Below are 108,793 nucleotides of genomic sequence, written 5' to 3' on the forward strand. Positions count from 1 at the left end.
ACAGAGCAGCCCAGATGTCCTGTTTTCCCAGCAGCTTTGCTCCAGCTCTTCTCAGGGAATCTGAAAGCACTTTAAAGTCAGCTGAAGCCAAAATAAATCCAGCCATGTTGGTTCCTGGTGGGCTGGTCACCAATGGGAAAAGTATGGAGGCATCTTTTCTGAGTGCTCGAACTACCTGAACTGAACTTTACTCCTCAACAGCATGTATGTGGGCGAATTATGAGACAATGGGCCCCTGGGCACAGAAATGCAAAAGGCCTCACACTTTTCCTTCATCGGAGCAAGACACATAGACTTTTAGGTGGTTCTGTGTCTCTTTGTAGTTCCTTGGCATCACTGTGGTCTTTTTGTGCCTTTTGGGGTCTTTCCCTGGTTGGTTTGTGCTGATTTGTGATGGCCAGTAGGGCCCCTGATCTTTTGAGCCCCTTTGGATATTCGTTTTTTTTTTGTGATTTTGTGTCTCCTTGAGGTTGTTTTGGTTCTCAGAGGTCATTTTGTGTCTTTTTTTTGGTCATTTTGTGTGTCTTGGCAGTCTTTTTGTGTCTCTTTGTGGTTGTTTTGCCTGTTGTTGTAGCTATTTTGTGTCTCTATTTTGCATCTCTTTGTGGTCTTTTTGTGTCTTTCTGGTAGGTTTGTGTTAATTTGATTAAGGTTTTGCAAGTGAAAGTCAGGCAGTCCCCTAACACTTTTGGCACTTTTGGCCCCTGTGTCTGTGCCTGGTAGGCTTGTTCAATAATCCATACACGTGCAGGAGGTAAATGAGCTCTACTTTTACCACCACCCTGATACAATATTAATCCTTCCTACGAATATGTGATTTCTTTTCTACTGAAAGTTCCCACGTTTAAGCAGAGATGGGCACAAATACATCCAATAGTGTCTTCTTATAAATTACAAATGCTTGCTCATCAAATATATCACAATAAAATGCAAAAATACTGGTATGAGAGGTATAAAAGACCATATTTAGTTCTATTTATAGTATTTTTATATTCATCAATTAAATTCTTGCTTTGACTTTCTAATTTATTTTTATGTTGTTCTTTAATATAGTTTTTTAACTCACTCTGTTTTATTACTAATACCTTTTTATAGCTTTTGAATCTATTTTATTACATTTTCAAGACTTTTATTGTGTCTTGTTTATAGGTCTCAAATTGTTAAGTTGTTTTTGTTTTGTTGTTTTTGTAGTCTACACGTGCCCTGTTTTTTAATTGGCTTGTCAGTCGTGTGTGAGGCACTTAAAAGTGCACTAACCTGTATGAAAGGTGCTTTACAAATAGAGCCTGAATGAATAATTGGTGTTTCTTATTTGAAAATAAAATTGCATATTAACTAATGTATTTCAAACACAAGCTCTTAAAGTATTTTGTCACAAATTACATCTGTTTTTCTGTCCAGCAAAATACAAATGACAAACTGATTAGAAGTAATTAAATACGTATTTAAATACATGTAGTTAAAATACTGCCTCTGTGTATAAGACACAGTGAAACCTGAACTCCATCTGAAGAGCTTACTGTCCTTCTAAAAATGGCACAATGATTCAGGAATGAAACTTGGTCTCAGATGTGGGCAAGCTCGTACTCACCACGATCTAGTCAGCTGCAAACCTCTCCAATGCAGTGAGGACAAAAGGTTGACACATCTGCAGATACCAAAGATGCACCTTGTTGTCACTTAAATAAAAACCGTCTAGACTGTAGCTGCACCTCGATTGCAGTTTGACTGAGGTGTTTGACGTCTGTAATCAAAACCAGACGTGATTTAGTGTTGATTACAGTTCAGTGTTGGCTAAATGCTGTTAATCTAACGTCCAAAAATAGAGAAAAACATGGTATATATATTTTTTAAATAATTAACTGTAGAATTCATTAGAGCCAGCTGGTTTATGTTTCTTGCCCATTCACCCAGCCTATTACGCAACACAAGCAGTTGCTCAGGGCCCTTCTGGTGTCTGGACCCAGACACCAGACCCCCCCCCCCAGAAAGATTTGTTTTAATGAACACAAGATGAACAAAATCAAAGTTAAACTTCCTAAACAAAAAAATGACAACATGTGTGCCATTTTGCCAACAAATACAATAATCTCAGAGAATCTCATGCTGTGGAAATTGACAATTTATGAAGCCCAAGTTTGTAATTTACTGTCCCCAAAGAAACAAGCACTCCAAGGATTCAGTGGTAAAAACAAATCACATTTTTGCAGTTGTATTAGGTAGGATGAGCTAAACAAAATTAATGAAGTAGTCAAGAATAACAGTCAACACAGACAGCGATAAGTATCTTTGCAAGCTGTTCTTCAACAGTTTGCCAGCTATTGCAGCTAATGATTAAAGTTATATAGATTACATTTGGATGTTGGTTTAAAACTGTGATATAATTCCCATAACCATTAAATAAAGTCCTTACAGTGCCTACATGGCGCATGCTTCCAGTTTGGAATTTGTGTCACTACACGGTTTTCACTGAAATTTGACTCCTAGCAATCAACAGAATAGCATAAAAATCAATAAAAATAACATAAAAACATCTGTAAGGTCACCCACCAGCAGTATTCAAAAACATTATACAATAAGTGACCTATATGCCCCTACAACAAATACTGTTACATAAGAGGCACATTCACATTATAGACAAAATACATTCAGAGAATCCCCTGTCCAGTCACAGTATACATGTGGCATGTCCATGTCATCTTTTTTATATTTGTTATATCTGTTCGATCCATTCCTTGCAAGCCCTTATAATTTCCTAATTTTTTGAGTCACTTAAATACATCACCAGACTTGGCATCGCAGGATCCTCTCATTAAAGGCAGGTATGTTAATGAGTTGAGAAGGGGAAGGCACCAAGAGGTCAGTCTTCAACTGCCATGTGTTTGGTTAAATCTTAGTTTTATTATTTGATGAATTTGTTTTTATCTCCATTGATTTGATCTTTGTTTTTGTGAAGGCCCGACTCAGCAACTTTTCATACATCCTTCAAATCAGTTAACTCTTGAACTGCCGGAAGTGCCCTGGATCATCACACCAAACTGTGAGTACAACCAAAGGCAGCGAGTTGTCGCTGAGCGGCTATTTCAACCTAAATAGATGACATCATGATGGGGTCTAATTGCTTAAGGTCTTGTCACATTTCTTATACTTGTGCACATGTGTAAAAAAAAGTATTTGTTTGACTCTGAATGATTCTCTCGTTGTTGACACAAGGCATTTTATTGTGAAACATTTGCAGGACCATGTTATTGACAATGCAGGAGCTTGCACAACTTCATAAATGAATATAATTTGTGCTTATAAATGTGGAAATACAGGACTCATAACAGCAGGCAGCTCTGCAGTAGCGCCGCAGCCACAACGCTGCCAGTGTGAACACTGCAAGCATAAAACGCACTGCAGTTTGGTGGGGTTTGTGTCACGCGCTGTTTAAACATGCAGTGTGTTCCAGGCGTTAGTCTTTACATGCTTATCTGTACATTATGTTTTCTTTACTAATATTTACAATACAGATGTTGGTTTAGTGTCACGTTAAATGGCAACACATAACAAAGGAGACGGGGGACCAAATCCTGCTTAGGGCCCCCAAAAAGTCTTGGTCTGGCCCTGGATTTAACACATTTTTTTAGCTATGTGAAGACATGAAAATCCACTGGAAAACAAAAACAAAGTCTGTCCCTTGGATGTTGAGTAGCAGTAACTGAATGTACACGTACAGGAAAATGAAACACTGGAGATAACTAATGCCATCCTTTAAAATTTGCAAATAGCTCGTTCCTTTTACTCCCACTCAAACCAACTGGCACCTACACATCTGAAATAGCCAGCCCTGTCTGACCAAGACTGAAGTCTGATTTAGCATCAATTAAAATGCACTGCAGACCAAAACACTGAAGTAAAAATTGATCTCTGAGTGCCATTAGCTGTGGTGGCCCAGGTGGGAATAAGACCTTTTACCTAACAATGTGAGTGCCCTGAACAGATCCTAAAGCAACAGGACAGTGTTTACTTTTGCTTCTCATCATCTAAAAATACTGGGTGCAGGGGAAGTACTGGAAGGTATCACTTGGGGGGGGCAAATCCTGAAGCATGGAGTGTGTCAGTCACAGTGACAATTTTCAGCTACAAATAGGTAAAATGATAAACAGTGGTATTTTAAGATGTCATGGCTGATGTTGTGAGCCCTCTGACATCAGCTGCCATCATTTGAGCAATTTGCTGTGTTTGTTTTTCTGTCAAGGAAATTCGCAGTGAATGCACACATGGGGCAAAACATAATGGATGAGCGCATAAAAGGTTCAAAACCCTCCAGTGCTGACAAATCAGTGAGAACAACCACCACCCAACCACCACGAAGAGAGGGAGAGAGAGAGAGAGAGAGAGAGAGAGAGAGAGAGAGAGAGAGAGAGAGAGAGAGAGAGAGAGAGAGAGATGAGCGCGTTGTGGTGAAACCAATGTTTGCCGTCGAACTCCAGCAAATATGAGAATGGAAAGATAATGGCCCACACTGAACAGGATGACTGAACCTCGGCAATTATCAAATTGTGCCCCTTTATGATGCATTCTGACAAAACAAAAGCTGAAGAAGAGAGTCTGGACAGCAAGGAACAAAGGATCGCATGTGGTTTTTGGACATGTCCATCCTTTCTTCACACCATCCTGATGTACTGAGGGGGGATGAGTCCAGTGTAACATCTCGCTGAAATCACTGGATCCAACATCTCCATGGAGGAATAACTGGAGACTTCTGCTGCGGTGTGTGCGCGCACAGAGATGCCGTAGCTCTACATGAACCGCGATAGATTGAGTACTTTTATGGAAATTGTTCTCAGCTGAGAGACATACGGGCAGCAATAATACCACACCACACATACATACATAGAAGCCAGCGCCGTCGATCTGTGTGCCTCTGCAATAAGTGGCTGATAAAAAGCAATAAATTCTCTAAAATAAATACAGTCATTCGATTGTGCGCCATGGGCGACGAGGCGTCAAACTTCAGGGGAAGCAGCAGGACCGGTGTCTCATCACCAAAACGCAGGACTGGTGAGGATCACGGCAGAGCGGAGACTCTACTACATTAAAACTGATCACCACTGAGAACAATGAGATTAATGATTTTTGGATGACTTGTCAGCTCACCACTGTGACAGTTTTTGATGTTATTCAGAAAACAAGCTTCAGATCCGGGCTGTGCTGGACTTGGTCACTTTGATTTGTTCGCTCAAGTAGAAGAAAGGGACATGAAACGTTTTGTGCTTGAAATAAACGAATACAGCCATATCATTTAATCAATAAGTTTAAAGGGGATCTTAATTTTTTTTATTTTTATTTTTTATTTTGCACTATGATGGAACCACCACCATGCTCGAAGAAGAGCCTCTCCCTGTCGCTCCCGGTTCCCCGGGAAGGACAGGCGACTCTGAAGCCTCCGCAGCATCTCTGGAGACAACCCCGGACCCCAATCAAAATCAAACACCGGGGCTACTCCGACACCGACCGGCATCACCACCGGCACATGGAGCGCTCAGACGCCGTGGATACGAGCGACCGACCAGGACTGAAAAAGTCTCGAATGTCCTGGCCATCCTCCTTCCACGGGACCACAAACACATCCATCGGAAATTGTGTCGGGAATAAACGGTAGGCGAGAGAGGGGAGTTCATTCCAAACATCCCAATAATAGCCCATGACAGCCCACAAGGCATATGTGTAAACGAGAGGGAGAGAGGGGGGGTGCATTTTAATGAGTGCGTAATAACGCAGTGTGCCTGAAGGGTTAACTGATATGAAGCGCTTTCTACCGGGAGGCGGGACGCGTGGGTTTTCGGTGCTGATGCGTTATGCGTCTTTGGATAGACTGTCAGATGGGTATGAAGCGCAAACCAGTCCGCCCACTCGAAAACGCAAGAGCAGCATCTGTAAATACCAGTAAGATTATTAAGGGCGTCCACATGTTACATGTAACTAAGTGACACGAGGTACAGTCGGTTTAATGGCACCAAAGGTCTAGTGCGTGCGCTCGAGCGTGCAGCACTGAGATATCAGCGTCCAGGCCTTTTATCATCTTGTTTGCAGAGGGAGGTTTGGGGGCCCCGTGGGCGGAGGAGCAAAAGTGAACCCACCCCAACTCCCGTTTACTCGGATGCACCCTGCTGGAGTGCCCTTTAGCAAGGCACTGAGTCTCTGTCTCAAAGGATATGATGCTGACCCCCCCTAGGTGTGGTGGATGAGGTGGGGGCTACATTGAAAAAAACCCCTATGGCAATGATACTCAATATATGGCCCGCTGACCAAATCAGGCCCCCCTGACAGGGTGTCCAGCGGCCCCCCAACCCTTTTCTAATTCACAATAAAAGTAAAGCGATTCACACTGAGAACTGTTTTTGTACACATAAGGTGCCGGAGTGCATAAAGTATCAAAGTAGAGCTAGTTTTTTTTTTAAAAAAGTGCCAATGGAGGATCCCTCGAAACCCCCAACAGACGTACTAGCCCCTAATGCCCTAAAATCCTAGATATGTCCTAAATTCCTTGAAAATGTCCTAAAGTCCAGAATCCTTGAAATGTTCTAATATCCGAGAAATGTCCTAAATCCAAGAAACGTCCTAAAATCTGTGAAACGTCCTTAAATCCTAGAAATGTAAGAAAATCCTAGAAATGTCCTAAAGTCCTTGAAACAGGTATGTGGCTGCTGCGACTGGCCCCTGGCCTCCTGTTATTTTGCAGAAGTGGCCCCCAGGCAAATCAAGTTGAGTACCCCTGCCCTATGGTATAAATAAGATATGATAAAGTTATGAAGTGTGACATGGACTGTCACACAGATGGTTTCAGACAGAATCTAATTGGCACACCAGGGCTACTCTCTGATCACATATGACAGTAAAAAAAAGAACATTCGGGAGAGGACATCAAAAACAGCACTATTATATGATATGCAAACTTCACCAACTAACAACTCGTCCAACACTTAAATCAAATTACTCCATGCATGTTAATCAGGCAGATTAGATTAACAGCATTTCATTAAGTGAGTCATGGAACGATACAATTTGTATTGCTTTGTCCTTAGACAACGATTGCTCTGTTTATCCTTTTAAAAATACAGAACATGGTTGTTTTTATTGTTAAACAGCTGCTTTATTTCATAGAGCAAGACACATTTACAGCCTGTTCAGTGTGGACAGGAGTTAGGTGACTCATTTATGTTACGTTTCACATGTTCATAAAAGGGGGTTTCTAGGAGAGAGGCTATAAATGCTGGTTTTTCTGGTCGCTTCGTCTTCCACTCTGTCCTTTGAGTGACCTGAATCCCCAGATGTTCCAAGTCAAGGAGTTAGTTTACATGTTTCTTACTCCCTTATTATGTCCCAAATGTGCTCCTTTCAGAAGAGTAACACATTTAACAAGGTGATTATTAGATTAATAACACACCCTGTCAGCCTGCTGCGTCTCAAGAGGACTTTTGGGGTCCTGTTTTTTTTCTTTTTTTTTTTTTTTTTTACTCCTGTTATTGTTTGTTTTCTTTCTTTCATTTTTTTAATGCCACAGACGGCCTTCCCGGCAGGCCCCTGGGAGAAGGGCCAACTCCAGCTGACTGTAGGAAGGGCTGATTTGTATTTCAGTCCTCGGGACACGCTCAGAGGCAGTCCAATCTTTAGTGCATTGGGACCGACTCTGCCTGGCCTTCTCCTTCTGTGGGCGGCAAACCATGAGAGGGCAGAGGGAGAGAGAGACGTAATTCGATTCCAACAGTTCTCAGAGCGCACCAAGCTGGCTCCAACTGTGTGTGTTCATGTGAGTGTGTGTGCCTTAGCACATCCATGAGGTGATGTGTAAGGTCTGTGGGTGTTTGTACTACACACTGGTCAGGAAGGAGGGTGCATGGAGGAATGGAGGCTGGTGGATAAATGTTTTGTGTCATGAGTAGCGGTGAAATGCAGCGTGTGTAGTGTGTGTGTGTGTATGGGTGTAGATATATTTGTGAGTGGGCTGTGCACAGGTTAGCGTCTGACCTGTAGCCTGTATGAATTGCAATAGGCCTCATTTTATGTGTTTTCATATCAGTGTGAGGCCAGAGGGATTTTCATTGGGTTCATATTGTTTTCCATGTTTTTTTGTTTGTTTTGTTTGTTTTTTTTTTTCCATATGAGAGCGATATATTCTGCATTGTTACTGATGTCCAAGTAAAAGACGCTTCAAGCTGGATGCCTTATCTCCTCTTCTCGCCTCATCTGGATTTATCAGGCTTTATGAACAGCTAGGCACTCTGTTTTTAGCTCAAGGCTAGTTTGTGTTGTGTCCAGCCTATGAAAGGCAGCACCACACACATCTGCTCTCACTACTGTTCTCAACGCCAGGAAATATCATTTCACTAAACCTTAAGACATGGGGAAAAAAGACAGGCAATAACTGGGAATTGCCCCCTAATAATGCTTGTATTGACAAAAGTCTAAGTTACTTAAAATCATTGATTACCAAAAGGTTTGAGCAAAAATTTGATGCTTAATACTCTTCTGCTGAGATTTTTAAATTGAAACTGAGACTTCAAGTCCAGTTGCCAGAAGAAAATGTTGGCTTTGAACATTTATGCAAATTACAAATATTACATTTGTATTTTTAATATAGATCATGCCAACGTTTCTTAAGTGACGTAGTTTAGATTTCATATAATATATGTATTGAATTTTTCATTAGGAGGTAGCTAAGGGTGCCAAGTTACAGACCAATGTTCAAGACCAACAAACAACAAAACTGGATTTTTTAATTTCCTTATGTTTTTGCGAGACATCGGCAGCATTCAGAGTGGTGAATTTTTTTCTCCAGAAGCAGGTGATTTTTAGCGAGACATTGGCAGCATGTGCAGTGGTGACTGCGCCATCAAAAGTGGGGTTTTTTTTGCAAGACATTGTCAGCAATTGCGGCAATGATTGTGCCACTAAAAGCCTGTCTTTTTAGTAAGACAGTAGCAACAAAAGTGTGTTTGTTTTTAAGTAAGACATTGGTAGTATTTCCAGCAAGCGATTATACCCCCAAAAGTGGGTGATTTTTAGTGAGACAATGGCTGTATTTCTAGCATTTTTAAGCCAAAATGCTATCTTTCCTAACCATTGCCAAGTGTTTTTTTAAGCCTAAACATTTGTCAACCAAAGCGTTGCTGAAATACAAAGAAATGAAAGTTCCAACCTATCTGCTATAGTACAAATGTAAAATATCTGTTTGCCGGTTGCACCTCGCCCATATTTATTCTGATCATGCGGTTGTGAAATCAGGACACAGTTCACAGTTTTTTTTGCCACGATGAAGCACGTAAGGTCAAATTTATTTGGGCAGGAACATAAAGTGACTTTGTCATCGCAGTGTGAGAAAAGTAATTGGTCTTTGATTGGTTGGACACTGATCGACCCATCGATGACCTTTGTGTCTTGAGGAATCAGACCGTTCAATCACTGAAGTAGTTGGTCAAGACCTCATCTGGAGGTCCGAATGGTCAATCAGCCTGAGAGATGCTGGTGAAATTGTTTGGGACAAGGGTCGTACAAAAGCAGATTGCGTTGTGTTACTGTAATTGATCCACTTGCTTTAGAAAATGAAGCTACCCCAACAATCAGCAGTTGAGGGATGGATAGCATACAAGAGGGATTCTGGGTGCTGTTTAGCATAATTGTTTGAAGAATCTACAATGTAATTGTCTACGACTGTTTTCACTTGTCTATTTTTGTCTCTCTGTTGTATCGTACAAAATGGCAGTCTTAGTGGCAATCACCCCCCCCTTGGAGTGTCGGTCTGCCTCCTCATCCGTCCCCGGTGTCTTTTGTTCGACCGTCTTGTCAGTCCTTTTGTCAGAGGATGCTAATATGAGCGTATCAGTCATCAGGTCCCATGCCCAATACGCTCTGGGAAGTTCCAACATGAAAATGACTGACTGACACTGAACGAGTAACAGCTCTTTCCGCAATTCTGTTGCTATGGTAACTTGTTTTGTGCATTTGTAGAATAGATTTCATTTACCCAAAAAAGGCAAAAGCTTACAGGCACTTGATGGGCTTGACTGTATAATTTGTCAGTATGTAGCAGATCCATCAGAATGTGCATCATGACTTGTATGTTTATAAGGTGAAAAAGTGAATATTAATACACCTCTGCTGAAGAGCTGCAGTCTGACGATAGTTTAATCACAGCACAGAGCTGGTTTCCTGTTCAGTCCTCTGCAACAATTTCAAACCAAAGCCTCCCTCCCACCCTCCCTCACCCACCTCTTCATGCATTCTTTACACCTTGTTTTTCTCCCCCCCAAGCTGGGATCCAGGGGTGATTTGTAAGCCGAAGCTGCTCTTTTGCCTGCCTGACTGGCCGGCTGCCATGATAATTTAGTTCATAATGAGGTACAGCTCTAGTTAATTACCGCACCAGCTGTATTTTGTTGTTGATCATATATTTACATTTCTGCACTCTAGAAACAAAAAAAGTCTCATGCAAAGCGTATTCATGAATTATCCCAACAAATGTGTTTTAATAGCGTTAAGTAATAGACCTCTTATCTCGTTTGTGTAGCAGAAACATCTGTTTAAGCTACAGATTGCACCCTTCTGTGACTACACTGTGCTTTTCTCACTACTCTCAGCGCTAATTAGTATCTGGAGGCAGTTCATGTACTGGAACGGCGCTCGCTATTGGTTGGCTCAGGCAGATCCCACAGACCTCGGGTAAAATCCCTCTGAGATCTTTTAGCAATGACACCACGCAGGTTGTTTTGCTCGAAGGGGATGTATTTGCAGCTCTCATCCGAGGTCTGACTCTGTGTTTGTCATCTGCTCATCACTTTGTCTCACTGGGGGAAGCTCGCACAGGCTTCTCAGATACTCAGGCCACCGGTAACCGCATTTAGCGCAGTCAGTTTGCTTCGTAAATCGGCTGGAAATCTTGGCAACTTTGCATTTTAATTACTTTCACACTGAATCCACTTGAAGCGGTGATACACTAGTCATTTGTTTTTTTGTGTGTGTTTTTTTTGACAAGTGTGGATGGGCAAGGATCCCAGCAAGAAGAAACAAAGTGAGCCAGGGCATCAGAAAATTCAAGTTGCACAACAACTCCACCTGTTACCCAATAAATATCGCCCAGTTTGGTGCAAATTGTCAGCTTACATTTCGTCTAGAACAGCACCCAGTCCTTGAAAAAGTATTTCAATACTGGAAAGATGGTCTAAGCTGTTTTTGCAGTAGAAACTGGTGCTACATGACCAGAGATAACAGAGGAGAGGGGCTGTGGCATTCACTTTTGCTCAAGCGGTAGAAAACATGCAACTTTTGGACCAGCGAACACTCTTGGTGGTCAGGGGTGAATTATCAGACCGTGAGACCTTGGGATCAAAAATGCAAAACCCCCCTACCTCTCCTAAAAAGAATTTTTTGTTGTTGTTTTCCATCTCTTTTTTGTTGTAATGCATCTTAAGTTGTTTTGTGGCCCTTTAAGGTAATTTTGTGTCTTTTTTGGTTGTTTCACCCTTTTTGTAGTTAATTTGTGGGTTCTTTTGCATGTGTTTGGGGTCATTTGCCTCTCCTGTTCGGTACATGTTATTTGATTGACAGTTCACAGGTGAGGGCCAGGGGGAGCCTGACACTTTGGGCCCCTGGGCCTGTGCCCAGTAGGCCCATTCAGCTATCTTCCATGCTGCTGGTGGATCATGTAATGCAAGTTTGTCTATTTTTGCACAGGAAACAATATGACAGCTGGCCGGTAATAAAGAATCTGGAATTGCAGCCAAACAGTGCACTAAAACATTTTTCATGACATTTTACATGACAAATAGACACAACAGTAATAGAATCTTGTTTTTTATTGAATTAGTCCTGCCTAGTTTTACAGTTTGATCTGAGTTTGAGGGGAAGAGAGGGGCGGGTATCTCTCTCTATCTGCTTCTATACTCTTTGTGTTGGTGGTGACGGGCACACAAAAATGCAGAAGTACAAGCTGTAGTTTGAGTAACAGCCAGGCCCTCAGGAAGTGCGAAGATGAGCTGGGAGATCTGGGCGTTGGTAAGATGAGTGGGCAGTTTACCACAGTTCATCTACACCTAAGACCCATTGTTGTGATACAAAGCTGGTTGAAAACCCTTCACGGTATCCCTTTAATGCCTTTTCATAATCCTACTTTGTCAGGTGCATTAAATCATTTTGATGCAACTTTCTGCCAGTTTATTATACGACAGTTTCTTTTCTCAAGATGTCCAGTATGATTGCAGTAAGCTTCATGCTGGCCTTTTTTTTTTCATCTCGTCTTATCTAATAATATTGTTTGAATCCCTCTTTTGTTCATAAAAATTACAGCCTTTGATTGCTGTCTTTATCTCTTTTTGATCCTGTATCCTCTCAGTTCTTCATCTCACCCCAGTGTAAATGGGGAGCATTGATTCCATCTCTATTTCTGTTCTCCGCTTTGTCTCCCTATTGTGTGGCCCGTCTCGCTGGTTCCCTGTAGCTTCTAAGATTCTCTCTGATAGCCTTGTTCTTGCTTACAGCGGCATTAAGCGCACAGTTTCTCTGTCATAAATCTATCTATCATTTCATCCCACTCTCCGTCTCTTTGTCCACTGAGATCATCAGCTGCTTGCAGAGTCTCTCCCCCCTCGAAGCCATATCTGAATCTCAAAACCTTCATATCCCCAGTGGTGAAATGAGCTGCCCACCACTGACAGTGTGCAGCGCCTCATCTCTTCCTATATTCTTCTCCTTAAAGGTATTTTACGCTGATGCAATTTTTCATTCTTACTTGAAAAATCACAGGCTTCAAGGCTAGAGCAGACACAAACACCTTCATCATATGGCTGGCAATCAGCTGCCATTTAAGAGGGAGTTCAAACAGACCTGTGCATCAAAGAGCAGTCTATTTGAAGGAAAACAGTTCATAATGATGAAAATACACACTAAAAATGTTTGAATTCAGAATGTGATGCTTTCTTGTGTTACAAAAAAAAGCTTTTTAGTAGTAGTAATGGTAAATTATTTTTAAAGTCCATAGGCACTAAGAGGAACTAAAAGGGAAAGCTTTTTTAGTGTAATCAAGTCACCCACTTCAAACCAAGAAAAAGGTCCTCACTGCTGAGACTCTGGAGAATTTAAATGTCAAAATGCGTGTTCAGTTTCAAAATAAGTGGTACTCTTTCACCTCGCAGCAAACAGCTCCGCTTGGGAGAAAGCTCTAACCTGAAGCTCATTCTGGTTTAGATTTTCCTCTCAAGGCACAAGAGTGAGCCTGATATTGAGTCCATGTTGCGTCTCAGCAGTTGATACAGACCACAATTCAGATATAGTTGGTGGTCTCTTCTGCCACTGTAGCACGGAGAGAACGACCCCGCCGAAATGCGATTCAGGCTGTTGTCTTAGTGTAAATCTGTCTGAATGACTGAGGCTGACAAACCCTCTGTCAGCTGTGTGCCAGTGCACACTACACAGTGGAGCAGAAAGAACAAATAGCGTACACCTGTCGGGCAGAGCGCTGTGTCAGACTAATGCGAGGTGCGTCCGGGGAGCGCGGGAAGAGCCTAGTTCAAAACAAGAACTCACAACAAATCAGAGCTGGAAGGGATGAAGGAGTGCACCTGGAGACCATGCTTGGCATGGACAGACACAGATGCTCGTTCAACTGATGCCAATGTCTCATCTGAGGTATCACTTCCAGACCTCCTGCCCCGGGACAGTGCTGTTGCCCAAAAATCACTGGCAGATTATCAGCTTCACTGGATGATTATGAAAGAGTGTCAGTCCTGTTTAGAGAAGAGGGACAGATGGCATTAATAGTGGCGTAACATGTCACAGACTTCCGTACTGTACTGTGTGGCCAGGTCCCAGCAAACATGACCCAAAGCTTTGTTCAGAAGTTCATTTATCAGTCTGTTCTGTCTTCCTATAGACTTTGCTGCCCATATATCCTTTTAATAATGAGACAGTGTTGACACATATTTACAGTGCGCCTGAGACAGAAATAGTCCTATAGCAGGAGATTGTTTGTTTTTGTCCACTCTTGGTCTGACTCAGCTCCATTGTTGTTTTGTGAGCTTGATTGGAAAAATGCTGCAACTAATGGCAAATCACATTCAGGCAGTATCAAAACAATAACAGCACAGGGGCTTGCTAAATGTGTCATTAAATATTTCATAGCATTCTTATTTGGTAAGGAGAAAATTAAATCAGCTGGACAATATTTATTTGAGCTGCTGTTGTAAAATCTTATCAGCAGTGCATTGCTTTAGGTTAGGTTACTGCCCTTTATGCATACTGGTGTACAGGGCAGCAAAAATATCCACTCCTGTCTGTTTAAGGCAGGAGTAGGCAACATGCAGCTCTGGAGCCATATGCAACTTTTTAGCCCCTTTCTAAGTTTTTAATGTGGTTACTGGCTCACTAGGATCTTGAATCTAACAGATCGCTGACTTCTGCTGGTATGTTATTTCCTCTTATGCAAGTGCAGAGTCTGCATGCTAGTTGGCCGTTAGCTGTGGTCCTCGGAGTGAGTCCAAGCACAACTTTTTGTCTGAGAAACAGGCAACATGATGCAATGCAATAGTCAACCTTCCTTGCCACTTGTTCTTCGATGTCAGATTGGTGTGGCTGGGCCTTAATCCCCTGCCATATTTTAATAGCAGTGGCTACAGTGGTCTTGAGTCTCCCCAGTTTGGCTAGGTATGGATTCCAAATCTAAAAAAGGAAAAGTCTCTGGAAATTGAGAATTTAATAATGTATCGACATATGTGTTTGGTTTTCACTACCAATGCTGCAAGGTAAGTACCAAACAATCATTGAAAACAGGTGAAGAGTAGCCACCTTGTCCCGAAACATATTAATGGATGCTCATCTAGACCATTTTGTTATGTTGATAGGCTAATTTAGATATAATAGGCTGTGTTACCTTCAATATAAGGCTGAAATATGTGGTTCCAGACAACCTTTTTGGTTTACAGGCCAAAATAATCTGCTCTCTCTCCACCGTTTGATGCCAGGTTTCCTCGGTTCTTCTCTTCTTCTGCTTTCCATCTGATTTTCAGTGCAGGGCAGTTCCTGTCATCCTGGTCTCTTTGCATGATGTGTCCAATCCATCTCCACTACCTTGTCATGATGATGGTGCCCATGCTCTCTTGATTGAATAAAGAAAGTAGTTGTTGGTTGGAGATGGTATTAGGCCAGACATTACACTGGAGTTCTCTTTAGGCATCTTGTGTCGACAGCTTGGAAAGGTCTGTCATTTTTCAGCATTGTGAGCTGTATAGCCGGGTAGAAAGAACAGTTATGGCACAGTTTGAGCTCGGTGTTGATGCTGACTTCCACACGTTCAATTCAATTCAAAAACACTTTATTCATACCCAAGGGGCAATTTAGAGCATAAAAAACTATACATGATGACAATGACCTAAAAGACAAGAAATAAAAGAAAACAATGACATGGGGGAAAAAATGCAACAAATAAAGTTGCAATAAATAAAAAGCTGTAAACATTACAATTGAAATAAAAGTAGTGCAAGTTATGCACTAGCAAGTGTATGAGGTATATGAATGCTGACAGATAGCAGCAGGACTAATTTCCAGTGTGTATGTGAGTACATGTATGAGTGCGGTGGGGGTCACGGGCTGGGGTGAGTAGAGGGGCAGAGATGGATGGGAGTTAAGGAGAATCCTTGCGGACAAAGGTTGCTTTTCTCCTCTGCGTCCTGCAGCCTGGACAGTGAAACCGGTGTCCTGAAAGGAGCCACTCCAACGCAGAGAACAAGATGTGTGAGGGGTCCTGTAAAATCCTTCCAGCTGACCTTAGTGTCTGCTGCTCATAGAGGGAGGAGAGGGCTCTGACAGAAAGTCTTTCACTGTGCTCTGTAAGCGGTTTCTGTCGTGGAGGCTTGTGGAATGGAACCAGCAGGTGAAAGAAAATGTGAGGACACATGGCGCAGTAGTACAACGATTGGAGGGTGTCCTTGCTGACCCCAAACGAGTTGAGCTTCCTCACAAGATACTGCTGCTGCTGGCATTTCCTGAAGATCTCCTCTGTGTTGGTGGCAAATTTTAGCTGGTGGTTGAAGATGATGCCCAGGTACCTGTACTCCTCAACGATCTGTTTGGGCCTCCCATGGATGGTTGTGGTGACTGTTGCAGCCAGTTCCCACTCTTTGTTGGAAAAAGTCACCCCCATCTCTTTGGTCCTGCCCATGTTCAGTTTCAAACAGGAGTTGTCACACCACTCCACAAATTCCTGTAGAGCTGAACTGTGGTGCTGTGAGGATCTTGAGAGGAGAGACAGGAGGACTTGACACCAAATGACAGTTTGGCTTGGTGGATCTGCAGTCATCAGTGTAGAGGATGAAAAGCAGCGGTGAGAGGACACAGCCTTGTGGGAAGCCAGTTGAGGTGTATAGGAGGCTGGAGAAGGTGTTATTGACCAGCACTCTTTGTGACCTGTTGATGAGGAAATTTATCATCCACAGAATCAGTTGATCATCCAGTTGGAAGCGGCTGGTGAGTTTCTCAGCGAGAATGTGTGGCTGCAGGGTGTTAAATGCTGAGGAGAAATCAGCAAATGGGAGTCTGCTCAGCATTCTGACAGTGTTGCTTGTCTTGCTGAGTCGGCTTTTGTATCGCAGCCTGTTCCTCCATCATATCTAACAGTGCTTCCAAGATATAAAAACACCAATGCTGTGGGAAGGTTCAGTCCATCTACATATATTGGTGGGTGTGGAAGACCAGTGCCAAGTCGTCTGCAGAGTCGAAATCTCTAAGTGTGGAAAAGAGTATCTGATGCCTGTGGGTTTGTCTTTAGGTCTTCTTTGCATCACCCAGTCTATGACCATACTTAAAAGTCGTGCTGACTTTATACTTTTTTTCCTCACTCCTGCTTTGACTTTGAAAAATAAGATTTAGGTTTCATACTGTGAAGCTCGTGTAAAAACTCTTGATGATGAGGATGATCAGTTTTGGAACCTCATAAAGGGACAGAAACTGTGCCTCTGTCTGTCCAGTCCTTTACTGAAGAAAAGTAGTAGTTTTTGAAGACACTTTATTACAAGTCAGAGTTCTGCCATTAAAACACTACTTTAGTAAAAATGCTCAGTACTTTATGTGATACTTTACTGTTTAAGCTGCTCAAGATGGAGCTTAAGGCTAAATATGTAGCTTAACCCTTTGAAAAGCAAATTAGTTTGATTTCTTTCAGAAACATGAGGAGCAGGCAATGAGCAATTTAACACGACATGGCCTAAACATTTGCCAAAAACTAGTGAAAAAAAAAGGTTACAAGAAAATTACCTGAAAAAAAAGTGCTGAAAAAAAGATTATTTTATAGATTTTTATTTTATTTTTTTCTGTAACATAATTTTGAATATGAAATTATTATAACTATAAATATAATTTCCTGGACATTTTCCCCTATTTTTTGGGATACTTATCTAGTAATCCTCCCCCTTTAAAAAACAAAAAAGCAAACAAAACAACTAGTTTTAAAGTTAATTTTTTGTTCACTAATTTCTTACAATTTGTGGGACATTTCTTGCTCTTTTTTTCTTCTTTTTTCCTATATTTTTGGAAAAAATCAAACTAATTGCTCAGGGTTCAAACAGTCAAATAGCTTGTGAACTGATTTCAATTCAGGTTTCAAAGTCTATCACAAAACAATGTATTTAATCAGATGATTCTTTTCTTTTTTTAAGTAAAATCTTAATTTGTGAAGTAACTCTATATGTCAAACAAGTGTAGTGGAGTTAAAAGAACAATATATCCCGCTTAAATGTAGTGCAGTAGAAGAATAAACCACAAAATGCTCATTTATATGCGTCTGATGACCTTCAGCAGGCCTCTCCCTCCAGGAACCTGGTGGGGGGGGGGTCAGGTCATCAGGAAGATTAAGCTCACCTGGTCGCTGCAAGACTATAAACTGGTGGCAGTCAGCCAGTCTCTCCCTCCTCTGGCTTCCACCCTGTTTGGGTTTTGTTAATTTTAGTTTTTCGCTACATAAATCTCCCTTTTATTTAGTCAACAAACATCTTTTCTATTTACAACTCGTGACGTCTTCTCTTCTTCATCCAGCCTTGTGCTGGGTTGGGACAAATTGGGAGATCGACCTGGATCAAATTGACCATGTTGGTAAGATGAAACATAATTTTAATGGTAATTTGGGTTTGACTCATATGGCATTTGGTTCAAGGTATCAGTTTGGCTTCTGTAGTTTTTGACTTTAGGTTTGATACCAGTTTTTTATGTTGATTTTTCTTGTAGCTCGATCTCTTTAAGTGGCATTAAAAGTGACACTGATGCAGTGTCTATTGTTTGGAGTAGGGATGCATGATAATATTGGCACATCATTGTTATTGGTAGGTAGTGGCTTTAAAATGGCCAACATGTTGATAATATCGGCATGTCATTGGCATCGACCAATATGCCAATGCCAGTATTGGCCAACACACTTCTTCTTATTTTGCGCAATGAACAATTATTAAATACACTGAAAAGCATTGTATTTTATGTCTCCATCTGCTGGTGGACCATCACAATAAGAGTATGCATGCATAATATGCTTGAAATGAAGACTTGTGATCACTAAAATTAGGTGGGGAAAAAAGTGGATATATCGATATCAGTTATTGGCCAAATTAATTATTATATATTGGCATATCGAATATCACCAAAAAATCCAACATCGTTCATCCCTACTTTAAAGTTTTGCAGAATGAGGAATGGGTCTTCACACACTCACTACTGTCTTGTGCATCGCCCCTCATATCTGGTTTTTTTTTGTCTGTCTTTCAACTTAGTCACTCTAATCTTGACTGTCTCTCTCTCTGGTCATAAAGATGCTTTCTCTGGTACCAAGGAAGAGGATGTCTGTGGGTGGATAAGCTGAAGGAAAAAAAATGGAATATTAGTGGGGTTTTTATGGAGATTGATGGGAGGTGCACTTTGTGTATTGTAAATTATCCTTGTGTTTTAAAGGGACTAAGGACTGGTTGGTTCAATGTGGAATGCAAAGTGTAGTGATGGAGGGGGGTGACGACCCTTTATAAGCAGGCCTCTCCCTCCAGGAGCCATTGGGTAAAGTCTGGTCATCATCATGCTGCATTGATGCGTATTGCCATTGCCAGTTTAACACTAACACTAGTTTAACACTAGTGGAGTGGACAGAAAACATTCTGCTGGTTCACAAGCACAAATGCGTTATCAGTTTTAGACACACCTTCAAGCGGAGAGATGCAACTGCCTGCCGTGCTGGGCTGATTTGCTGAGTCAAACCCAGTCAACCAAGCCAGCACATGTCAAGGGTTAAGGGAGATTCAGCTCACCTAGTCTGACTGCACGACTCTATAAACTGGTGGCAGGCAGCCAGTCTCTCTCTCTCTACCCTCTAGCTTTCACCCTGTTTGGGTTTTGTTACATTTAGTTTATCATCTTACTAATTTCCCTTTCAGTTATGTAAAATTAACTTATTTTTAGCTGAAACTAATGTGGTCTACCCTTCTCTGTCCGGCCTTGAGCCAGGTTGTGACAGTAACGGGGTGTAGAGCTCGGTATGTGCACCCTACAGTGTATTTTTTACTGTAGGTTGCTGTGTTGATGCCAGCTGAAGCTTCTGCTTAGGAATTCATAATGCATGTTGCTTCCTGTCAGGGCAAAGCATTTTTTATTGCCACCAAAACAGAATGATTCAGAAACCCATGAAAATAAAACAGATGCAATAGGTTTGTGTGAGGAATATAATATATAAAAAAATAACACTAGCAATCTCAGCAGCTGCAACGCGGTTTGTGGGAACGCTTGAGAACTTTACATAATGCATGAAGCAGCTTGTGATTTATAGCTGACTGAAGGTGCGGTATATGACGCACACCTCTCTGTTTCCTCCGTTAGAAAGAGAGCCGCTGTTCCAGCTCCTGACCTCTCCAAGATCAATGTGTGAGCATAACCTGTCTTGTCAGAGCAGTGAGCCCATTTCTTGCAGGTCATGTTCATGTTCACACATTAACACTCAATATTCAGGCTGTTAGAGGGCAGAAAGGGAAAAGCATGGCTCGAGGGTTCAGGATGGTGTTTTCATTTAATGCTCTACTTTTCAGTTTGAGATCTCGATGTCTTTTGACAATTGTGTGTTTATTTATTTATTTATTTATTTTTATTTTTTGCTCGGGCCCGGTCTACAGCAGGAGGTTTTACTGTAAGTTACATCCTCTGTTATACATGATTTTTAATGATGCTGATGCAGATTCGGAAGTGTATTTTACTCCCAACAAAGGCAAAGTAATTAACACCAGTGAGGCCTCAGTCCAAGCTCTCTTTCTCCTTTTTATTGTGTGTGTATCGAGGGGCTTATAGTGTGATTACTTGTGTGGTTTAGGGGGTTTTTGTTGTGAGAGGCTTCCTTAAAGAAGATCAGAATTGAGTCATCTCTCGCTCCATGCAGCTTTCCTCCTGAGCTTTTCTGTTGTTGGCAGTTTTTAAGAACTTAAAAGGTTGCTGGTGCAATCTTAAGTACTGACAGTGCCCAGCAAAAGTTTCAAAGTCTCCCTAAGCAAGAATACCTAATTTTGATGTATGTTTGCATCAGCATATTCTTCAAGAACTATTTCACATCTTGAAAGATGGTCTTTTCATAAACTAGGCTGTCTGTACAGAAGAAAGACAAAAACACTCAAAATTTGAGCTATATATGACCAGAGAAAACTGGGGGAAAAGGCTGTGGAATTTGTTTTTGTTTAAGAGGTAGAAAACCTGCAGCTACCGGATTGCACTACACTACATCCAAACCATTGATACTCCTGCTGGAGGGTGACGTCACAAGAGCTTGGGAAACAACATGGCGGCCAGCTGGCAACAAACGCTCTTGAATTACAGTTAAACAGTAACCTAAGATATATTTCTGAAAAATATTTCAGGTAATAAACAGGCAACACAATAACAGAATCCTGCCTCATATTTTCATCCTCTGTTTTTACAATACAGTAAACAGTATGGAGTCCACTTGTTGTTCACAAGAACTTGTGCACTACAATGTGTTTCTAAAGAGATTTAATGTAGGAAATAGGCAATACAGTAACACAATCTTCTGTTTTATACACAGAGACCAGACAATCCTTCACTCATATGGGATCAGAGAATCTCCATGAGTGTGAGAGTGGTGTCACTCTCTCTCTCTCTCTCTTTCTCGAGCTGCTACTTCCCTGTGATTGTGGTGGTGGACATACAAAAATGCAGTAGTACAATCTGTATTTTGAGCATGAGCCGAGAGTGAGTAAAAATCTGCTGTCATGCTATAGATTTGAGCTGAGAGATGAGCGGGGAGATCTGGGTGCTGGTAACATTGAAGGAAGTTTACTACAGTTAATTTACACATAGTGCCTATTTTGATATGTAACAACATTGGTCCTTTTAAGGAACATACTGAAAAGTGGCTAAAACCTGCTGAATACTTCCAAGGATTTTCATCCTAAGTTTGAGAACCAGAAACCACCAGAGAAACATGTCTGTTCAATCGCAGCAGCAGATAAAAAAAAAAAGCAGCGGGTTTTCCCCTGCACAAAGATGCTGCTGCTTTAATAGAAGACAACCCCTGAGCCCATTCCTTTGCATCAAACAGGTGGGACGCCAACACCAGGGAGAAGGTGTAAAGATAAGGCGAGCGGAGAGAAACAGAAGGAAAATGTGGCAAATGAGGAAGCGCACTTGTGTTTGGAGAATAGAGAGTGAGGGCGGTTGTCTTCACAGATCATTTGTAATTGTACATTTTATCACATCAAATTTGACACAAGACCTGCCTGTGATTGGTCGTGTCCCTTGCCACTGGCGGCCGCAGTTGCACAAGCCACTGATGTTGTGTACACGAAGCCTGGACCTCCCTTCTCTTTTTCTCTCTCTGAGGGTGCTATAAATAGGGGGTAGAGAGGCCTCAGGCTCTCAGTGTAATGAGATTAAACCCAACCAGCCTCAGCTCCCAGTGTTTTATTGAGCTTTATTTCAGTTTTCATTCTGTGTTTCAATATGTATAAGCAAGATATTGAGAGTGGCTGCTTCTGCATGCCGGAGTCCATGTAGGAACGTTTGTTTGTGCATCAGTATGTCACTGTGTGTGAAAGCAGCAATAGTGAGAGATAATGTGAAAGGCTTGTGTGTGTAATAGTCTCATTTTGCACGCTGCAGGGCACATCTCCTAAAGATGTGTTCATACTGATGGTAAAGCATTTGTCACCAAGATGTTGTGCCGTCACGAAGCTCCAGCCACCGCCGCCTTGCACTCGTCATGAATTCCCCCACGTTGCTCTCTGACTTTTCCAGCAGTTTCCACATTATGCACGTGAGGCCCCGTCTGTTGCTGCCAGTGGAAAAGTGATAGTTGACCACAGTGCACACGGCTCGTGCAACGCTTTGTACAATCCTGATCTGTGAAAAGGCAGACAGAGCCGCGCTGGCACAGCTCTTGTGGCTGAACGTCTGCGTGTGAGCATGTGCTTTTTTTGCAAATGCTTTTTTGAGACGGAAAGTGTCTGGGGACACGCAGAGTGGGAGACATCCATTCTGTTTGGACATACTGCTGATTCTCACAGCCCATATTCCCAGACTCTGACGTTTTCGGAAACGGTCTGCTGGCTGCTTTTTCTACCGCGACGCTCAGGCCCCATTACCCAATCACAGCTTCTTCCTCCATCATTTTGCCATCAGTTAGGGAACCCAGGTTCACTCAATCCTCTGCTGATATCTGTTATTCTGCTCCTGCTCCCATTAGCAGGAGATCACAACATCATCAACATTATCTGTATCTCTAACACTCATCTTAAGAATACATTTATTTGTAGTCAATGGAAATAGAAAGACAAATAAGGATGAACAAAAGATAGCAGGAGCAGAGACAAACACAGAACTGCATCAAAAAGCAAAACGTAACTATCTTTTACAGTTTTGTTGACATGCCTCTAAGCTTTTATTTAAGTCAAAACAGCAGCCTCTCAAGACTGAGGACACAAGACTTCTTGTCAGGTCTAACCACCAAAGTGTGAAAGAAAAACACCAGGCAGATGCTGAAAAGTTCAAGCTGCTGGCGTGATATGATGTGAGGAAAGGAAGTGGAGACAGGAAGGCCGCATTTTGAATTAGGGGGACATTTTAAAGTCTAAAATTCTAGTGCTTATGCTTTAAATAAAGGGAGAATATGAGGAGGGCAATGGATGACATAAGAATAAAAATGACAGACATATGACTCATCAGACAAGCATGTTGTATTCACTGGCCGGCTGCAAGGCAATGTCCCTGAGGCAGTTTCAGGACGAATGAATCCACACAGATAATCCTGCTTTTTCCTCACTAATGATATCTAACTGCTCTCCAGGATGATCACACTGATTTTCTTATTGTTCTCTTGCTAACATGATTCTCCTGTTAAACACCTATTAAACAGCACTGTAATTGGAGTACAGTTTTACTAATTGGCCTTGTTAAATTTATGGTATGTTTTATCTCCAGGAATGTAATTAACCTACCCATTCAGCGTTTAATTTAGCAAAAGAGATATTATTATTCATCATTTTTTAGGGTGTAATCCTTAATTATAGAAATTCATAGTATGCACTACAGGGCCATTTAAAGCAGCATGCTTTTTGTTATTTTTCTTATGATGAATAACAATGGATAAAATGAAAACGTGTGATGTGAAAGGGATTGTCTAATGAAGCCAAAGAGAATTATCACTTGACTCCAAAAGGCTTTAAAGCATCTCTCCGCTCATTGTTTTGGGTTTCCAGCTTTAATTCAACTCTCAAAGCTCTTATAGGGATGCATAATATTGGATTTTTTGTTGATATCCGATATGAAATATAACAGTTCATTTGGCTGATAAGTCAATATAGTCAATATATAAATATATAATTTTTTCCCCTGTAATTTTAGTGATCATTAAGTTTCTTTTGAAGTAGAATTAACATCATATTGTGCATACTCTTATCATGAATACTCACCAGCAGATGGAAACATAAAATGCCATGCTTTTCAGTGTGTGTAATATTCATTCATTTTGCAAATAAAGAAAATAGTTTAACTTGATGATTTGTACATGTTTACGTTGTCCATATAAAAATATTGGTTTGTGATATCGGCAGAAGTCATTATGTTGACTGAATCTGATATTTTATTTTAAAGCCAATATCTGCAAATACCGATGTCGTTCCGACACTTTCTTGCATCCCTACTTATAGCATTGTGTTTGGGCTGCAACAGGAAGCTGTTTTTAGTGAAAAAGCTCTAAAAACCATTGATGTACTACCTTCCCAAGACCAAATGGCAGGCTCAGATAGTGAATAAATGAACAATGAAGACTCTCCTCCCAAGAAAAACAAGTGCAGTCACTTCAACAGATGTCTTAAAAGAACCAGCTTGATGTCATCCCGACATAGTCAAATACCAACTCTTTGTCAAACCTCTCGGCTTGGGTCCAGATTGAAAAAATACTAAAGTTTATTCTTAAGAATTTGTCATGAGCAAAGGAGGAAGTTGTCTGACATTGCTATAGAGCTATGAACATCAACAGGTTTTCTTTTAATTGTGACCGTGATAAGCACCTAATGTTAAACAAGTAATTGATAGTCTAACAATGACAATATTGTATGTTCTGTCTCCAAACCTTGCCAATAACCGTAGCGTTGTAAGGTCAAATTAAAGTTTTATGTTTGAAGCAGTAATGTTGTCCTGTCAGTAGTAGCATCAAGTGACCCCATGCTGGCCATTGTACCTGTGTCTATTTACAAAGCTAGTAGCCCATTTTGTGATACACAGTCCCATTTAAGCACTGGTTGTCCAGATTTGGTTATCTTGACAAGTCTGTATCTGGATCAGGGTGATCCAATATAGCGCTGCTTTGAAAAAATCATCACAAATGTAAGATGGATTAGTTGACTGTGGATCGCAAAATATGGGATTTCCAAATCTGGATCATTCTGATCCAGATTAATCTTTTAGAAATGGGCCATGGAGTTTACTTAACTCTGCATTAGTTTATAAATCTCACTGTGTAGCACTGCCACACATGATATTGTACATCAAGGACAATACAAAAAAAGCGAACAAGGGGAAAGTGATACAACGGTGCACTCCCTTTTGTTCAACCACACCATGAATGCATTACAGGTTAATTCAGAGCATAGAGCAAAATGAACCATTTCACTGCGTGTTGAAATCAACCTTGTACACTCTCTCACTCGGCTGCACCCTGCCCAGCGTTTGTTTTTGCACCACATTATATTAGTAATTATCTATCATTCCAGGGTAATGCGCAGCCAACCATCTTTGTACTGCGGAATATGTATGACGAATTGGATGCCAAGACTGCTTATTAGTCTGCATTTCACTTCTAGATTGGATTAAATATGACAGATATGTAGATTTTCAGGCCATGAAATGCAGATAGATAGATAAATAGATAGACTTCTATTTCCCAAGAGTGGCAGACTATGTGAGAAGACAGATGGAGGGAAAGATGGAGGGAAAGATAGTGAGATGGTGAGGAAGAACAGAGCCACAGTGACACAAAGGTAGCTCTGGATGACTCACTCTCCTCTCTCTCTTCATCTCTCTCTAGTCTGGATTAAAATAAAAGAAGCCCAGCAGCCCCAGCCTGCAGAGAGGGAGTTACGCGTTCCATCTCAGAGATAGGGTGATGCGCTAAAAATACCACTCCTTGTGTGGGCTTGTTGGGGAGGGAGGCCACAGCATGGGGAGGGAGGTTTATGGATTTGGTGGTATAGTAGGGACTCCAGCGCTATCTTGACTTCCTACAGTGTGGCTCGATTGCATTTCCAGCATCTTTCAGATGTTTCTTTTCTCATCATCTCTACTCCACAATATGCACTAATTGGGGTGTGTAAGAGCACCCTTTCACTTTCTAGGAAGGCTGGTCAGTGCAATTAAAATCTAGTTCTTTAAGCATAATTCAAAAGGATGCCACATTTATCTTTGACCCCCATTCCTTCTTTCCATCACCCCCGCCCCCTGCTCATGTCTCCTCTCTGAGAAACTCCATTAAACATCAAAAGCAAATCAATATTATCTCATTGCTCTTGCTGCTGCAGAAAAAAATGACTCTTTGTGTCAAGGAGTTTGTCTCTCAATTCCTAATTTATCTGGGTGCGAGTGGCAGGAAACTAAGCAGAGCACCAATTGAACACGTCTTTCCATCTGTCATCTCTTAGGATGGTTCTGTGTCAGTTGATCCATCTGTTTAGCCCACTCTCCACAACAGCAGAGGGAGGGAAAGAGAAGTACAGCGGAAGCTCCCGTAATGCAAACCTACAAGGTGCTTTTTGAGGGGAGCAATGCTCATTAAACAAACAGTTGCTCTGGTTACCCCCCTGATGGTTGTGAATCAGAACGGTGGCTATAAAAAGAGCTGGGTGTTTGGAGTCACGATTCTTAAATGCTTACCTTCCCCACTAAACGGCCCCCGGGGTCACAGGGGAGGATTTACATATAGAATGAGTGAAGAGAGGAGGAAGAAGCAGGAGAAAGATGGGTTCCTGCTGGTTCTGTGTGTGCCCAATCTCGGTTGTAATTAATAATTTTGCAGACTTAGAAATAAGAGAGAGAAAGAAACTGATAGGCAGGAGGGACTGATGAAAGAAAGAAAGAAAGAAAGAAAGAAAGAAAATGAAACTGAAAATAACACAAGCTGTGCTGACCTGGTTGCCCCCTGTCTCTAATACGTGCTGCAAAAGTGCAGCAGACAGCAGCAAATACTGCGCAGAGACACAGAACAGTTGGAAAGAGGTTTTTCTTTCCTTTGGCTTCACTCCAAGACTGTGTCTGTTAAGATGTGTAGCTCTTTGCATACAAAGTTTCCCAATTTTAAAGACACTACTACAGGAAATTGCTCCTAAACATGCTGACACAATGTAACCAAGGAATTTTTATGTCCAAATATAGTGAAATAGTCCTGACTGGCCAGGTCATTTATCTGAACTCAGTCCAACTGAGCATGTGTTTGACTTCCTGAAGACCAGATTGAAGGCAAAAAGACCACAAAACAAGTAAGAAGCGAAGATGGCTGCAGTACAGGCCTGGCAGAGCATTACACTACATGATTTAAACGGTTTGCATCATATGTCTGTTTGTTCTGACATACTGAATTACTCTTTGTCCTCTGTGTGACAGAAAGGTGACATTTTGGATAAAGTTCATCTGATGTAAACAGCAATGTAAACCACATAAACATTTAAATCAAATCAAACTTACTTAAGTATGAACCTAGCAATAGTTGGGTATCAGTATTCGATAACTCTAAGGTGTCAACCAAAATAAACCAGTAGTTGAAAGATTAGTCACACCACATCTGCATTCAATCCTTTTTGCACTGGGGTCTGAGCCTGCGCTGACCCTCCTCCCCACCAGATCAACAAATCCTCTGTTGCTGCCATCTCTGGAACCACTTTCGTTCCAGTCAGTTCAACATTGATCCGGCTGGCACGAGCTAAAACAGTAGCGGCCAGACCCAGAGACCCAATAATGCCCAGAGACCCAATTATCAGACCCAATAAACTCACAATGATTCTGTCGTTATACTTGTGAATGAGGTAACGTTAGCAGTGTGATGCTCAGGGCTCTGACAAACCAAGCTGACAGTTTGTTATTGGTTAATTTTGGGCCGTCATTAAGCATCTGTTTGGCCCTTGTTTTTGTGTTGTGTCCCGCAACACTGGCACTGTTCTTTTTTTTCTAGTCGGTGCCCAACGGTGAATGTTTCAAGTGTCTGTGCCCAGGGGCCCGTGGTCTCATTATCTGCCTATGGCTAACACCCTCTGTTGTGTGGTGAAGTTGACAGAATTGCAGTTTAGCATGAAAGTTTGGCTATATTACATGCCACTCCTTTAACATTTTGGGTATCTAATGAAGTACTATATTGAGTTGAATACCACTTTAAGGTACTGGTATTGTTACTGGTTTTATAATTATTTAAATTTATTTATTTATTTTTCTCACTCAATGTATTGTTGCATTAAAAAAGTAACATAGGTCTGCTGAATGTTGTGCAGAAGGCCATGTCACAAAGATGCATCTGAGCATAGTTGAAAGTGTAAAAGCAGGCACGACAGTGACAGAACGAGTCGGTCTCCACCTGAGGAGAGACTCTTGCGAGTTTGCAGGAGTTCAGAGATCAGCTGATGGTGATGCAAAGTGATGGCGCCTCTGGTGGGTTTCGAAGAACACTGAGTGTAAGACAAGCCATCGAGCATCAGAGCCGAGATTCCTCAGGTGAAAGGAAACACTGGACTAAGAGCTTTGTGTGTCTAATGGTAACCACTCAATCCGGGAGGAATTTATTTTGTACAGTGCATTAATAGATTAAGAGGGCTGGCGGTGGATGTACTTTCACAATGAGGAGAGCCTGTTGCTGTGCGGAATAAAGGCTGATTATCCAGTCTAGTGTAGCCCATGAAGTAAATCCCTTTCCTGTGGCATTTGCCAGGTGTGTGATTGCGGCCAATCCCTCCGGGTTCTTCCTGAAAGGCATGTGTTCTGCACTTTCAGAGGCTTGGGGCCGACTCCCTGTGTTCGGCCGCCCGGAGTTGGGTCGGTGATCCTGTGGGCAGGATAATCTGCTGTAATCCTCGGCTCTGTGATCTGACCACAGCGCAGCGGAGAGCTGGATGGGTGCAAGAGGATACGATTGGAGCAGAGAGCAGGGAGGCGAACAGGAAGGGCAGAGGATGAGGCAGGGCTGTATAAACATCAAGGCCATGACTCAGATCTGTAAATGGCACAATGGAATCTGATGTTTTTAACTCTGAGTTGGGCAACTTTTGTATGTGGTCCTGATTCAGATACAGGTCTGATTTTTTACAATTCGACCTTTGTTTGAACAGTCATATCAGAAATCATTCAACTTTTACATCACTCTAGATTGGCATTTGTCATAATTCTGTATTGCCGGGAGTCACTCACCACGTACGTCACGATCCCACCACTCCTGTAGTGATGGGGGATGGTTCTTTTTACAGTATCGGTTCCTTCATGTTGATACAGATAAATGAAATGAACTTTTTGAACCTTTCAGATTTTGACACTTATTTGAAAATATGGAGCAGTTTCTCTGTAACACTCTGTTATAGTACATGCATGTTCAACGGCTAATGCTGAGCAGTAAAATACACTGCATCTTCTTTGTAGCACCAATGTGTTTTCCATAGGGCTGTCAAACATTTAATTATTAAAATTGCGATTAATCACAGACTTTCAATAGTTAATTGCGATTAATCACATTTTTTAATGATGCTTTCAATTCCATTATTTTACACTAAAAATGTTATGGAGTCTGTATTGACAATGTAAAGCAATTCTTACCAGATTTTCTTGATTAGGAATCTAATGACAGCAAAAAACGACATGGGACTGCTACAGAGTGGGCATGTCAGTAAAGGGGACACTCATGGGTACTCATAGAACCCATTTTCATTTAGATATCTTGAGGTCAGAAGTCAAGGGACACCTGTGAAAATAAAATAAATAAGATAACTTTGCACCGTTATTTAGTCCCCTTCCAGAGAAGTCAGTATGCCATGCTACCACTGGATTCCTCAGGTCCTCTGGTTTCATATGATGACAGTATCATCGCTCTGGCAATTACCGCAATTTTAAAAAGTTTTAAAAAATTAATTATGTTAATTACATCGCAATAAAGACATCAACACTGGCAACCCTAGCTTTCCATGTTACAACTTAAAGCTCATGAATACACCAAAGCTGGAAGAACGACCATCTGAGGAAGATGTGGATGCACCATTGCCATTAGCAATGGTGCATCCACATCGAGTCCGATGTAATTGCTTCTTGTTCACTCACTGTAGCAGGCGTGAGCGTGAGGAGTGAGCAGTGCCCTGTGATAACAGAGAGAGGACAAATGGGAATAGTCAAGAATTCATGAGCACTCTTAAGCTCGACAGGCTGACCTGGTTCATACGTAACTCTAAAAAGAGTCGTTCAAAAAGATTTGTTCATTCATTTTCGCCCAAACGCTCCTGGCTCTGACTTGCAATCAACACACGCCTCCATGCGATAGAAGCAGCCATTGCTCCACAAAAAAATGGTACTTAAAATTTTGTCTCCTTCTCTCTCTTTGCAGTAATCGGTCGGTGTGATTGACATTTGATTGACACTGACTTTTAGGCCCAAAAGTTTTATTCTTTTGAGCATGCGGGTCATTTCAGGACCATGACCAGGTCACACTGGAATCTGATATTGGCCATGTCATGTTTTAAATAATAATGTGAATAGCAAATAATCTGATCTGGGAAAAAAATTCAATATAGCACTAAGGTTTCAGTGTGAGCAAAGCTGTACTTTACTTAAAAAAAAATACATATTACATTACAAATTACATACACATTTAGCTTGTTTCATCATAGCTGTTTCAATATAAGACTTTTGAACTAAAGATAAACCAAGGCAATGAGTCAAGTCAGTTTTGCCTTCCAGTTACATCAGTCTTTTTGGTATAAATGGATTTAAGGTTGTAATGCTAGTACAGTTTTTTTCTCCACTGTGCAGAGCTAGTCAGTCCAGCATTAGTACTGACATGTAGATCTCACTGCAGCTCTGCTGATTTATAAGCTGGGAGTGAAGGAGTAGGGGCTGAAGTGGATTTGAATTTTCATCGGGCTAAGTATTGTTTTCATTTTTATCTGAGAAGATATTTGTGACTCATCTGAGGAGCATGCATGAAATAACAAGCCTCCATCATGCAACTGTGTTCAAACTGGGAGGAGGAGTGGTTACTGGAGCGCTTTAACTCAATGTATGCTGGGAAATATGCTAAAGATGTTTGTTGGCTAACAGAATTTGAGGTTACTGAGCGTTCAGCAGCCAGGTTGCAAGACCTCATGAAACTTGAGTTCATGATAAGATGTTCTGAAATGGTTCCGATAATGTGGACTAGAAAATTGATCTGATTGTATTGAATTAGTGACAAAAGAATTCACCAAAGATCAGATTTTACAGTGTGATGACAGAGGAACCTGTCACTGTCCCACTCTTTCTTTCTGCTCCACTGTGCTGTCTTGTATTTTCCCCTCCCCCATGCATGTCATTGCTGGCTCTGTGAAGCTCCAGTGGCCAGATGCCCTCTCTTTGCCCATGTGGCGTGGCGCCAGCACTTTCCCTTCAGAGCTCCTTGTGCATCGTACTGTAAATGTCGACATTAAAATAGAAGCAGGCTTGAGCGTGCCGCTGTCTTTCTATCTCTCTTGTGGTTGCCTGAGAGGCACAAAGGGCAAGCTGAGGCAAGCTGTGATGGCAAGCCCCACTCTGGACATGTCATTTGAGATGTGTCAGTTACGGGCATGTTGCCCTAAAAGCATGCCCTGGCCTGAGAGTGCTTCATAATAAAAACCCCTAATGTGCTCAATAGATCCAGTGGATAATTCAACCGCAGCAATAGAGAGAACAGCTGTGATTATATGGTCAGCTTATAAAAGTAGCACCCTTACCCAATTTGCAAGTCCCCGCTTCTCTTCCCTTCAACTCCCCTCACTGCCACCACCCCCACACTAGTAGCAATCAGCCAGGTGCTAAATGCCTGGGTGAGGCACAGCTCATGGGTGGGTGGGGGGTGTAGTAGAGGGGGGGTTGAAATTGCACGTGGAAATAAGCATCTGTGCTTGCTTGGCAGAGGAGGAAGCGGGGGCAGGAAATAACTGTCATTCTCCGCTGAGGCTGAGAGTACGGACTGTGTGTGTGTCGCAGGGAGAGAGAGGGTGATGGACTCCGGCAGGTTAATCATTAACTTAGTGAACTGAGAAGAGTGAAGAAAAGCGGGTGGGGGGAGAGACTGACTGTAGTGTTTTTTTTAAAGTAGCTTAAATGAATGAATGTTGGCTCATCCCCTCAGAGAGACCTGATTAACGGCACCACACAGTGCGATGGAGGCAGAGGAGAGCTGACACCAACCAGACTGTTGGGAAAATGCTGATGTGGCAGCAGCTCCAGCCTCAGCTGGGGGCTTCCTCGTGATGATTGTTAATGAATAATCGATTGCAAGCGAGGGTCAATGGAGAGGATGTATGTGAATCTCTTCGACACTCTCATATAGACTTATAGGTTTAATTAAACTAATCGCTGCATTGACTCAGAGCTCCAAAGCCCTTTGAAGCCTGCTGTATTAATGACATGGAATCAAGCTCCCCCCTTTTGTTGCAGAAATGTGTGCAGAGATGAGAGAAAATGAAGTGCTGCTGCAGAACAGTTCAATTTTCCCGGCTTATTCTGCACACAAGGACTCTCTGAAAGTAGATGCATAGTTCTAATTTAATAACCACGCTAGTAGCACAGTAATACCTGTGTGAAAGATTTCTCTGCCAAAATCCAGCTTAATGTTACATGGCTACTGCACCTGTGATAAATGAGCTATTGATGGGCACAATTGACAAATCTTTTTTGAATGACCTTTTTAGTTTGTGGCATATGCCGAGTCAGCCTACCTCATAAATCTCTAATGTGTCACAGCTATAGACTGTATTAAGCAATGAATGTAGCTACCGAGACATCAACTGGCATCTTGGCTGTCACCATCCTGGTTTTTTTTGGAGCCATAAGTGACCATGTTTGGACAAGAGGTTGGTGGTGTGGAGGAGCTTGGGGTGGATCTGACTGACAGACTGTAATAAAACCTTATGAACAGCATGTCACTCATATAACCCTGCCCATAAATATGCATAACTTTCATCATAAAATGTCAAAGTTGTCATGACTGTCGTAATTAGTTATAGAGACCAAAATTGTTTTTGTACTAGGCTGTAAACATGTTTATTTGTGCTGTTAAGTTACCATGGAAGTTCATAGGGATTGATTCTGTTTTGGAGCCAACCTTTAGTGGCCATTTGATGAACTGCAGTTCATAATGAATATGATATTACATTTCTGATGCCCCTAAATCCTTTACATTGGACCTTTAAACGACACTTTGATTTGTGGGAATGGTCATTGTCAATTAAAATATCTAAAAATGATGATGCTGTGATTTTGCAGGGATGTGTAACAAACATGCATGTTCCCTTACATCTGGAATACATACATCTATATCTATATTTCTACATACATGCATGTATGTGTATATATATATATATATATATATATATATATATATATATATATATATGTGTGTGTGTGTATGTGTGTGTGTGTGTGTAAGCAGGGGGCATCTCTGTAGCTATATAATGGTATGTTGTGATACATTTTACCTTCATCAAAAAAATTGCGGCTCCTGTGATCTGGATATTGCACTTGGCCGTATAAGATTTAATAGTGCAGTCCTGTTACTTGTATCAACTCAAGGTGAATCAAAAGAATCAGTCCACCCATCGCTTAAAATGAGCTTTACATTTTCCAAGTCAGTGACCATATCTCTCTGTCAGCAAAGATGAATCAGAGTCGTGCTGTTAACATATCCATTACCGCAGGTTTGTCTCTGGCGTGCGTCACCGAGCCCCGGCGACTTAACAAAGTGCGGCAGTTCAGGTAGCGAGGCTACATGAGAGACAGCAGCTTTAATGTGCTCCTCTCCATCCTGACAGAGACGGTTTGTTATCTTCCATAAGAAGAAGTCACTCAGCTGGCACAAATCCCTTTCCCTCTGAAACCTCTGATCATCATGTCATTGTCCACAGCAATACACTCCAGGGACTCTGCTTTCACATAATGAAGCCAAGAGAGCTGCCCACAGCACGGCTTATAATCACCCTGTGTACAGTCTGTGTGTGCACATGCATCTGGCTATGCTTTTTATAGTGTTTGAGTGAAAACAAAAGAGCTAATGCTCATCTGTGCGTGTGCGCTTAAGTGCATCATGGAGGTGTGTTTTTTTTCCAGTGTGTGTGTCCACATGTGTGTGCGTCCACATGAGTCACTTTGAGAGGCTTCAGGAGCTATTATTGAGCTGGGACTCGTTGGTTTTAATAGTAGATAGAATAACTGTCTCCTCAGCTCTCCAGAGATTACAATAGTAACTGTCTTGTGAATTAGAATTCTTGACATTTTCCTAGTCTGTCTTTGAAAGGCACTGTTCAAATAGGCTGTATGTGAGGCCTTTTTATAAGCAACTTTCCAAGACGAGCTCCACCATCCATCCCCCTGTGCGTCATAAACAAATGATAGTTACTCTCCAGCAGGAAAAAGAGGGGAGAGAAGAGCGAGACTCAGAAGAAAGGGTAAGCAGCTGAATGTGGAAGGCAGGAGAAGAGGAAACAGTTTGACAAGGTGTCTTACCTTTACTGTGTTCTTCTCCGTGCTTGGGCTTTAAGCTGCTTGCTGAAAGGTAGAACACTGAATTCTTGCAGCAGGTTTTGCTTGCCTTTTTTTGTGTTAGCTGCTCTTGCAGGAAAAAAAGTAGAGGGAAAGACAGATACTACTCACAAGTCATCTCATTTGTGCTCTTATTTGGTATGTGCAGAGTGTATATTCAAATCGCAACACCCAAAGTTTGAATATCTTTCCTCTCTGGCAGTCGCAAATAAACACACAAATGCAGGGTGTCACACGGACGTGCTGGCACACACACACTTAAAATGTCCAATCTGTATTCCAAACACTGACTAAAGGTTAGCCCCGTTACCAAAAACAAAAAAGTGTTTGGAGTGAGTTTTCTACTCAGACAAGCAGAAATTAAGAATTAGATCTGATCAAGAATCAGCAGTATGTCATGCTGGAGAGTAGGATCGGTTCTAATTGATTTTTTTATATAACTTATATTATAATGACAAAAAAACTTAAAGCTACAGCTGGTAAAAATAACTTTTTGTCATATTTGCTGAAATTGTCACCATATCCACACAGTATTATGAGATACTGATCATCTGTGAAGAAAAAAATGCATATTCCTCTGCCTCCTTGTAGTGTTTGTAATGGCATCCCCGCATGTGAACAAAAACGACCAATCACAGCAACAAATACAGACATATTTCAGTGAACTGTTTAGCTGTAAAATGAGAAGGACCACAATGTTTAAAGCAGCCGAGCCCAAACTGAGATTTGCACACTACTTGGTGCACACTTTATTTTATGGCTAAAAAGTACACTAATTTATGTTTCTGATAACATTTGAGGAGAGAAATAGCAAATAACAGAATCTTATTCTTATTTTAAAAAAAAACAAAAAAGCATCCAGGGAACAGGGAAGTAAAAATACTTTTAATCCTATTAATACATGGATGACCGATGCATTTTGACCCTGTTTAAGTCAAAGCACAGTGGTTATCCATGTGTTCATAAAGGATTTTTAGTATCAGTGCCTTGGATGCTTTTCAGACTTCTACATTAAGTAAGCGGGACAGTCACTGTTTTTTTCATGTGAATATTCACCCTATATCCATAAAGGGCATCACATTATTATTATTATTATTATTATTATCACCAACACCCATAGTTTTTGACCAAGTGCAGCTCTCCTTTTTTTTATTTTTATCTCCTTTTTTTAATTTTTATCTCCAGTATCTTGATTCATATTTGATCAGTCTGACAGTTTGACAGAAGTTCACAAGCAGTGATTGACATCATTGACGGTTGTGTTAGACTCCCTGGCTCTGATTGGTTGTTTGCCTTCAGGCCTCCAGCAAATGCCATCAATATGAGGAGCAACATGATCTTTTTCACAAACTGCGTCATGATGTATAGTGTGGATGTAGTGACAGCTTCAGCGAATATAACAAAAAGTTTTTTCATGAAAGAAACCAACTGCAACTTTAATAGGCATTTCTCTTAATTACTAGGCCAGGAGGACCCCTTAGCTGAAAGAGAGATGGAGCACTACATATATAAAATGCAGCTGTTTAAACATACCTTTATAAGGTGCATACAGTACTAAGCCATTGGAATTATAATAAAGAAGACTGAAATATTTATACATCATGGAATTATTTCAGAGGATTCATGGTCAACAGTTAGCCTATCATCAGTGTTGCGTTTTGTAAAGTTTTTTTTTATTTTCATTTTTTATACAAATAGGCTTATTAATAATTGCTAATAAAATGTTGGATTCATATTAATGTGTATTTTCAGGCATATTTAATTTTTGGAAATAATTTTCTTTTTATGAAATTTAATAATAATTTTCTTATTATGAAACAATAATTTGGCACCTCCCCTGCAGAAAACCTATGACTTAGGTATAAAAATATGAAACACTGGACTGCTATTGTTAACTTACATTCAAAAAACACCAAAAAACGTCAAAAGAAACCATATGCACCTCTACATTACTCATATTTTCTGACACTATTCAAGATGTGTTTACATCCAAACATTATCTATGACTAGAAGGCTTCAGTTGTATGTGAGAAAGAAACTATCAGACACGGCCACAGGAATGTAATGTGGTAAGTTGTGCAATCGTTACTGAGAAATTCTCAGTTAAAACTCACTCTCCACTTCTGTCTGTCTTTAACGGAAGTTGCCACACTTGCAACAGTGTAATTTCCAAATGCCATTTTGGTAATACAGTAGTTACAAAGCTGTTGGTCAATACCTCCTATAATTAAAGTAATAAACTGCCTCATAATAGTTGTTTTTTTTTTTTAATTGAGACTGCAGTGAATTTTTTTTTTTTTTTTTTGCAGATTGAGTTGCCATGTTCGGAAATCATGTTAGTGCAACAAAAACAATCAGCTTTAGGCTTGTCTAACATCACTATCTCCGATGTCATCACTGAATTAGTTGTGGCTGACCTAATGCACCTTGTTTGAAAGCTATTTCATGGTCTAATTGTTGCTCATGGAGAACATTAAGGTGTCTGCTCACATCTAAAGGCCAAGGAAAGTGCTGTTGGTGAGCAAGGCTGTTGATGTCAAAATAAGAAATGTTTTGGGCGCAAACCTTGCACGCTCTTTAGTAGAACATGTAAACATTTACACAGGGGTATGAGTCAACCCGTTTTCCCCCCTGACATTTTTTCCTCTCTTCTTTCCTCCTCTTTCTGGGTTGTTTTCTATCTTCTCTTCAAAAATCCTCATTACACAGACTCTGTGTGTTGCTCTACTCTAGAGTTTGTTGTCTGTTACTGATCAGCCTTCCTGTTGCTGCAGAGGAACTGCGAGCAGCAAGATAAGGACATGAGAGCACATGCTTGCACTAGGAAGGCAGGGGGAGGAGATAAAAAGGTAACAAATACAACGTGAAGGGCAAAAGGCTGGTTAATTAGGATATTAGCAGAGATCATCAGTTGTGTTTTGCAGCCTGGGTGTCTCATAGGATATGAATGTGAGACAGCAGCCACAGAAACCTGGACACCAGATGAGGACAGAGGTCCAGTCCCAGCAGCGGCAGCAGCAACAGCAAACAAAGCTGAGATTGTGAAATATCAGAAGAGTGCTCTTCTGGGTGAAGACAAACCTCATGCAAACCTGCACAGGCAAGGATTAAGAAGACCTGCATAAATCCAAGGGAACAAACTAAGGATCAGAGAAGGGGGGGTGACTGAAGTTTAAGCATCCAGGGCCTGAGGATCACAGCGCAGGATATGCATGTTGATGCACTTTGACTCCTCCGGCATGAGACACGCAGGATAGCAGGACTAAAGGGAGGATTGTGCTATTAGATCTCACTCTGGATTGAGGACAGTTTGCACCACATACAGCAGGTGCTGCGGTTCTGTCTGTCTGGCTGAGACGTGAGTCGCTGCACTAAAAAGTCGATGAGGGGGACTGCGTGGGAGGGAGACAGCCAAACAGAGTGAGACAGAGTGTTTTAAGTGGAGGCTGGGGGAGTTTTTTCTTTAACTGGTCGGCTCCACCAGGGCCAGAGCTGGTAGCGATGAGTCAGAGGAAGCTGACACGACAGCTGAGGTTGTGGGAGAGTCCTGAGGGTCCACCTCCTGCGCCCTCGCTCACCTCACCCGTGTCACCGGTGGATCAGCTTCGAGGACACGGGGGCTCTGCTCTGTTTCAACGCATGAAACTGAACCGCAGTATTCAGAAGCGCAGACGCTCATCTCATTGTACTTGCAGGTACATTTCTGCATCCGTCACCTCACTGACATCACCTTACTGACGTCTCTGTCCTATTGACCTTTCAAAACTTGAGCAGATTGACTTTATTTTTATTTTAAAAAAAGGCAGTAAGTAGTATGTAGTAAGTAGTAAGTAAGTAGTAAGATTTTTTTTTTAAAAAGTACAAGAAAATAACGTAAAAATAAATAAAGAAAAAAGAACTGAAAATACATTAAAAAATATAATTATAATTAAATGTATACAAAAACATAATTTTAAATGTGTAATTATGATCACAATATAGTTTTTCCCAAGCTTTTTTTCCTTTTTCCTTAGAAATTTTCACCCTAGCTTTTTATAAAAATAATTTTCAAAATCTACTAATTTCTTGCAATCCCCACCCCCCATGTTTTTGAAAGAAATTACACCATTTGCTCAGGGTTAAAAGGTTAAAATACTTGCAAAAGGCATCATAAAGCAGCACAAGGAAAATTATGTTGCTTCAGGTTTCAAACTAAGGGTTAAAGAGAGGCTGTGAGTGTTTTGCATTAGTTCAGATGAGGTGAGCATTATAAACATTAATGCAATGTTCCTGTGTTGCAACTCAAAACAAGTTTCAGAGTAAAGTGTTCCATGCACACACTCTAATAACCATAGTCAGATGGATTAGATTTTGGGAAGTGCTGATTTCAGAATGCTGAAGTCTCGTAATTACACTCAAAAGTTTGCAGGGGGAAAAATAACACGGATTAGCATGTGCAGCTTGCAGAGGGTCCCCCTGGCAGACATTTTTTGATGTGTTTGTCATTACCAGGGAAACTTGTTTAATGATATTTTGATCTGCAGCCATATTCACAAAGCCTGCTGCTGGGGAGAAGAGTGGCTCCTAATTGGCCAATTTAGAAGTAAATTCTAAAAATATTATGCTTCACGCTTAATTTTAGTAGTCAAACTGAAAAGCCTTTCACAACTGTGTTGACAACAAAAGTTTGGGAAGTTGAGCGGGGAGGTGTTGTGAAGATAAAAGTTATCCTACATTAAAAATAGATGCTGCAGCTGCTGCAACCTGCTTCCCTATCTGTCCTTGTCATCCCAAACATTTGGCTGCAGCCTGAAAGTGACAGTCATAGATTCATATTATTATATATCGCATACAGGGGCGGCATTTTGATTTCAAAAGGGCTCTAGCTTTTCAGACACTGCTGAGGTACAATGAAACACAGCCATGATTATTCAAAAACTGATATGTCCCCCTCATGAAATGGATGGTCTAAACCAAAAAATATATATGTATACACAACAAAATACAGCATAAAATAATGAAAAGTGGAGTAAAAATAGTGCCATAAAATATCTGCCCTATCAATTTATGTATTTTTTAATATATCTAGAGCCTAGAGGATTTTAGTTAAGTTTAATTAGCAGATTTTCACACCTTTTTATAAGAACCTTTAATATCTGATATGTTGGCCAAGTTCAGACCATTGCACTGATTGAGAAACTTTGAATAAAATCGGTAAAGCTGACGCACTATAGCAAAATAAGTAAAGTAAGGGGTAAAAGGCATTTTTAAATGGAAATATGTAAGAAAATATGCAAAAGTAAACGGTTTCATCCCTTATACTTTCGGAGATAAAAAAAATTGAATACCATTTAACTCCATGACGCTCAAGATTTCAAAATGTACTCCCTTTAAAAAAAAATTCACGATGGCTAGTATTACCTTTCAAATCTCAATTCTCTTTAAAGCAGGGGTTAATTACCACACTTTGAAAAAATCCTAGTAAATACTGTCCAGCATAAACAAAAGTTAGCAGTTTACCAGACGCAGCATGCAACGTGGGTTTGTTTTCCTGTTCCCTTGTTTACAGAGTGGGAGTGCAGCAGTCAAACTCTCTTGTCACACAGATGCTCGATCAAGCATTTCAAAACAGGCCGTCTTTAATGTTAATGCACTTTTGATATGGTTTTCATATGTATTTCTAAGGTATTGGCTTTGTTATTTTAATGTTTATGCAAACAAAAAGTGCTGCTATTTTTTGTGGTTTTTCATTGTAAAACCTATTTCAGTTTGTGTATCAGTACTTTTTTACTTTTACTTTACTACCATAATTTTGATATGAAATTTTTTTTACTGTTTCATCTCTGCTTCAAAATTAAACACACTGGTACATGCAATTTCTCCTGTTTTTAAAAAACGATATTTTTGGACTCAGGGTTCAGTAAATGGTGCCCCTGATTGTATATCTGAAGTCTGAAGCTGTTACTGTGTATAAAAAAAAACTGATAACAAATCAAGCAGTACAATTTTTACAAATACTTTCAGAGAAGTTGGTATCTGTCTGGTTTATTGAAACAGAATCGTCCATCGTTTTCCTGTTACATGTTGCCAGACTCAGATGCCCCATTCAATCAATACGGACTTCATTTTTTTACTCTTGCAAGATCAAATCTTCTTTCATCCCAGAAATAGTTGGGCTAAGGAGTTTTGTCGAGGGCTGCTGAAGAATAAAGGCTTCATGGCTGCAGGTGTTGGTGGAAAAAGAGATGAGTGTAACCTGAGAAGCGTGTTGCTGTGTCTCCTTGGGCTGAGCTTTAGTCTTTGAATGGGTCTGGCAGAGTTGTTTTAGTATTGTGTTTTGGATTTATTGTTAATCAGCGATCTGCTGGCAGAGTTTCTTTTTTTTTTTGGTGTTGATGTTTCTGTAAGATAAGTGTAAGCAGTCGTAAAGGGATACTTTAAGATTTTCAACCGGCTTTGTATGATAACAATGTGGGTAGTTGTGTGTTGATGTGAAAATGAACTGTAGTAAAGTTGCCAGCACCCAGATCTCCCTGCTCATCTCTCAGCTCAAATCTGCCGGATGACATGTCGGGTTATTCATGCAAATTTTGGCTGGCTCAAGGGCTTTTGCTTGAACTACAGAATGTACTTCTACACTTCTACACTTCTACAGACCTGCCCCTCTCTCTCTCTCACGTGCACATGCTCTCTCAGACCATACTCTGATCAATCAGTAGAATTAAGCAGTAGTGATCAAATATAAACCACTGTGTTGCCTATTTCCTGCTTAAAATCTCTTCAGAAACATATTTTAGTGCACTGTTTCAGTGTATTATGAGAAAAATGTAAAACTGGACATCAAACAGTAAAACTAATCAGTGCTGATAAAATATGACTCAAGATTCTGTTACTGCATTGTCTGTTTCTCCCAACAATTTTTTCGGAAACCTAATTTAGTGTGCTGTTTCATCATAATTTGAGATTGTTTGTTTGTTACCAACCAGCCGCCATATTGTTTCCTGTGTCAAAACCATATACTGTATGTAAAGATGGACAACATGACAGCTCCCCCAAAGTGAAACTTTTCAATCTCGTTTCCCCCGGTGACTCACTGCAGTATAGGTTTTTAATCCCAACCCTCCATGTTAGTGAATGGGACAAGTGCCAAACCAAAAACTCAAAGTGACACCAAATAAATTTTTCCCAAAGATGGTTTCTATCACTGAAGGTCATTCTCATCACCCTGATCTTTGTTCAAGTGTTTTGTTTTTCTGATAAATTCAGTTTAAGTGAGTTATTAGATTATAAAAAAAGGTTTTTTTTTCGGCCAGGATTGACTGCTGTGACAGCCAATTCATGTTCTCGCATTCAATAGAGCTGCTCACAATTAGTTGGACGGGTGTCTCGGTGGAAAATCCCCCACCCCTGATATTGCTACTACTTCAGCATAGCGGTGGGAAGTGGGGCATGTCGTTCATCTTTATATACAGTCTATTGTCAAAACAGGCACACATTGGTCACTCGTAAGCAGGAGTGTTTACAAGTCTGGTGTGGTGCAGTGCATTCTGGTAGTTGAAGGTTTTCTACCTCTTGTGCAAAAGCAAATGCCTCAGCCTTTTTTCTCTGTTTTCTCTGACCATATAGCACCAATTTCACAGACAACCCAATTTTCTTTTTTTTTTCTCCCCTAAATCTGTTTATTGATTTTTTTCAAACAAGACAGTTAAGGACAGTAAAAAAAGAAAGTAAAAATTAATCAAACTAAAGGAGATTTAACAAAAGTATCTGTAGCAAGTGAAAGACAAGGGAATTCAAAACCAAGACAGGACTAAGACGAATACTGCAATCAAACCAGACAAAAACAAAAACTTAAACTTAAAAATCAGTTAAGATAAGTGGCCTAAGGAAAAAAGACAACCCAGTTTTCTAAAAAAAAAAGATGATTTCTATTATTTTAATCTGCTATTTTAATACATGTAAATGGTCTTTATATGGCCTATATTTTGTCCTAAAACATATCTGAATCTAAATTAAAAATCTCAATCGCTTATGTCTTCTGACTGACAGCTTTGGCCCAGAGAGACGCTGTGGTTGATGTGGCTCATTTTGCTCACTTAAACATGACTCGCTCTAAAATATGCCCTGTCAGTAAAGTGTAATTCTCAAGGTGGCCTTGTGGCAGTCTGCCAATCCAACGGCTTCTTGGAGTCAAAGCTGCATGGGCTCACGGTGCAGCATCTGTCATATCTCTCTTTCTTCAACTTCCTCTCTAAGAAACTTGAAACACTACAGGAGGATGGACTCTGCGCCTCGTGTTTGGGTGTTCAGGCTTATCTTGTTGTCACTGTGAGGTAAACGAAACAAACACCTAAATGAAATTTAACAGATTTCCTTCCTGTCCTCTCTAACCCTTCAGCTTTGATTCAGAAAATGGTCCCTCGCCAGGCCGCAGTCCCATGGATTCGCAGGCGAGTCCTGGGTTGGTGCTCCACCCTTCTTTCCCCCAGAGCCAGCGCAGGGAGTCCTTCCTGTACCGCTCGGACTCGGACTACGACACGTCCCCCAAAACCATGTCACGCAACTCCTCCATCAACAGTGAGGGGTAAGCATGAAGCCGTCATCCCCGATTCATCACAGAATGGAATTTAAACATGTTTCTTAAACATTCAGTGTCCACATACACACACACACATACACACAGTAACTTCACATTATCTCAATCAACACAGCCATGATTGTAATTGTAATTATGTAATCATTATGCTAATGAAATCATGATAAAGCCTCTTAACATTAACCGTTGTGCTCTCATTTCTGGCTTGTCTTTAAATTGAGTTTAACCCCTTGAAACTTGAATAGATTGGCTTAGTCTCTTTCAAAAACTTGGGAGGAAGGTAATGAGCAACTTCACAAGAAGTTATCCAAAATTAGCAAGGAATTGGTTAAAAGTTACAAGATAATTACCTGAAAATTAGCACACACAAAAGAAAAGGGAAACTGTTAAAGAATCAAATCAAATCAAAAACAGCAACAACCAGAAATGGCCCAAAAAGTGCTAGAAATGTAAATGCAATTAACTTAAAATATATAATTTAATTAAATTATTAATTTTTTAATAATTAATTTCTAATGTTTTTCTCTGTGTCTTTCTGTCTTTTTTTTCTTAAATTCTCAGTTCATTTTCTTGTCATCTTTCCCTAATTTCCTGTAATTTAAGGGGCATCTCTAGCCGAGATCCCCGTTACCTTTTTTAGCCAAGTTTTTAAAATAAATCAATCCAATTACCTTACAAATTAATCAATCAATTAGCTTCAAGGGTTGAAACACTTGTGAAAGGTGTCCAAATGGAACATGAGAAACTGATGTTGCTCCAGGTTGCAGAGGGTTAAACATCCCATCTCTTCAGTGCATTTCAGAGCTATTTCTCTGTTTAGATCCACAGTTCTTTGTAAACAGTCAGCTCACAGACACGGCCTCTCATATAAACACTAATACCAAGCACCTCAGCTGCCCAAACCACTCATATTCACCTCACTTTTTTTTCATCTTTTATCCTGCAGGCACGCCGAAGACATGATTGTCACCCCTTTTGCTCAGGTATTCTTTCCTTGTACACCTTGTCTGACGTGTTTAATTGCTGTAAATGACTAGAAAAGCTGGCTAATTAGTGCAGTGAACTTGTCCCCCCTCCTCCCCTCCCTTCTGTTCCCTCCCTCCCTTCTCCTTCTTTCCCTCCTACGCTGTCCATCCATCCCCCAGGTGTTGGCCAGCCTACGAACTGTAAGAAGCAACTTCACCATCCTCGCCAATGTCACAACACCCACTAACAAGTCAGTATCATGCTGTCAAACACCCCTTCCCCCGCCGCTTACTCTCGTCACGACTGCCTGCTTAGTTTGCAGTGTGTGTTTGCTAATGTCTCCCTCTCCTTGCTCCCGTGGGGAAACACTTTTGCCATCATGATTAACCAGTTTACGATGATCAGGCTGTGCTCAAGGAAAATATGATGTGTTTATTTGGCATCTCTCCAGCTCGCTGGCTGAGGACTGAGTGCAGAGAACATCATGCCTCAGATGTATGTCCCTGACTCTGTACCCAGATGAGAGACACGGTCAATAACGCTAAAATTATTCTCCTTTGTAATGCTGCAGATAGAAGGAGCTTGAGTTGGCAGGCTTTTAGCTCCACGTCAATATGATATATAAAGCATTGCAGCACAGAATTATCAGCATCTATAATTATTGAGTGTCTCTCTCACTGCACAATCACAAAAACAGGAAGGCTACTTGAAGGAGAGCCGATCTCTGTCTTTGCCTATTTTTGGATACTTGAGCATCTTTATGCACTTGAAAAAACACACATTGCGGTTTTATTCAACATTCAAACACAGTTTAATCCATACAACCTTAGTTTGTCTCTTTTTAGGGACGTATAAATGAATAATATACATGTAAATGTTTATATCCCCCCTATGAGCCAAGCCTTTTGTTGCCTCATCTTGTGATGCTGTCTGTGTGATGCACCCCAGCAGGGGGCAGCAGCGTCTGCTTCTCCCTCTAATGTAATGATGTGTTTGTCCACAGGAGGTCACCAGTGACAAGCCAACCCACTGTTCCCCAAGCTACACTCTCTGGTATGTTGTCAGCTAATTAAAACTCTTAGTCAAAAGAGTACCATAGTCCCCTCACACAGCTGTGAGGACACACTAAAGCTCCCATAATCCCAGAACTCATCATATTGAAAATGAGTGCAGGACAGCACTGAACATCATATGGCTTTCACGGAGGATTTCTTAATTAACTGTACTGCATATATTTAAAGACATTCGATGGATCTTAAAATTCTAACGCTACAATAATTATGCGTAATAAGAAATAAATCAGTTGCTGAGAGTCTGTTGTCATACACAGATGTATAAAGGACATGTATGTTCAGAACCTTTTACCTTTTACTGCAATGAAACATTAAATTTGACTTAATGTTTTAGTAGCACAAAATGGAATTTGATTCTTCAACTGTAGAGTGCTTGACATGATCATTTTTAATTTAGTTTTAATCAGAAAATTAATATTAGAAGCACAATCAAAGAGTTTGTCCAAAAGATATACATGTACTGTGTGCATTGGGTTTTTTTCCCTTTCACTCAGCCGATTTCAGATCTGAATTTCAAATTTAGTCCTGTTTAAGCATGTTTATACAGTCAGTGCACAGTTGCCTAGATCCACAATTTTTTTTGGCAACATCTGTTTCTCAGTGTCATAAAAGAAAAACAAAATTAAAGAGAGCATTCTACAGTTTTGCACGTCTTTAGGGAACAGAAATCAATATAATAAAAAATGCAGCTATTCTTATTATTATTATATTATTATTATTGGAATTCATAAAAAAAACCCCTAAAATTTAGTTGTCTATATTTGTATGTATATTAAAAAGACATGCCAATCAATTTGAGATCTAATATTTATCATGTTTTGAATTTAAATCTGTTTTTTCAGTTACTTAGCTAATCCTAATTTAAAATACATGCAATTTAGCAATTTTGCTGTGCTAATAAATATTACTGATACAAAAGAAAACAATTTACAGTGCCATAAATCCAAAAAAATTAAATTAAATTAATTAAAATTCAGATTCTCTCAAGAAGCAAGCAAGCCGTAACATTACAAGGATATCAAGGATATATACTGAGGATATTTTATCATGCCTGTCTGTGCCCTCCCTTTACTGCTGGTTTGTTTATTGTCTCTGCGTGCCTGTTCTTCCCAGAGGAGACATACCAGCAGATGGCTCGGGAGACTCTGGAGGAACTGGACTGGTGTTTGGACCAGCTGGAAACCATTCAGACCCATCGCTCAGTCAGCGAGATGGCCTCCAACAAGGTGCACACCTGTCCATACACACAAACATGTCCACTTGTCCTTCTGCCTCAACGTTAACGCAGCATGGTTCCAAGCTTGTTGACGTATTAACGTATAAACTGTATGTTTCGTGGTTCATGAGAACATTTCATCATTTTATGAGAACTGAGTGTTACTGGGCTGCAGCTGTATCACTCAGTGTACAAAATACAGTGTGACTAACTTCCCGTTGTAACTTCCACTGCACAAATAAATACAAACAATGCAGCTCCACCAGTGGTAGATAGTAATTAAGTAAACTTATCAAGTACTGTATTTAAATACAATGTAGGGGACCTTGTACTTTACTCGAGTATTTTCAGTTAATGCTACTTTATACTTCATCTGCACTGCATTTTGGAGGCAAATATTGCACTTTTGTTGCAAAACATTTATTTGATAAATGTGTTACTTTATTTACTAATTACTTTTCAGATTTAGATTAACCCTATGAAACCTGCGCAAATTGGCTTGATTTCAAGATGACAAGAAATGACCCAAAAATAGCAAGAAACTGATAAAAAAAAATGACAGTAAAAGAACAAGGTACAGGAAATTACCTGAACAGAAATCTAAAATGTGATAGCAATTACATATATGTGGTTTTCTTGATATTTTTCCTTAGCAATTTGATAATTTTCTAATACTTATGTCTCCCCCTCTTTTTGTGTGGTATTTTTTAAGGTAATCTTTCCTTTTTTTTAATTTATTTGTGGGAAATTTCATGCCAAATTTCCTGTTTTTGCCAGTGAAAGAAATCAAACCAATTTCCAAAGTTTCAAAGGCTTAAGGCATCTGAATGCAGCACAAGAAAACTGATATCAATCCAGGTTTTAGAGGGTTAATAATGCAAAATATAAATATTAAAAAATTCTGATGTATTATTATAGATAAAGCTATACCAGCAGTATATAAAGTAGTTGAAATTACTTAACTTTTTTCTAATAACTTTTTCAAGCTGCAACATTACAGTCATGTATACATTAAACCAGATTTACTACAAGGGACAAAAACATTTAGGGAGCCTATCAAGCCCTAAGCGAGCCTAAATGAAAGCCTGCTGTTGCTCTGAAAATAGGTTGGAAGTGCATATAGCTTTGCTAAAATAGGGCCAGAGTAAGTAGTTTTTTAAACATGCAGTACGTTGCTTAGTGTGTTTGCTTTCTTCGCATCGTATCCAGTTTTGAGGAGGTGTTAATGATTATAATCCAGTAATATTTAATTCTGACATGGGCCATTCTGCATGATTCATTCTTTCATTTTGGTGCTTAAAGTTAATTTTGATGCAAAAAACCAAGTAATATTTTTAATGCAATACTTTTACCTCTATATTGTAATATTGCTACTTTTGCTTAACCCTTTGAAACCTGGATCGATGTTGGTTTTCACGTGCTGCGTTTAGACAGTTTTTACAAGTTGTTTAAGCCTTGGCAACTTGAGCAAACTGGTTTAATCTGAAAACATGGGGGTAAAGGCAGTGAGCAATTTAGCAAGAAATGTTCCACAAATTGCAAGAAATTAGTAAAAGTGACAAGAAAAAGACCAGATTTTTTTAAAGGGGGATATTAAAAAGGAAATATATAACTATATTCATATTATTCTAATTATATATTAAAAATTATGTTAGAGAAAAAAGTTTCACACATATATGTCTTTTCAATTTTAAGCACCTTTTTGAGTCTTTTTCTCTTTGCTTTTTACACCTTTCCTGTCCTTTTTTTCTCCTTTTTTTATTTTCTTCTTTTTCTTTTCTTTTCTTTTCTTGTCTTTTGTATGGATTGGTTTGGTCTGGTCTGGTCTGGTCTGGTTTGGTCTGGTTGAGTTTTTGCTTTATTTCCAAGTCATTTTCTTGTAATTTTTTAAATAATTTCTTGCCAGTTTTTGGGCCATGTCTTAAGTTGCTCATTACCTTTCCAATGTTTTTGCAAGAAATCAAACCAATTTTCTCAGGTTTCAAAGGGTTAAGTAAAAGAGCTGAATACTTCCTGCAGCACTGAGCTTCACCAAGGTACAAGTAATTTATTACAGTGAATTGAAAACAAACACTGCAGCAGTCGTATGTAAAACGTATTCTTACAGCCGCACTTTAAAGCTGCAACAAATAATTTATTAATAAAAAACATTAATTAACAAATACAACATGTAGAGTCAACTTATCAGCAATGAAAAGCATGAATGGGTGCATGACAGTATATAAAGGTAGCAAAATACAAAAGAAACCAAGAGCCTTCATTCTGCCAGTCAGGGGAGAGGCAATCTATCTATCTAAAAAGAGCGGGAGGGGGGTTATTTAACGGCAGAGCACACACTGGGCTCAGGTGTAGCTCACACAGCTGATAACAGAGCACCTGCAACAACAACCAGAAATGGCAACACAGCAACAGGGACACCTAGTGTGTGGGAAGAGGGTCGTTTTACTTTACTTACTGTAAAGAATGCTGCATTTAGTTGTAAACACCTTCATTGGGCCAGTCCAGCCTCCTCTAACACCTGTCACATTCAGCCTTAACACATTCTTTCTAAATATTGTGAAGAAAACAATTTATAAGCTTTTGCATAGACCGAGTTGTTAATTCAAAGTAGTAGTTCTTATAAAAATATTTGTCTCTTGCTGTTTTTGTAATCCTATGGTTGTACTTGTATTGATAAATGATGCATTGATATACCTTGGATTAATAACAGTTTCCTAGTGCTTCACCTAAATGCCTTTTCCAAGCATTTAAACCTATGGAATGTGAGCAAATTTTGTTTAATTTCTCTCAAAAGCATGTGAAAAAGGCAATCAGCAACTTTGCATGAAACTTCCCCAGAAAAAAACAACAACAAAAACAAAAAACAAAAAAGTATTAAGTGACAAGACAATGACCTGAAAATTAGCATTTTTAAAAAAAAAAAAAAAAGAAAAAAAACCAGAGCTGGAGACTCATTAGAAAATTATCAAATAACTAGTGAAAAATATCAAGAAAACTATATATATATTTATTGTAATATATTTAGACTTGGGTTACAAGAAAATATCTATAATTATTTTTGTATTTATTTTGGCACTTTTTTCAGTTCATTTCCTGTCATTTTTTATTCTTGTACTTTTTTTTATTTTCCAGTTCATTTTATTGTAATGTTTTACTAATTTCTTGCTATTGTTTTTTTTTTTTTCTTTTTTTGATATTGCCCTTTTTCCATGTTTTTGAAAGAAATCAAGATAATTTATTCAGATTTCAATGGGTTAATATCACATCATGTGATCAACTATTTCGGGTCTTTTATGGCATTTGTTGTACTAAATTGACTCGTGATTGTGTCTGGTGAAGCAGTTGTGTTTAGGACTGCAAGAGATGCAGCCAGATTGTGTTTAATTTTGAGGAGCAATTTGCATTACCACATCTGCAGGCCTGTGTTTGTGCACATGGGCAGGCTTCTTGAGTGTGCACGCATTTGTATTTGTGGGCGCACAGGGACAGAGAGAGAGAAGAGAGGGAGTTTGAAGGCCTGTAGGTATGGAGGACATGAGAGGGAGGGGGGACGGGCCCTGATGCTGATGTCTCTGCTGTAACCTTGGTTGCTATCGAACAGCAGCAGGGTCTGCCCTTCCCTTTTAGTCATTGGTTTGCCACTCTGACCACAAGCCATGTGGTTTGGGTGACAACCAATGAAATAGAGGTGATGCTCCTTTAATAGTGCTCTGTCTTAAAGAGACAGCATCGTGCACCTTGTTTGTTTTATTCTACAAAATCTCCCTGTGTTGCACATCTCTGTTAATGAATGGCAATGTTCTTCATGTGTACAATCAGTCAGGCTTATGATGGAAAAAAAAAGTCTGAGGGAGAGATAACAGCAGAGTGCTTAAAGGACATTATATATGAGTGTGTATGTGTGTGTGTGTGTGTGTGTGTGTGTGTGTATACATTTATGCGTGTGCACATGCAATGTGCAGAGTCTCCTGGGGTAAACAGAGTCTCTGTGAATATGTCGCTGCCTTTTTGCAGCCGCATCCAAGCTACAGAAATCCTCCACATAGTGCTTACATGGAGGTACACATGAATATTCCCACTCAGTCTCTCACTCTTACTCACACCCTTGCACACACACATATTTTCGACAGACGTACATGCTGTCTTGTTGCACATGCGCAGTCTGGCTGAGAGCAGAAGCAGACGCACACACACACACACACACATGCATGCCCCTGCAGCCACACTGCCTGATTAGCTTGCGAGAGCTGTCTACAGCATCCAGGGAAATGGCGCAAGAGGCAGAGCATTGGAGGAGGAACGGCAGCCTGAAGCGGCAGGATTAGACCTCTGGCAATTTGGCCAGCTGAGGCATGGATTGATTTAGAGCAGGGGACTGGGCTACGGAGCTATCAGGACGCAGCCTGACTGACTGAGGACTGGCTGTGTGTTGCCGAGAAACAGTGTGAGACGGCACAGGCGGACTGATGCACTGGTAGGACTGGGCCGGGCCTCTGGATCCGTACCGTGGGGGAGGGGCAGTCGACGCAGGGAGAGGGAGCCTGTTTTTCCAGACCACAGCTCTGGTGTGATTCTTCAGCCTGACCGTCTGCTACAGGCCTGCCTGCATCCCTCTCTGTGTCTTTCTCTCTCTCCCGCTCACATCCTCTCCATCCTTGTTTTTCTCTTGCTATTGTCATCTGCTTCTCCCTTCTCCCTTCCCCGATGTTCCTGCTGTCATCCAAGCTCCCTTTACCTTTATCGTTCGATACTACGGTCATCTCTCCGTCCTGTTGTCACCATCAGTCCGTCCCTCTCACCTCCATCATCTAAATTTTTTATCACTGTTCGTCAAGCAGCTACAGCCCTCGCAACATCATTTTTTTGCTCATATCTCTCTCACATTCCCACTCATCTCCTCCATCTGCTCCTCTCTGTGCCCTTCAGACAGTCCCCCGCTCCCTCTCCTTTTCTGTTTCCCTCCATCTTCCCTCTTTTAGCTCCCATCCACCTCTACCCTGCAGTGACTGTAGATTTGGGTCAGTCCGCTCAGCAAATGGGATGAGATGTAGTCTCCACCGTAGCCGGATCCAGGGGGCTCCTGGTCTGCCCATCAGGGGGACCCTCACCTACAGACCACACTGAGGCTGGAGCCTGACTCTGGACTGACTGGGTGGCCTGCTCTGGGGTGCTGCATGTAGGCAAGGACAGTCTGCACCAGCAGCCCCTACCCTCACCCCCTTCCCCCCCGTTCCTTCGCCCGCTCTCGGGGCAGCCGTCGCTCTGGAGTGTTCCGGCCTGACTGGCTGTGGCCTCTCCTCACACACCCTGACGACGCCCTCATGCCACTGGGGCACCCGCAGTGCCCCCACTCCGCTCCACTACCGCACCTCCTGCCTGTGCCATCGGCCCAAACCCCCCGTCGCCCTCAACATGGGTGTGGTGGAGGCCATTGACCCAGCGCCATCCCCCTGCCCCTCGCCTGTACCAGGGGGCTACAGGCTGCCCCGCTCCTCCAGCTACAGTCCCCTGCAGGGGAGGGCAGGGGCAGAGCTGGACCTCGGTGCTGCCGCTGGAGGGGTTCTGGAGGGGGGTGGGACGGCGGCGGAGCGCAGGACGCCCTTAGTGGATCTGTTCTGTGAGACCTGCTCCAGGCCCTGGCTCATCGGATGGTGGGACCAGGTAGGGCTCGGAGAGCTTGCAGAGGGCAAACAAGGCCTGGCAGTGGCCATCTTGGATAAATGCTGTGGACTCTTCAAGTGTAACTGCTACATCTAAGCATCATCTGTTTGCCTACTCCATGTTACTGTGTGTCTTTTTTCTTTAAAACAGCAGTAGTGGTGTCAGTTTGTGAACTATATGTGTTTACATGTTCATTACATACTGAATTTATGTGATGAAGGAAGGTTTTGTGGGTCTGACAAGGTGAGAAACTATAGAGCAGGATATTGGTGAGTGTGTTTCCCAACATAATTTATACACAAATCCACTAAAGGGGATAAAGGCACAGAGTTTATTAATTCTGCTCTGCCCAACGTTGCAGCAGCACTGTAAACAAAAAGACAATATCAGTCTCATTCTTCATCCTCCTATATATATTTCTGTCCTTTGAGAACACACTGAGCTTAAAATCTAAGATAATATCTAAAGGAGTTTATGATGAGCAGTAGTCTAGCTGTTTCTACTGCATGTATGTTGCAGTGTCACATTACATCCATTTCCATCCTCCACACCTGCGTCCCACATCCCTCTGTGTCTCTCTCCTGCTACCCTGAGGCTGGCCTCAATACACACTCAAGGAAGCCAAGCGTATTGTCAGTGAAGGACAATGCTTATTGTCTCAGGACTGGGTAGATGTTTCTTTTTCTTCCTTTTCCTCGGGTTCACTAACATGTCACATCTATAAAAATGCTGTGTGAATTTTCTTTCATATGTCAGGTTTGCATTAGATCCTTGTGGCCCTGTGTTATCAAAACAAATTCTGTTTTTTTGTCTTTATTGTTTTTTTGTGTAACGTTAGGCACATTAGGATGTATAAGTTTCTTCTCTGCTGATTTTTGCACAGTCTGAATTAATGCAGGTTCGGAGGAGGATCACATTTAACACGTGTGTTATTCGATTATTGTTATACGTGATAGGCAAAATAAAGCACTCCAGGGCTCCACACATACGCAGGTGTATCACTGTGTTTGTGGTCATGTCTGTGCAGCGTTCGCATGTTTGCCTCATTAGTCAGTGTCAGAGGAAGAGTGTTGTTTGTCCTGGCACTCGGACTGGCACCGTGGAAGTGTTGGTTGGCAGCTATGACTCAGCGTTACAGCATTAGGGAAGGAAAGAACGAGAGAGAGAGAGAAGGAGAGAGAGAAAGGAGGAGGTTTGGACTGAGCCTGCTGCTTAAGTGTGCCACAGGGCTTGACTTGCTTTCCTAGCTCCTGGTGACTGATTCTGCCTGATTGCTTTTACGATACGCCGTCAGAGCACCTACTTGCTTGGCCTATCATGTAACGAGCGCCAGGCTGGATGGGAAGGGGTGAAAAAAAGGGAGATAACTTGGAGGGATGGAAAGGAGAGGAAAGATGGAGGGTGTGCATGGAGTGTGTGAAATGGCAGGGAGGAAAAGTGGAGCGTGTGACAGAGGAGGATTTTGGGGCTCGAGGGCAGTAGTGGAGAGTGATGTTTACCTCAAGAGGGAGGGAGGAGCAGATGTAAGTAACGGAGAGATGTAGAGAGGAAGACAGCAGAGGAGGGGAGGGTTGACCTTGGTAAAGGTCAGAGGCACCTGCCTACTCCCTCAGATTGTCACCCAAGCAGCCACCGCTCTCACATCAAGCTGAAGGACTGACTGTGAGGAGGCAGTTGCCACGGCAACTGCTCTGGTTGCCATGGAGATTGTTATGTGTGAAAGATCAGTCAGTAGGACACAGACTGAAGGGGTCTTGTCCGAATCGCTTTGTGCCTTCACATGACTTTGTGCAGCAGGCTAACTATTGAACCTCCAAAACATTATCTATCAAAATAAAAGAATAACGGAGAACATTCAGGAACAGTGTTCTTCTGTCTGCAGGGATAATGTATTCACTTAATCACATTTGTGCCTGTACTGCAAGGACCCGCAGACTGCTTGTTCATGATTGCCACTGTAGATGTACAGAAGAAATGCATATAAAACATAACTGCAGCATACAGTATAAATCCATGTCAATCAAAATGCAAACACATTGAATTGGGGGTATTGAACAGTATGTTCTCAAAAAGAGAACGCATGATGCATCATTGATTTTCTCACCCTTTAGTGAATAAAGCCAGAATGAGGGTGATAATTTATTTTCTCATATTTGACTCACAGGGATGTTTTGTTGTTATTTATCAGTACAAATAAAATCCGAAGAACAATGTCAAAGGAATTCTTCACCCACACAATGATCATTGCAGATCATATATGTTATGTTGAATTCATAAGTAAAAATTGTTTTTCTTACACATCTCCAGTGAACAAAGAATCAAAAAAATGGAGAGGATTATTGGATTAATTACAGTAACAACAGTAATAAAAAATGTTAATGCATCCGTTAGCAATCTCTCACAACTCATGCAGTGGAAATAAAACTCAGCAAAAAGAGGGTGGTCAGGACAGTTGACAAATCTGTGTGGTAGGACCAGCTTTGTTTTACTTGAGAAGTATCTCTGTTCCACTTGAGCTGGCGAATTTCTGTATTTATTTCTGATGATGTCCTTTATTTATTTTTTGTGTTTTGATGCCTGCTGCACATCAGATTGCATTTTCCTAAAACCTTACTATGTAAAACACTATTGTGTACATGTAGGGTGCCTGGGCACACATGTGGGTTTGAACCCCAGTTATGCCAATGCATGCATTTGATCAGGCACAATATTCGTCCGTACATGCATTAGACTGTTTATGCAGGAGTTTGGTAAATAGTAAATTTTTAGCCAAAATACATGCATTTGGGGAGTCCTGAGCATATGACTGGATAAATAAGATTTGGATTATACTGCATGAGTTGTGTCAGAGTTTATAAACAGATGTTTTGATATAACTTTGCTGTTATTAAACGTTGACCCCTATCACTTCAATTCATAAGGAATTTTGTCCATTTCTGGATTCTTCTCACTGTGGAGGCATGCAACAAAAACAAACTTTTCTTTACTAATTCAATGAAACATGGGGAGAGTAATTCATATAAAAATGACAGTTTTCTGGGTGAACTTTTCCTTTAAAAATTCACAAAATTCATTCCACACCTTTCAATGTCGTTGGATATGCCACTAACCCTTTATGCAACATATGCACTCACTTTCTCCGTTTGTTTGTCCTTCAGTTCAAGAGGATGTTGAACAGGGAGCTGTCCCATTTGTCAGAGATGAGTCGCTCAGGGAACCAGGTGTCAGAATACATCTCCACTACCTTTCTAGGTAAAACAAACCTGTCGTCCTTTTGTGACCAACTTCTATAACGAGTGTCAAATTGACCCCAGGTCAAGCGAAACCCATAGGTTTCTATCCTGGCTGACTTCTTACTCTTCCCCCCACCCAGATAAGCAGAACGAGGTGGAGATCCCATCCCCGACCTTGAGGGAGAGGGAGAAGCCCATGTGCCACATCAGTGGTGTGAAGAAGCTCACACACAGTTCCAGCCTTTCAAACTCCAGCACGCCTCGATTCGGCGTGAAGACTGAACACGAGGATGCATTAGCCAGGGTAAGTTAATCATTATCTTCCTGTGTTTTCTATTGTGTGCATGACTTATATTTTTATGCTGCCTAGCTGCAGCAAAAATGTTCTCTTGTGGCACAATCAAGACCTAAACAGAACTTAATGGATGTAAAATATGCTGACCAAAGCAAGTTATTGCATAGAACAACAAAAAACAGACATGCTTTCTCTAAACAACTGTTATACCTGGTCATATGAAAAGTTAAAGGGAATATGCACTGTTGTCACGCAGTAGATGATCTGATATCACAACTTAAAAGGCATTTCAAAGCAGAAAACACACCTTTAAATATCACCTGTAACTGAGAATCTTCTCAGGTTGATGAAAGATTAAAACTTTTATTTAATGTTATAAACACAACTTTTAGAGTCTGGTGGGATATAAGAAGTTTGGTAGGACTTTTCCTCCCTCTTGCCAGTATGGGTAACAGAGATCCCAAAATAGGGCCACAACGAAGAGCCTTCGTTACATCTACTTTTCTATTTTGTTTTTTTCATACGGAACCAAACACAGCAGGCATCTCACTCCAGTGAAGGATTTTAGACAGCATGCCGGCATTACAAAAGCAAAAGAGGTGTGATTGGCGTGACATATAACACAACAGTGTCAGCCTCAAGTGTGACACCTCAGGCAATCCTTCCTAAACAATAACAAAGTTATAACGTGGCAATAAAAATTATGTACCGTCTCTGTTATATGGCGGGTGATCACCTCGGATGGTAAGGAGCTACCCGACCTTATTGTCTCCTCAGTTTGTAGACATTTTCGGTTGCTGTTCTTCCTCTTTGAGTTAGCTGCTGACTGCTGCTGGATGCTTTTTAAACCTCCCCATGGGGGTTTGCACACATAACACAATGTCAAAACGTCATATCTCTTCTGTCCTCCTGGCTGTCCCTTTTATATAGACGTTGATTTGGCGTTGTTGCCATCTTCACTGTCAGCTTAAAGGCAAAACAACTCTGTCCTAATTCTGTGATTGTACCCTTTATACAGAGCAGCAAGGTGGAATAATGGCACAACCACCTTAAACAAGCAGTATTAAAGAGGTTATAGACTTTTATGTGAAAAGAAAACTGTACTTTCATTTGATCATTATGAGAAATATAATATACCACATTTTTTCTTTTTTTTCCCCAGATATATTCAGATATAAAGTTTTTTAACATAGCCGAAAACAGACAGTAGTCATTGTGATCAATCTTCTGCACTGGAAAATATAGTTTCTGTTGCATTCTGGGGCTTTGGTATAGAGCATTTTCTAAATATTATAAAGGCAAACCTGCATTCATGCCCAAAGATTCAACATTGATTAAGCAAACCGGCTACAAATATGGAAATCTGCAAATAACACTTCAGTTTGTAATGGGACAAAGGAAACTCAATTTAGACTACTACACCACATGCAGATTACTCCCAGCTTAGACATAAAAAGGATCACAATAAATCTGAAATGTGCATGAGGAGGAATACTGTGGCTAGGGAGTTTTATTCATTGTGTTTGTACTGGCTAATACTGGAATACTGGAAAAACATAGAAGATGTTACACTTAATTCTTGACATTAAAAAGACTCTCTGTGTGTATTTGAGCTGTCAGACACAACTTAAAAGTGTACATTTTAAAAGACCTCTATATATCTTTACTTTCAATGCAAAAAATATATATACTGTGGAAATGGATAGACTGTAAAAGTCCTACAGTATCTGGCCGTCTCAGTGTTATTTCTGATGTAAAACCTATGAAATATTGGACATACAGGTCTAAATGTATGATTAAGGTATTCTATAAGAATTGGTCCCCAAACAGCTATTGTACTGAAAGGTCCGGTGGATCACAGAGAGACTCTATAGGATGCTTAACTGATGTGCTGTGGGGTTACACTTATTATTTTATGTTAGATTTTTTTGTTTTTGATGACATTGCCTCCCTCTTTTTGTTCCCATTGTTTAGTTTGTCTGTGCAATGGTTTGTGTCAGCCTTTTTTGATGCTGTAGGTACACACACACACACACACACACACACACACACACACACACACACACACACACACACACACACAAAAAAAAAATAAGAGAGATCTGGACTAAGCCCTGAATATCCTGAAATCCTAGAAATGCCCCTCCGTGCACCTGACCTGTGCATATCTGCTGCGACTGGACTTTCCTGGTTTAGAAATTTTATCTAATGAATATTATTAATTTATCTTTGCTCTACTACCTACCTCCACCTTTATGGGTGTATTTGGATGGAAAACCGCTAGATTGTTGCATTGATTTGGGTTTCTGTTGTCTTTTGTGCCTTCAGGAGCTGAACGACTTGAACAAGTGGGGCCTTAATATCTTTCATGTGGCAGAGTTCTCTAATAACCGACCCCTCAGCTGCATAATGTTTGCCATCTTCCAGGTGAGACACACGAAGACTGATTTTGAATAACAATGGATTTTATATCATATATCGTGTAGCATGACTTATCAGTGACTGTCTCTGTTGCAGGAGAGAGATCTACTGAAGACCTTTCGGATCCCTGTGGATACGTTTGTCACCTATGTGATGACCCTGGAGGACCACTACCATGCCAATGTGGCCTACCACAACAGCCTCCACGCTGCAGATGTCACTCAGTCTACTCATGTACTGCTATCCACACCAGCTCTAGATGTAAATATCTCTTCCGGTCTGCACACATCTAACTTCACATGCACAGACTTTCAGAAACACACAAAAAGTGATTTGGTTTATTTTGTCATGTTTACATATTTCAATTGCCTATAAAATGTCCATTCAACTGAGTCAAGTAATTCTAACATGAGCCAAAAAAATGCAGTTTATGTAACTAAATCCAATAGATGAATGATGAATATACTATGAGAATTCATGCAGATATAGCTTAGAGAATTGACCTTTTTTACTTTATTAAAGTTAAAAAATGCTGTGTATTTCAAATATGTCCTTCAACATATTTCAAATGCAAAGAATTTATTTACATTAATTACATAAACTTTATCAAACTAAATGCAACATTTTTCAAATACACTAAATGTATTGAGAGTAATCACATAAACTTAATTAAAGGGAATTAGGTCAGTTCTATGAGTTAAAGTTACATAAAGTCTAATATTCTATTCATCTCAGTTTTAATAAATTTAATTTTATGAACGGTATTTTTTTGGTTTATGTTAGAATCACTTAACTCAGTTTGATTAAATTGCTATATGTAATTGAAAGATATAAACCTGTAGATAGACCAAATAATTTCTTTGACTGTGCAAGGCCCATTACAAAGAATACAGCAGCCAAAGGCAAATTTGAACAGTCAGTTAACCCTTGTTTCTCCCTTTTCTCTTTAATTTTACAGGCGGTGTTCACGGATCTAGAGATACTAGCTGCATTATTTGCCGCTGCCATCCATGATGTGGACCACCCAGGAGTGTCAAACCAATTCCTCATAAACACAAGTGAGTTGAAATTATGATAAGAGACACACAAGCATATGAATTATAATAACAAAAACAGAATGGGGAAAAACAAATAACATCATGATGGCAAGGTCAAACAAAAAGCCGCTTTTGTGGAAAAATTCAAATGGTTTCGGACTAAATACACCTGACAGCCCATGTGTTGAATGTGACCAGTAAATCTCAACAAAGGGAAGAAAGCCCCAAAGAACCAGTTTAATAATGACCGTGCTCGTCTTTTGCCAAGTAAAAGTCTCTGATTTTAGAAAGACCAAAAGGCAGGGAGTTAACTCCACTATGTGAGAATTAGATGAGACCACTTTTCTGGGTCAGCTATTAATGCCTGGCATTTAATTTATTTCTACCCAGTAAAGGTTTGTCTTAATGGTTAATTTTAAACTGTTATTTTAAAAGTATGCTATGCATGATTGTCGTTACTGTTAGTAAACATGCTGGCCAGTAAAAGTGTTAGTAAAATCCACCCCAGATTCACTCTCATTGGGTGTTTTGCCTGGATTTATTTGTATTTTTTCAGTGCTGTGGCTCTTGGAAGCCTGCTGCTTACTATCTGGCATCTGGTCATTACCTTTTCATAAAGCTTTAATCTCATCTGAGTGCTGTGGGGGTAAAACATACCGAACAAACACAGTAACTAAGAAAATACAGTAAGAGGACAGAGTCTTTAGAAAATATACCGACACACACTTAAAGTGTTTTTTATGTGACGATTGAGAGGGATTACTTCTTTATGAGTCTATACATTGTTTTTTGTTTGTTTGTTGAGGAAATACCTGCATAGTATATATATCTTTAAATATCTATCATGTTAGTTTTCTGTAAATATGACAGTAGTCCATATTGTTTCAGTTAAATCACATTAGCACTAAATCATCACTAATCATCATGCTGCAAAGCATGAGAAAATACATTTTAGGCAACAATATTTCCCAGACCATTAAGAACTGAGATTTCATATTTGAGATGAAAGAATTTGGAGTATTGACATTCACAGACACTAAATTTTTAATAATTTAATGTAATTAGATGTGCTTGGACTTTCAAATAATAAACATCCTTAAACTGAAAGTTTTACATATTTTTTGCCTTTGGTACTACAGTCATCCCCAGTTTAAGTGAAAAAAGTGCCCTTTGATATATGTTTCCAGGACTCTAACACGTGCCTTTGTTAAATGGAGATATTTGCTTCTGAAGTTTTATTTGCACTTTGCATCTTCCTTTAATCAGCCAAGCGGTTGTATATTTTGAAACACTGGCACCACAGTGTGATTCTGAAATGGTGATACTGATGGGGTGATGCAAATTATATGTGCATGTGTTTTTGACTCATATGTGTTGTATGGTGCTTCCCTCAGACTCAGAGCTAGCCCTGATGTACAATGATGAGTCTGTGTTGGAGAACCATCACCTAGCTGTGGGCTTCAAGCTGCTTCATGAGGACAACTGTGACATCTTCCAGAACCTAAGCAAGAGGCAGCGACAGAGCCTGAGAAAACTTGTTATTGATATGGTGAGCACTGTCAACACACTTATTAAGAAGATCTCCCTATTCTCCTATAGTGCCACCTTTCTATTCTCCATCTTTCTGTTTTTTACACTCCTTTCATTTTTCTTTTCAGGTTTTGGCAACAGATATGTCTAAACACATGAGTTTGCTGGCAGACCTCAAGACAATGGTGGAAACCAAGAAAGTGACAAGTTCTGGAGTATTGCTGCTTGACCATTACACTGATCGGATACAGGTGAGATGTCACCTCTCACTTAATTAAACTTAAAGTTTAAGTTACTTCAATTGTAAGTTTAGCCATTCAGCAGACACTCTGATTCTGTCACAAAAGAGCTGATCATTATGCATTCAATAAATTCAGGGGCAAATTCACAAAAGCATTGCGCAGCTTTCAAGGCAGCGAAACCTGTCCAAATATAACAAAAAGAAATGTGAATTTCCTGCAAAGGGTGTAATGCTACCATAACTGTGCTGCCAAAAACATAAGCATCTCGGAGCTCCAGTGCTATTTTCAAATATTTCAGTGAGGTAATATGCATACATTTGATGCATATGCAACTGAGCTTTGTTGCAAAAACAGTCCAATTCACAAAGATCAGCACCAACAGCTACACGCAGGCAAATTACAATTGTCTTCAGAGATTTGTTGATGACCATGCTATATTCTTTTATGGTCTGAAGGTGTACATTTGAAAACAACAACAGTGACAGTCCCAAATACAATTTCTCTCTTTCAAAATGAATTGCCCGGCCTAAAGTTTTGAGGAATGCCTCTGCTCTTTGTCAGTCGAAACCAGCTTGAGGTCTGATTATGTCAGTTTTCTTGTCATGCCCCCATGGCCAGAGGAATTATGTTTTTGTGTCCCATGTTTGTGATTTCTCAAGAATGCCTTTAGGGAACTTCCTCAAATTTTGGCAAAAACGTCCAGTTGGAATTATCATGAAATAATTAGTTTAGGATAGTCATAGGTCAAGGTCACTGTGACTTCACAAAACCAAATGTCTAATAAGATCAAATTATGAGGTGGAGACATTTTTTATTTCAAAGGGTCAAAGGTCAGCTTCTCTGTGACATCATAATGTTCTGCAAAAACACCTTTATGGCCATTATTCAACGCCTTAACTCAGGAACAGAGGGGGAGATATTTTGTCATATATTTTGGTGACACTAATCTTGGATGTCCACCTTCCATTTGTGGTGATTTTGGAGATCGTCTGTGCTGCTATGCTAAAAATGTGTGTGAAGCATCCATGTTTTAGAATAAGTTGCTTTTCCAACTGTCATGGCTACATGAGTGTGGACATACATAAATATAAACTGTAAGTGCAACGTGACTGGTTCTCTTGTTTGTGTCTCTGTGTTCTTGGCGCAAAGGCAATATTTATACTTTGCCATATGGATGTTTGCAATCAGATGCAAAATATAGGCATATTGCACTCAGCTGCAAATTTTATGGGCTTGTTTGCATTATAACATCATTATCACAAAAGCTTTTTTGAATTGAACCTTCACGCAGGGATGATAGCAATTACAAGTTATGCGCAATTCATGGTACTATCAGTGGCCGCAATCCGTTTTTTGTGAATTTGACTGTCAGAGTGCTAAAAATGGGGTTGTGTTTAAGAGGAAGGTTCAGTCAGATGTAAACCCTTCTTTGGCTAGAGTTGAAGTGGATTGTACAAAACAGGTCAGAACACCACCTGATGGTGAAGACCAATTTATATTCCTGTGTGTTTTTTCTCTGCAGGATGTGGCTTGTACGTTAGAGACATTGCCATGTCATAATTTAGATGCCCCTCCTCAAAATGTCAAGCATTTAGTGGTTGCACTGTGGACATTGTCTTGCATAGCCAGACCTATTTCCAATGCACTGTGTCAGATCTATAGAAAGTTTAAGGATCATCCATTATCATTCCAGCATAGGGGAAAACGCTCTGGGTTGTTTGTATATCTATAAACCAATCACCGTTGTCTTGGGTGGTGCTTGTACGTAGATCGTGTAAGGTATGCCAGCTGAAATAGCCAAATTGCAGGTTGATACCAGCAGTCTACATTCAGTCAGACTACTATGTACATGGACACTTCAAGAACTCTGACCAGGTGATCAGCATCAGGACTTGTCTAGGTTATTCCAGGTTTGTGCTGCATGACAACAAAACACTGCCTCGCCATGTTTTGTTCTAACTGTTGGGATGGTCAGCAGGTCAGCTCCAGATCTTCGAAGGCTCAAAGAAGGTTCACAAGCATGTCAGAGATATTTTTTGGTGCTGAGCCACAGTGTGATTTATAGACAAGCAGCAAGATTTTGAAATCTATTTTCTGAGTGATAGGTAACCAGTGTAAGGATTTTAGATAAAGGATACACCGCTGATCCACATCTGGAGGATCTGGTTATCAAAGACTATACTGAAAGGCAAACTGACTTGAATTTTGCAAAAAAAACCAAAAAAAAAAACAAGTATAGACTCATAATCCCTCTCAATTATCAATGAGGACTAACACGAAGTGTGCAGCTGTGCCTATATCTCCATAGACCTCGCACTCTGCCTGCATTTTCTTAATATGTTGTGTTCAGGAAATTTCTGGTTATTAACCTCGGGACAGTGATATGTTTCCGACAGCCAGCAAAAGCACGCAGGGTGTAAGGACACGGCTCTATAAAAATATAGGTACCAGATCAAAAGCAACCGACAAATCCTACTCATTCTGCCTTTGAGTATTTGATGAATGAAGTATGTGTCACTTTAATTCTTCAGTGAGGACCAAGATATGTCGTGTGGAGCAAGATTTTGCAGAAAAAAAGAGCTGCTTAGTATTATTTAAATTTAGACTGAAGGACTGGTTCATGACAGCCAGGCATGCAGATGTGTTTTTGACCTGATCTGAACTGAGTGTCAAAGATTTGAATCAGAGGTTCATTAAGAGAACCATGGAAAGGAAGGAAGAGAAACACACTCAGAGATCTCTATGTCTGTAAGAGTGCCAAGAGGGAAGTTGTTGTTGTTCTTAACTGAGGTCAGGAGAGCAGTGCCGGTTCAATACGCCAATTTGAATACTGAGAGACTGAGGTCAAGCAAGTTTTTTTGTGGGAATTCTTTGATTCAAACGTTTTGGAAAGAAATTAAAGAAACAAGTAGTTGAAACAAGTCTGTAGTTGTTGACGTTATGTGTAGGTAAAGAGTTCTTCATGCGCATTGGTGGAATGAGGTGACTTGAAGGCACACAGCAAGATGTCACAACATAATTGATTGACTTTGAAAGAGAGAGTGAAGGTGAAGTATTGAACAGAAGAGGGTCCTCACATAAAACTAAGCAGTCTCTGCAGTCGAAAGATGCAAATACATTTGAAATTGTTAATGCATGACCAGAGAAAAAAAGAGAAAAAGGGTGCTTGTGCTCAAAAGGTCTAAAACCTTCAACTACCAGAATGCATCACGCTTTACCAGACGCTCCCGCTAGTGTGTGATGTGATGTGGACGGATCCAAGTGAAACAATGGTGGCTGACAATCTCATATTAGTTGAATGGTAAGCTAAAACATGTTTCTGTAAACATTTGAGGCAAGAAATAAACAATTCAGTGAGAGAATTATGGTTTATATTTGATCAGTGCTGCTTAGTTTTACCGTTTGATCTCCATTTATTCAGCTTTTCGAGTTTTACTGTGCAGGAAGCCCATAAAACTCATCACAAATTCTAAAACTTCCAGCTGAACGCAGCGTTTAAATACGTTTCTGGAGACATTTTAGCAGGGAAATAAGCATTGCAGTAACATAATCTTGAATTGTATTTGATTAGCACTGCCTAGTTTTATTGTTTGACTGGATTTCAGTTTTGGCTGAGATTGAGAGAAAAAGAGAGGGGCGGGCAACTCTTGATCATCTGTATGCTCTTTGTAGGCTTTGTGGGTGACACGGGAGGGGGATAATGCAAAATTACAGCCTGTAGTTTCTCTGTTGGGGGAGGAGGAATATTTAGGCACTGGTTAAATGGAAGGAAGAGTTCATGTGCGCACACTACCCACATTGTTCTGTTTCAAAGTTGGTTGAAAATCGGCGGAATATCCCTTTAATATTGCAGGTGGCTGCTAAAACAACCTGGGCTCTGCACATTTTTGTGATAAAAGAGGAGAGCAAAGTCCCCACAAAAATGAAATGAAAAATACATTTTAACCGTTTTGATCCTGTGTCCTTGTTTCAACTCTTTTGTTATATGCCAAATATATGTCAAAAAATCAGTATCATCATATTTTTTACATCAAAACCCCTGTCTTTTTTCTTTCTGTAAAACCAGGTAAAATGTTTCACATGTTTGATGACACATCCTGCACTCAGGGGTGTTTATAAAAGTTCATCCATTAAAATGGGGCTTTGTACGACTAGTTCACCACACCGGTCATATAAAACCACACTTCCCTGTTTGTTAGTTGTAGTGGCTAACAGAGCAATGTGGAGAGAAATGAAAGAGATGTGTGTTTATATATAAGTGAGCAGGATCTTTGTTTTCATTTCCAACACACTATGGCGGAGGTTGAATTCATTCATCTCTCCGTCATCCTCCTCCTGATTTAACTGCGGTGGAGGTGTCTGTGGACACAGTCCACTCAGCAGTGGACTTTGCTGTAGCTTCGTATCATGATCACAAGCCGACTTTTTAGCAGTCCAATCAAATGCAAAGGACTCAATTTAAATCCCTCTTGTAACTGCATTCACATACTCCTTGGGTGGTCCTATTATCTAAATTGCGAAGTTGTTCTTCCAACTTTGGTGCTTTCATGAGCATTTTTGTTGCAATGAGGAAAATTCATGGATGCAACAACAAAGATGTATTTTATTGCTCAGAGCTTTCAACGTCCCAGTTAAGATTCATGTTGCTAAAACAGTTTGAAGCTTCATATTACAGTCATTTTGTCCCAGACTTGTTGCTGCACCACTATTCCCTAAAATATTGCTTTATTTGACCTGTTATCAGTATCAGTGCTAATAAATAACGTTTCTAACTAACCTAGGCCAACCTACTTACATTTATATGCAATACATAAATGGATAAATGTCTCTTGACGTCAACAAAACATTTTCTTTCATCTGCCATCTACAGGGTTAAAGTGAAAAATGAATGTGTTTGGGGTGTATTGAGCATAGGACTGGATAAATAAGACTTGAATTATGCTGTTTAAGTTGAAGTTTCCAGTTCAGGTTATTGTTATTTACAGTAACTGCAGGAGTTTTGTGAAAGTTTGTCAAAGGATGGTTTGATAAAGATTTGCTCTTATTAAATGGGGACCCTGATTAGTCCAGTTCTTGAAAAATGTGGCTTTTTGGGGGGGGATTATGTGCTCACTCTGGGGGCATGAGACAAAAACAAAGTTTTCTTCACAAATTTAAGGTGAAATGTGCCCAGTAAATGATATACAAATAGTCATTTTGTGGGTATTTCTTTAAAGGCAGATGAACTCTTCATTTCTGAATGCAGTGTTTATTCCTTTGCATATAACCAATATAGTGTGTGACATGTGACTTTGTGTTTGTGCAGGTGTTGAGGAACATGGTGCACTGTGCTGACCTGAGCAATCCCACCAAGCCCCTGGCTGTGTATCGACAATGGACGGAGAGAATCATGGAGGAGTTCTTCAGGCAGGGAGATAAGGAGAGAGAGCGAGGGATGGAGATCAGCCCCATGTGCGACAAACACACCGCATCTGTGGAAAAGAGCCAGGTAAATGATCGGCTCTGAAATATAAACGTGCAAATATGATTCTGTGCACAACTGGATAAGTGTTAATGCTGTGGGCGTGGTGATAACCACGGTGTGGAGAGTGATGTGTCATCTCTGATCACAGCAGTCTTCCTCGTACATTTTTAATGCTGATTCGTAGGGAGTGAAGTGACACCACTGTGATTTATATGATGTCAGTCACATTCTTTTTTTCTGTGTGCAGGTGGGTTTTATTGACTATATTGTCCACCCGCTGTGGGAGACATGGGGGGACCTCGTGCACCCTGACGCCCAGGACATCTTGGACACTCTGGAGGACAACAGGGACTGGTATCAGAGCACGATCCCACAAAGCCCCTCGCCACCTCCTGTGTGTCAGGATAAGGAACTTAACGCCTGCATGGACAAGTTTCAGTTTGAGCTCACCCTCGAAGACAGCTCTCAGAGAGAGGAGGGAGACGAGGGAGACAAGCCTACGCCAAACCACGTGGCCGGGGACTGCAGTCAGGGGGAGGAGGAGGAGGAGGAGGAGGAGGGTAAAAAAGAAGAAGACATAATGGCAGAGGAGGAAAATGAGGACATAATAGAAGAGGAAGATGAGGTGGCGATGGAGGAGGAGGAGGCGGAGGAGGAGCTGAAAGCTCACTTGGAGGTGAGATCAGAAAAGGAGAGACTTTCTGACACAAGTCCTGTAGAGGAAGAGGAAGATTCTTCTTCACAAGCTGAAGATACATGAGTTCCGCTCCTGTATCTCACTCCTCACTTGCACACATAATCTTGTTCATCCTTTCAATGGCCAAACCAAGAACAAATAAGACTGCAATGACAATACAGACCTTTAAATATATTTTTCAAAAAGGGAATAAATTAAAATTGCTTCAAGAGAAGGTAATTACACAGCAACTGTAGATTTGGAGCGGTGACAAGTCCTCCGACTGATTTCACAACAAACTTTAGACTAAGAGGAATTTAGGAGAGCATTAACGACGGGCAACCGAAGAAAGCGTAGCACTCTGGGACTGAAATGCACACATGCAAACAAACAGAAAATGATAGCAGGAACAAGTGATGTGGAATACACCAATTCAACGTGTGTTTGTGCATGCATCAGTCATGCAGTATAACTGGAGTCCTTTCTTGACTGTATGTTTGTATGTGTGCATTGACACGAGGGACAATGATCAGTGATGAATCTCTTTGGAAAAAGCCATCTCTTAATGGAGTATTAACTAGTCAGTCAGTATTAGTAATTCATGTTCGTTAGAACCTCAACAGAAACTGTTCTCCTCAGAAAAGCTACACATCCGAGTGACTTTTTTTTTTTCCATTTCTGTCGGAAAGAAAAATAGGCAAATCCATAGAGTTGGAGGAGGAGCAGAGAGGAAAATACCAGAAGGCAAAGAAGATGCTGCGATGAAGGGGCCGCCGGGTCCCATACCCCTTTTCCCTTTACGAGGAGAGTGCTACTGGTGCAAGATGGCTCTGTGCCTTTCTGAAACACCAGCTTCCTGAACGGAGCTGTCGTGAAGCAATGCATTGTGGGACAGGAGTGTCTGATTTTGTTATCATTTTTTGATTGTCTCTTGTTCAAGATCTCTCTTTACTGTTCATGGTATTGTGGTGTGTATCTCACACGTACAGTTTTCTGTGGTGATATGTTTTTGAGCTGTAAGTCTTCCTTTTGTTGCTCTTCTGGTAATATTAATAACTCAGAACTCTAGATGCAGAGCAATCACTACCACCACCACCGCAGCCGCCAGTGGACTCTTTCCAGCTTATGTTTTTTTTTCTTATTAGAATGCTTTTTTTTAAAACTTTCTGAGAATAAGCCATGTGATGCTTTGAAGCATAAGTTTTGCCTATTTTCTATTTAACAGTTGCTAAATACGTTGAAGGGATACAGAATTATTTCATCAACAGAACAAATTTCCACTCGCCATCTCACACCCACTTGCACTGTGTGGTCTCCTCATACACACCGGTTCTCACCAAAGTAAAGGATGAGAAGCTTCAGTGGGTGAAGTGATTTGAAGGAACACGGATGAATAAGAAAATCAGGGAAGCAGAATGTCAGGGGAGTGACGCGTGACTTGGCCAAAAGGTGGTCTGGCAGTCCCTAATCATCCTTGTTATGTTTGATGCTTTTTTGCCTTAATGTCTGATGCAGGATACATACCTGCCAGTATGTAGATTTCTAAAATATATAATAGATATCCTAGTATATTTATATCACGACTGTATGCTTATTTCTGTGAGTATCAGTGTGTCTATACACAATGTATCCAGCATTTGGAGGGGAGAGGGAAACATTGCTGCCAATTAGTTATGTTGTTGCTGTGCTCAGAACCAACATAAAGAATGTTTTTTAATCAGGAGGGTATAACGACTATCTTATAGATACCATGTTCAAGAAATAAGAAATAGGAGTTAAGGTTGTGCGGGCAGTGAGAATGAATAAGGATGTCCTTTGTTTGACCAGATATTGATTTGTTGTCATGATGGAATCGATGCGTGCATGTGTTTGTTTGCGTGGCTAATTGTGTGGCCATGAGTAAGCGAGTGAGTAACAGAGGGCAGGATGCAAAAGATGTTGTCATATGTGTCATTGTTCCCTCACTGGCATCACCACATGTTGTTGAATAGTGTTTAAGAATTCGATCAGCACAGCTTAAATAGGTCACAGTTTGTTTAGGTGTTTGTTTTTCACAGGGTAAAAAAAAATACATATAAATAATAATAATAATAATAAAAGAACATGAGTGTGGTTCTTTCGAAGGGTAAGAGCAAGTTTCTGCAGGTCAGTAACTGAGCTTATCTGAAGACACCACAGCTCGGTGCAACAGAAGCCTGTGTGTTTGAACTGCTCTGTCGCAAGATGGAGCAGAGCTGACGGGCCACAACGCAGGCTTTTATCATGTTGATGGGAATCCAGGATTACTACTGCAGTAACTTAAATAAAAGATTCCCATATGCATCAGCCTTTTACTTTAAAGATGTTGCTTTGTTTTTGTGGCTTCTTGTTCTGTCATAAGCTATAAAAACATTACTATTTAATTGCCATACAAACACGATACTGTAGCAATTGTTTCTTATTAAGAAAATTATTAAATTGATTGATTGCTGCCATTCTTTTTAAATGATGAAAAGAAAACCATGGGAAGTGTTTTCTTTGAACAGTTTGTGTACAGTTTATTTTTATATCATTCTGGTGGATGGTCTGGAAAATGAATCACGTGTTGATGATATAGCTATAAGCATTACCACTCTTGTATATAATGTAATATTGGATTGTAAATTATAAATTTATCCAAGTCATAATGATTGACAAATAACCATTTAAGGTTAAGTGAACCACTAAAGCACTGCAGGCCACATCCTCACCTTTTTTCATTCTCTGGTTCTGTTTTCGCTCACTTGTGCTAACATTTTTTTAACTGTTCACATTTATTGTTAAAAAATCAAATTTGTACCAGCACTTTATTTAGTCAGGTTTAGGGGCGGATAGTGTGTTTCAGGTAGTGTACAGTCTGTGCTGGTGGTTTGATCATTGACGGTCACCTGTTGATTATATTGCATTGGGCCAAATCACAAACCGTCATTGTGCAGTCCTCAATGTTGACCCCTTTTTCTAGAGGCATAATCAAATTAACAGTCATTATCTATTAACAGTCCATGTGAGATTGAACTTACTCGACTGATAAAGTCAGATATAAGCTCATGTTGTCACATTGGATGTGACAAGTTCAAAGGAAATAAATGTGTCCTTATCAAACTTGACCATTTATAGTCCTATCACCGCCTCTATTTCTTAGTAACTTTAATCACTAGCCTGATAGCCTAAATGTCCGTCCAGTGGTGGCCTACCTAGCTGGTTGCTGTCAGGTTATTTTGTCGCAGACTGACTCCCTCTGTGAATAATACTCTGGGCTTTAATTCATGTGTTTGTTCACAAGTAAGAAAGATTATTCAAGGGGAAAAAAAAACAACATGAAATGATTGTAATATTTGTAAATGATCTTGCTGTAATGTGTAAAATGTGTCCAAGTTATTTTTTATTATATTATTTTTATGAAAGTTTTTCCTCTTAACAGAGCTGAGGTGTCATTTTGTGAATAAATGCATTTAATAAGCAAACATCTATATATAAAACAATATTATAGTATATCAGTATATTTTTCTTTTATTTCACTGTTCGGTACTGTAAAGTGTGTTAAAAATACAAATAAAGTAAGATTTTTATAGCAAATGCAATACGATTGTCATGTTTGCTGTTACTCGAGTTTCCTTGTATACTGCTCCCTAGTTTGGCTGTTTGTTGGCAAATCAAATGTCAGCATTTTATTGATTTATTGATACATGTGTTGGAAATGTAATTTTTTTTCTAAGGGATGTTTTTTATTTATCAGAGGAGGGGGGTGGCTGGAGTGTTCACACTAGGGATGCAGGATAACATCAGCACGTAATCAGTATTAGCAGATATTGGCTTTAAAATTAAATATTGGAATCACCCGACATGCTGTTTACTGCCGATATTACAAAGTAAACCTACAGAACATCAACCCTAAGTTGAAGTATTTTTCTTATTTTCATCAATGAATTAATATTACATACATTGCAAAGCACTGTATTTTATGTCTCTATCTGTTGACGGGTCATGACAACGAGAGTATGCATAATATGAAGTTAATTCCACTAAAAAAGAGACTTGATGATCACTAAAATTAGATGGGGAAAAAAGTTGATGCATCAATATCGGTATGGGTTAAAAGGCCAAATGAGTTGTTATATATATCGGCAAAACAGATATCAGCAAAACATCCAATATCATGAATCCCTAATTCGTACTAAATGTAGGTAGTGGAGCCAATGCAACAAACAAGCAGCATAAAAATAAGTCTTACCTATATACCTATATTGGTAATGATCATTTCAGTTTTTATCGTTTCTGGCTGTATTAAATGGTGTGATTTGGCAATTTTTAAAGAATAAAGGCCTTTCAACGCACCAGCAATTTTGGGGGTTCAGATGGGATTTAAAATACCCTAAATACAAAATAGATTTAAAGTTGTATGTCCCTCCCTTAAGCCAAAAATGTAAAGCTCAAGTCCCTCCCCAGTGCTTAAAAAATACTTGGCATGCCTCCCCTTTTCTGCACAATCCCCTCCTCTCAGATCAATAATGAACAGTCCCTAACTGCAGCAAGAGTCTGTATTATCAATTGTAGGCAATGTCCCTTGGTTGTTCAAGACAGGGGAGTGACGTGTGACTATTTTTGATATACATTTCAATGATAATGGCCAATTTAAAATAATATTTGGACACGTGAGCGTTATCTTCTTATTATTTTTAACACTGATCCTAGATATGGTGTAAGGATAACAGTGTAAACAGTGATGACTTCCTGCACCTGTTTGGCATGAGATGGCTGCATCCTCCCCAGAATCCTCTCCTTCAGACAAGTGTCACAGCTCTCCACCAATCAGAGGAGCCAAACAAAGCGTCGTCCAATCAGAGTGAAACAAGACAGAGCGGGTGGGAATATACGCATGCGCTCTGACACAACGGAACAGGACGGCGTATTGATTGACCGGTAATGATTAGCCGTTAGCTTGTTCTAAGAAAAAAATTGATAAAAATTTTCTTTATCTTTACCCACTTTATTAACCGTATACACCGCAGTTATTGTGATGCTATTGTAACGACATGCGAACTCTTGGTATTTTTTTATTCAGTGTACGGGTTGCTTTTAGCTAAAGCTTTAGCTAAATTCGTTAGTTAGCATTGACTTGTTAGCTCTCGGCTAACTAATAAGAAGTCGTCGTATTTACTCGAAATAAGGTAGAACAAGGGTAGATACTAAATGTAGTTTTTGTGTAATATAACATTATCAATCGTTACACAGTGCCTCGTGTGTTATTCCGCAGATTCTGTGAGACTGAGGCGGTTCCGGTGCCGTTAAATCTTGCTAAATCCTGACCCGCAGTAGAGCCGTCATGATGCCCTGTCAGTACCTGCTCCTGCTGCTGAGTGTGGGGGTCTCAGCGGTGGAGGTCCAGCGCCCTCGCGGTGTCCCTTTGTCAAGTAAGCATTTTATAATTAAATAACAACTAATAACACAGATCCCTTAACTCAGTCTGCGCTGTGGTGAAAGTTCACATTAAGTTCGCTGTAGTTTTACGACGTTCATTTATTTGTCCCGTTATGACACAAGATTGCACAATGAAATGTCAGCTGTAGCCCATTTACACCTCACACATACAGAACATATACCTGTATTACTAACTTATGTTATATTACTGTTACATTGAACATTGTACGGTATTTTATACTGCATATTATACTATACTGTATTATGGCATACTGTATTACTGTAAAACTTTATGAAATACCCCGGGGATATTATTTGCTTAAACCACTGAACTCAGCAGGCTTATGTTAAAGATAGGCGTCTATATGGAAGAGGCTTTTAATGCCTTTCGCATAAAACTGTTGCTAAGTAAAGATATAAATACAATCAAATTGTTTAATTAAACCTCTTTTTTTTTAGAGGCCAAATGATATTGTTTTTTCAGGGAAGATACCAATTACTAGTACTTAGACTACTTAGACTGATAACCAATATTTGGAACCAATATGCATTTACATGAAAATGAAAATCTTTCTGTCAATATGTAGAGTTTAGAATATCCAAAACACAGAACATTGTTTAAATGCCTTAAGCAAATGTTTTATCAAAACTAAAACGTTCAACATCATATACAGCAAGTTCCCTGCAGCTTCTTTTTTACAAAGTCAAGGGAAAATTTAAATTAAAAAAATGAATAAATAAAAACAGCTCCCTGAGGTTTTATAAAGTAAAAGTTCCTCCTATGCTGACACTTTCTTTGCACTTTATAATCACTTAATATTGTCAGCAATCATTAAAATTAAATGCTGATGCAGATAGTCGACAAAATGCCAAATATCGGCTACAATAAATGGCCTGGCCGATAATCTGTCAAACCCTAAATATTACTATTACATTGCACCTTATACTGTACCTAATATCACATAAATTATACTGTACTATATCAAACTATATTACTGTAAAACTTTATTTAACACCACAGGATATTATTTGCTTAAACCACTGAACTCAACAGGCTTATATTTGGCACAGGCGATTATCACATAAAACTGTTGTTAAGCAAAGATAAAAATACAATCAAATTGTTTGATTGAACCTCATTTTTTGTGTCTCTCATTTACTCTGAGAGTATTATTTCTTCTTTGGTGCTTGTGGTTTCAGTAAAATGAACTGAATAATTGAATTGTAGAGAATCTTACCAAGCTAATGATGTGTGCAGCATGTCCATATTGGCAAAAGTTTAAACACTTATATTTCTATGCATTATCTAAGCAGCTAACTAACATTATCTCCTGTGGGTAGCCGCCAACCTGGTTTTATACAACTTAAGAAATTTTACAAAAATGAAGTGCTTGTTAACCAGGCCTCTAATTGAGACAGGCCTTTATTTGTCAACATTTGTAGCCACACTGGGCTTGTAAAAGGGACTGGGTGTCTAATTCGGACTAGGATATATTTTGAAGTTTTACGGTTGGTTATTATGTTAAACTGTCCACACAATACATGACATTATACTTTTATTTTGGTATATTAATTAAGACAGCACTAAAGCATCATTACCTAATGACAATATGTAATCTGATATATTCTGTAACTATGCCCACTGCTTAAAATCACACTGTGTCACTTTACCTCATAACTTGTCACTTTAAGTGGTCACTTAATGTCATAACTTTGTCTTAAATTGCTCATGTATAGTTCATATTTTTAACTTCTTCACTTACATTAGTTTTATATGCATCTTAATTTATTTATTCTGTTTTTATATTTTACTCTGTATTTATCTGTCCTTGTGCTGCTGCAACACCTGAACTTCACCAATGAAGATTTATCTTATCATAATTGAACATATATAAAAATTAAATTAGAGCAGAGGAAAATAAAATTAAACAGTATACACACACACACACACACACACACACACATATATATATATATATATATATACAGACTTTTGGAGCTGACATGACACTGACTTGTTTCTTCTGTTAAACCTTGAAAGAACGGCAGTTTTATGAAGAGGGCAAACCTTTTACTTGCCTGGATGGCTCCCGCACTATTCCCTTTGACAGGGTGAATGATGACTACTGTGACTGCCAGGACGGCTCTGATGAGCCAGGTACGTAGATTCTGTTAGAGATTCCTGTACTACTGTCTAGTACTATCTTTTCCATCTTTCTCTAAATTCAATGAAATACTTATTAATAAATGTATAGGAGGCCTGCTTAGTCAGTATAATTCTTACTTTACCATGTCTTGACAATAGCAAGCAGGTGCTTTGTATATCTAACGACACATTTAATTACAGGCACTGCTGCTTGTCCCAACGGCAGCTTCCACTGCACCAATGCTGGTTTCCGACCAGGCTTCATCCCATCCTCCCGCATCAATGACGGAATTTGTGGTATGAGTTTTAAACTGTGCTGACTATCTCTTTTCAGGTGTGTTGGACAGGCAGAATTTTGCTTAATGTCTGTGTTTTCTTGTACAGACTGCTGTGACACAACAGATGAGTACAACAGCGGTGCTGCCTGTCAGAACACCTGCAGGTGGGAATGTTTTCTGGTTATAACTCCAATAACTTATGCATGCTTCATGTTTTTACATACAAATCTAGTCTCCAAAAAATTATAAATGATTTTTCATGGTACTGTGTGTGATTTGCAGGGAGTTGGGGCGCAAAGAAAGGGAGAGCCTTCAGAAGATGGCAGAGATTGCTAAGGAGGGCTTTCTGCTTAAACAGCAACTTATCCAGGAGGCCAAGAGGGGGCTAGAGGACAAGAAGGTGCGAATGACAAGAAAATCTTTGTCTTTGCTTGAGTAATAATCAAGACCAGAGCTTTGAAATATGGATGATCACCGTGTCAGATATGTTTTTATACGTAGATAATCACACTTCAGTTGAGATGTTTTAAAGTGTCTATAATAACTATTGCATATCTAGTATACACAGAAAAACTTAAAGCAGTAGTCACGGTTACCTAATGTAAAGCACACTGTACTCATTTGCTCAGAATGGGCCTGGTTCACATTTAGAAACTAGACAGTGGTCATCTGAAGTCACCTGTTAAACACAAACAAACAGTCAAACAATTAAGCTAGATTTAATGTAAAACATTGCTTAAAAGTTGCTTACAGTTGCGCTTTATGTGATTTGTTTGAGGACATTTTGTTTAATACATTTAATGGAGTTTTAAGGTATTGTGTAGATTTCTTAAATTTATTTATTTTATCTCAACAGTCCAAACATGCAGATGTTCAAGCCAGCAAGAAAGAATTGGAGGAGAAGGTGGAGGCTCTGAGAACTGAAAAGGAGACTGCAGAGCAGCCAGAGAAAGAAGCCAAAGAGCGCCATCTGAAGGCCTGGGAGGGTAAATTAGGATGTGAAACCATATCACCATCTAGTGTTTGTGTAGAGCATGACATTACTGAGAGTGTAGACCACCTTACTGTCATTTTTGAGCTTGGACTATAGTTCTCAAACTGTGGAGTGGGAAATATGGAGTGAAACAAAGTTGAATGAATATGATTTATGCAGGGAAAATAATCAGTTGCTGAATGTCATGGTTCTTCTTTATCAGAAGCTTTCCAAACGATTGTTAGTGATTGCTATGTGACTGAAAAAGTTTGAGAACTCACTGAGCTTAACTAAGTTGCCTGGGTGCCACATACACTAGCAGTGCTCAAAAAACTTCACTGATGCAAGACTTTTAACCTGAAGTTTAAATTCTGTGTGTGATTGTGATCAGAGTCTCTGATAACTGATAAAATGTCATTTTTGTTTCAGAACAAAAGGCTGTTCTTCAGTTGGAGAAGGACAAGGCTAGAATGGCTGAGGTGTTTCTTGAACTAGATGACGATGCAGATGGCTTGTGAGTATCAGCACCCTCCAGAATTATTAGCACCCGTAATGAGAGAAGGCAGTGTTGTGAAGCTTCTCAGAGATGACTTTAAATGCAAAGTCAAATGAGAAGGTGCAAAGAAGAAATACAGCATTTGTAAATCAGGAAAAATCTTGTTGCTCTTGACCTTATTTATTGGGAATTCAAAAACCTGATGGCATGCCACATATTTTCGAAACAAAAAGTGTCTGAGAATAGATGATTCTAAGATTTCAATGAGTTTCTTTTGAAAGTCTTAAAATGTTCTAAATTCAGTCAGTTTATTTTTTTTTTAGGTCAAAAAAATTTAAAATTTGAATGTGTGAGGTCTTAAGAAGAAAAAAAACATTTGATCGAATTTTGTGTATCTTATAATTTCTTTTTGTCAAAATGAGTCAGGCTCTTCTGTGTAATGGTCCTCATTTCTGATGTTACAAATCTTTAAACCTACCACTGAACCTGACACTAACTTCATACTTGGCCTGGCCTTTTGGCAAAATACTGATCATCCAAACTCACTCTAATAACCATAATCTTACATAAAACATATATACTATTTACCTTTACACTTACCTGCAATGCTTTAATAAAAAGAAGATAGTTTGTCCAAAAGTCAGTCTTAAATTTGGAAAAGATTATCTTTAGAAGGTCTTAAAAAAACAGTGTCTGATACCCCTCTGTAAGTACATGCTCAATCATTACTAGTATAGTAAATCAGTGTTTGTGTAGTTGCCTTTGATTATACTGTAACTCATTGAATTATGTATTTTTGTTTGTGCCAGTGTCTCAGTGGCTGAGCTTCAGTCCCACCCTGAGCTTGACCCAGATTCAGATGGTTCATTCACCGAAACAGAGGCTCAGGTAAATATTTTCTGTTTTAGAGTAGTTCCAATAAAATCACTGATGTTAAAGTGAAGTTGTCGTTAAATGCAAGGTTTTGGTTTTTTTTTAATTATAGTGCTCTTAGGGAGCTGAAACAAATCAAACTGTGAATTTTGTCTTTTGTTTGTGTAGGGGCTGTTGGGAGGAGTGGACAAAGTGGACACTGTGACATTTGAGTCAAACTGGAATAACATCAAAGACAAATACATGTCAGAGGTAAGAACTGTTTTTTGTTTCAGTAAACTCTGTGTGTGAAAGCCTCGGCTCATCTAAATTTGCAAATTTCTTGGCATCAGGCCAACGCAGACACTCCAGTGGATACTCCGCAGGAGGAGATGAGGGAGCCAGTCCCCGACAATGACTCTGAGCAGTACCCCGAAGATGACATCCCAGACGAAGAAGAGGATGATGATGAAGAGGATGAGGACGATGACCCAGATGATGGAGACTATAAGGTAAGCCCTCTGAGTTTCTCCATCAGACTTATGCTGGATGACTCTCAAGTTTTGTTGGTGAGTCATTTTTTTCTGTGTTTGATATGCAGAGCCCTCCTACGATACAGACCCAAGAAAAGAAGGATGACGACGATGAGGGGACTATGCCACCCTACGACGAAGAAACACAGAGCCTCATCGATGGTAAGTGTGTATAAAAGTGAATGACTCAGCCAGACCTCAGCTATGATTAAGTGACTCACACTGTGAAATACTAAAAGGAAAGAAAGCACAGATGTGACGGCATACCAGTTCATTTGAATTTTAATGTGAAAACTTAAAACTCATCAAATTTCTGGTCGTGCAAATGCATTTGTAATTGTAGGAACAAAGTGATTTCTTGAACAGATGTGCTGCTTTTGTATGACAGAGATCTAGTGCTTGTCTTTTATGAAAAGCATCAACAGGAGGGCATGAGTTGCTCACACTTTTTGTATATGCGTGTGTGTCTGTGCGTAAGCACATGTATTTATAGGTTTGAACTGAATTTACTTTTAAGAGCGTGTAAAACATTTCTGCATTGATTCCCAGCTGCTCAGAAAGCCAGGGATGCATTCGACGAGGCTGAGAGAGCTCTCAGGGAAGTTGATGATCAGATCAAGTAAGTACTAAGAATATAGAGGAGCTTCTTTTGCAATAATGCAGTCAGTGTTTGTAGCCACAAGTGCAACTTTCAGCCGCTGCTGTGGATTGTTCTGTTGCACAATCACTGTGTTGTTAGTTTAAAACAAATATTACGTTTTGGATTTGCTTTCTGTCTGCAGGAACCTTGAGAAGGAAATTTCCTTTGACTTTGGCCCCAGTGCTGAGTTTGCCTACCTCTACAACCAGTGTTATGAGTTGACTACTAGCGAGTAAGTGCACACTCTGTTTATTTATTATTATTCTGTGTGCATTACACATGCTGGTTGTTATTTGCGATACTTATTACCTCTTATTCTCCATCTTTTTTGCTATGCTCCTCATTTCACAACATTGCAAAGACATTTGCTAGAAATAAATCAAAATACTACTACATCCAGCATGTGGCTACTTAGAGTGCTTAACTCTGTTTATTATCCACTACTGCAGCCTGTATCACTGCTGCTGTTGCTACTGCTTACTGTGTACCTGTGTGTGGCCTCTGAACCTCAAATACAGAGATGATCGTATTTAACCCATGATGCTTCCTACTTTTTAAAGAGTATGCAAACATTATATATTGACATCTTCTGTGAAGCCCTGTGCAACTCAATGTGTCACAGTTTTAGTGAGAATGAAAATCTTTGCAATACGAATTAACATAGTACTTCTTCAGCCTATACAAACAAGCTGTAGCAACTGATGTTTCACATAGAGAGAATTATAGCTATTGCTAGTTCCCAAGTCCTGTCTCTAGTAAAGCTTTTAGTAAAGAAAAAGAAGAATAAACAAGAGAAGATATCAGGGTTACAATAGCTTGCATGCAATAACAGTTATGGTAAAAAAAAAAAGGCCAAAAAGGTAAATATTTACATCAAGATTACATGGAATTACAACATACTGTTACAGTAAAATTTGATTTTTGTAGGGGTCTGTACCAAACAAGCATGATTCCATCCACCTGGAATATGACTGTGATTTCTCTCTCTCTCACTCTCACTAACACACGCGTGCACATGTGCACACACACACACACAGTGTGGCCTATGAACCTGAATAATAAAACTTACTCAGTACTGTAAATATTGGCATTGGGATGCAAACAAGTATCAGGCACACAGTCAAAATTTCTTGAGAAGTTTTCTAGTTTGTTATAAGTTCCTACTTCTAAAGTTCATCTTTTGCTTTCAGGTACATCTACAAACTCTGTCCGTTCAACAGAGTATCCCAGAAACCCAAGTATGGTGGCTCAGAAACTAACCTGGGGTGAGAGAATATATACGTTGTTTTTTTTCTATTTTGTGATATGTGCTATTTTTTTATACTACTTGACTTGTACCATACTTTTAATCACTTGTGTTTTGTAGAACATGGGGACAGTGGTCAGGTTCTGAGGATAACATCTACTCTATGATGAAATATGAACATGGAACAGGATGCTGGCAAGGCCCTAACAGATCCACTACGGTGAGTCTCAGGCTGTCAGCCCTGACTTGATCTTTTTGTACACTTAATTTTTCACACCTTTAATGTTTCTCATTGGACAAAGAACAGAAAATAGGCATCCTTTGTCTTTCAGATTAAATTAACGTGTGGAAAGGAGACAGTTGTGACATCTACCTCAGAGCCCAGTCGCTGCGAGTACCTGATGGAGTTTACCAGCCCCGCTGTCTGCCAGGAACCACCGAGCCTTGATTCAGCACTTCATGGGCATGAAGAGCTCTAGATCCACTTGATTTGTGAGTAACTCGAACTTGTCTGTGTTCTCTGGCAAACCTTAAAAAGACAATCTCACTATGTTTTGTTATGGGCATATACAGCATGGTCTGCCGCAGGACATCTATTCCAGAGTAGGAACGTAAATCGGTTCTACAATTCTGCCAAGACTGTCAATGTTACAGTCATATTTTTGAGCAGAAAATATACAGCACCTACTGTGAACAACTGATCACCATTTCTAAATGGTGTGGACACCTTCAGATGCATAATGTGAAGGTTAGCGTTAGTTTGCCACATTTTGTGGCGAAGAAAAGCCCCTGTGCAGCTACAGCTTCCCTTTAGAAGAAGAGTGAGACAGCAACAAGAGCAAGGTAATGGCAACTTCATTTGAGTTCATAGTAGTTGTTAAGACAATAGATAATTAAAAATTAATTATGACATGAACATAATGATTCAATATATGGGTAAAACAAAAAAAAGCCATACATTGTTACACATTATAGAAACTGCTTTTCTGTGATGTCATTGTTTCTGTTACTATAGACAGTTTATAGTGATAGCATTTGGTTAGCTTTCCTGCAGGGCTCAGGCCGTATTCATTGTTTCCCACCCCACTTTAGATTAAACCATGCCCACTTCCACATGAAAAAAGCGGGTTACCAGACATCAAGGCCCAATCCTTGTCTGCTAGCCTATTGCTGCCAGCGTCATTGAAAGAGTGTGCTGCTAGATAGTTACCACAGCCATAATTTGCCCCATGGTACTTTCTCTTTGCTTCCCGATGCAAAGCCACAAAGTTTGCTGATCAAGCAGCAAATTTTTTTCCTTAGGATGTTAAAGGGATGACCTGTCCTGCTCTGCCTTACTCTGATCGATTTACCCTGATATTCTAACCCTAACCAATATCACTTCTCATATCTAAACCCAACCAATCCAACCAATAAAGGCATCAAGTGCTAGCCAATAAGAGGAAGAGTAGGGTGAATCATGCCTTTGCCATTATAGGAAGAAAAAAAAGTGATCCAGCAGGAAGTCAGGGGGGCAATCCAGCCGCTGAAGGGCCGTCTGTGGAATGTGACAGCTCCAATAACTTGGAATAAAGCAATACAGTCGCTTACAGGGAAACTGCACATTTTCAACCATCTCTGTGTCATTGCAGTGTGGTATGTGTGGCAGAGGATGATGTCAGATCTAGTTGAAAGTTGGCAAAATTTAACAGCTGAAGCATCAAGAATTCAGCCAGCAATTGTTAGCAAAATCAGATAAACACAGCAGAAGCATACACATGTAAATGTGAAACACGTAAAGGCTTCCTATGTGCCACAGCAACAGGCTGGGAGCCAGTCCTTGGGCCTTATGTCTGGCAGTCAGCTTTTGTAATGCTTAAGTTGGCATAGTGTCATCTAAAGTGGGTTGGAAACGCGACAGATGCGCTCAGGGCTCATGCTGTACAGATTAAATAAATATCAGGTATAGCCTCCCTTGAAAGTAATTAGGATTATAAAAGGCTGCTGTAAATAATTTAACTTTTTTAAAAATTAAATTTGGTGTGAAAAACTGTCATGTAGCTTTTTCTCCTGTTCTACAGTATTTACTATTGTGGTGATATTGTAGATAAGGTGTTAAGCTAAACTGAGCTTTTTGATAATGATAGCGTGGATTGGTGTGCTCAAGCAAGTGTGTAGATGATAGGGTTTGGGACTACAGATTTTGAATTGTATTAATAATTATTAGTAATTGTATAATGGACTCAAATAAACAAAGCATCTATCCTTAATAAAAAGGCTGAGTCATCGATAACACAAGAAGTGGATACCTCACTGGTGTAATCGCTTAGTCCTCGGAAAATGGAACCTCTAGGGATTAATTTCAACTAAATTGCTGTTCCTTTTTCACAACTAGGAAGTCATGACTAAAGCAAAAAGCCATTGGAATTAATGTGTGCTCACTCTTGCAGGTTGTTCGTGAAGGGACCACAGTCACTGCAGCAACATGAAGTTGCCATGCTGTGAGCGGCACCACCTCGGGGTCGTTTAGCAATTTAGAATTAACGATGGAAATTCCAATGAGTAGTTATCGTCTACACATCCAACTTCCACTGCTTCCTATTGTGTTGGTTTTCTGATTTGTATCAAATGTAGTCATTCCATTGATTTCAAATAAAGGTTGTTTTATCATATTCCAGATTAATGTCCATTTTTGTCTCCAGTATAAAACTACATTTTACTATAACTAAGCTCTCAGTCACTACTGCATGTACCTCATGTGGAGGCCACATGAGGTACATGCAGTTTTAAATTAACAAGTCTCTGTATGCACCCATGTGAAAATAGTCACACTGCTGCTATTTGACTTTTCAGACTTATTATGTATCCTGTGGACTGTGATTGGCTACTACTTGTCACATGGAAGCCTCAGAGTTAAAAGTGGTAAAGATTAAGACAGGGAGTTGATGGTCAGGGCTAGAAATTTAGATGAGGTAGTATAAAGATGAGAATCCACAAAGGGAGTGAGATGTGGATAAATGGCTTTAGCAATTAAAGAAATTTCACACTGGGGTTAGAGACCTGTGGGATCATGGGATTGTTATTTTTAAAATTAGTTGACATATTATTTATAGTTTAAGTATAAAGCTGCTAAATGCACACTGTGTATGTAAACCTTTGCAGAATAGCTGAATAGACCTGTTAACATCGTATTTCAACAGAGCTAAGATTCCTGGGAAATATTTACACCTGGATGTGAAAAGCCACATTGATGGATGCAAATATCATTGTTGGCTATGGACACCTGGGTGCAAATAACATCTGCTATTTATTAATTGTTGTATTAAATAAATAGCAATAAATAACACATTAGGAAGAGCTGTGTAAAAAACCTTTCATATTCTCAAACCATTGCATAGATCTTTGTCAGCACTGATTTATTATATTATATGTTACCATTGTATAAGTAACTGGAATGTGTAAGAAAACAACTTGGCATAGAGAAAGATGTATGGAAATAGCTTCAGTTTTTCTGATACCAATACCAGTATTGAAAAATTGGAAATTCCTCTGATACTTCTTAAAATGCTGGATCACTTAGGCTAGCCAATGCACCATTCTATCACCAGGTAGGCCTAATTTATTAAAAAAACAAACTATTTCACGCCTTTGTTAAACAGCTGTTTACAGAAAACAGTTTTTCATCACTCTTAAACAGTAGCCCACATAGCAAGTTATGCTGTGCAGCCTCTGTAAACTACGGTTTAGTGTGGTAAAGAAGAACTAATCTCTGGTAATAGTGTAACTTCAGCCGTTAGCAAAATGTCGGCACTTTGGCAAAAGTCCCACCAGTTTAGGATTTAATCATAGCCATGCTTTACAACAATGACAGCATCCATTTCAGTTCGGGGTTTCGGGGTTAGTAGTATACAGTTGTTCATTGTTATGTAATTAAAACATATCAGATTTTACTCCGTATCAGCCGATATACAAGTTCAAGCATCAGTATCAGTTTTGGAGTGGAAAGAATGGTATAAGAACATCTCTTCTCATAACTTTCAACAATATTGTTTTGACATTCAATAAAAATGGGATCACTCAATATTTGTAACTTTTATTTTATTTTTTTCTGGCATGTAAAGTACAAATAATTAAACAATTCCATGAAAAAGTCTTCAAGCGTCTTCAGCTGAAATCCCAGTAATAAATATCCTAGACTAAACTGAAAGGTTTATTTTTTTTTTCTTTGTTAAATTTTGACATTGTTCATTTGGTCATGTTTGGAAGTATGAGATTTTGTATTTTCTCTGCTAACGTTGGTGTCAGCAGAGCCGTTTTGATCATTTTCACCTTTGATTTGTTCTACCATTCCAGGAAAATGTAAGAAAAACATCACTAAGTTACTGCGTCCCCTCTTCTAAATAAATAGACACAAAATACAGTTGGTTGAGAAACAGAAGGACCACTCACCCCTTTGCTACCCTAGAGACTCCCAAGAAAACCTTCCTGCAGCTTTTCTGAGCTCTGTAATTGTTTGCCCGTGCTCTTGGCTGGGTTTCCAAATGCATCTTGGCGCTAAAGAACACCCTTCAATAGCAGAAATTGATATTGAAATTGATACAGATGATCTCAGTATTACACTGCTTTTACAGAAACAGAACCCTTTTTGTCTTTTTTTGTAAGTCAGCCCATCAGCGTAAACAGGAAAGCATCTTGTGAGCCTATCAAACCTATGACACCCCCTCTGTTCCCGGCCAGTTGCTTAACCCTCGAATGGGCCAAAGCCTTGCTTACAGGGGCTGTCCCATGTCTCAGGGGTTCACAGAGTGGTTGAAAAAACAAGACTGTGATTAGATTAAATAATTAAAAGATTTTCATTTAACAAGACAAACAGAACACAGGCAGTAAAGGCATAACATCTAGCACACAGCATGTATGTTTATACACTTCAATTAGTTAAATATAGCAGTGCATTCTTTGACTATGGAGAACGTTTCCAAATCGTACTTCTAAAGCTGTTTTTCTATTTGTCCCCCTTTTTAAGAAACGAAATGGTGTAACCACAATTTTGGCAAACTTAAAATCTTTTAAACTTGCAAATATAATGAAATAAACCATAAATATACACAAAACATACTTTATACGAGGCAATAATAATAATCATAATAAATAGTTTTTAAGTTAACAATAAGTTAAAACTACAAGCTTAAAGTCGCCCAAATAATACAAGTTTGTTGGCGCTATTTTGAATTTTTTCTGTTTAAATTATTTTATGTTGCAACAAAAGCTACCACAGACTTTTACAAACACAATTGAACACAGTTTGATTGAAATAAAAAAATCTAACTAAGTCTAAAATCTGCATACACTGTAAAAACTGCAACTAATTAAATAATGGAAGAAAAATAACAAACTGTACCCAATCAATGCAACCAAACATAATCTTTGACCCATGTGTGTTCTCTATGGCAACATCAACAACACAAATACGCTAATTTAACAAGTGAGTCTTGATATGTAAATGAAATCAATAAATTACAGGAAAAATAAAAAGATATTTGAAATTGACATGGGCTAAAACTGATGATATATTAGACAGTATTCCTTTCAAGGTCATTGAGAATTGCTCTATTAAGTCAGCCAAATATGCAGTTTGTTTGAGCTTGCATGATCAGAGCACAAATTAGGGGCTGAGGAAGTGATTATGGAAATCTACAGATCAGACCTCTCATTGCGTGTTTTTGATTTTCTTAATGTTCGTTTTTAACATTTTCGTCTGAACTTTTGCTCCTTTCACTATTCCGCAAACCTTTTCAGTGTGACGTTTAATTTCTTTTTTAAAAAATATATATCATTTGTTCTCAGTCAATATAAAAACAAAGCACATTGCACTTACTGTTCCATAGGAAAGTTTTTTTGTCTTTTTAAATGATTATTGTTGTTGCTCAAGCAGTGTAGTACTGTTTCCTGCCATGGTCCTTGGCTCTCTACTGTACATCAGGTGTGGGTCTTTGTAGACTGTGTATGAAAGGTCATTTCGTGCTGTGGTTTTTGGTTTGTGGCTTGACTGTACTACATTGGACATGGCTGGGTGAACAACTCCAGCTGCAGTTCAACGTGGCCTGTTATCGCAGTTGTTCGTAACGTCTATCACTGGTCTTTCCAAGTGCTCGGTCCTACCGTGCTCTCTTGCAAATTGCTCGACCCAAAAAATAGCTAGATTAGTCCTTTTGATGTGGTCAGCTCTGGGCACGCCAGCAACAATCATTCAGAGTATTTGGGGGGGATGAAACAGTATGAGTCAGATCGAAAGATGCCAGAGTAAGTGGTGCAATGTTAACGCTTTTAAAGGATTAAATTGGTCATGAGACAAAGCAGATGATATAAATGTTGGGGGAGATACATTATATGGATGCATCCAATTTTTTTCCTTTGTTTTGAGGTGAACTGATTCATCATACTTTATTTTTGATATGTCTTTTTTTATCATTCGGTGTGTGCATGAAATTTGCTTGCAACTGTTTGGTTTAGTGGTTATAGGATTTACAAATGTAAACTGATATGCGCAACTTAGGTATTCAAAAGTAATGATAACTGAAATTGTCGAGGGTCCTTATTCAATAAATAACATAGATTTGTACAGCAATTACTCAGGGAATAATATAGTTAGTCTTAATTTATCCTTCTTGGTACTGACTTGCAAAGCAATTCTTTGGCAAAAATCAAATCTATCTAATCATGCTCGGTGTTCGTTAAGAATCTGCATCACTGTTTGAATCTGCGTTTTTACCTTTTTGTATTTGCAAGCAGCTATTCAGTTTTTCAGCTGGGCAGTGAGGCGGTCTCACTGCAGCTTTGTCTGGGATTCTCAAGTCAAAGAACTTCACTTCACTGCACCATCATTGAAGCAACACTGTACACAACTTCAGGACAAGAGATGAGAGTGTGTCTAAGCACTGAAAAGTATAGATGTGTCTGTCAGGTTTTACCCCCAACTGTTTAATTTTTTTCCGTTTTTTACATCAAATTTTTGTTAAGTTTCAATTGTTGTGATATGGTTGAACGGTTAAGTTTGTATGAGACACAATGTTCCTTCGCCCCCTCCCTAAATCCCCACCCATACACCGCATGCTTATTCCCCCTTGCTCTTCAAAGATCAGAGGGTTTAAAATAAAGCCATGCGATGTCCCAATTTTTCCAAGCTTAAGAATCTGTAAAAATTCAGCACAAGGTCTTGTTCCTTTGTATGTATAAAAATAGATTTATCTCTAATGTAATCCTTTCAAAGAGATCGTCCTCTTTGGCTAACACAGCGTCATTTAGAAAAGCAAAAGCAAAAATGTCTTGAATATAGTTGACCTTATTTAATCTATTATCATGTGCAGATGTCTTGATATTGAAAGACATTCGCTCTCCCCATGGTAAATCGTAAGTCTGGTCTGTAACAGACACTTCAACTAGACAGGTTGGCCTTAATGTTTCATCAAGGGTGCCATAAATAATTTCCATGCAATTGGGTTGGGGATATTTTGAGAAATGCTATTTTTGTGGTAGTGCCAAACAGATCTAAAGCAAATAAATAAATACTTTTCTGTTGTAAACAGAAGTATAATTATGACACTTATTTGCAGGCTTGATGTTGTACAGTCATCTTTTGAGAGGGCAGGAGTTCAAAGTTTCTGGGGAGCTTTTAAGAGAATTCAGGGTTTTAAAATAAAACTGAGGAGCGTTTTGGCAAAGCTGGAGGAACTGGTAATCTTTCTCCTCAAAGGATCAGTGATAATTTTGTAACATTGCCAGATATGATCGCTCACACGCGTGACTCTAAGTCAGTTTTAAATGTTCAGTCATTTCTGAACTGCAGTCCTCTTGATCTGCTCTATGCATGTTCACTGTAGATGTGTTCCACTGAATGGTGAAGATTTGACCTCATTTATTCGGGGAGCTTCTATCTGTGCGCTAGACTGAAGAATAATACCGGTGCTCTTGAGTTTTTGCTCATCTATGTTTTTTCTCTGCAGCCTAGCTCAATGTTCAGTCCATGGGGTGTGTTTGATGTTTTTTTCAGTTACTTTTGCAGCTATTCGGATCATAATCATATTCAGCTATCAAATTCCCTGCTTCCTCTTGTCTAAATTCATCTGAAGACTTAACCTGTATTGAGTATAGTAACATTCACAATCAAAGCAATGTAGTTTTTCAAGTTTTTTCTCTTGACCTCTTGACACTAGATGGCCTTCCAGTTAAAGGGATATCACACCAAATCATGGCTGACAAAGCCATGCAGAGTAAATGTGGAGAATGTAAAATACAAGTGTAATGAAAAAGTGATGCAAAAAGTGAAAAAACACCGGTATTTTCCTTTGACGTGGCTTTGTTACAGTGAAATGGTTTTCCCCTCGTACTCGCCACTCTCTTGCCCACCAGAGAATTTTTAATGAGCGCCATCACCATGGGAGCACTGCCACTCTGCTCTGAGTTCACAGACAGTCTGCGTGTGCTGAATCCATCCTGAGGATAGATTAGACGAAATACAGGAACTGTTTTTTTTTTTAATGTTTTCGTGGACTAAATATATTATCTAGTTATTGAACTGTGTTTCTGTGATACAGAAGTGTACTATTAATGTTGTTTGGTGTGAGACTGTGAGGGAAAGAGTGATTTGGATGGCTTTCGGACTACTCTTTTCTGCAACCAGTATTCATTGGTTCGCCTAAATCTTATGGGGTCTGAGCTAATACGCTCACATAGGGTAGAGAAAACTGCCTTTACGCTTGGCACCACCTAATGCAGGTCAGGAAACAGTAGTCAAAGTTTCTAGAAAATGCTTACATACTCGGCTATTATAACCACCTTAAATATTGAATATATAGTTATATTTTAATAGACGTATATAAGAGAACACTGTTTTTTAATTTCATTTTCTTTGATCTAAAAAAATCGCTGATTCAAAATGCCCAAGTGTAAAAAAGTGACTACATCCTCTCCAGCAAGATAATAGGAGAGATGGTGGGGTTAAGAGTTTGGGTAAATTGCACATATTCATTTAAATTTTTGATCATTTTGTTCATCAGTTGTCATTATTTGCCTGAATTCAATCAAAGCACTCAGTACACATTCTCTGTCACATTCGTTAGACTGTCTCCTAAATAGATAGCTCTTGCCCCTACCCAACAAACCCGCTACGTACTCCTTCTAATTCAATCCAGGCAAATATAGGGAAGGACTAGCATGTTGTGTAAAGAGAAAAGAAAAACTCCACTAGTGTGTTTGTTTGAAACTCTGACTTGTGTATGCTTTGTGTATGGATATGTTTGGTTATTTCTGTGTGTGTATGTGTGCATCTGCATGTCTGTGTTTGTGATAATATATCATGGATTTGTGTGAGAATGCGTCAGAGAGAGACTCAGTCCAGGCCCATGTAGAGTGATGGCACAGGGGGAGCTCAGGTTGCTCTCCCTGCAGGTCGAAGGAGCTGGCGCCAGCAGCCTCTCTCTCAGGCCTTGTGCTGCTTGCTGGTTTTGAAGGAAACCTGCAGCACGCGGTCACCCAGGCGGTAGCCATTAAGGCTCGCAATAGCCATGGCGGCTTCGTCGTAGTTGGTCATAGTGACAAAGCCAAAGCCCTTACATTTGTTGGTGGTGAAGTCACGGATGACCTTGACGTTGGTGACGGCGCCGAAAGGCCCAAAGAGCTGCCAGAGGACGCTCTCGTCCGCCTCAGGGGACAGGTTGTACACAAAGATGCACCAGCCGGCTCCAGTTGGACCAGTAAGGTTGACCCCGGCCAGGCTGGTCATGCTGTCAATGGTGATGGGGGAGAATCTGGGGAAGAGAGTGGGAGAACTACCATGGGTGTCATTCTGAAGTTCCACACAGGATTCAGTTCTCTATACTGTCTCTTATGGGCATGTATCTGTGAGAAATGATAAAGATTGTAGTTGGGTACTGAGTCGGGGGACACCATCTCCATCCCCTCTGCTGTACAGTAAGTAGGTAAATATGTGTGGGCACCGCACTACCTGCTTTCATACAAAATGACACTGTGTGCCCTGAGACACAGACACCCACATAATTTGCATATTTTCTCATTTTCTCTGCTGACCAAAGCCTCTGGAAGAATTAAACACATGAATCACAATGTTTAACAGAAACCACAGTATCGAACAAAACACAGAAACCTAGAGAGGGATGAAAAGCAAATCGGAATCAAATCATACACAAACTGGAGCAAACAGAGGAGACGCAAACGGAATCTGGTATGTCCATGCTGGTGAAAAAAAGGGGACATTAAAGCAACTGAAACTGACAATGTTAGTTCATAAATAAATACATATAAATTATTTCTATTAAGTAAAATAAAAGAACAAAAAGGTTAAACAAAGCCATGCCAGAATACCCTGCTGTTAGAAGCTTGCATCATTGCAATTACAGATATTTTGTTGTGTGGGCTGCTTCTGTAACATGGTTTAAATGGGCAGTGGGTATTAAGAATTATGGCCATTATATCTGATTTCGAGATGAAGTCAGCAGGTGGTATTCCAGGCACTTTGTTTGAGGTTTTATTTTGGCATGGATGCTTTTGAAAATACACCATTTACCTCTTGACTCCGTAGCTGGCGTTTAGTAAATTGTCGAGTCTGCAACGCAAGAGGGAGAATGAAGGGGATGCAGAAGTTAGTTATGAGATCTACAAGGAAGGGGGGCTTTCAGTTAACATGTTGCTCCTTCACCAGCTGGCCTCCAGAGGGCATCCTTCACTGCAACGCAGTCCCAAACCATCCAACCACAAACTGATGGCGTGTTAAATAGTGCTGTGAGTATGTGTCTCAGCTGGTATTTATTGCTCATTGTGAGTTCAGTTGGTTAAGCTACATAATAGATTCTCCTTTATGTAATATATCAAATTATCTATCGTAGGCCATTTCACATCTACTGGTTACATATAACTATCCATACTGACTAAGAGAGTGTATCTACAGTTGATGGTGAGGTTCCATGAAAATATTGACTTTAAAAACCTTTTGATTCATGTAGATGTGGCCAACATCTGGTTATTTCAATCTTAAATAATTCCTATAATGCCTATGTAGTATAGGCACAATTGAAAGCTTCAGTGTTATTTTCCTTAAACCAAGATTTATTTAGCTTTAGTTTTATTTTATTGTATTTGGAAAAGTCTGGTGTCTTACATTGGTTTTGAGCTGTTATTTGGATCTGGTCCCTTTCCAAGTGAAGGGATCATGCTGCAGTTTAAAAGAAAGTCAGAGAAAAAGAGTGAGAAGGAGGGACAACGCAATATTGCCAATTCCTTCTGTACTGAAAAGCAATAATATTGCTTAAAGTAACAGTTAACGTATAAGTTAATATTGACAGTAAAAGTTTTGTTTTTATTTTGGATGTTTTGATTACACAGGTTTCCTTAATATGAAATTAGACCACATTTGCTTTTTTAGGGGGTGTGCCACTTCACCTGATTGATTTTTCTTTTCACTCTTGTGTGAGGTTGCCAAAGTTTCAGTACCTGAAACGCTGAGTCTGGTGGTGCAGGGGCCCCGTGTAGCGGCGGGCAGCAGTCTGGTACAGTTGAGTCAGTAAGGCCTGGCCTGTCTTCTGGCTAGGGTTGTTGGCGAACTTGACAGTGATGGGCTCGGCAGCACCCAAAGGCTTCTGTCCGTTCAGACCTTTGATGGCCTCCTCTGCTTCGTTTCGCTTGTCAAACCGGATGAAGCCCACTCCTCGTGATATGCCTGCTCCGATTAAGAATACAAACCAATTTTACTACCTTGGCATCAACGACTGCTGCTGCCTACCAAACTTTCATTCAGAGATGGAATGACAGCATGAGAAGTGAAATAAGGCTATACCTGTGACTTGGTCCACTAGGATACGGGACGTGATGATACGACCGTATTGGGAGAACAGCTGCTCCATGTCCTTCTGGCTCATGGTTTTGGGGAGCCCACTCACGTAAAGGTTGGCATCACGAATAGAGGCCGAGCTTGGCCGAGCATATGATACCTACAACAGCCAGATCAAATAAATCAATAGGTGCGTGATATTTACATATGCCCAAAATCTCAAAATTGCCTCAGAGGATTCAAATCAAACACAGCAATTTAAAGCTACAGTCAGAAATGTATATAAAAATAACATTTTATCATATTTGCTGAAACTATCACTACATCCACACAGCAGAACATGAGACAGACAGTCCCTGACAAAATCCTACTTGCTGCCTCTAATGGCATTTGCTAGAATCTACCAGCTCATGGAAAACTACTCACAGCTGTGGAGCTGTCAATCATGTCAATCACAGCTTGTGTACTGCAATCACTGTCAAACTAGGCAGCGCTGATCAAACGTGAATCAAGATTCTGTTACTGCATTGCTTATTTCTTACCTTGGATGTTTTCAGAAGCATATTTTAGCATAATGTTTAGCTGTAAAATGAGAAAGTTAGCTCTGACACTTGCGTAGTGCTTCATTTTAGCTCATTATGGCTGCTGGGTCACAAACGCTGTCATTTCACAGCTAAACAGTACACTAAAATATGTTTCTGAAAACATTTGAGGCGAGAAATAGACAATGCAGTAACAGAACCTTGTGTCATAATTGATCAGCGCTGCCTAGTTTGACAGCTTGACCGCAGTTCACTAGCAGTGATTGACATGATTGACAGTTGCATTATAGACTCCTCAACTCTGATTTGTTGTTTTGGATTCTGACAAATGCTACTAGAAGCAACACATGGAGGCAGAGGGACATGCTTTTTCGCAGATCATCTGTCTCATGTAATACTGTGTGGATACAGTGACAGTTGCAGCAAATATGACAGAAAGTTGTTTTTTTTTAAAGTTACCAACTGTAGCTTGAAGGAACATGTTAGAAAGACCTGATGTAAGTTCCCGGCAAATAGTCCTTATTTTGTCTCCTACTGATTTCTCCTCATTCGCCCTCTCCACAGACCCAACTGTCTCTCTGCTATCTGTGGACTTAATCAGTGCCTTTAAGCTCACACTCAGCCACAATGAGACCGTCAAAGAGGCACTGTGATGACTGTAGCCATTACCCAAACTGATACCAGTCATCAAGCCCAAGCGTCAGCTTTGTTTTGCACCAAAAAACATCAGCCTTAGTTGATGCATTTCCCTGAATCCACTGGTGACTTAATTAGTGCACGACCATTTCTGGTGCGTCTGTGTTTATATCCCTTATGGTTTTCTGTTGGTCTACTTTTCAGATCAGTTTTACATCTAGTACTGCAGAGGAATATCTGATTGATTGTTTAAAAACAAGCTCTATACACACATTGTTGTTTTTGTGTTTATGGGAGCATGCGAACACATGTGCGATAGATAATCCAGTTCAATGCATTGTTGGCAGCGCTGTGTTTGTGTGTGATGGAGAGACAGAGTGAGTGTTGTCTGAGATAGGCTGAGCTGCCCTCCCTGTCCTGCCTCCTTCCTTTGTCTCTATCCTCTGGGGGAGAGCAGCTCCACTGGCAAACAGCAAACAATGTGAGTACATCACAAGACTTGCAGGATCCTTGACAACTTTTAAACACGCTGTTGACACACACACACACACACACACACACACACACACACACAAATACAGACACACATTGTTTATAAATATGTATTGGTGTTATAAATGTTTGCCAGTCTTGCCAAGTTTTAGAAATATTTGTTGTATTCAAATTTCACTTATCGCAAAGGGCGCCAAAAAAGCTTTGATTTGAATTCAAATGACTTGCATATTATCTTTCAGATGAATACAGGTGTTCTGATTTCACCCATCAGCACTGAGCACCAGTGTCTATTGTGTATACAGACAGACTGTATGAGCAGGAGGGTTGTGTGGTGCAGTGATTAGGGTGTTCTGGATGAGTCAGGGGGGAGTTGCTGTGTTCGAGGAGCAGAGGCTGCCCTATAATTAACCCTCTCCCTGTCGCTCCCACAGTACAGATGGTGCCTGAAGCCCATATGGCCTCTAATCCCGTCATTGGCATTCTGCTCTCCCAGCTACCCCCTACCCTTCCACTGCTGCCCCCTCCCTCACAGCTTCACCCCTCTCTATTGAAGCCTCCTGCAAAATCAGAAGGATAAAAGTATGGTAGTGACCAGAGGTGTTTTTTTTTTTTAACATTAGACCAAGAGCGATCTATGGATAGAAACATCAGATAATTATGTCATTAGATCATCCAGAGTAAATATGACAATCAACCTTTCTTCTACACATTTGTTCCAGAGTAAGAGGTAATTTCTCTTGTGCAAAATATACACACAATATTTCAAAAAGGACCCAAATCTGGACTTTTCCTGCTGATGGCTCAATGTTTGATCCCTCATTAGTCAGATTAACGTCTCTATTCATGGACAGCTGCTGGTAGATCACCTGCTCTGCTCTCTCACAGATTCGATTTCTCAATCCTGCAGTTTGTCTCAATCTTTGATCTACTTTGATCAGGTTGGGGGGATGGAAGGAAGTAGTGTTTAATAATATGCCCCCCTCTTTCCTTCATCTGATTTTGGGACAAAGAAGCCCCCTAATTAGCCTAGATTGGAGGCAGATGGGGTAACCGAGACTGACCCCAGTGCACCGCAGTCAGGCTTCCTAATTACATTTCCATCACAATAACCTCTGCATGCTGTCCGCCCCTTGCTTTCTGACCTCCACTCACTCCTGCTCTTTTCACCCTTTCTCTCACTTCCTTTGTTCTGGCCACCGCTCCCTTCTGCCTCCTCCTCCCCGTTTTCCTCCCCTCCCTCTGTCACGTCTGTCGCCACCTCTCTCAACACCCCCCACCCCCCACCCCCCGACTCTCCACTTCCTCTCTTTTTGTCTAGCGTGCCATCAAGAATCCAAAAATGAAGTGTGAATATTGCAGAGGTGTGCTCACCTTGATTGTTTTAGTCTGCAGTTTTAGACCATTTAGTGTGTTGATGGCCTTATCTGCATCATTTGGATCCACGTAGTTTACAAAGCCATATCCAAGACTCTGACCTGGAGACAAAGAAAGAGCCACAGTGGAGTCAGTGATTCTCAAAAGCAGATGAAGGGACATTTATTTAAGCATGGACAAAGTGTTGCACCTGTAATCTTGTCTCTGACTAGCTTGCAGGACTCGATCTCTCCGATGCTACCAAACAAACTTTTGAACTCTTCTTGGGTCATGTTCTGAGGCAGATAGTTGACGATCAGGTTGGTTTTGCTGTCATCTGTGGAGCCATTGGTGCTAATGACTGGACCATTAGGCAGACTGGTTCCGCTTGGACCGTTGGACACCTGGGTTTCCATGGTGCTGATTATCTGCTGAGGAAGAGGGTGGTGTTAGATTTTTATTTCTTAAAAGATGCACAGTAGGATGCAGAGGTGATGTGGCTGTATATATGTGCAAACATTTAACACATTATACATGCACAGATACAAACTATACACACACACACACACACACACACATAGGCTGTCCACTGTGTCACTGTGGCAGGGAAAGGTCAGAAATCAGCATTGCTAAAATGGAGATGGATACAAGGTCTGATTTATCATCTCCCCTCCCCCATTTTCACCCCATCTTTCCCCCTCTCTTGCTCCCTGCCTCTGGTCCTGCAGATGTCACAGTCCCTTTTTCCTTGCCCCCCCCCACTCTCTTCCAGAGTCAAACACCATTACATCACTACACAGGGATGGATAATAGTAATGGTGGTGTGTGATGCTGGGGGAGCTTTGGGAAGGCAAGGGTCGAGATGATGGACAAAAGGCAGAGTGGCAACGTTATATGGGTTTTGTGCTGCAAGAATTTTAGAATATCATGGTCTGGAGGAAAAGTAAATCCGGATTACATGTTTGTTCTTTGTTAAGGTTTCTTTGTGGTCCACTGACTATTATTTTTGTGACTGGAGTAATAGTGTGGGTTAGAGCACAGTGAAGTGTTTGTGTTGCTCTGTGTTGCTTAATTTGATCCACAGGGGCACCTCAAGGAACATCGGTGTGGCCAGTCACAGAACTTCCTGCTCCATTTTCCCTTTCTCTTTCCCTTTCGTCCCACATGCAACACCTAGCCCTCTGTCTCTGCGTCATTGTTTCCAGTGCGAATCTTCATGGAAAATCACTGCAAACTCTTTTTTTTTGTAAACAAAGGATATAGAATTTTATAAAATGGTTATGGTTATGATAACATTGCTTTGTGCGATGCTGATTTTCTGTAGCTGCACTGATTTGTTCAGCTGTTTGAATTCAGAAAAGAAAATACTACTGAAAAACCTGCAGGCTTGCTATTAGGTATCTTAATTTTAAATCCCATGTTTTTGTTCACTTATTGATTTTTTTTTTACATTTGCATCTGTTAGTTTCATGTCCAAACATCATAAGATAAAATATTTGAATCATTGGAGTTGCCAGTTAATAAGTATGCATGCTCAGAGTTGGCTTATCCTTGTTGACTCATGCAACTAAAATTAGCCTCTATAACATCACTGTGCATTTGCAGTACATTTTGCAGTTTGGATTTTTGATGCATTTCAGTGCCTTCTCACAAAAGTGTAAGGTGCTTGGATGAACAGTTTTAATGCATGTGTGAGATTGTGGGTTTGAGCTGTTGCAGATCTCTTCGCTGGTGGGTGTTATATATGTCAATAAGGCTAAATGAGTCTCTTGTAAAGCTCCTGGGGTCTTTCAGGGGAGTCCAAAGCAACAAAGGGGCTTAATTAATCAATCTTCAGAATGATTTCAAAAGTATATTCAGGGGATTTCCTGACTTGATGAAGAAATATTGTAGGTGTCACTGAAACATAAACATTATAACAGTAATGTTTAACTGACAAGTTTCGCTCACAGCTCACGGGCATTTTGTGTTTGTATAGGCTGTGTTTCTGTGTTATAATTATATTACTGAAAGAATTAATTTCTTCATTTCTGTCTAGACATCTTTCATGTATTCTCTTTTCTTTTCAGCATCTGCAACTGGTCTGTCTAACCTGCCCTTTCTCCGCTGTCTTGCTTTGAGCCTCACCTCGACTCAGGTTGCCCAGGTAACAGCCCCTCAAAGACTGCATTGTTTCTAATGGCTGAATGGCTTTCTTACTTTCAGTGTATGTTTGTGTCTGTGCTTGTTAGGAGCAGCTATACAGGTCAGACGTTTATTTCTCCCCACCGTGTATTAATATTATACGGCTTTGCAGGAGCAGAGAATATCAGTAAGTCAAATTGATGATGACAAGGGGAGAAGGAGCACAGTGACAGAGTTAAGACAGCCTAAAAATAAAATACTTCAGACACACATCGACGCACAAAGGCAGAACAACGCAGATAGCAATCTGTCACAAGATTTTGATGCAAGGCTGAAATGCCTTCCGACTATCTTTTGCCATTATGACTATAGGATAAACACATTTTGACAAAAAAGGTGGTATCAAGCTGTTGTGTTGTGTTTATTGTAATATTAACCTAGTACACCATTGTGTGATGTGATGCATCTGACTAACACAAATATAAATGTGTCCCAAATATGACAAAAAGCATTTTGAAGGGGAAAAAAACATATTAGGGCAAATTTGACTTGCCAACTGAAATAACCCTCAACATGGCAGAACACACATCCCCAGTGAACAGTGTGAAGTTATATAATGCACAGACCCACCGAGTATGGGCTGGGCACACTGAGATTGGCTGACACAAGCAGCAACAAAGATTAAGATTTTCACACAGAAATAAAGAGAAACAGCATGCTTTGAAGTTACTGGAAACAAGTAAACCAGAGAGGATTATTTTGTCTTTAGGCTGTCATATTTCATCTTGTATACCAACAACAAAAATCAAATTGTCTAGAGTTTGGTTTGCAGTAACCCAATTACTATGGTGACGAGACAATAAATCATTGGGATGCTGTAGCCTACAAAAGCATGAATAATCCTAATACGCCCAATCTACTCCAGCTGTACTGTACAATAAAAATGTCCACAACCACGATGTCCTGGGTGTAACTATGGCCTAGGTCGTTTGTTGCGTATCACTGCTTCTTCTCCCTCAAATTATTTCTTATATATATCGAATAAGGACGAAAACATGCCATAAAAATCCTCTTTTAAAATTCCTAAAAGATTCCAGTTGTCAGGGTAGCAATATGTGTCCCACACTGCTTTTTTTCTATTTTGGGGTTCTGTGAGATCTCCCTTAATATTTAATGTACTGCATCAGCATCGCCCACACATGGTCCCAGACTTGCACGCAAACAAGAGCCCTGCCTCCTCTGCCAAACACATGAACCCAGACTTGCACGCAAACAAGAGCCCTGCCTCCACTGCCAAGCACACGTACCCACCACCTACACTGTACACTATTAAATTACAAAACACAGCAGCATTACATGACTAAATGTAAATGCAGTCTCTGCCTTCTGATGTCTGTAAAACTGTTCCACCCGATTCATTTCTGCTCCAAATGCAGCACAGCGCCGCAGGTAATAATGTACAGAAGAATAATCATCTCCAGGTTTAACTCAAAACATGAGATTACATGTTACAAATGCACTAAGAGTAATTTGAATATGATATATAACTAAGAGAAAAAGACACAGGCACCTTCAGTATTTTGTTTAGGCTTGCAGTCCAAGCAAAAAAAAAGATTAAATGTTTGAAAATGTTATACCCAGTGTGAATTAAAATTCACTTGCTTTATGCATGTAATATATGTCCTTTAGTTTTCTTTGTGCAGACAAAACTAAAACCTGATTATTTTCAACCAACAACGATGATACAGATTCCTCCCTTTAACAAATAACCTTGTCTCCAGTCCACGTTATAATGCTTTATATAAAGATTTTTTTCTGAAATGCATGAATCAAGACTGAATGCAAGGCTGAAGTGTAAATGAGCCCTCTAAATAACACAGATTACGGGATTATCCCAAACAAAGGGCATTAGCCACACTCTCTGCAGCTTAAGGGATCATGGTGGCAGCTGTAAAACAACAGGACGACAGGAGTCACAGCCCATGTCAGCCATGCTCTGAGGCTCCATCCCTATTCTCCGCTCCGCCGACTAAAAATAAAAGATTTCTAAAAGATTTCAGCTCCCTCAGTATGTGTTTCTTTGATAAAATGGGAGCAGACAACGTCAAAAGGCTCAGGGAGACATATCTGTCCTGCAAGTCCTTGTAGCATGCGGGGCGCTATCCAGCGTGCTGAAAAAGGGAGTGGCTTTCGGACGGTCTCGTTTGAGGCCACAGAGGCCCGTGAATCCGGCAAACACCACCGAGTGGTTTTATTTTATATTCTCTTGACTTTCAAAACGTTTTGAATCGAGTAATTAAGATAGAAATCGCACATACGGCTGTTTATATATGGCAGATGCACAACAAAATCCCTCGATTTCTCTTACTTAGCCCCCCCACCTCCTTTTTAAAAGGCAAGACTTGTGAGCTCTGCAGGCATTCATGAACCGGAGCGCCTTTTTGCTGAATAAACGTATTGAAACGACCAAACAAAAGAGCCACCCGTTCCTCTTCTTCTCCCTCGCAGAGGCCATGGCAGCACTATGAATATTAATGTAAACAGTGGCGCTTTGTGTCGTGGCCAGGGGCTGCAGGACTCTCCGGGAACAATGACTGTTACAGTTGCCAGCCACAAGTCAAAAACGCCATGATAGGTCAAATAAAAAATCTACAATCCGAGAAATTTATGCATAGATTTTAATCGTTTGCCCCCAAAAAAAAAATAAATTATAGTCTTGTATTTGGTGATAGTTGGATTTAAAAAGGTGGCTTAAACTCATCAAGCATAAGGCGAATGACAAATTGTCATAGATAATAATGTGTTTTTCCCCCATAACTATCATACAATTTTTAATCAATATTAATAGTTTTATATATCCTTTTTCATAATATAATAATAATAATAATCATATTATTTGTTACCTGCAAACATGGGCCCAAGAGATTCATTTTGCAGTCTCAGAGATGGAAGGTACATTCACCTCTTTCTTCCCTACAGGCTTTATATTTGTTGCTGATAATTACATGAAGTCGTTGGCAACAGGAGGCGAATCACCGCTTACATAACACCATCACATTTAACGTTTCACACAAATTAGACAGGTCATGTCTTAACTGTAAAAATATAACACCACATGAAGCCTTTTAATTGTTATATTTTGACTTAAAAAATGGCCTGTAAACTCTGCCAATTTACATTCAATTCTGTATTTTAACTGAAAAACCAAACACCTGTTTAGAGTGGTTTACAGTGATGGCCTCGGCTGCCCTTGTCCTTGAATTGTGTAAGTGCCTTGGATAGGTTATCTGACTCAACGCTTTTATTTGCTTGGCACTGCGGTACAGGCATGGAGGACTGCGGACCATGTGGAGGGGAGCTACAGCCTCTGCCGGTGTGATTGTGTCTAGGCCTGCAAGGGACAATAGGTAATGTACAACAAAGAGAAAATAAAAGTGGAATTGGGGATGTGTCAGCTCGAGCCTCGCAGTTGATCTGCTGTCCAACCCTCCATTTTGCATTTTTTTTTTCGTAGCAATATTTCAAATTCAATGAAATGAGATGTTAAAAGTTGATATTTGGCCCAACTACAAATCAAATCCTGTTCCCTTTATGTGTTAAATTATTTATCTTGTGTTCATGCTATTAGTCACAGACTGATCAGCCTGAAATTTCACCATGTGTATATACAATAACAATTTCATAATTCCCCCAAAACTAAACTATTAAAATGGGATTTTATTTTTTAACTTTTACTTAAAAAGCTTGTTTTTAAACATCTGCTTGTGGTTTTATGGTTGCAGCGAGCAACATCAACGCGGATTTCTGCTTTATTATTTATTTTCTGACCTCTATAATCTCATGTGAATGTGCCTTAATTGCTCTGCTAAAATAAACAATCCGCTGCCAACTGCAGAGCATGTCAAGAGGTAAAGCGGAGCAGGCCTTTTGAGGCTTCAAGGCCCTCGTTTGGTGCTTAAGTCCAGCAGAGACACGCCCAATCCGGCCGTTGGCTCAGAGCAAAGCTAATTTATCACCGCTCACATCTCCCTTTATCCGACACGCGCAACGTAAGCATGGCCATCTTGAACGTACGCGATGTGATACTTGGAAGGAAATGTGCTTAAAATGGAGATGTCCGCGCGCGTCCTTTACCGTCGCGGCCTCTGAGGTTTCCAGCCCATTTACTCGGTTGCATCGCAACGACAACCCTGAGGAATTTGGACTTTGTCTGATTCAATGCAAACCAATGGATGCGTAATCCCCCCCTCCCCTCCCCTCCCCTCCCGGAGTGACTCGACCCTTTTTTCCTTTGCCTTGCTGGATGGGCCCTCAGCCTCCGAGGCATCATGTTTTGTCTCAGAAAGCCGTCTCCAGCATCCCTGCGCTGCGCCAGGCAAAGAAAGCACGTCCCCCCCCGCCCCCCCGCTGAGCCCGGCGCCCCTTTCTCCATCTCCATCAATCCTGCGGAATTCCCATTTTTTGACTCGTGCATCTCTTAGGAAATACACGCAAAGCGTCGACATTTAGGCAGTCGAAGTGGCTGTGATGCAAAACGTAAAGGCTGTGTTATCTAAAATGGCAGGATAAAGACTTTATCCATCGCTCAGGATGACTGCAGGCTGGAGCGCAGCCGGCATGGCGCATCGCTCAGTATTAGATTGCTAATTGCCTCTATCGATCGTTAATCTTATCATAGTAATACGGCATTGCATATTGGACAAAAACACAGGACACTAATCCCAAAGCTTCTCTGTTTTGGCATGTAGGCATAGTCTCGGAGCTCCCTTTAAAATGCCACTCGTATCCTCTACAGATATATTAGTAAGAAATAAATCAGTGTATGGCTACATCACATGTCTACATGCATTGTAGTGCATAGCAATTCAACATAAATGGACTGAGATACAATGTAAGCATGCTGCTACAACATCCCCTTCACAAATAGCGGAGAAATAGAGTCATACGTACAGTAACCATTCTTGACGTACAATGAAAGAAATCTAGGTCCTTCTTTCCACTGGTCTTGAAGCTGCAGGCTGAGTCTCTATATGCTCTTCGGCCTTTCTATTATATGACCCTTCTGTCAGGAGTCCAAATGAAAAGAAAAAAAAAAGAAAAAAAGGAAAAAAATACAATCTTCGCCAGGGAATCTCAGCCCTCTGAGATTGTAGGTGTCCTCTATAGGATGAAAATGAGGAGAAAGGGGTTTTCTACTGGGTGATGATGAGGGAGAGCGTTCTCTCCGAGTGGCGTGGGCGATGGTTCAGAAAAAAAGAGAAGCAGTGATCCTCAGCAGGGTGTGTCCAGGGGAGGGTGTTCTGGTTCTGCTGTTTTTATGTGTAATTCCCTGCTCCTCTCGCAGTCTCCTTCTGTGCCTCTGCTGCAATGTTCTTCTTTTATGCGTCCTCCTGGCTGGCAGAGCACGCTGCTGATTGGCTAATTGTGCAGGGAGGGTACTACATGGCAGCCATTGCAATGCGCTCCTCTCCCATTATCCCCTTCAGGAGAGATCACCAAGAGCCCCCCCCCCTTCCTCTTCCATCCCTGCCCTTCCATCTCTTCACTCCCTTTTTCTCGCTGCCCTTCCTTTCTTCCTGCCCCCCTCTTCACACTCACATGCAGAGAGGAGTGAATAGGGCTCCACCTGCACTTTCAGAACAGATGGGTGCAGCAAGAGACAGCAGACTTGTCTCTCTCGTTCCCCTCACTTTGCACTCACTTCTCCTTCAGCACAGCCCCTTCCTTTCTCTTTTATTCTCCATTTAGGTCTGTTTGAAACCATAGCAAACAACTTCGCTCCTCAGGCCTTTGTCTTTGCGAATAAAAGCGATTTTGAGCGTGGATCGACAGACTTTCGGAGTCCACGTTCTCGGCTTATAATCACAGAATTGAAGCAAAGGGGGTAAAGACACAAAATATGCAATAATTGGGTGTGAATTGTGGCTACAAACAAAGTGGTAAATCCATAATACGACTAATGAGTGGATGATTTCTGGACCTCTCATATGCAAGGCAGATGGCTAGCTATAGAGTCAGGTGCAGACGTGAGAATAACAAATTAGATAGCCCCAGAATTAATTCATGTCTATTGAGTGACAAGTTGAGAAAGGTGCAGTTGTAGCTTCGGTCAGACTGTGCTGAATGTCCTCTCCTCTTTTCTTTGCTTTTTTTTAAACAAAGACATGGCCAGCAGTGATTTTCGTCTTACTTTACGACATCCTAGTTTCCCCTTCCTGAGGAGTTCTCATCCCTCTCTGCCCACCTCCTGCTGCTCCCTCCTGTGTCCCTAGCTGTGTGGTGAGTGCTCACTGAGACATGCTGTTTGGGCTCATCTATAATGCATCCCCTGCCCCGGGACATCATGTGTGACAAATGACCTATTTCTGTGCAGACCCCCATAGGGCCTTGACCTGGGGGGGTGGGTGTGCGTGCAAGTGTGCGTAAATCAGAGTATGTTTGTTTATTTGTGTGCGAGTCTAGGGTTTCTGTTCGTGTGAGGAAATGAGATGGTGAAGGAGAGGTTGTGCTTTGTAGAGAGCATCTCCTGTGTGTGTTTTGTTATCTGTCGATGAGCGGACAAGTGTTGCTCATGTGAGCCCTCGTGCAACAACAATCAGCGTCTGCTTTGCTCTCCCTAACTGACCTTGAGGAGTCCTTAGACGGCTCTGGCTGCAAGGAGTGGTACAAGGAGGAAACTGTTTGCATTATTGACACTGACTGCTTGCCTTGGATGGATATGTGGGTGATGTCTATAGCCAGATGGAGATAAGATAAGATACTGTACTTTTGTTTGTTTATATGTTTTTTTGTTTGTTTGAAAAGTCATTCATTTGTTGAAGTCATTCATTCATTCATTCAAGATAAGATAAGCGAAGATAAGATAGATAGATAGATAGTTTATTTGACCTCAAAGAGGAAATTCTTTTTCACAGCAGGTGCATACAAATCACAGACAGATAAGACAGACAGAATGCATATCTCTGCATAAGACACACAGAGTTAATACACAAGAGAGAAAGAAAATAAGGTAAGACTTTATTTATCCCACACTGGGTAAATTCACGTTAAAGCAAGGTCGTGAGAGAGAAAAATGCAAAGTGATATGAAAACAAATGGATAAACAAAACAAAAGGATAAAATATTATGAAATGAAAAATGAAAAAATAAGATAGCATAAAACATAAAATCTGTATAGGCTATATACACCTTTTACTTATATATATACTGTATGTTTATGATTAATAGTTGCACAGGACAACTGAAATACACACCTGTGTGTGGTATCTTACTGTAGGAATATAGAAATATAGCCTATAAATATTACTGCACAGTTAGTGCAAATAAAAAATAGGTATGTTATGTGAATATGATGATAATGGAAGATACAGTAAAGGACTCACAACTAACAACTTTCCACAAACTGTACATCTCTTGTTGTTTGTCCAAAACCTTCCTGGTCACCCTTGTATACCCCGTCTTTCTCCCTGTCATTGTCCTGCAGCTCTCTTCCAGTCAGATTCTGAACATGGGCCTTGTCTGATATTTTACATAATTGCCTTACATAAGTAGCAAGCTCGGCTCAGAGCTTGGATGATATTAGTGGAGATGAATATTGCATGAGGAAAGCACTCGTTAAGCGTTAATAAGAGGATAGAGATGGAGCCCCACTGTCAGTCTGTCTTAACCCCGCCCCCACCGCTCTGTCAAGCAGTGACTCAACTCAGCCTTTGAGTCAGTTTTTTAGAGAGGGTGGAAGAGTGTGTGTGTGTGTTTGTCGATGCGTGCATGCGTACACGTGTGTGTACGAATGTCTGAGAAGAGACGGTGAGATTTGGTCATTAGGTGCTTGTGTTTTTTCCATCTTTGTTTGCTGAATAAAAGCGGCTCTTGTAACACAAAGGCACCCAGGTCCAGCGACTGACTGCAGCCCCACTTACAGTTCACACTTAATGTGAATAAATGGGCTTAATTGTGGCCCCTCATTAGAGCCCCGGTTAGTAGCACGGCAGCTGAATCCTCCCTGTGGATAAGAGGGCATTTGAAGCGCCTATTGTACATAACTGAATCAAAGGATCAAGCATTGGTTTTGCTTAAAAGCCTTTTTGTTATTCTACTGATTGTTTTCTTATTGTTAAGGGTCCCTCCACTAGTGGTGATTAGGAGTCTTGTTGTAGCGGCCCCTTTCTTTTGGCATATCATGGAATGCTTCTTGGTGCCAAACAGATGAACTCAGAGCATTTCAAAATTAGTTCACTGATTTTGAAGTTTATCAGCCCACAGCCCACATCTTTAGCGCTGCTAAACATGCAGTCATCACAGGAAATTTGGTAGAAAAAGCAGAAAATGCCTGTTTTATAGAGTTGTTCCGACAACAATAATAGTATTGGAAATGGCTCTGACACTACCTAAAATGCTATATCGGGTATTGGCAAGTATGCAAGTCTATGGACAGCTCCAATATCACGTAATTTAATAACAAACTTTTAAGTAGCTTAACACCAGGATATAATAGTTTTTGTAGCGTACACGACACGCCCTTATAAGCCTCACCCTCCCATAGTACAAGACCCATTAACCCGTTAACCTGACATTATCTAAACCCTGCTTGTAGTGAATAAATATTAGGCCAAATGTAACAATAATCCACTTTATAATTGATTATACATGAAGTCTTGATTTACCCTGTAAGTAACAAGATGATAACAACATATAACATTCCCATTACCCTAACCTTAACCTTAACTAAGTCTCTTTTCTTTTAAGCCAATACTTTATAGCTAGCTAAAAACTAGCTGACCCTAACTGCATATTCTTCAGGGCCTCCGCATCTGGGTCATAGACTCTATAAAATAATGGACGTAGCCACTGTGACGTCACCTATTGGTTTGTTAATTGTGGTCTTGAAGCCTCGAGTTCGGCATTTGGCTGATTTTGGCCGTCACCCAGATATGGTCAAAAGTGACCATATCTGGTGATGGCTGAAGCTGTGGAGGAGCGAGGGCTGGATCTGACTGGAAGCCAGATTCACTATCAACCATCACTGCCATTTCAACACCAGCAGTCTTATAAAGCCTTTCAAGATGCATTGTGTATTTATTTGTTTGTATTTATTTGTTTGTTTTACAAAGGGTTTAACCTGAGTCATGGCATACAAAAATGATGGCAGTTACTTCATATCCATTGCATCCATACAGGGTTAATAGTATAAAGCTTTATTATTATTATTATTATTATTATTATTATTATTTTATTATTATTATTATTTTTTTAATTTTTTAAAAATAATAATATATCGATTTATTTATAATGCATCGGATTGGTACTTGGTATCAGCCGATACGAATGTTCAGGTATCTAAATCGATATGTAGCATCTTCAATTGTCATTTTACTGTTTTATGTCTATGCAGCACCACTAGAGCAGCAAAAATATGCCAGTAGTACAGTATGTGAATTACAAATTCATTATGTGTATGAACTCTGGATAGTAAATATATAATTAAACTTAACTTTGTAAATTGCAAAAAAAACCCTTTAGGTCTGAATTCTTTAGCCTGGTCTTCCCTGTTTCTCATCTCTATTATTCTTGTAGTATTACGTCAAAATGAATGCCTGTTGCCATTGCCCTGCGGTAAGGTAGTGGCCTTGTGTGTGTGTGTGTGTGTGTGTGTGTGTGTGTGTGAGTGAGAGAGAGAGAGTCGGAGAAAGGGGGGAGAGAGAGGGAGAGACAGTGACACTATGACAGTGTATCGGGGGATGGGTAGGATGATTCAGCCTCAGGTCTGGTTAATTCAGTGGTCTCTCCACTGGGCCTGGCTCTTGGCAATTCAGGGTTTTTGTGGCAGCAGCAGTGAAGCAGTTATTGCTTTCAGGAAAGGTTCCAAAATTAAATTAGCCTCTTTTTAAAAGGACATTTGTTGATAATGGCAACTGGCCTAATCCAACCCCCTTTATGTATTATTTGGCAATTTTCTTGTGGTCTCCCTCATGGGTTCACTCTTGCACTTTCTGTCTCTCTCCTCTCGTTCTCTCGATATCTTTCTCTCCCTCTGTCTGTCTGGATGTGTTGTCTCTGGGCTATTATTAGAGTAGACAGGCTGGTGGGAGGAAGTCTCTGAAGTAGACGCTCTTGTCATCTTTTTATTTATGGATTATATTCTGCTTTCCATGTGCCTTGTTTAATTCTCGGTGAACAGTTATCTGTCTTTTGTTTGTATGTATTCAGTGCGGCATGAGATATGTTCAGTGTTTTCAGGCAATGTTTATGTGCTGCATCCTCATTATTTGGCTAAAGAAATAAAACAGTGCGCAGGTATATATATTAATTAAGGTATATATCACATTTTGTGTGCCACTTTTGTACATTCACAAGCGAATTAATGTTCATGTGGCTTTGAGGTTGGCTGAAGCAAGACTAACCTCCTACAGAGACTATGTTTTACTGAAAACCTTTTTAAATATAAAGCCGTGGTTATTAATCTTTCATCTTGTCCTGTCTGAGCTGGTATCTAGGGAGAGACCTTAAATACACAAAGCTCTTAGACATTCTCTTTGTTTTTTCTTCCTCGCTCCTCTTCCTGCTGCTTTCTTTCTATCTGACATGAACAAAACACACAAGTGACAGACACAAAACGGATAAAATTGGTACAAGTGTGCCTGCCTCTGTTAAGCTGAGCTGTTTTTAGCTTCATGAACTATGTTAATAATCTGACTTGTAATTAACAATAAATAATAGAACCAGAAATATAAACCTGGATTGTGCTTCCATGTAGAATTTGCTCCGTATTTACTTGACAAAGAAAGAGTCGATTATTAGATTGATAACGCTGGCAGTCCAAATGCAATATGATAATGTTTCCTAGAGAAACTCTCTGGTTTAGCCATTGCACTCCATTTTCTCCCCCTCCATCTTCATCCCTCCTCCTCTCCTCTTTCAATCCCTTGCTCTCACTCCCTTTAGTCCAGCTCTCTCCCCATCATGGCCCTCCCCCGTTTCAGTAATAGGAGACTTGAAATCAATAGCACATTAGTCTGGCCGGAAACTCTTGTGGAATTAAATATGAATGACTGAGATTGCAGCTCTACCTGCTGCCGAGAGAGATGCATGATGGCTCTTGGGGATATGGGTTTTAGTTTTTTCGTCCTTCCCTTCAGTAAACAGTCGAGCCATCTTGTGCTGTTCTTACAGCTTACCGGATCACTGGGCTACCTTGTTTTTGTCGACGTGCAGCGCTGTAGACTTTGCTAGGCATTGTCGGGGTTGTCATTTCGTCCTCAGCACTGAACGGTGACCAGTCCGATAGCATAATTTGATAGAGCAAATGGGATCGTGGACGTCACTAAGCCGCGACAGCTCAGGAGGCAAGAAGAATCAACGGGCCACACCCATCCTCCAAACACAGCAGCAGCAGCATTTAAATATGAAAGAGCTCTCTGGTTATTAACAGATTGCATCTAACTTTTTTTTCTTCTTCCCAGTATTTCCTCCAAATACAATATGTGCTGTCTCTTTCATTAAGCTTTCAGGTTTGCTGCTCTGCACATTCATTCTGGAACTTTTTACATGCAAATTTTGTTACTTGGTAGTCTTCCATTTCATTAACTGGTTCTCTGTGTAAAGTGGAATAATTTCTTTTAACATGCTGTTTGGCTTAAAAGCATAATTTGCAAGGTGGTTGGAGAGTGCGGGCTGGTGGGAGGAAAGTAATATGAGACAAAAAGCCACTGCGTATGCTTCTGGGAATTGGCAGAGGCATGGGCACCGGTAAGCTAATACACACTGATGATATAGAGGTAGATGTATTTGTGAGCTATATTTCATCCCATCAGAGATGAAACGGTTTGTGACAGATGGAGTGATATTGTTCCCCTGAACGGCCCATGAGTGCGGCCCCTCCTGCTTTCCCTCCCTGACAGATGTAGGGGGAGGACCACAGTGCACTCTTCTTTCTTTCAATTGATTTGGGTGCTTGAACCCTTAGGGACTGGAGGATGGTGGTGGGATGGGGGTGGTGGTAATGGTGATGGAGGTTTAGTCATTTCCTGCAGCTCATAACCTGTAAAAAGTCTAAAGTAAGTACTGTAAAGAAGTCATAAACATATTATATGCATATATCTGCATATATTCAGACATTGAGCACACTAATGGCAGTGTGCGCTGCACTGAGTGAAGCTAGGAGGGAATATTACCATAAATCTTGGTTAGTGAGTGACAGAATAGCATGCATCCATGCATGTAATGTAGGCAGAAGAGAAAGTGTGCCTCTGCATACTGGTGGCTCAGTCTTATATATTGCTTTCTAAGATACATTCAGTTGATTCTTCACCATTTATCTGTTAATAAGCGCAGAACTGCAGCACAGTTTTCTCCTGTCTGATTAGCTCAATACACTGTTTTGTGGCTGAGGGAGGTGTGCATACCAATGTCATTTCATTCTATCTTCTTCTACCTTCAAAAGACGAGAGAGTTTTTTAGCAATTAAGCAGATTTTAAGTGATTCAGTAATGATTACATTTTGCGCCCCCCAACCCGCCCCTCAACCCCAACCTCGACTGTAGGATCAACATT

The 108,793-nt window shown here is 40.2% G+C and overlaps 3 protein-coding genes across 17 annotated transcripts; 2 read left to right on the forward strand and 1 right to left on the reverse strand.

The window, feature by feature from the left end:
- Nucleotides 1-4,423: 4,423 nt before the first annotated feature.
- Nucleotides 4,424-70,275, forward strand: pde4a (phosphodiesterase 4A, cAMP-specific). Of its 2 annotated transcripts, none has more exons than XM_042504345.2 (15): nt 4,424-5,643; nt 42,665-42,850; nt 43,809-43,845; nt 44,008-44,078; nt 44,832-44,881; nt 46,015-46,127; nt 54,937-55,030; nt 55,152-55,315; nt 57,635-57,733; nt 57,824-57,988; nt 58,686-58,785; nt 60,159-60,313; nt 60,423-60,545; nt 65,842-66,024; nt 66,248-70,275. In XM_042504345.2, exons 1-15 carry the CDS (start codon nt 5,348-5,350, stop codon nt 66,758-66,760), a joined length of 2,349 nt encoding a protein of 782 aa, XP_042360279.2. In that variant the 5' UTR covers nt 4,424-5,347; the 3' UTR covers nt 66,761-70,275. The 2 variants fall into 2 exon arrangements, with proteins under 2 accessions (XP_042360279.2, XP_087947197.1); XM_088091071.1 differs by lacking the exon at nt 4,424-5,643 and adding an exon at nt 36,601-37,982.
- A 1,203-nt stretch (nt 70,276-71,478) lies between these two features.
- Nucleotides 71,479-81,932, forward strand: prkcsh (PRKCSH beta subunit of glucosidase II). 2 transcript variants are annotated; one of them, XM_042505727.2, is made up of 18 exons: nt 71,479-71,614; nt 71,949-72,105; nt 74,154-74,270; nt 74,460-74,555; nt 74,643-74,700; nt 74,819-74,936; nt 75,393-75,522; nt 75,939-76,023; nt 76,815-76,893; nt 77,047-77,130; nt 77,211-77,369; nt 77,459-77,552; nt 77,940-78,009; nt 78,173-78,262; nt 79,221-79,295; nt 79,397-79,496; nt 79,609-79,768; nt 81,706-81,932. In XM_042505727.2, the coding sequence occupies exons 2-17, from the start codon at nt 72,018-72,020 to the stop codon at nt 79,753-79,755; spliced, it is 1,590 nt and encodes a 529-aa protein (XP_042361661.2). In that variant the 5' UTR covers nt 71,479-71,614; nt 71,949-72,017; the 3' UTR covers nt 79,756-79,768; nt 81,706-81,932. The 2 variants fall into 2 exon arrangements, with proteins under 2 accessions (XP_042361661.2, XP_042361660.2); XM_042505726.2 differs by lacking the exon at nt 71,479-71,614 and adding an exon at nt 71,647-71,862.
- A 1,404-nt stretch (nt 81,933-83,336) lies between these two features.
- On the reverse strand, nt 83,337-101,695 carry elavl3 (ELAV like neuron-specific RNA binding protein 3). 13 transcript variants are annotated; one of them, XM_042505480.2, is made up of 8 exons: nt 101,195-101,695; nt 94,332-94,551; nt 94,139-94,242; nt 91,101-91,254; nt 90,758-90,986; nt 90,426-90,479; nt 89,835-89,873; nt 83,337-89,079 (listed from the first exon to the last, which is right to left on the reverse strand). In XM_042505480.2, the coding sequence occupies exons 1-8, from the start codon at nt 101,201-101,203 to the stop codon at nt 88,731-88,733; spliced, it is 1,158 nt and encodes a 385-aa protein (XP_042361414.1). In that variant the 5' UTR covers nt 101,204-101,695; the 3' UTR covers nt 83,337-88,730. The 13 variants fall into 13 exon arrangements, with proteins under 13 accessions (XP_042361414.1, XP_042361417.1, XP_042361416.1 ...); XM_042505483.2 differs by having other exon boundaries at nt 83,337-89,058; nt 101,195-101,694; XM_042505482.2 differs by having other exon boundaries at nt 94,332-94,548; nt 101,195-101,693.
- Nucleotides 101,696-108,793: the final 7,098 nt, after the last annotated feature.

Source organism: Plectropomus leopardus, chromosome 18, assembly GCF_026936395.1.
Source record: "Plectropomus leopardus strain MGB_pleo_1.0 chromosome 18, ASM2693639v1, whole genome shotgun sequence".
In the NCBI taxonomy this organism is placed as follows: domain Eukaryota; kingdom Metazoa; phylum Chordata; class Actinopteri; order Perciformes; family Serranidae; genus Plectropomus; species Plectropomus leopardus.

Coding starts and splice junctions, on each gene's coding strand:
- pde4a (XM_042504345.2), top strand. CDS start 5,348: ATGATGGAACCACCACCATGCTCGAAGAAGAGCCTCTCCCTGTCGCTC. Junction 57,989..58,685: donor TATCCACACCAGCTCTAGAT/GTAAATATCTCT, acceptor TTAATTTTACAG/GCGGTGTTCACGGATCTAGA. Junction 60,546..65,841: donor ATTACACTGATCGGATACAG/GTGAGATGTCAC, acceptor GTGTTTGTGCAG/GTGTTGAGGAACATGGTGCA.
- prkcsh (XM_042505727.2), top strand. CDS start 72,018: ATGATGCCCTGTCAGTACCTGCTCCTGCTGCTGAGTGTGGGGGTCTCA. Junction 74,937..75,392: donor GGGGGCTAGAGGACAAGAAG/GTGCGAATGACA, acceptor TTATCTCAACAG/TCCAAACATGCAGATGTTCA. Junction 79,497..79,608: donor GCCCTAACAGATCCACTACG/GTGAGTCTCAGG, acceptor TTTGTCTTTCAG/ATTAAATTAACGTGTGGAAA.
- elavl3 (XM_042505480.2), bottom strand. Junction 94,243..94,331: donor AGTCAGAGACAAGATTACAG/GTGCAACACTTT, acceptor CTTTGTCTCCAG/GTCAGAGTCTTGGATATGGC. Junction 90,480..90,757: donor CACCAGACTCAGCGTTTCAG/GTACTGAAACTT, acceptor TTTAAACTGCAG/CATGATCCCTTCACTTGGAA.